This window comes from Salvelinus fontinalis, unplaced genomic scaffold (genome assembly GCF_029448725.1).
Source record: "Salvelinus fontinalis isolate EN_2023a unplaced genomic scaffold, ASM2944872v1 scaffold_0013, whole genome shotgun sequence".
NCBI lineage: Eukaryota > Metazoa > Chordata > Actinopteri > Salmoniformes > Salmonidae > Salvelinus > Salvelinus fontinalis.
In genome coordinates, this window is record NW_026600222.1 from 28,789 (window position 1) to 172,967 (window position 144,179).

At 45.0% G+C, this 144,179-nt stretch overlaps 2 protein-coding genes across 2 annotated transcripts; one reads left to right on the plus strand and one right to left on the minus strand.

The window, feature by feature from the left end:
• Positions 1 to 51,835: 51,835 nt before the first annotated feature.
• Positions 51,836 to 97,199, minus strand: LOC129842115 (NACHT, LRR and PYD domains-containing protein 12-like). The gene is made up of 13 exons (XM_055910509.1): positions 97,032 to 97,199; positions 76,732 to 76,848; positions 76,440 to 76,524; positions 76,081 to 76,309; positions 73,915 to 75,700; positions 73,457 to 73,630; positions 69,460 to 69,633; positions 63,179 to 63,352; positions 60,496 to 60,669; positions 59,791 to 59,964; positions 53,920 to 54,093; positions 53,644 to 53,690; positions 51,836 to 53,058 (listed from the first exon to the last, which is right to left on the minus strand). The coding sequence occupies exons 1-13, from the start codon at positions 97,157 to 97,159 to the stop codon at positions 52,526 to 52,528; spliced, it is 3,969 nt and encodes a 1,322-aa protein (XP_055766484.1). The 5' UTR covers positions 97,160 to 97,199; the 3' UTR covers positions 51,836 to 52,525.
• Positions 97,200 to 124,196: 26,997 nt separating this feature from the next.
• On the plus strand, positions 124,197 to 133,219 carry LOC129842108 (NACHT, LRR and PYD domains-containing protein 3-like). The gene is made up of 8 exons (XM_055910502.1): positions 124,197 to 124,349; positions 124,663 to 124,747; positions 124,877 to 125,099; positions 126,699 to 128,496; positions 128,760 to 128,933; positions 130,140 to 130,313; positions 130,478 to 130,524; positions 130,974 to 133,219. Exons 1-8 carry the CDS (start codon positions 124,282 to 124,284, stop codon positions 131,552 to 131,554), a joined length of 3,150 nt encoding a protein of 1,049 aa, XP_055766477.1. The 5' UTR covers positions 124,197 to 124,281; the 3' UTR covers positions 131,555 to 133,219.
• The last annotated feature ends 10,960 nt before the right edge of the window (positions 133,220 to 144,179 follow it).

Genomic DNA, 144,179 nt, shown 5'->3' on the forward strand with positions numbered 1-144,179 from the left:
TCCCCTTCCTCTCCCTCTCTCTCTTTCCCTCTGCTCTGACTCTCTACCCTCCCTCTCTCGCTCTTTCCCTCTGTTCTGACTCTCTCCCCTTCCTCTCCCTCTCTCTCTTTCCCTCTGCTCTGACTCTCTACCCTCCCTCTCTCTCTTTCCCTCTATTCTGACTCTCTCCCATCCCTCTCTCTCTTTCCCTCTGTTCTGACTCTCTACCCCCCCTCTCTCTCTCTTTCCATCTGTTCTGACTCTCTACCTTCCCTCTCTCTCTCTTTCCCTCTGTTCTGACTCTCTACCCTCCCTCTCTCTCTCTTTCCCTCTGTTCTGACTCTCTACCTTCCCTCTCTCTCTCTCTCTTTCCCTCTGTTCTGACTCTCTACCCTCCCTCTCTCTCTCTTTCCCTCTGTTCTGACTCTCTCCCCTCCCTCTCTCTCTCTTTCCCTCTGTTCTGACTCTCTCCCATCCCTCCCCCTCTCTCTCTTTCCCTCTGTTCTGACTCTCTACCCTCTCTCTTTCTTTCCCTCTGTTCTGACTCTCTACCCTCCCTCTCTCTCTTTCCCTCTGTTCTGACTCTCTACCCTCCCTCTCTCTCTCTTTCCCTCTGTTCTGACTCTCTACCATCCCTCTCTCTCTCTTTCCCTCTGTTCTGACTCTCTACCCTCCCTCTCTCTCTCTTTCCCTCTGTTCTGACTCTCTACCCGCCCTCTCTCTCTTTCCCTCTGTTCTGACTCTCTACCCCCCCTCCCTCTCTCTTTCCCTCTGTTCTGACTCTCTCCCCTCCCTCTCTCTCTTTCCCTCTGTTCTGACTCTCTCCCCTCCCTCTCTCTCTCTTTCCCTCTGTTCTGACTCTCTACCCTCCCTCTCTCTCTCTTCCCTCTGTTCTGACTCTATGCCATCCCTCTCTCTCTCTTTCCCTCTGTTCTGACTCTCTACCCTCCCTCTCTCTCTCTTTCCCTCTGTTCTGACTCTCTACCCTCCCTCTCTCTCTCTTTCCCTCTGTTCTGACTCTCTACACTCCATTTCTCTCTCTTTCCCTCTGTTCTGACTCTACACTCCCTCTCTCTCTCTTTCCCTCTGTTCTGACTCTATACCCCCCCTCTCTCTCTTTCCCTCTGTTCTGACTCTCTCCCCTCCCTCTCTCTCTCTCTTTCTCTCTGTTCTGACTCTCTCCCCTCCCTCTCTCTCTTTCCCTCTGTTCTGACTCTCTACCCTCCCTCTCTCTCTTTCCCTCTGTTCTGACTCTCTCCCCTCCCTCTCTCTCTTTCCCTCTGTTCTGACTCTCTACCCTCCCTCTCTCTCTCTTTCCCTCTATTCTGACTCTCTCCCCTCCCTCTCTCTCTTTCCCTCTGTTCTGACTCTCTACCTTCCCTCTCTCTCTCTTTCCCTCTGTTCTGACTCTCTACCCTCCCTCTCTCTCTCTTTCCCTCTGTTCTGACTCTCTCCCCTCCCTCTCTCTCTTTCCCTCTGTTCTGACTCTCTCCCATCCCTCTCTCTCTCTTTCCCTCTGTTCTGACTCTCTACCTTCCCTCTCTCTCTCTCTCTTTCCCTCTGTTCTGACTCTCTACCCTCCCTCTCTCTCTCTTTCCCTCTGTTCTGACTCTCTCCCCTCCCTCTCTCTCTCTTTCCCTCTGTTCTGACTCTCTCCCCTCCCTCTCTCTCTCTTTCCCTCTGTTCTGACTCTCTCCCATCCCTCCCCCTCTCTCTCTTTCCCTCTGTTCTGACTCTCTACCCTCTCTCTTTCTTTCCCTCTGTTCTGACTCTCTACCCTCCCTCTCTCTCTCTTTCCCTCTGTTCTGACTCTCTACCATCCCTCTCTCTCTCTTTCCCTCTGTTCTGACTCTCTACCCTCCCTCTCTCTCTTTCCCTCTGTTCTGACTCTCTACCCCCCCTCCCTCTCTCTTTCCCTCTGTTCTGACTCTCTACCCCCCCTCCCTCTCTCTTTCCCTCTGTTCTGACTCTCTCCCCTCCCTCTCTCTCTTTCCCTCTGTTCTGACTCTCTCCCCTCCCTCTCTCTCTCTTTCCCTCTGTTCTGACTCTCTACCCTCCCTCTCTCTCTCTTCCCTGTTCTGACTCTATGCCATCCCTCTCTCTCTCTTTCCCTCTGTTCTGACTCTCTACCCTCCCTCTCTCTCTCTTTCCCTCTGTTCTGACTCTCTACCCTCCCTCTCTCTCTCTTTCCCTCTGTTCTGACTCTCTACACTCCATCTCTCTCTCTTTCCCTCTGTTCTGACTCTCTACACTCCCTCTCTCTCTCTTTCCCTCTGTTCTGACTCTATACCCCCCCTCTCTCTCTTTCCCTCTGTTCTGACTCTCTCCCCTCCCTCTCTCTCTCTCTCTTTCCCTCTATTCTGACTCTCTCCCCTCCCTCTCTCTCTTTCCTTCTGTTCTGACTCTCTACCTCCCTCTCTTTCTCTTTCCATCTGTTCTGACTCTCTACCCTCCCTCTCTCTCTTTCCCTCTGTTCTGACTCTCTACCTTCCCTCTCTCTCTTTCCCTCTGTTCTGACTCTCTCCCATCCCTCCCCCTCTCTCTCTTTCCCTCTGTTCTGACTCTCTACCCTCTCTCTTTCTTTCCCTCTGTTCTGACTCTCTACCCTCCCTCTCTCTCTTTCCCTCTGTTCTGACTCTCTACCCTCCCTCTCTCTCTCTTTCCCTCTGTTCTGACTCTCTACCCTCCCTCTCTCTCTCTTTCCCTCTGTTCTGACTCTCTACCCTCCCTCTCTCTCTCTTTCCCTCTGTTCTGACTCTCTACCCTCCCACTCTCTCTCTTTCCCTCTGTTCTGACTCTCTTCCCTCCCTCTCTCTCTTTCCCTCTGTTCTGACTCTCTTCCCTCCCTCTCTCTTTCCCTCTGTTCTGAATCTCTACACTCCATTTCTCTCTCTTTCCCTCTGTTCTGACACTCTACACTCCCTCTCTCTCCCTCTGTTCTGACTCTATACCCCCCTCTCTCTCTTTCCCTCTGTTCTGACTCTATACCCCCCTCTCTCTCTTTCCCTCTGTTCTGACTCTTTACCCCCCCTCTCTCTCTTTCCATCTGTTCTGACTCTCTACCCTCCCTCTCTCTCTTTCCCTCTGTTCTGACTCTCTCCCCTCCCTCTCTCTCTCTTTCCTTCTGTTCTGACTCTCTACCTTCCCTCTCTCTCTCTCTCTCTTTCTCTCTGTTCTGACTCTCTACCCTCCCTCTCTCTCTCTTTCTCTCTGTTCTGACTCTCTACCCTCCCTCTCTCTCTCTTTCCCTCTGTTCTGACTCTCTACCCTCACTCTCTCTCTTTCCCTCTGTTCTGACTCTCTACCTTCCCTCTCTCTCTTTCCCTCTGTTCTGACTCTCTCCCATCCCTCCCCCTCTCTCTCTTTCCCTCTGTTCTGACTCTCTACCCTCCCTCTCTCTCTTTCCCTCTGTTCTGACTCTATACCCCCCTCTCTCTCTTTCCCTCTGTTCTGACTCTCTCCCCTCCCTCTCTATCTCTCTCTTTCCCTCTGTTCTGACTCTCTCCCATCCCTCTCTCTCTTTCCCTCTGTTCTGACTCTCTACCCCCCCTCTCTCTCTCTTTCCATCTGTTCTGACTCTCTACCCTCCCTCTCTCTCTTTCCCTCTGTTCTGACTCTCTCCCCTCCCTCTCTCTTTCCCTCTGTTCTGACTCTCTCCCCTCCCTCTCTCTCTCTTTCCTTCTGTTCTGACTCTCTACCTTCCCTCTCTCTCTCTCTCTCTTTCTCTCTGTTCTGACTCTCTACCCTCCCTCTCTCTCTCTTTCCCTCTGTTCTGACTCTCTCCCCTCCCTCTCTCTCTCTTTCCCTCTGTTCTGACTCTCTCCCCTCCCTCTCTCTCTCTTTCCCTCTGTACTGACTCTATACCATCCCTCTCTCTCTCTTTCCCTCTGTTCTGACTCTCTACCCTCCCTCTCTCTCTCCCTCTGTTCTGACTCTCTACCCTCCCTCTCTCTCTTTCCCTCTGTTCTGACTCTCTCCACTCCATCTCTCTCTCTTTCCCTCTGTTCTGACTCTCTACACTCCCTCTCTCTCTCTTTCCCTCTGTTCTGACTCTCTCCCCTTCCTCTCCCTCTCTCTCTTTCCCTCTGCTCTGACTCTCTACCCTCCCTCTCTCTCTCTTTCCCTCTGTTCTGACTCTCTCCACTCCATCTCTCTCTCTTTCCCTCTGTTCTGACTCTCTACACTCCCTCTCTCTCTCTTTCCCTCTGTTCTGACTCTCTCCCCTTCCTCTCCCTCTCTCTCTTTCCCTCTGCTCTGACTCTCTACCCTCCCTCTCTCTCTCTTTCCCTCTGTTCTGACTCTCTCCCCTTCCTCTCCCTCTCTCTCTTTCCCTCTGCTCTGACTCTCTACCCTCCCTCTCTCTCTCTTTCCCTCTATTCTGACTCTCTCCCATCCCTCTCTCTCTTTCCCTCTGTTCTGACTCTCTACCCCCCCCCTCTCTCTCTTTCCATCTGTTCTGACTCTCTACCATCCCTCTCTCTCTTTCCCTCTGTTCTGACTCTCTCCCCTCCCTCTCTCTCTTTCCCTCTGTTCTGACTCTCTCCCCACCCTCTCTCTCTTTCCCTCTGTTCTGACTCTCTCCCCTCCCTCTCTCTCTTTCCCTCTGTTCTGACTCTCTACCTTCCCTCTCTCTCTCTCTCTTTCCCTCTGTTCTGACTCTCTACCCTCCCTCTCTCTCTCTTTCCCTCTGTTCTGACTCTCTCCCCTCCCTCTCTCCCTCTGTTCTGACTCTCTCCCCTCCCTCTCTCTCTCTTTCCCTCTGTTCTGACTCTCTACCTTCCCTCTCTCTCTCTCTCTTTCCCTCTGTTCTGACTCTCTACCTTCCCTCTCTCTCTCTCTCTTTCCCTCTGTTCTGACTCTCTACCCTCCCTCTCTCTCTCTTTCCCTCTGTTCTGACTCTCTCCCCTCCCTCTCTCTCTCTTTCCCTCTGTTCTGACTCTCTCCCATCCCTCCCTCTCTCTCTCTTTCCCTCTGTTCTGACTCTCTACCCTCCCTCTCTCTCTTTCCCTCTGTTCTGACTCTCTACCCTCCCTCTCTCTCTCTTTCCCTCTGTTCTGACTCTCTACCCTCCCTCTCTCTCTCTTTCCCTCTGTTCTGACTCTATACCATCCCTCTCTCTCTCTTTCCCTCTGTTCTGACTCTCTACCCTCTCTCTCTCTCTCTTTCCCTCTGTTCTGACTCTCTACACTCCATCTCTCTCTTTCCCTCTGTTCTGACTCTCTACACTCCCTCTTTCCCTCTGTTCTGACTCTATACCCCCCTCTCTCTCTTTCCCTCTGTTCTGACTCTCTCCCCTCCCTCTCTCTCTCTCTTTCCCTCTGTTCTGACTCTCTCCCCTCCCTCTCTCTCTCTCTTTCCCTCTGTTCTGACTCTCTCCCCTCCCTCTCTCTCTTTCCCTCTGTTCTGACTCTCTCCCCTCCCTCTCTCTCTTTCCCTCTGTTCTGACTCTCTCCCCTCCCTCTCTCTCTTTCCCTCTATTCTGACTCTCTCCCCTCCCTCTCTCTCTTTCCCTCTGTTCTGACTCTCCCCTCCCTCTCTCTCTCTCTTTCCCTCTGTTCTGACTCTCTACCCTCGCTCTCTCTCTCTTTCCTTCTGTTCTGACTCTCTACCTTCCCTCTCTCTCTCTCTCTCTTTCTCTCTGTTCTGACTCTCTACCCTCCCTCTCTCTCTCTTTCCCTCTGTTCTGACTCTCTACCCTCCCTCTCTCTCTCTTTCCCTCTGTTCTGACTCTCTACCCTCACTCTCTCTCTTTCCCTCTGTTCTGACTCTCTACCTTCCCTCTCTCTCTTTCCCTCTGTTCTGACTCTCTCCCTCCCTCCCCTCTCTCTCTTTCCCTCTGTTCTGACTCTCTACCCTCCCTCTCTCTCTTTCCCTCTGTTCTGACTCTATACCCCCCTCTCTCTCTTTCCCTCTGTTCTGACTCTCTCCCCTCCCTCTCTATCTCTCTCTTTCCCTCTGTTCTGACTCTCTCCCATCCCTCTCTCTCTTTCCCTCTGTTCTGACTCTCTACCCCCCCTCTCTCTCTCTTTCCATCTGTTCTGACTCTCTACCCTCCCTCTCTCTCTTTCCCTCTGTTCTGACTCTCTCCCCTCCCTCTCTCTTTCCCTCTGTTCTGACTCTCTCCCCTCCCTCTCTCTCTCTTTCCTTCTGTTCTGACTCTCTACCTTCCCTCTCTCTCTCTCTCTCTTTCTCTCTGTTCTGACTCTCTACCCTCCCTCTCTCTCTCTTTCCCTCTGTTCTGACTCTCTCCCCTCCCTCTCTCTCTCTTTCCCTCTGTTCTGACTCTCTCCCCTCCCTCTCTCTCTCTTTCCCTCTGTACTGACTCTATACCATCCCTCTCTCTCTCTTTCCCTCTGTTCTGACTCTCTACCCTCCCTCTCTCTCTCCCTCTGTTCTGACTCTCTACCCTCCCTCTCTCTCTTTCCCTCTGTTCTGACTCTCTCCACTCCATCTCTCTCTCTTTCCCTCTGTTCTGACTCTCTACACTCCCTCTCTCTCTCTTTCCCTCTGTTCTGACTCTCTCCCCTTCCTCTCCCTCTCTCTCTTTCCCTCTGCTCTGACTCTCTACCCTCCCTCTCTCTCTCTTTCCCTCTGTTCTGACTCTCTCCACTCCATCTCTCTCTCTTTCCCTCTGTTCTGACTCTCTACACTCCCTCTCTCTCTCTTTCCCTCTGTTCTGACTCTCTCCCCTTCCTCTCCCTCTCTCTCTTTCCCTCTGCTCTGACTCTCTACCCTCCCTCTCTCTCTCTTTCCCTCTGTTCTGACTCTCTCCCCTTCCTCTCCCTCTCTCTCTTTCCCTCTGCTCTGACTCTCTACCCTCCCTCTCTCTCTCTTTCCCTCTATTCTGACTCTCTCCCATCCCTCTCTCTCTTTCCCTCTGTTCTGACTCTCTACCCCCCCTCTCTCTCTCTTTCCATCTGTTCTGACTCTCTACCATCCCTCTCTCTCTTTCCCTCTGTTCTGACTCTCTCCCCTCCCTCTCTCTCTTTCCCTCTGTTCTGACTCTCTCCCCTCCCTCTCTCTCTCTTTCCCTCTGTTCTGACTCTCTACCTTCCTCTCTCTCTCTCTCTTTCCCTCTGTTCTGACTCTCTACCTTCCCTCTCTCTCTCTCTCTTTCCCTCTGTTCTGACTCTCTACCCTCCCTCTCTCTCTCTTTCCCTCTGTTCTGACTCTCTCCCCTCCCTCTCTCTCTCTTTCCCTCTGTTCTGACTCTCTCCCATCCCTCCCTCTCTCTCTCTTTCCCTCTGTTCTGACTCTCTACCCTCCCTCTCTCTCTTTCCCTCTGTTCTGACTCTCTACCCTCCCTCTCTCTCTCTTTCCCTCTGTTCTGACTCTCTACCCTCCCTCTCTCTCTCTTTCCCTCTGTTCTGACTCTCTACCATCCCTCTCTCTCTCTTTCCCTCTGTTCTGACTCTCTACCCTCCTCTCTCTCTCTCTTTCCCTCTGTTCTGACTCTCTACCCTCCCTCTCTCTCTTTCCCTCTGTTCTGACTCTCTACCATCCCTCTCTCTCTTTCCCTCTGTTCTGACTCTCTACCCCCCTCTCTCTCTCTTTCCCTCTGTTCTGACTCTCTCCCCTCCCTCTCTCTCTCTCTTTCCCTCTGTTCTGACTCTCTCCCCTCCCTCTCTCTCTCTCTTTCCCTCTGTTCTGACTCTCTCCCCTCCCTCTCTCTCTTTCCCTCTGTTCTGACTCTCTCCCCTCCCTCTCTCTCTTTCCCTCTGTTCTGACTCTCTCCCCTCCCTCCTCTCTCTTTCCCTCTGTTCTGACTCTCTCCCCTCCCTCTCTCTCTTTCCCTCTGTTCTGACTCTCCCCTCCCTCTCTCTCTCTCTTTCCCTCTGTTCTGACTCTCTACCCTCGCTCTCTCTCTCTCTTTCCCTCTGTTCCGACTCTCTCCCCTCCCTCTCTCTCTCTTTCCCTCTGTTCTGACTCTCTCCCCTCCCTCTCTCTCTCTTTCCCTCTGTTCTGACTCTCTACCCTCCCTCTCTCTCTCTCTTTCCCTCTGTTCTGACTCTCTACCATCCCTCTCTCTCTCTTTCCCTCTGTTCTGACTCTCTACCCTCCCTCTCTCTCTCTTTCCCTCTGTTCTGACTCTCTACACTCCCTCTTTCCCTCTGTTCTGACTCTATACCCCCCTCTCTCTCTTTCCCTCTGTTCTGACTCTCTCCCCTCCCTCTCTCTCTCTTTCCCTCTGTTCTGACTCTCTCCCCTCCCTCTCTCTCTCTTTCCCTCTGTACTGACTCTATACCATCCCTCTCTCTCTTTCCCTCTGTTCTGACTCTCTACCCTCCCTCTCTCTCTCTTTCCCTCTGTTCTGACTCTCTACCCTCCCTCTCTCTCTTTCCCTCTGTTCTGACTCTCTCCACTCCATCTCTCTCTCTTTCCCTCTGTTCTGACTCTCTACACTCCCTCTCTCTCTCTTTCCCTCTGTTCTGACTCTCTCCCCTTCCTCTCCCTCTCTCTCTTTCCCTCTGCTCTGACTCTCTACCCTCCCTCTCTCTCTCTTTCCCTCTGTTCTGACTCTCTCCCCTTCCTCTCCCTCTCTCTCTTTCCCTCTGCTCTGACTCTCTACCCTCCCTCTCTCTCTTTCCCTCTATTCTGACTCTCTCCCATCCCTCTCTCTCTTTCCCTCTGTTCTGACTCTCTACCCCCCCTCTCTCTCTCTTTCCATCTGTTCTGACTCTCTACCATCCCTCTCTCTCTTTCCCTCTGTTCTGACTCTCTCCCCTCCCTCTCTCTCTTTCCCTCTGTTCTGACTCTCTCCCCTCCCTCTCTCTCTTTCCCTCTGTTCTGACTCTCTCCCCTCCCTCTCTCTCTCTCTTTCCCTCTGTTCTGACTCTCTCCCCTCCCTCTCTCTCTCTTTCCCTCTGTTCTGACTCTCTCCCCTCCCTCTCTCTCTTTCCCTCTGTACTGACTCTATACCATCCCTCTCTCTCTTTCCCTCTGTTCTGACTCTCTACCCTCCCTCTCTCTCTCTTTCCCTCTGTTCTGACTCTCTACCCTCCCTCTCTCTCTTTCCCTCTGTTCTGACTCTCTCCACTCCATCTCTCTCTCTTTCCCTCTGTTCTGACTCTCTACACTCCCTCTCTCTCTCTTTCCCTCTGTTCTGACTCTCTCCCCTTCCTCTCCCTCTCTCTCTTTCCCTCTGCTCTGACTCTCTACCCTCCCTCTCTCTCTCTTTCCCTCTGTTCTGACTCTCTCCCCTTCCTCTCCCTCTCTCTCTTTCCCTCTGCTCTGACTCTCTACCCTCCCTCTCTCTCTTTCCCTCTATTCTGACTCTCTCCCATCCCTCTCTCTCTTTCCCTCTGTTCTGACTCTCTACCCCCCCTCTCTCTCTCTTTCCATCTGTTCTGACTCTCTACCATCCCTCTCTCTCTTTCCCTCTGTTCTGACTCTCTCCCCTCCCTCTCTCTCTTTCCCTCTGTTCTGACTCTCTCCCCTCCCTCTCTCTCTTTCCCTCTGTTCTGACTCTCTCCCCTCCCTCTCTCTCTCTTTCCCTCTGTTCTGACTCTCTACCTTCCCTCTCTCTCTCTTTCCCTCTGTTCTGACTCTCTACCCTCCCTCTCTCTCTCTTTCCCTCTGTTCTGACTCTCTCCCCTCCCTCTCTCTCTTTCCCTCTGTTCTGACTCTCTCCCATCCCTCTCTCTCTCTTTCCCTCTGTTCTGACTCTCTACCTTCCCTCTCTCTCTCTCTCTTTCCCTCTGTTCTGACTCTCTACCCTCCCTCTCTCTCTTTCCCTCTGTTCTGACTCTCTACCCTCCCTCTCTCTCTCTTTCCCTCTATTCTGACTCTCTCCCCTCCCTCTCTCTCTTTCCCTCTGTTCTGACTCTCTACCCTCCCTCTCTCTCTCTTTCCCTCTGTTCTGACTCTCTCCCCTCCCTCTCTCTCTCTTTCCCTCTGTTCTGACTCTCTCCCATCCCTCCCCCTCTCTCTCTTTCCCTCTGTTCTGACTCTCTACCCTCTCTCTTTCTTTCCCTCTGTTCTGACTCTCTACCCTCCCTCTCTCTCTTTCCCTCTGTTCTGACTCTCTACCATCCCTCTCTCTCTCTTTCCCTCTGTTCTGACTCTCTACCCTCCCTCTCTCTCTCTTTCCCTCTGTTCTGACTCTCTACCCTCCCTCTCTCTCTTTCCCTCTGTTCTGACTCTCTACCCCCCCTCCCTCTCTCTTTCCCTCTGTTCTGACTCTCTCCCCTCCCTCTCTCTCTTTCCCTCTGTTCTGACTCTCTCCCCTCCCTCTCTCTCTCTTTCCCTCTGTTCTGACTCTCTACCCTCCCTCTCTCTCTCTTCCCTCTGTTCTGACTCTCTCCCCTCCCTCTCTCTCTCTTTCCCTCTGTTCTGACTCTCTCCCCTCCCTCTCTCTCTTTCCCTCTGTTCTGACTCTCTACCCTCCCTCTCTCTCTCTTTCCCTCTGTTCTGACTCTCTACCCTCCCTCTCTCTCTCTTTCCCTCTGTTCTGACTCTCTACACTCCATCTCTCTCTCTTTCCCTCTGTTCTGACTCTACACTCCCTCTCTCTCTCTTTCCCTCTGTTCTGACTCTATACCCCCCCTCTCTCTCTTTCCCTCTGTTCTGACTCTCTCCCCTCCCTCTCTCTCTTTCCCTCTGTTCTGACTCTCTCCCCTCCCTCTCTCTCTTTCCCTCTGTTCTGACTCTCTACCCTCCCTCTCTCTCTCTTTCCCTCTATTCTGACTCTCTCCCCTCCCTCTCTCTCTTTCCCTCTGTTCTGACTCTCTACCTTCCCTCTCTCTCTCTTTCCCTCTGTTCTGACTCTCTACCCTCCCTCTCTCTCTCTTTCCCTCTGTTCTGACTCTCTCCCCTCCCTCTCTCTCTTTCCCTCTGTTCTGACTCTCTCCCATCCCTCTCTCTCTCTTTCCCTCTGTTCTGACTCTCTACCTTCCCTCTCTCTCTCTCTCTTTCCCTCTGTTCTGACTCTCTACCCTCCCTCTCTCTCTTTCCCTCTGTTCTGACTCTCTCCCCTCCCTCTCTCTCTCTTTCCCTCTGTTCTGACTCTCTCCCCTCCCTCTCTCTCTCTTTCCCTCTGTTCTGACTCTCTCCCATCCCTCCCCCTCTCTCTCTTTCCCTCTGTTCTGACTCTCTACCCTCTCTCTTTCTTTCCCTCTGTTCTGACTCTCTACCCTCCCTCTCTCTCTCTTTCCCTCTGTTCTGACTCTCTACCATCCCTCTCTCTCTCTTTCCCTCTGTTCTGACTCTCTACCCTCCCTCTCTCTCTTTCCCTCTGTTCTGACTCTCTACCCCCCCTCCCTCTCTCTTTCCCTCTGTTCTGACTCTCTACCCCCCCTCCCTCTCTCTTTCCCTCTGTTCTGACTCTCTCCCCTCCCTCTCTCTCTTTCCCTCTGTTCTGACTCTCTCCCCTCCCTCTCTCTCTCTTTCCCTCTGTTCTGACTCTCTACCCTCCCTCTCTCTCTCTTCCCTGTTCTGACTCTATGCCATCCCTCTCTCTCTCTTTCCCTCTGTTCTGACTCTCTACCCTCCCTCTCTCTCTCTTTCCCTCTGTTCTGACTCTCTACCCTCCCTCTCTCTCTCTTTCCCTCTGTTCTGACTCTCTACACTCCATCTCTCTCTCTTTCCCTCTGTTCTGACTCTCTACACTCCCTCTCTCTCTCTTTCCCTCTGTTCTGACTCTATACCCCCCCTCTCTCTCTTTCCCTCTGTTCTGACTCTCTCCCCTCCCTCTCTCTCTCTCTCTTTCTCTCTGTTCTGACTCTCTCCCCTCCCTCTCTCTCTTTCCCCCTGTTCTGACTCTCTACCCTCCCTCTCTCTCTTTCCCTCTGTTCTGACTCTCTCCCCTCCCTCTCTCTCTTTCCCTCTGTTCTGACTCTCTACCCTCCCTCTCTCTCTCTTTCCCTCTATTCTGACTCTCTCCCCTCCCTCTCTCTCTTTCCTTCTGTTCTGACTCTCTACCTCCCTCTCTTTCTCTTTCCATCTGTTCTGACTCTCTACCCTCCCTCTCTCTCTTTCCCTCTGTTCTGACTCTCTACCTTCCCTCTCTCTCTTTCCCTCTGTTCTGACTCTCTCCCATCCCTCCCCCTCTCTCTCTTTCCCTCTGTTCTGACTCTCTACCCTCTCTCTTTCTTTCCCTCTGTTCTGACTCTCTACCCTCCCTCTCTCTCTTTCCCTCTGTTCTGACTCTCTACCCTCCCTCTCTCTCTCTTTCCCTCTGTTCTGACTCTCTACCCTCCCTCTCTCTCTCTTTCCCTCTGTTCTGACTCTCTACCCTCCCTCTCTCTCTCTTTCCCTCTGTTCTGACTCTCTACCCTCCCACTCTCTCTCTTTCCCTCTGTTCTGACTCTCTTCCCTCCCTCTCTCTCTTTCCCTCTGTTCTGACTCTCTTCCCTCCCTCTCTCTTTCCCTCTGTTCTGAATCTCTACACTCCATTTCTCTCTCTTTCCCTCTGTTCTGACACTCTACACTCCCTCTCTCTCCCTCTGTTCTGACTCTATACCCCCCTCTCTCTCTTTCCCTCTGTTCTGACTCTATACCCCCCTCTCTCTCTTTCCCTCTGTTCTGACTCTTTACCCCCCCTCTCTCTCTTTCCATCTGTTCTGACTCTCTACCCTCCCTCTCTCTCTTTCCCTCTGTTCTGACTCTCTCCCCTCCCTCTCTCTCTCTTTCCTTCTGTTCTGACTCTCTACCTTCCCTCTCTCTCTCTCTCTCTTTCTCTCTGTTCTGACTCTCTACCCTCCCTCTCTCTCTCTTTCTCTCTGTTCTGACTCTCTACCCTCCCTCTCTCTCTCTTTCCCTCTGTTCTGACTCTCTACCCTCCCTCTCTCTCTTTCCCTCTGTTCTGACTCTCTACCTTCCCTCTCTCTCTTTCCCTCTGTTCTGACTCTCTCCCATCCCTCCCCCTCTCTCTCTTTCCCTCTGTTCTGACTCTCTACCCTCCCTCTCTCTCTTTCCCTCTGTTCTGACTCTATACCCCCCTCTCTCTCTTTCCCTCTGTTCTGACTCTCTCCCCTCCCTCTCTATCTCTCTCTTTCCCTCTGTTCTGACTCTCTCCCATCCCTCTCTCTCTTTCCCTCTGTTCTGACTCTCTACCCCCCCTCTCTCTCTCTTTCCATCTGTTCTGACTCTCTACCCTCCCTCTCTCTCTTTCCCTCTGTTCTGACTCTCTCCCCTCCCTCTCTCTTTCCCTCTGTTCTGACTCTCTCCCCTCCCTCTCTCTCTCTTTCCTTCTGTTCTGACTCTCTACCTTCCCTCTCTCTCTCTCTCTCTTTCTCTCTGTTCTGACTCTCTACCCTCCCTCTCTCTCTCTTTCCCTCTGTTCTGACTCTCTCCCCTCCCTCTCTCTCTCTTTCCCTCTGTTCTGACTCTCTCCCCTCCCTCTCTCTCTCTTTCCCTCTGTACTGACTCTATACCATCCCTCTCTCTCTCTTTCCCTCTGTTCTGACTCTCTACCCTCCCTCTCTCTCTCCCTCTGTTCTGACTCTCTACCCTCCCTCTCTCTCTTTCCCTCTGTTCTGACTCTCTCCACTCCATCTCTCTCTCTTTCCCTCTGTTCTGACTCTCTACACTCCCTCTCTCTCTCTTTCCCTCTGTTCTGACTCTCTCCCCTTCCTCTCCCTCTCTCTCTTTCCCTCTGCTCTGACTCTCTACCCTCCCTCTCTCTCTCTTTCCCTCTGTTCTGACTCTCTCCACTCCATCTCTCTCTCTTTCCCTCTGTTCTGACTCTCTACACTCCCTCTCTCTCTCTTTCCCTCTGTTCTGACTCTCTCCCCTTCCTCTCCCTCTCTCTCTTTCCCTCTGCTCTGACTCTCTACCCTCCCTCTCTCTCTCTTTCCCTCTGTTCTGACTCTCTCCCCTTCCTCTCCCTCTCTCTCTTTCCCTCTGCTCTGACTCTCTACCCTCCCTCTCTCTCTCTTTCCCTCTATTCTGACTCTCTCCCATCCCTCTCTCTCTTTCCCTCTGTTCTGACTCTCTACCCCCCCCCCTCTCTCTCTTTCCATCTGTTCTGACTCTCTACCATCCCTCTCTCTCTTTCCCTCTGTTCTGACTCTCTCCCCTCCCTCTCTCTCTTTCCCTCTGTTCTGACTCTCTCCCCACCCTCTCTCTCTTTCCCTCTGTTCTGACTCTCTCCCCTCCCTCTCTCTCTTTCCCTCTGTTCTGACTCTCTACCTTCCCTCTCTCTCTCTCTCTTTCCCTCTGTTCTGACTCTCTACCCTCCCTCTCTCTCTCTTTCCCTCTGTTCTGACTCTCTCCCCTCCCTCTCTCCCTCTGTTCTGACTCTCTCCCCTCCCTCTCTCTCTCTTTCCCTCTGTTCTGACTCTCTACCTTCCCTCTCTCTCTCTCTCTTTCCCTCTGTTCTGACTCTCTACCTTCCCTCTCTCTCTCTCTCTTTCCCTCTGTTCTGACTCTCTACCCTCCCTCTCTCTCTCTTTCCCTCTGTTCTGACTCTCTCCCCTCCCTCTCTCTCTCTTTCCCTCTGTTCTGACTCTCTCCCATCCCTCCCTCTCTCTCTCTTTCCCTCTGTTCTGACTCTCTACCCTCCCTCTCTCTCTTTCCCTCTGTTCTGACTCTCTACCCTCCCTCTCTCTCTCTTTCCCTCTGTTCTGACTCTCTACCCTCCCTCTCTCTCTCTTTCCCTCTGTTCTGACTCTATACCATCCCTCTCTCTCTCTTTCCCTCTGTTCTGACTCTCTACCCTCTCTCTCTCTCTCTTTCCCTCTGTTCTGACTCTCTACACTCCATCTCTCTCTTTCCCTCTGTTCTGACTCTCTACACTCCCTCTTTCCCTCTGTTCTGACTCTATACCCCCCTCTCTCTCTTTCCCTCTGTTCTGACTCTCTCCCCTCCCTCTCTCTCTCTCTTTCCCTCTGTTCTGACTCTCTCCCCTCCCTCTCTCTCTCTCTTTCCCTCTGTTCTGACTCTCTCCCCTCCCTCTCTCTCTTTCCCTCTGTTCTGACTCTCTCCCCTCCCTCTCTCTCTTTCCCTCTGTTCTGACTCTCTCCCCTCCCTCTCTCTTTCCCTCTATTCTGACTCTCTCCCCTCCCTCTCTCTCTTTCCCTCTGTTCTGACTCTCCCCTCCCTCTCTCTCTCTCTTTCCCTCTATTCTGACTCTCTACCCTCGCTCTCTCTCTCTCTTTCCCTCTGTTCCGACTCTCTCCCCTCCCTCTCTCTCTCTTTCCCTCTGTTCTGACTCTCTCCCCTCCCTCTCTCTCTCTTTCCCTCTGTTCTGACTCTCTACCCTCCCTCTCTCTCTCTCTTTCCCTCTGTTCTGACTCTCTACCATCCCTCTCTCTCTCTTTCCCTCTGTTCTGACTCTCTACCCTCCCTCTCTCTCTCTTTCCCTCTGTTCTGACTCTCTACACTCCCTCTTTCCCTCTGTTCTGACTCTATACCCCCCTCTCTCTCTTTCCCTCTGTTCTGACTCTCTCCCCTCCCTCTCTCTCTCTTTCCCTCTGTTCTGACTCTCTCCCCTCCCTCTCTCTCTCTTTCCCTCTGTACTGACTCTATACCATCCCTCTCTCTCTTTCCCTCTGTTCTGACTCTCTACCCTCCCTCTCTCTCTTTCCCTCTGTTCTGACTCTCTACCCTCCCTCTCTCTCTTTCCCTCTGTTCTGACTCTCTCCACTCCATCTCTCTCTCTTTCCCTCTGTTCTGACTCTCTACACTCCCTCTCTCTCTCTTTCCCTCTGTTCTGACTCTCTCCCCTTCCTCTCCCTCTCTCTCTTTCCCTCTGCTCTGACTCTCTACCCTCCCTCTCTCTCTCTTTCCCTCTGTTCTGACTCTCTCCCCTTCCTCTCCCTCTCTCTCTTTCCCTCTGCTCTGACTCTCTACCCTCCCTCTCTCTCTTTCCCTCTATTCTGACTCTCTCCCATCCCTCTCTCTCTTTCCCTCTGTTCTGACTCTCTACCCCCCCCTCTCTCTCTCTTTCCATCTGTTCTGACTCTCTACCATCCCTCTCTCTCTTTCCCTCTGTTCTGACTCTCTCCCCTCCCTCTCTCTCTTTCCCTCTGTTCTGACTCTCTCCCCTCCCTCTCTCTCTTTCCCTCTGTTCTGACTCTCTCCCCTCCCTCTCTCTCTCTCTTTCCCTCTGTTCTGACTCTCTCCCCTCCCTCTCTCTCTCTTTCCCTCTGTTCTGACTCTCTCCCCTCCCCTCTCTCTCTTTCCCTCTGTACTGACTCTATACCATCCCTCTCTCTCTTTCCCTCTGTTCTGACTCTCTCACCCTCCCTCTCTCTCTCTTTCCCTCTGTTCTGACTCTCTCCACTCCATCTCTCTCTCTTTCCCTCTGTTCTGACTCTCTACACTCCCTCTCTCTCTCTTTCCCTCTGTTCTGACTCTCTCCCCTTCCTCTCCCTCTCTCTCTTTCCCTCTGCTCTGACTCTCTACCCTCCCTCTCTCTCTCTTTCCCTCTGTTCTGACTCTCTCCCCTTCCTCTCCCTCTCTCTCTTTCCCTCTGCTCTGACTCTCTACCCTCCCTCTCTCTCTTTCCCTCTATTCTGACTCTCTCCCATCCCTCTCTCTCTTTCCCTCTGTTCTGACTCTCTACCCCCCCTCTCTCTCTCTTTCCATCTGTTCTGACTCTCTACCATCCCTCTCTCTCTTTCCCTCTGTTCTGACTCTCTCCCCTCCCTCTCTCTCTTTCCCTCTGTTCTGACTCTCTCCCCTCCCTCTCTCTCTTTCCCTCTGTTCTGACTCTCTCCCCTCCCTCTCTCTCTCTTTCCCTCTGTTCTGACTCTCTACCTTCCCTCTCTCTCTCTTTCCCTCTGTTCTGACTCTCTACCCTCCCTCTCTCTCTCTTTCCCTCTGTTCTGACTCTCTCCCCTCCCTCTCTCTCTTTCCCTCTGTTCTGACTCTCTCCCATCCCTCTCTCTCTCTTTCCCTCTGTTCTGACTCTCTACCTTCCCTCTCTCTCTCTCTCTTTCCCTCTGTTCTGACTCTCTCCCCTCCCTCTCTCTCTCTTTCCCTCTGTTCTGACTCTCTACCCTCCCTCTCTCTCTCTCTTTCCCTCTGTTCTGACTCTCTACCATCCCTCTCTCTCTCTTTCCCTCTGTTCTGACTCTCTACCCTCCCTCTCTCTCTCTTTCCCTCTGTTCTGACTCTCTACACTCCCTCTTTCCCTCTGTTCTGACTCTATACCCCCCTCTCTCTCTTTCCCTCTGTTCTGACTCTCTCCCCTCCCTCTCTCTCTCTTTCCCTCTGTTCTGACTCTCTCCCCTCCCTCTCTCTCTCTTTCCCTCTGTACTGACTCTATACCATCCCTCTCTCTCTTTCCCTCTGTTCTGACTCTCTACCCTCCCTCTCTCTCTCTTTCCCTCTGTTCTGACTCTCTACCCTCCCTCTCTCTCTTTCCCTCTGTTCTGACTCTCTCCACTCCATCTCTCTCTCTTTCCCTCTGTTCTGACTCTCTACACTCCCTCTCTCTCTCTTTCCCTCTGTTCTGACTCTCTCCCCTTCCTCTCCCTCTCTCTCTTTCCCTCTGCTCTGACTCTCTACCCTCCCTCTCTCTCTCTTTCCCTCTGTTCTGACTCTCTCCCCTTCCTCTCCCTCTCTCTCTTTCCCTCTGCTCTGACTCTCTACCCTCCCTCTCTCTCTTTCCCTCTATTCTGACTCTCTCCCATCCCTCTCTCTCTTTCCCTCTGTTCTGACTCTCTACCCCCCCTCTCTCTCTCTTTCCATCTGTTCTGACTCTCTACCATCCCTCTCTCTCTTTCCCTCTGTTCTGACTCTCTCCCCTCCCTCTCTCTCTTTCCCTCTGTTCTGACTCTCTCCCCTCCCTCTCTCTCTTTCCCTCTGTTCTGACTCTCTCCCCTCCCTCTCTCTCTCTCTTTCCCTCTGTTCTGACTCTCTCCCCTCCCTCTCTCTCTCTTTCCCTCTGTTCTGACTCTCTCCCCTCCCTCTCTCTCTTTCCCTCTGTACTGACTCTATACCATCCCTCTCTCTCTTTCCCTCTGTTCTGACTCTCTACCCTCCCTCTCTCTCTCTTTCCCTCTGTTCTGACTCTCTACCCTCCCTCTCTCTCTTTCCCTCTGTTCTGACTCTCTCCACTCCATCTCTCTCTCTTTCCCTCTGTTCTGACTCTCTACACTCCCTCTCTCTCTCTTTCCCTCTGTTCTGACTCTCTCCCCTTCCTCTCCCTCTCTCTCTTTCCCTCTGCTCTGACTCTCTACCCTCCCTCTCTCTCTCTTTCCCTCTGTTCTGACTCTCTCCCCTTCCTCTCCCTCTCTCTCTTTCCCTCTGCTCTGACTCTCTACCCTCCCTCTCTCTCTTTCCCTCTATTCTGACTCTCTCCCATCCCTCTCTCTCTTTCCCTCTGTTCTGACTCTCTACCCCCCCTCTCTCTCTCTTTCCATCTGTTCTGACTCTCTACCATCCCTCTCTCTCTTTCCCTCTGTTCTGACTCTCTCCCCTCCCTCTCTCTCTTTCCCTCTGTTCTGACTCTCTCCCCTCCCTCTCTCTCTTTCCCTCTGTTCTGACTCTCTCCCCTCCCTCTCTCTCTCTTTCCCTCTGTTCTGACTCTCTACCTTCCCTCTCTCTCTCTTTCCCTCTGTTCTGACTCTCTACCCTCCCTCTCTCTCTCTTTCCCTCTGTTCTGACTCTCTCCCCTCCCTCTCTCTCTTTCCCTCTGTTCTGACTCTCTCCCATCCCTCTCTCTCTCTTTCCCTCTGTTCTGACTCTCTACCTTCCCTCTCTCTCTCTCTCTTTCCCTCTGTTCTGACTCTCTACCCTCCCTCTCTCTCTTTCCCTCTGTTCTGACTCTCTACCCTCCCTCTCTCTCTCTTTCCCTCTATTCTGACTCTCTCCCCTCCCTCTCTCTCTTTCCCTCTGTTCTGACTCTCTACCCTCCCTCTCTCTCTCTTTCCCTCTGTTCTGACTCTCTCCCCTCCCTCTCTCTCTCTTTCCCTCTGTTCTGACTCTCTCCCATCCCTCCCCCTCTCTCTCTTTCCCTCTGTTCTGACTCTCTACCCTCTCTCTTTCTTTCCCTCTGTTCTGACTCTCTACCCTCCCTCTCTCTCTTTCCCTCTGTTCTGACTCTCTACCATCCCTCTCTCTCTCTTTCCCTCTGTTCTGACTCTCTACCCTCCCTCTCTCTCTCTTTCCCTCTGTTCTGACTCTCTACCCTCCCTCTCTCTCTTTCCCTCTGTTCTGACTCTCTACCCCCCCTCCCTCTCTCTTTCCCTCTGTTCTGACTCTCTCCCCTCCCTCTCTCTCTTTCCCTCTGTTCTGACTCTCTCCCCTCCCTCTCTCTCTCTTTCCCTCTGTTCTGACTCTCTACCCTCCCTCTCTCTCTCTTCCCTCTGTTCTGACTCTCTCCCCTCCCTCTCTCTCTCTTTCCCTCTGTTCTGACTCTCTCCCCTCCCTCTCTCTCTTTCCCTCTGTTCTGACTCTCTACCCTCCCTCTCTCTCTCTTTCCCTCTGTTCTGACTCTCTACCCTCCCTCTCTCTCTCTTTCCCTCTGTTCTGACTCTCTACACTCCATCTCTCTCTCTTTCCCTCTGTTCTGACTCTACACTCCCTCTCTCTCTCTTTCCCTCTGTTCTGACTCTATACCCCCCCTCTCTCTCTTTCCCTCTGTTCTGACTCTCTCCCCTCCCTCTCTCTCTTTCCCTCTGTTCTGACTCTCTCCCCTCCCTCTCTCTCTTTCCCTCTGTTCTGACTCTCTACCCTCCCTCTCTCTCTCTTTCCCTCTATTCTGACTCTCTCCCCTCCCTCTCTCTCTTTCCCTCTGTTCTGACTCTCTACCTTCCCTCTCTCTCTCTTTCCCTCTGTTCTGACTCTCTACCCTCCCTCTCTCTCTCTTTCCCTCTGTTCTGACTCTCTCCCCTCCCTCTCTCTCTTTCCCTCTGTTCTGACTCTCTCCCATCCCTCTCTCTCTCTTTCCCTCTGTTCTGACTCTCTACCTTCCCTCTCTCTCTCTCTCTTTCCCTCTGTTCTGACTCTCTACCCTCCCTCTCTCTCTTTCCCTCTGTTCTGACTCTCTCCCCTCCCTCTCTCTCTCTTTCCCTCTGTTCTGACTCTCTCCCCTCCCTCTCTCTCTCTTTCCCTCTGTTCTGACTCTCTCCCATCCCTCCCCCTCTCTCTCTTTCCCTCTGTTCTGACTCTCTACCCTCTCTCTTTCTTTCCCTCTGTTCTGACTCTCTACCCTCCCTCTCTCTCTCTTTCCCTCTGTTCTGACTCTCTACCATCCCTCTCTCTCTCTTTCCCTCTGTTCTGACTCTCTACCCTCCCTCTCTCTCTTTCCCTCTGTTCTGACTCTCTACCCCCCCTCCCTCTCTCTTTCCCTCTGTTCTGACTCTCTACCCCCCCTCCCTCTCTCTTTCCCTCTGTTCTGACTCTCTCCCCTCCCTCTCTCTCTTTCCCTCTGTTCTGACTCTCTCCCCTCCCTCTCTCTCTCTTTCCCTCTGTTCTGACTCTCTACCCTCCCTCTCTCTCTCTTCCCTGTTCTGACTCTATGCCATCCCTCTCTCTCTCTTTCCCTCTGTTCTGACTCTCTACCCTCCCTCTCTCTCTCTTTCCCTCTGTTCTGACTCTCTACCCTCCCTCTCTCTCTCTTTCCCTCTGTTCTGACTCTCTACACTCCATCTCTCTCTCTTTCCCTCTGTTCTGACTCTCTACACTCCCTCTCTCTCTCTTTCCCTCTGTTCTGACTCTATACCCCCCCTCTCTCTCTTTCCCTCTGTTCTGACTCTCTCCCCTCCCTCTCTCTCTCTCTCTTTCTCTCTGTTCTGACTCTCTCCCCTCCCTCTCTCTCTTTCCCCCTGTTCTGACTCTCTACCCTCCCTCTCTCTCTTTCCCTCTGTTCTGACTCTCTCCCCTCCCTCTCTCTCTTTCCCTCTGTTCTGACTCTCTACCCTCCCTCTCTCTCTCTTTCCCTCTATTCTGACTCTCTCCCCTCCCTCTCTCTCTTTCCTTCTGTTCTGACTCTCTACCTCCCTCTCTTTCTCTTTCCATCTGTTCTGACTCTCTACCCTCCCTCTCTCTCTTTCCCTCTGTTCTGACTCTCTACCTTCCCTCTCTCTCTTTCCCTCTGTTCTGACTCTCTCCCATCCCTCCCCCTCTCTCTCTTTCCCTCTGTTCTGACTCTCTACCCTCTCTCTTTCTTTCCCTCTGTTCTGACTCTCTACCCTCCCTCTCTCTCTTTCCCTCTGTTCTGACTCTCTACCCTCCCTCTCTCTCTCTTTCCCTCTGTTCTGACTCTCTACCCTCCCTCTCTCTCTCTTTCCCTCTGTTCTGACTCTCTACCCTCCCTCTCTCTCTCTTTCCCTCTGTTCTGACTCTCTACCCTCCCACTCTCTCTCTTTCCCTCTGTTCTGACTCTCTTCCCTCCCTCTCTCTCTTTCCCTCTGTTCTGACTCTCTTCCCTCCCTCTCTCTTTCCCTCTGTTCTGAATCTCTACACTCCATTTCTCTCTCTTTCCCTCTGTTCTGACACTCTACACTCCCTCTCTCTCCCTCTGTTCTGACTCTATACCCCCCTCTCTCTCTTTCCCTCTGTTCTGACTCTATACCCCCCTCTCTCTCTTTCCCTCTGTTCTGACTCTTTACCCCCCCTCTCTCTCTTTCCATCTGTTCTGACTCTCTACCCTCCCTCTCTCTCTTTCCCTCTGTTCTGACTCTCTCCCCTCCCTCTCTCTCTCTTTCCTTCTGTTCTGACTCTCTACCTTCCCTCTCTCTCTCTCTCTCTTTCTCTCTGTTCTGACTCTCTACCCTCCCTCTCTCTCTCTTTCTCTCTGTTCTGACTCTCTACCCTCCCTCTCTCTCTCTTTCCCTCTGTTCTGACTCTCTACCCTCCCTCTCTCTCTTTCCCTCTGTTCTGACTCTCTACCTTCCCTCTCTCTCTTTCCCTCTGTTCTGACTCTCTCCCATCCCTCCCCCTCTCTCTCTTTCCCTCTGTTCTGACTCTCTACCCTCCCTCTCTCTCTTTCCCTCTGTTCTGACTCTATACCCCCCTCTCTCTCTTTCCCTCTGTTCTGACTCTCTCCCCTCCCTCTCTATCTCTCTCTTTCCCTCTGTTCTGACTCTCTCCCATCCCTCTCTCTCTTTCCCTCTGTTCTGACTCTCTACCCCCCCTCTCTCTCTCTTTCCATCTGTTCTGACTCTCTACCCTCCCTCTCTCTCTTTCCCTCTGTTCTGACTCTCTCCCCTCCCTCTCTCTTTCCCTCTGTTCTGACTCTCTCCCCTCCCTCTCTCTCTCTTTCCTTCTGTTCTGACTCTCTACCTTCCCTCTCTCTCTCTCTCTCTTTCTCTCTGTTCTGACTCTCTACCCTCCCTCTCTCTCTCTTTCCCTCTGTTCTGACTCTCTCCCCTCCCTCTCTCTCTCTTTCCCTCTGTTCTGACTCTCTCCCCTCCCTCTCTCTCTCTTTCCCTCTGTACTGACTCTATACCATCCCTCTCTCTCTCTTTCCCTCTGTTCTGACTCTCTACCCTCCCTCTCTCTCTCCCTCTGTTCTGACTCTCTACCCTCCCTCTCTCTCTTTCCCTCTGTTCTGACTCTCTCCACTCCATCTCTCTCTCTTTCCCTCTGTTCTGACTCTCTACACTCCCTCTCTCTCTCTTTCCCTCTGTTCTGACTCTCTCCCCTTCCTCTCCCTCTCTCTCTTTCCCTCTGCTCTGACTCTCTACCCTCCCTCTCTCTCTCTTTCCCTCTGTTCTGACTCTCTCCACTCCATCTCTCTCTCTTTCCCTCTGTTCTGACTCTCTACACTCCCTCTCTCTCTCTTTCCCTCTGTTCTGACTCTCTCCCCTTCCTCTCCCTCTCTCTCTTTCCCTCTGCTCTGACTCTCTACCCTCCCTCTCTCTCTCTTTCCCTCTGTTCTGACTCTCTCCCCTTCCTCTCCCTCTCTCTCTTTCCCTCTGCTCTGACTCTCTACCCTCCCTCTCTCTCTCTTTCCCTCTATTCTGACTCTCTCCCATCCCTCTCTCTCTTTCCCTCTGTTCTGACTCTCTACCCCCCCCCTCTCTCTCTTTCCATCTGTTCTGACTCTCTACCATCCCTCTCTCTCTTTCCCTCTGTTCTGACTCTCTCCCCTCCCTCTCTCTCTTTCCCTCTGTTCTGACTCTCTCCCCACCCTCTCTCTCTTTCCCTCTGTTCTGACTCTCTCCCCTCCCTCTCTCTCTTTCCCTCTGTTCTGACTCTCTACCTTCCCTCTCTCTCTCTCTCTTTCCCTCTGTTCTGACTCTCTACCCTCCCTCTCTCTCTCTTTCCCTCTGTTCTGACTCTCTCCCCTCCCTCTCTCCCTCTGTTCTGACTCTCTCCCCTCCCTCTCTCTCTCTTTCCCTCTGTTCTGACTCTCTACCTTCCCTCTCTCTCTCTCTCTTTCCCTCTGTTCTGACTCTCTACCTTCCCTCTCTCTCTCTCTCTTTCCCTCTGTTCTGACTCTCTACCCTCCCTCTCTCTCTCTTTCCCTCTGTTCTGACTCTCTCCCCTCCCTCTCTCTCTCTTTCCCTCTGTTCTGACTCTCTCCCATCCCTCCCTCTCTCTCTCTTTCCCTCTGTTCTGACTCTCTACCCTCCCTCTCTCTCTTTCCCTCTGTTCTGACTCTCTACCCTCCCTCTCTCTCTCTTTCCCTCTGTTCTGACTCTCTACCCTCCCTCTCTCTCTCTTTCCCTCTGTTCTGACTCTATACCATCCCTCTCTCTCTCTTTCCCTCTGTTCTGACTCTCTACCCTCTCTCTCTCTCTCTTTCCCTCTGTTCTGACTCTCTACACTCCATCTCTCTCTTTCCCTCTGTTCTGACTCTCTACACTCCCTCTTTCCCTCTGTTCTGACTCTATACCCCCCTCTCTCTCTTTCCCTCTGTTCTGACTCTCTCCCCTCCCTCTCTCTCTCTCTTTCCCTCTGTTCTGACTCTCTCCCCTCCCTCTCTCTCTCTCTTTCCCTCTGTTCTGACTCTCTCCCCTCCCTCTCTCTCTTTCCCTCTGTTCTGACTCTCTCCCCTCCCTCTCTCTCTTTCCCTCTGTTCTGACTCTCTCCCCTCCCTCTCTCTTTCCCTCTATTCTGACTCTCTCCCCTCCCTCTCTCTCTTTCCCTCTGTTCTGACTCTCCCCTCCCTCTCTCTCTCTCTTTCCCTCTATTCTGACTCTCTACCCTCGCTCTCTCTCTCTCTTTCCCTCTGTTCCGACTCTCTCCCCTCCCTCTCTCTCTCTTTCCCTCTGTTCTGACTCTCTCCCCTCCCTCTCTCTCTCTTTCCCTCTGTTCTGACTCTCTACCCTCCCTCTCTCTCTCTCTTTCCCTCTGTTCTGACTCTCTACCATCCCTCTCTCTCTCTTTCCCTCTGTTCTGACTCTCTACCCTCCCTCTCTCTCTCTTTCCCTCTGTTCTGACTCTCTACACTCCCTCTTTCCCTCTGTTCTGACTCTATACCCCCCTCTCTCTCTTTCCCTCTGTTCTGACTCTCTCCCCTCCCTCTCTCTCTCTTTCCCTCTGTTCTGACTCTCTCCCCTCCCTCTCTCTCTCTTTCCCTCTGTACTGACTCTATACCATCCCTCTCTCTCTTTCCCTCTGTTCTGACTCTCTACCCTCCCTCTCTCTCTTTCCCTCTGTTCTGACTCTCTACCCTCCCTCTCTCTCTTTCCCTCTGTTCTGACTCTCTCCACTCCATCTCTCTCTCTTTCCCTCTGTTCTGACTCTCTACACTCCCTCTCTCTCTCTTTCCCTCTGTTCTGACTCTCTCCCCTTCCTCTCCCTCTCTCTCTTTCCCTCTGCTCTGACTCTCTACCCTCCCTCTCTCTCTCTTTCCCTCTGTTCTGACTCTCTCCCCTTCCTCTCCCTCTCTCTCTTTCCCTCTGCTCTGACTCTCTACCCTCCCTCTCTCTCTTTCCCTCTATTCTGACTCTCTCCCATCCCTCTCTCTCTTTCCCTCTGTTCTGACTCTCTACCCCCCCTCTCTCTCTCTTTCCATCTGTTCTGACTCTCTACCATCCCTCTCTCTCTTTCCCTCTGTTCTGACTCTCTCCCCTCCCTCTCTCTCTTTCCCTCTGTTCTGACTCTCTCCCCTCCCTCTCTCTCTTTCCCTCTGTTCTGACTCTCTCCCCTCCCTCTCTCTCTCTCTTTCCCTCTGTTCTGACTCTCTCCCCTCCCTCTCTCTCTCTTTCCCTCTGTTCTGACTCTCTCCCCTCCCTCTCTCTCTTTCCCTCTGTACTGACTCTATACCATCCCTCTCTCTCTTTCCCTCTGTTCTGACTCTCTACCCTCCCTCTCTCTCTCTTTCCCTCTGTTCTGACTCTCTCCACTCCATCTCTCTCTCTTTCCCTCTGTTCTGACTCTCTACACTCCCTCTCTCTCTCTTTCCCTCTGTTCTGACTCTCTCCCCTTCCTCTCCCTCTCTCTCTTTCCCTCTGCTCTGACTCTCTACCCTCCCTCTCTCTCTCTTTCCCTCTGTTCTGACTCTCTCCCCTTCCTCTCCCTCTCTCTCTTTCCCTCTGCTCTGACTCTCTACCCTCCCTCTCTCTCTTTCCCTCTATTCTGACTCTCTCCCATCCCTCTCTCTCTTTCCCTCTGTTCTGACTCTCTACCCCCCCTCTCTCTCTCTTTCCATCTGTTCTGACTCTCTACCATCCCTCTCTCTCTTTCCCTCTGTTCTGACTCTCTCCCCTCCCTCTCTCTCTTTCCCTCTGTTCTGACTCTCTCCCCTCCCTCTCTCTCTTTCCCTCTGTTCTGACTCTCTCCCCTCCCTCTCTCTCTCTTTCCCTCTGTTCTGACTCTCTACCTTCCCTCTCTCTCTCTTTCCCTCTGTTCTGACTCTCTACCCTCCCTCTCTCTCTCTTTCCCTCTGTTCTGACTCTCTCCCCTCCCTCTCTCTCTTTCCCTCTGTTCTGACTCTCTCCCATCCCTCTCTCTCTCTTTCCCTCTGTTCTGACTCTCTACCTTCCCTCTCTCTCTCTCTCTTTCCCTCTGTTCTGACTCTCTACCCTCCCTCTCTCTCTCTTTCCCTCTGTTCTGACTCTCTACCCTCCCTCTCTCTCTCTTTCCCTCTGTTCTGACTCTCTCCCATCCCTCCCTCTCTCTCTTTCCCTCTGTTCTGACTCTCTACCCTCCCTCTCTCTCTCTTTCCCTCTGTTCTGACTCTCTACCCTCCCTCTCTCTCTTTCCCTCTGTTCTGACTCTCTCCCCTCCCTCTCTCTCTTTCCCTCTGTTCTGACTCTCTACCCTCCCTCTCTCTCTCTTTCCCTCTGTTCTGACTCTCTCCCCTCCCTCTCTCTCTTTCCTTCTGTTCTGACTCTCTACCCCCCTCTCTTTCTCTTTCCATCTGTTCTGACTCTCTACCCTCCCTCTCTCTCTTTCCCTCTGTTCTGACTCTCTACCCTCCCTCTCTCTCTTTCCCTCTGTTCTGACTCTCTACCCTCCCTCGCTCTCTCTTTCCCTCTGTTCTGACTCTCTACCCTCCCTCTCTCTCTCTTTCCCTCTGTTCTGACTCTCTACCCTCCCTCTCTCTCTCTTTCCCTCTGTTCTGACTCTCTTCCCTCCCTCTCTCTCTTTCCCTCTGTTCTGACTCTCTACCCTCCCTCTCTCTCTCTTTCCCTCTGTTCTGACTCTCTACACTCCATCTCTCTCTCTTTCCCTCTGTTCTGACACTACACTCCCTCTCTCTCCCTCTGTTCTGACTCTATACCCCCCTCTCTCTCTTTCCCTCTGTTCTGACTCTCTACCCTCCCTCTCTCTCTCTTTCCCTCTATTCTGACTCTCTCCCCTCCCTCTCTCTCTTTCCTTCTGTTCTGACTCTCTACCCCCCTCTTCTCTCTTTCCATCTGTTCTGACTCTCTACCCTCCCTCTCTCTCTTTCCCTCTGTTCTGACTCTCTACCCTCCCTCTCTCTCTTTCCCTCTGTTCTGACTCTCTACCCTCCCTCGCTCTCTCTTTCCCTCTGTTCTGACTCTCTACCCTCCCTCGCTCTCTCTTTCCCTCTGTTCTGACTCTCTACCCTCCCTCTCTCTCTCTTTCCCTCTGTTCTGACTCTCTACCCTCCCACTCTCTCTCTTTCCCTCTGTTCTGACTCTCTTCCCTCCCTCTCTCTCTTTCCCTCTGTTCTGACTCTCTACCCTCCCTCTCTCTCTCTTTCCCTCTGTTCTGACTCTCTACCCTCCATCTCTCTCTCTTTCCCTCTGTTCTGACACTACACTCCCTCTCTCTCCCTCTGTTCTGACTCTATACCCCCCTCTCTCTCTTTCCCTCTGTTCTGACTCTCTCCCCTCCCTCTCTCTCTCTTTCCCTCTGTTCTGACTCTCTCCCATCCCTCTCTCTCTTTCCCTCTGTTCTGACTCTCTACCCCCCCTCTCTCTCTCTTTCCATCTGTTCTGACTCTCTACCCTCCCTCTCTCTCTTTCCCTCTGTTCTGACTCTCTCCCCTCCCTCTCTCTCTCTTTCCCTCTGTTCTGACTCTCTCCCCTCCCTCTCTCTCTCTTTCCCTCTGTACTGACTCTCTACCATCCCTCTCTCTCTTTCCTTCTGTTCTGACTCTCTACCTTCCCTCTCTCTCTCTCTTTCCCTCTGTTCTGACTCTCTACCCCCCCTCTCTCTCTCTTTCCCTCTGTTCTGACTCTCTCCCCTCCCTCTCTCTCTCTTTCCCTCTGTTCTGACTCTCTCCCCTCCCTCTCTCTCTCTTTCCCTCTGTACTGACTCTATACCATCCCTCTCTCTCTTTCCCTCTGTTCTGACTCTCTACCCTCCCTCTCTCTCTCTTTCCCTCTGTTCTGACTCTCTACCCTCCCTCTCTCTCTTTCCCTCTGTTCTGACTCTCTCCACTCCATCTCTCTCTCTTTCCCTCTGTTCTGACTCTCTACACTCCCTCTCTCTCTCTTTCCCTCTGTTCTGACTCTCTCCCCTTCCTCTCCCTCTCTCTCTTTCCCTCTGCTCTGACTCTCTACCCTCCCTCTCTCTCTCTTTCCCTCTGTTCTGACTCTCTCCCCTTCCTCTCCCTCTCTCTCTTTCCCTCTGCTCTGACTCTCTACCCTCCCTCTCTCTCTTTCCCTCTATTCTGACTCTCTCCCATCCCTCTCTCTCTTTCCCTCTGTTCTGACTCTCTACCCCCCCTCTCTCTCTCTTTCCATCTGTTCTGACTCTCTACCTTCCCTCTCTCTCTCTTTCCCTCTGTTCTGACTCTCTACCCTCCCGCTCTCTCTCTTTCCCTCTGTTCTGACTCTCTCCCCTCCCTCTCTCTCTTTCCCTCTGTTCTGACTCTCTCCCATCCCTCTCTCTCTCTTTCCCTCTGTTCTGACTCTCTACCTTCCCTCTCTCTCTCTCTCTTTCCCTCTGTTCTGACTCTCTACCCTCCCTCTCTCTCTCTTTCCCTCTGTTCTGACTCTCTCCCCTCCCTCTCTCTCTCTTTCCCTCTGTTCTGACTCTCTCCCATCCCTCCCCCTCTCTCTCTTTCCCTCTGTTCTGACTCTCTACCCTCTCTTTCTTTCCCTCTGTTCTGACTCTCTACCCTCCCTCTCTCTCTTTCCCTCTGTTCTGACTCTCTACCCTCCCTCTCTCTCTCTTTCCCTCTGTTCTGACTCTCTACCATCCCTCTCTCTCTCTTTCCCTCTGTTCTGACTCTCTACCCTCCCTCTCTCTCTCTTTCCCTCTGTTCTGACTCTCTACCCTCCCTCTCTCTCTTTCCCTCTGTTCTGACTCTCTACCCCCCCTCCCTCTCTCTTTCCCTCTGTTCTGACTCTCTCCCCTCCCTCTCTCTCTTTCCCTCTGTTCTGACTCTCTCCCCTCCCTCTCTCTCTCTTTCCCTCTGTTCTGACTCTCTACCCTCCCTCTCTCTCTCTTCCCTCTGTTCTGACTCTATGCCATCCCTCTCTCTCTCTTTCCCTCTGTTCTGACTCTCTACCCTCCCTCTCTCTCTCTTTCCCTCTGTTCTGACTCTCTACCCTCCCTCTCTCTCTCTTTCCCTCTGTTCTGACTCTCTACACTCCATCTCTCTCTCTTTCCCTCTGTTCTGACTCTCTACACTCCCTCTCTCTCTCTTTCCCTCTGTTCTGACTCTATACCCCCCCTCTCTCTCTTTCCCTGTTCTGACTCTCTCCCCTCCCTCTCTCTCTCTCTTTCTCTCTGTTCTGACTCTCTACCCTCTCTCTTTCTTTCCCTCTGTTCTGACTCTCTCCCCTCCCTCTCTCTCTTTCCCTCTGTTCTGACTCTCTCCCATCCCTCTCTCTCTCTTTCCCTCTGTTCTGACTCTCTACCTTCCCTCTCTCTCTCTCTCTTTCCCTCTGTTCTGACTCTCTACCCTCCCTCTCTCTCTCTTTCCCTCTGTTCTGACTCTCTCCCCTCCCTCTCTCTCTCTTTCCCTCTGTTCTGACTCTCTCCCATCCCTCCCCCTCTCTCTCTTTCCCTCTGTTCTGACTCTCTACCCTCCCTCTCTCTCTCTTTCCCTCTGTTCTGACTCTCTACCCTCCCTCTCTCTCTTTCCCTCTGTTCTGACTCTCTACCCTCCCTCTCTCTCTCTTTCCCTCTGTTCTGACTCTCTACCATCCCTCTCTCTCTCTTTCCCTCTGTTCTGACTCTCTACCCTCCCTCTCTCTCTCTTTCCCTCTGTTCTGACTCTCTACCCTCCCTCTCTCTCTTTCCCTCTGTTCTGACTCTCTACCCCCCCTCCCTCTCTCTTTCCCTCTGTTCTGACTCTCTCCCCTCCCTCTCTCTCTTTCCCTCTGTTCTGACTCTCTCCCCTCCCTCTCTCTCTCTTTCCCTCTGTTCTGACTCTCTACCCTCCCTCTCTCTCTCTTCCCTCTGTTCTGACTCTATGCCATCCCTCTCTCTCTCTTTCCCTCTGTTCTGACTCTCTACCCTCCCTCTCTCTCTCTTTCCCTCTGTTCTGACTCTCTACCCTCCCTCTCTCTCTCTTTCCCTCTGTTCTGACTCTCTACACTCCATCTCTCTCTCTTTCCCTCTGTTCTGACTCTCTACACTCCCTCTCTCTCTCTTTCCCTCTGTTCTGACTCTATACCCCCCCTCTCTCTCTTTCCCTCTGTTCTGACTCTCTCCCCTCCCTCTCTCTCTCTCTTTCTCTCTGTTCTGACTCTCTCCCCTCCCTCTCTCTCTTTCCCTCTGTTCTGACTCTCTACCCTCCCTCTCTCTCTTTCCCTCTGTTCTGACTCTCTCCCCTCCCTCTCTCTCTTTCCCTCTGTTCTGACTCTCTACCCTCCCTCTCTCTCTCTCTTTCCCTCTATTCTGACTCTCTCCCCTCCCTCTCTCTCTTTCCCTCTGTTCTGACTCTCTACCTTCCCTCTCTCTCTCTTTCCCTCTGTTCTGACTCTCTACCCTCCCTCTCTCTCTCTTTCCCTCTGTTCTGACTCTCTCCCCTCCCTCTCTCTCTTTCCCTCTGTTCTGACTCTCTCCCATCCCTCTCTCTCTCTTTCCCTCTGTTCTGACTCTCTACCTTCCCTCTCTCTCTCTCTCTTTCCCTCTGTTCTGACTCTCTACCCTCCCTCTCTCTCTCTTTCCCTCTGTTCTGACTCTCTACCCTCCCTCTCTCTCTCTTTCCCTCTGTTCTGACTCTCTCCCCTCCCTCTCTCTCTCTCTCTTTCCCTCTGTTCTGACTCTCTCCCATCCCTCCCCCTCTCTCTCTTTCCCTCTGTTCTGACTCTCTACCCTCTCTCTTTCTTTCCCTCTGTTCTGACTCTCTCCCCTCCCTCTCTCTCTCTTTCCCTCTGTTCTGACTCTCTCCCCTCCCTCTCTCTCTTTCCCTCTATTCTGACTCTCTCCCCTCCCTCTCTCTCTTTCCCTCTGTTCTGACTCTCCCCTCCCTCTCTCTCTCTCTTTCCCTCTGTTCTGACTCTCTACCCTCGCTCTCTCTCTCTCTTTCCCTCTGTTCCGACTCTCTCCCCTCCCTCTCTCTCTCTTTCCCTCTGTTCTGACTCTCTCCCCTCCCTCTCTCTCTCTTTCCCTCTGTTCTGACTCTCTACCCTCCCTCTCTCTCTCTTTCCCTCTGTTCTGACTCTCTACCATCCCTCTCTCTCTCTTTCCCTCTGTTCTGACTCTCTACCCTCCCTCTCTCTCTCTTTCCCTCTGTTCTGACTCTCTACACTCCCTCTTTCCCTCTGTTCTGACTCTATACCCCCCTCTCTCTCTTTCCCTCTGTTCTGACTCTCTCCCCTCCCTCTCTCTCTCTCTTTCCCTCTGTTCTGACTCTCTCCCCTCCCTCTCTCTCTCTTTCCCTCTGTTCTGACTCTCTCCCCTCCCTCTCTCTCTCTTTCCCTCTGTACTGACTCTATACCATCCCTCTCTCTCTTTCCCTCTGTTCTGACTCTCTACCCTCCCTCTCTCTCTCTTTCCCTCTGTTCTGACTCTCTACCCTCCCTCTCTCTCTTTCCCTCTGTTCTGACTCTCTCCACTCCATCTCTCTCTCTTTCCCTCTGTTCTGACTCTCTACACTCCCTCTCTCTCTCTTTCCCTCTGTTCTGACTCTCTCCCCTTCCTCTCCCTCTCTCTCTTTCCCTCTGCTCTGACTCTCTACCCTCCCTCTCTCTCTCTTTCCCTCTGTTCTGACTCTCTCCCCTTCCTCTCCCTCTCTCTCTTTCCCTCTGCTCTGACTCTCTACCCTCCCTCTCTCTCTTTCCCTCTATTCTGACTCTCTCCCATCCCTCTCTCTCTTTCCCTCTGTTCTGACTCTCTACCCCCCCTCTCTCTCTCTTTCCATCTGTTCTGACTCTCTACCATCCCTCTCTCTCTTTCCCTCTGTTCTGACTCTCTCCCCTCCCTCTCTCTCTTTCCCTCTGTTCTGACTCTCTCCCCTCCCTCTCTCTCTTTCCCTCTGTTCTGACTCTCTCCCCTCCCTCTCTCTCTCTCTTTCCCTCTGTTCTGACTCTCTCCCCTCCCTCTCTCTCTCTTTCCCTCTGTTCTGACTCTCTCCCCTCCCTCTCTCTCTCTTTCCCTCTGTACTGACTCTATACCATCCCTCTCTCTCTTTCCCTCTGTTCTGACTCTCTACCCTCCCTCTCTCTCTCTTTCCCTCTGTTCTGACTCTCTACCCTCCCTCTCTCTCTTTCCCTCTGTTCTGACTCTCTCCACTCCATCTCTCTCTCTTTCCCTCTGTTCTGACTCTCTACACTCCCTCTCTCTCTCTTTCCCTCTGTTCTGACTCTCTCCCCTCCCTCTCTCTCTCTTTCCCTCTGTTCTGACTCTCTCCCCTCCCTCTCTCTCTCTTTCCCTCTGTACTGACTCTATACCATCCCTCTCTCTCTTTCCCTCTGTTCTGACTCTCTACCCTCCCTCTCTCTCTCTTTCCCTCTGTTCTGACTCTCTACCCTCCCTCTCTCTCTTTCCCCCTGTTCTGACTCTCTCCACTCCATCTCTCTCTCTTTCCCTCTGTTCTGACTCTCTACACTCCCTCTCTCTCTCTTTCCCTCTGTTCTGACTCTCTCCCCTTCCTCTCCCTCTCTCTCTTTCCCTCTGCTCTGACTCTCTACCCTCCCTCTCTCTCTCTTTCCCTCTGTTCTGACTCTCTCCCCTTCCTCTCCCTCTCTCTCTTTCCCTCTGCTCTGACTCTCTACCCTCCCTCTCTCTCTTTCCCTCTATTCTGACTCTCTCCCATCCCTCTCTCTCTTTCCCTCTGTTCTGACTCTCTACCCCCCCTCTCTCTCTCTTTCCATCTGTTCTGACTCTCTACCATCCCTCTCTCTCTTTCCCTCTGTTCTGACTCTCTCCCCTCCCTCTCTCTCTTTCCCTCTGTTCTGACTCTCTCCCCTCCCTCTCTCTCTTTCCCTCTGTTCTGACTCTCTCCCCTCCCTCTCTCTCTCTTTCCCTCTGTTCTGACTCTCTACCTTCCCTCTCTCTCTCTTTCCCTCTGTTCTGACTCTCTACCCTCCCTCTCTCTCTCTTTCCCTCTGTTCTGACTCTCTCCCCTCCCTCTCTCTCTTTCCCTCTGTTCTGACTCTCTCCCATCCCTCTCTCTCTCTTTCCCTCTGTTCTGACTCTCTACCTTCCCTCTCTCTCTCTCTCTTTCCCTCTGTTCTGACTCTCTACCCTCCCTCTCTCTCTCTTTCCCTCTGTTCTGACTCTCTCCCCTCCCTCTCTCTCTCTTTCCCTCTGTTCTGACTCTCTCCCATCCCTCCCCCTCTCTCTCTTTCCCTCTGTTCTGACTCTCTCCCATCCCTCCCCCTCTCTCTCTTTCCCTCTGTTCTGACTCTCTACCCTCCCTCTCTCTCTTTCCCTCTGTTCTGACTCTCTCCCCTCCCTCTCTCTCTTTCCCTCGGTTCTGACTCTCTACCCTCCCTCTCTCTCTCTTTCCCTCTATTCTGACTCTCTCCCCTCCCTCTCTCTCTTTCCTTCTGTTCTGACTCTCTACCCCCCTCTCTTTCTCTTTCCATCTGTTCTGACTCTCTACCCTCCCTCTCTCTCTTTCACTCTGTTCTGACTCTCTACCTTCCCTCTCTCTCTTTCCCTCTGTTCTGACTCTCTACCCTCCCTCGCTCTCTCTTTCCCTCTGTTCTGACTCTCTACCCTCCCTCTCTCTCTCTTTCCCTCTGTTCTGACTCTCTACCCTCCCACTCTCTCTCTTTCCCTCTGTTCTGACTCTCTTCCCTCCCTCTCTCTCTTTCCCTCTGTTCTGACTCTCTACCCTCCCTCTCTCTCTCTTTCCCTCTGTTCTGAATCTCTACACTCCATCTCTCTCTCTTTCCCTCTGTTCTGACACTACACTCCCTCTCTCTCCCTCTGTTCTGACTCTATACCCCCCTCTCTCTCTTTCCCTCTGTTCTGACTCTCTCCCCTCCCTCTCTATCTCTCTCTTTCCCTCTGTTCTGACTCTCTCCCATCCCTCTCTCTCTTTCCCTCTGTTCTGACTCTCTACCCCCCCTCTCTCTCTCTTTCCATCTGTTCTGACTCTCTACCCTCCCTCTCTCTCTTTCCCTCTGTTCTGACTCTCTCCCCTCCCTCTCTCTCTCTTTCCCTCTGTTCTGACTCTCTCCCCTCCCTCTCTCTCTCTTTCCCTCTGTACTGACTCTATACCATCCCTCTCTCTCTTTCCTTCTGTTCTGACTCTCTACCTTCCCTCTCTCTCTCTCTTTCTCTCTGTTCTGACTCTCTACCCCCCCTCTCTCTCTCTTTCCCTCTGTTCTGACTCTCTCCCCTCCCTCTCTCTCTCTTTCCCTCTGTTCTGACTCTCTCCCCTCCCTCTCTCTCTCTTTCCCTCTGTACTGACTCTATACCATCCCTCTCTCTCTTTCCCTCTGTTCTGACTCTCTACCCTCCCTCTCTCTCTCTTTCCCTCTGTTCTGACTCTCTAGCCTCCCTCTCTCTCTTTCCCTCTGTTCTGACTCTCTCCACTCCATCTCTCTCTCTTTCCCTCTGTTCTGACTCTCTACACTCCCTCTCTCTCTCTTTCCCTCTGTTCTGACTCTCTCCCCTTCCTCTCCCTCTCTCTCTTTCCCTCTGCTCTGACTCTCTACCCTCCCTCTCTCTCTCTTTCCCTCTGTTCTGACTCTCTCCCCTTCCTCTCCCTCTCTCTCTTTCCCTCTGCTCTGACTCTCTACCCTCCCTCTCTCTCTTTCCCTCTATTCTGACTCTCTCCCATCCCTCTCTCTCTTTCCCTCTGTTCTGACTCTCTACCCCCCTCTCTCTCTCTTTCCATCTGTTCTGACTCTCTACCTTCCCTCTCTCTCTCTTTCCCTCTGTTCTGACTCTCTACCCTCCCGCTCTCTCTCTTTCCCTCTGTTCTGACTCTCTCCCCTCCCTCTCTCTCTTTCCCTCTGTTCTGACTCTCTCCCATCCCTCTCTCTCTCTTTCCCTCTGTTCTGACTCTCTACCTTCCCTCTCTCTCTCTCTCTTTCCCTCTGTTCTGACTCTCTACCCTCCCTCTCTCTCTCTTTCCCTCTGTTCTGACTCTCTCCCCTCCCTCTCTCTCTCTTTCCCTCTGTTCTGACTCTCTCCCATCCCTCCCCCTCTCTCTCTTTCCCTCTGTTCTGACTCTCTACCCTCTCTCTTTCTTTCCCTCTGTTCTGACTCTCTACCCTCCCTCTCTCTCTTTCCCTCTGTTCTGACTCTCTACCCTCCCTCTCTCTCTCTTTCCCTCTGTTCTGACTCTCTACCATCCCTCTCTCTCTCTTTCCCTCTGTTCTGACTCTCTACCCTCCCTCTCTCTCTCTTTCCCTCTGTTCTGACTCTCTACCCTCCCTCTCTCTCTTTCCCTCTGTTCTGACTCTCTACCCCCCCTCCCTCTCTCTTTCCCTCTGTTCTGACTCTCTCCCCTCCCTCTCTCTCTTTCCCTCTGTTCTGACTCTCTCCCCTCCCTCTCTCTCTCTTTCCCTCTGTTCTGACTCTCTACCCTCCCTCTCTCTCTCTTCCCTCTGTTCTGACTCTATGCCATCCCTCTCTCTCTCTTTCCCTCTGTTCTGACTCTCTACCCTCCCTCTCTCTTTCCCTCTGTTCTGACTCTCTACCCTCCCTCTCTCTCTCTTTCCCTCTGTTCTGACTCTCTACACTCCATCTCTCTCTCTTTCCCTCTGTTCTGACTCTCTACACTCCCTCTCTCTCTCTTTCCCTCTGTTCTGACTCTATACCCCCCCTCTCTCTCTTTCCCTCTGTTCTGACTCTCTCCCCTCCCTCTCTCTCTCTCTTTCTCTCTGTTCTGACTCTCTCCCCTCCCTCTCTCTCTTTCCCTCTGTTCTGACTCTCTACCCTCCCTCTCTCTCTTTCCCTCTGTTCTGACTCTCTCCCCTCCCTCTCTCTCTTTCCCTCTGTTCTGACTCTCTACCCTCCCTCTCTCTCTCTTTCCCTCTATTCTGACTCTCTCCCCTCCCTCTCTCTCTTTCCCTCTGTTCTGACTCTCTACCTTCCCTCTCTCTCTCTTTCCCTCTGTTCTGACTCTCTACCCTCCCTCTCTCTCTCTTTCCCTCTGTTCTGACTCTCTCCCCTCCCTCTCTCTCTTTCCCTCTGTTCTGACTCTCTCCCATCCCTCTCTCTCTCTTTCCCTCTGTTCTGACTCTCTACCTTCCCTCTCTCTCTCTCTCTTTCCCTCTGTTCTGACTCTCTACCCTCCCTCTCTCTCTCTTTCCCTCTGTTCTGACTCTCTCCCCTCCCTCTCTCTTTCTTTCCCTCTGTTCTGACTCTCTCCCCTCCCTCTCTCTCTCTTTCCCTCTGTTCTGACTCTCTCCCATCCCTCCCCCTCTCTCTCTTTCCCTCTGTTCTGACTCTCTACCCTCTCTCTTTCTTTCCCTCTGTTCTGACTCTCTACCCTCCCTCTCTCTCTCTTTCCCTCTGTTCTGACTCTCTACCCCCCCTCCCTCTCTCTTTCCCTCTGTTCTGACTCTCTACACTCCATCTCTCTCTCTTTCCCTCTGTTCTGACTCTCTACACTCCCTCTCTCTCTCTTTCCCTCTGTTCTGACTCTATACCCCCCCTCTCTCTCTTTCCCTCTGTTCTGACTCTCTCCCCTCCCTCTCTCTCTCTCTTTCTCTCTGTTCTGACTCTCTCCCCTCCCTTTCTCTCTTTCCCTCTGTTCTGACTCTCTACCCTCCCTCTCTCTCTTTCCCTCTGTTCTGACTCTCTCCCCTCCCTCTCTCTCTTTCCCTCTGTTCTGACTCTCTACCCTCCCTCTCTCTCTCTTTCCCTCTATTCTGACTCTCTCCCCTCCCTCTCTCTCTTTCCCTCTGTTCTGACTCTCTACCTTCCCTCTCTCTCTCTTTCCCTCTGTTCTGACTCTCTACCCTCCCTCTCTCTCTCTTTCCCTCTGTTCTGACTCTCTCCCCTCCCTCTCTCTCTTTCCCTCTGTTCTGACTCTCTCCCATCCCTCTCTCTCTCTTTCCCTCTGTTCTGACTCTCTACCTTCCCTCTCTCTCTCTCTCTTTCCCTCTGTTCTGACTCTCTACCCTCCCTCTCTCTCTCTTTCCCTCTGTTCTGACTCTCTCCCCTCCCTCTCTCTCTCTTTCCCTCTGTTCTGACTCTCTCCCCTCCCTCTCTCTCTCTTTCCCTCTGTTCTGACTCTCTCCCATCCCTCCCCCTCTCTCTCTTTCCCTCTGTTCTGACTCTCTACCCTCTCTCTTTCTTTCCCTCTGTTCTGACTCTCTACCCTCCCTCTCTCTCTCTTTCCCTCTGTTCTGACTCTCTACCATCCCTCTCTCTCTCTTTCCCTCTGTTCTGACTCTCTACCCTCCCTCTCTCTCTTTCCCTCTGTTCTGACTCTCTACCCCCCCTCCCTCTCTCTTTCCCTCTGTTCTGACTCTCTACCCCCCCTCCCTCTCTCTTTCCCTCTGTTCTGACTCTCTCCCCTCCCTCTCTCTCTTTCCCTCTGTTCTGACTCTCTCCCCTCCCTCTCTCTCTCTTTCCCTCTGTTCTGACTCTCTACCCTCCCTCTCTCTCTCTTCCCTCTGTTCTGACTCTATGCCATCCCTCTCTCTCTCTTTCCCTCTGTTCTGACTCTCTACCCTCCCTCTCTCTCTCTTTCCCTCTGTTCTGACTCTCTACCCTCCCTCTCTCTCTCTTTCCCTCTGTTCTGACTCTCTACACTCCATCTCTCTCTCTTTCCCTCTGTTCTGACTCTCTACACTCCCTCTCTCTCTCTTTCCCTCTGTTCTGACTCTATACCCCCCCTCTCTCTCTTTCCCTCTGTTCTGACTCTCTCCCCTCCCTCTCTCTCTCTCTCTTTCTCTCTGTTCTGACTCTCTCCCCTCCCTCTCTCTCTTTCCCCCTGTTCTGACTCTCTACCCTCCCTCTCTCTCTTTCCCTCTGTTCTGACTCTCTACCCTCCCTCTCTCTCTCTTTCCCTCTGTTCTGACTCTCTACACTCCATCTCTCTCTCTTTCCCTCTGTTCTGACTCTCTACACTCCCTCTCTCTCTCTTTCCCTCTGTTCTGACTCTATACCCCCCCTCTCTCTCTTTCCCTCTGTTCTGACTCTCTCCCCTCCCTCTCTCTCTCTCTCTTTCTCTCTGTTCTGACTCTCTCCCCTCCCTCTCTCTCTTTCCCCCTGTTCTGACTCTCTACCCTCCCTCTCTCTCTTTCCCTCTGTTCTGACTCTCTCCCCTCCCTCTCTCTCTTTCCCTCTGTTCTGACTCTCTACCCTCCCTCTCTCTCTCTTTCCCTCTATTCTGACTCTCTCCCCTCCCTCTCTCTCTTTCCTTCTGTTCTGACTCTCTACCTCCCTCTCTTTCTCTTTCCATCTGTTCTGACTCTCTACCCTCCCTCTCTCTCTTTCCCTCTGTTCTGACTCTCTACCTTCCCTCTCTCTCTTTCCCTCTGTTCTGACTCTCTCCCATCCCTCCCCCTCTCTCTCTTTCCCTCTGTTCTGACTCTCTACCCTCTCTCTTTCTTTCCCTCTGTTCTGACTCTCTACCCTCCCTCTCTCTCTTTCCCTCTGTTCTGACTCTCTACCCTCCCTCTCTCTCTTTCCCTCTGTTCTGACTCTCTACCCTCCCTCTCTCTCTCTTTCCCTCTGTTCTGACTCTCTACCCTCCCTCTCTCTCTCTTTCCCTCTGTTCTGACTCTCTACCCTCCCACTCTCTCTCTTTCCCTCTGTTCTGACTCTCTTCCCTCCCTCTCTCTCTTTCCCTCTGTTCTGACTCTCTTCCCTCCCTCTCTCTTTCCCTCTGTTCTGAATCTCTACACTCCATTTCTCTCTCTTTCCCTCTGTTCTGACACTCTACACTCCCTCTCTCTCCCTCTGTTCTGACTCTATACCCCCCTCTCTCTCTTTCCCTCTGTTCTGACTCTCTCCCCTCCCTCTCTCTCTTTCCTTCTGTTCTGACTCTCTACCTCCCTCTCTTTCTCTTTCCATCTGTTCTGACTCTCTACCCTCCCTCTCTCTCTTTCCCTCTGTTCTGACTCTCTACCTTCCCTCTCTCTCTTTCCCTCTGTTCTGACTCTCTCCCATCCCTCCCCCTCTCTCTCTTTCCCTCTGTTCTGACTCTCTACCCTCTCTCTTTCTTTCCCTCTGTTCTGACTCTCTACCCTCCCTCTCTCTCTTTCCCTCTGTTCTGACTCTCTACCCTCCCTCTCTCTCTCTTTCCCTCTGTTCTGACTCTCTACCCTCCCTCTCTCTCTCTTTCCCTCTGTTCTGACTCTCTACCCTCCCTCTCTCTCTCTTTCCCTCTGTTCTGACTCTCTACCCTCCCACTCTCTCTCTTTCCCTCTGTTCTGACTCTCTACCCTCCCACTCTCTCTCTTTCCCTCTGTTCTGACTCTCTTCCCTCCCTCTCTCTCTTTCCCTCTGTTCTGACTCTCTTCCCTCCCTCTCTCTTTCCCTCTGTTCTGAATCTCTACACTCCATTTCTCTCTCTTTCCCTCTGTTCTGACACTCTACACTCCCTCTCTCTCCCTCTGTTCTGACTCTATACCCCCCTCTCTCTCTTTCCCTCTGTTCTGACTCTATACCCCCCTCTCTCTTTCCCTCTGTTCTGACTCTCTACCTTCCCTCTCTCTCTCTCTCTTTCTCTCTGTTCTGACTCTCTACCCTCCCTCTCTCTCTCTTTCTCTCTGTTCTGACTCTCTACCCTCCCTCTCTCTCTCTTTCCCTCTGTTCTGACTCTCTACCCTCCCTCTCTCTCTTTCCCTCTGTTCTGACTCTCTACCTTCCCTCTCTCTTTCCCTCTGTTCTGACTCTCTCCCATCCCTCCCCCTCTCTCTCTTTCCCTCTGTTCTGACTCTATACCCCCCTCTCTCTCTTTCCCTCTGTTCTGACTCTCTCCCCTCCCTCTCTATCTCTCTCTTTCCCTCTGTTCTGACTCTCTCCCATCCCTCTCTCTCTTTCCCTCTGTTCTGACTCTCTACCCCCCCTCTCTCTCTCTTTCCATCTGTTCTGACTCTCTACCCTCCCTCTCTCTCTTTCCCTCTGTTCTGACTCTCTCCCCTCCCTCTCTCTTTCCCTCTGTTCTGACTCTCTCCCCTCCCTCTCTCTCTCTTTCCTTCTGTTCTGACTCTCTACCTTCCCTCTCTCTCTCTCTCTCTTTCTCTCTGTTCTGACTCTCTACCCTCCCTCTCTCTCTCTTTCCCTCTGTTCTGACTCTCTCCCCTCCCTCTCTCTCTCTTTCCCTCTGTTCTGACTCTCTCCCCTCCCTCTCTCTCTCTTTCCCTCTGTACTGACTCTATACCATCCCTCTCTCTCTCTTTCCCTCTGTTCTGACTCTCTACCCTCCCTCTCTCTCTCCCTCTGTTCTGACTCTCTACCCTCCCTCTCTCTCTTTCCCTCTGTTCTGACTCTCTCCACTCCATCTCTCTCTCTTTCCCTCTGTTCTGACTCTCTACACTCCCTCTCTCTCTCTTTCCCTCTGTTCTGACTCTCTCCCCTTCCTCTCCCTCTCTCTCTTTCCCTCTGCTCTGACTCTCTACCCTCCCTCTCTCTCTCTTTCCCTCTGTTCTGACTCTCTCCACTCCATCTCTCTCTCTTTCCCTCTGTTCTGACTCTCTACACTCCCTCTCTCTCTCTTTCCCTCTGTTCTGACTCTCTCCCCTTCCTCTCCCTCTCTCTCTTTCCCTCTGCTCTGACTCTCTACCCTCCCTCTCTCTCTCTTTCCCTCTGTTCTGACTCTCTCCCCTTCCTCTCCCTCTCTCTCTTTCCCTCTGCTCTGACTCTCTCCCCTCCCTCTCTCTCTCTTTCCCTCTATTCTGACTCTCTCCCATCCCTCTCTCTCTTTCCCTCTGTTCTGACTCTCTACCCCCCCCCTCTCTCTCTTTCCATCTGTTCTGACTCTCTACCATCCCTCTCTCTCTTTCCCTCTGTTCTGACTCTCTCCCCTCCCTCTCTCTCTTTCCCTCTGTTCTGACTCTCTACCTTCCCTCTCTCTCTCTCTCTTTCCCTCTGTTCTGACTCTCTACCCTCCCTCTCTCTCTCTTTCCCTCTGTTCTGACTCTCTCCCCTCCCTCTCTCCCTCTGTTCTGACTCTCTCCCCTCCCTCTCTCTCTCTCTCCCTCTGTTCTGACTCTCTACCTTCCCTCTCTCTCTCTCTCTCTTTCCCTCTGTTCTGACTCTCTACCTTCCCTCTCTCTCTCTCTCTTTCCCTCTGTTCTGACTCTCTACCCTCCCTCTCTCTCTCTTTCCCTCTGTTCTGACTCTCTCCCCTCCCTCTCTCTCTCTTTCCCTCTGTTCTGACTCTCTCCCATCCCTCCCTCTCTCTCTCTTTCCCTCTGTTCTGACTCTCTACCCTCCCTCTCTCTCTTTCCCTCTGTTCTGACTCTCTACCCTCCCTCTCTCTCTCTTTCCCTCTGTTCTGACTCTCTACCCTCCCTCTCTCTCTCTTTCCCTCTGTTCTGACTCTATACCATCCCTCTCTCTCTCTTTCCCTCTGTTCTGACTCTCTACCCTCTCTCTCTCTCTCTTTCCCTCTGTTCTGACTCTCTACACTCCATCTCTCTCTTTCCCTCTGTTCTGACTCTCTACACTCCCTCTTTCCCTCTGTTCTGACTCTATACCCCCCTCTCTCTCTTTCCCTCTGTTCTGACTCTCTCCCCTCCCTCTCTCTCTCTCTTTCCCTCTGTTCTGACTCTCTCCCCTCCCTCTCTCTCTCTCTTTCCCTCTGTTCTGACTCTCTCCCCTCCCTCTCTCCCTTTCCCTCTGTTCTGACTCTCTCCCCTCCCTCTCTCTCTTTCCCTCTGTTCTGACTCTCTCCCCTCCCTCTCTCTCTTTCCCTCTATTCTGACTCTCTCCCCTCCCTCTCTCTCTTTCCCTCTGTTCTGACTCTCCCCTCCCTCTCTCTCTCTCTTTCCCTCTGTTCTGACTCTCTACCCTCGCTCTCTCTCTCTCTTTCCCTCTGTTCCGACTCTCTCCCCTCCCTCTCTCTCTCTTTCCCTCTGTTCTGACTCTCTCCCCTCCCTCTCTCTCTCTTTCCCTCTGTTCTGACTCTCTACCCTCCCTCTCTCTCTCTCTTTCCCTCTGTTCTGACTCTCTACCATCCCTCTCTCTCTCTTTCCCTCTGTTCTGACTCTCTACCCTCCCTCTCTCTCTCTTTCCCTCTGTTCTGACTCTCTACACTCCCTCTTTCCCTCTGTTCTGACTCTATACCCCCCTCTCTCTCTTTCCCTCTGTTCTGACTCTCTCCCCTCCCTCTCTCTCTCTCTTTCCCTCTGTTCTGACTCTCTCCCCTCCCTCTCTCTCTTTCCCTCTGTTCTGACTCTCTACCCTCCCTCTCTCTCTTTCCCTCTATTCTGACTCTCTCCCCTCCCTCTCTCTCTTTCCCTCTGTTCTGACTCTCCCCTCCCTCTCTCTCTCTCTTTCCCTCTGTTCTGACTCTCTACCCTCGCTCTCTCTCTCTCTTTCCCTCTGTTCCGACTCTCTCACCTCCCTCTCTCTCTCTTTCCCTCTGTTCTGACTCTCTCCCCTCCCTCTCTCTCTCTTTCCCTCTGTTCTGACTCTCTACCCTCCCTCTCTCTCTCTTTCCCTCTGTTCTGACTCTCTACCATCCCTCTCTCTCTCTTTCCCTCTGTTCTGACTCTCTACCCTCCCTCTCTCTCTTTCCCTCTGTTCTGACTCTCTACCCTCCCTCTCTCTCTCTTTCCCTCTGTTCTGACTCTCTACACTCCCTCTTTCCCTCTGTTCTGACTCTATACCCCCCTCTCTCTCTTTCCCTCTGTTCTGACTCTCTCCCCTCCCTCTCTCTCTCTCTTTCCCTCTGTTCTGACTCTCTACCCTCGCTCTCTCTCTCTCTTTCCCTCTGTTCCGACTTTCTCCCCTCCCTCTCTCTCTCTTTCCCTCTGTTCTGACTCTCTACCCTCCCTCTCTCTCTCTCTTTCCCTCTGTTCTGACTCTCTACCCTCCCTCTCTCTATCTTTCCCTCTGTTCTGACTCTCTACCATCCCTCTCTCTCTCTTTCCTCTGTTCTGACTCTCTACCTTCCCTCTCTCTCTCTCTTTCCCTCTGTTCTGACTCTCTACCCTCCCTCTTTCTCTCTTTCCCTCTGTTCTGACTCTCTACACTCCATCTCTCTCTCTTTCCCTCTGTTCTGACTCTCTACACTCCCTCTCTCTCTCTTTCCCTCTGTTCTGACTCTCTCCCCTCCCTCTCTCTCTCTCTCTTTCTCTCTGTTCTGACTCTCTCCCCTCCCTCTCTCTCTTTCCCTCTGTTCTGACTCTCTAGCCTCCCTCTCTCTCTTTCCCTCTGTTCTGACTCTCTCCCCTCCCTCTCTCTCTTTCCCTCTGTTCTGACTCTCTACCCTCCCTCTCTCTCTCTTTCCCTCTATTCTGACTCTCTCCCCTCCCTCTCTCTCTTTCCTTCTGTTCTGACTCTCTACCCCCCTCTCTTTCTCTTTCCATCTGTTCTGACTCTCTACCCTCCCTCTCTCTTTCCCTCTGTTCTGACTCTCTACCTTCCCTCTCTCTCTTTCCCTCTGTTCTGACTCTCTACCCTCCCTCGCTCTCTCTTTCCCTCTGTTCTGACTCTCTACCCTCCCTCGCTCTCTCTTTCCCTCTGTTCTGACTCTCTACCCTCCCTCTCTCTCTCTTTCCCTCTGTTCTGACTCTCTACACTCCCTCTCTCTCTCTTTCCCTCTGTTCTGACTCTCTACACTCCCTCTCTCTCTCTTTCCCTCTGTTCTGACTCTCTACACTCCCTCTCTCTCTCTCTCTCTCTCTCTCTCTTTCCCTCTGTTCTGACTCTCTCCCCTCCCTCTCTCTCTTTCCCTCTGTTCTGACTCTCTCCCCTCCCTCTCTCTTTCCCTCTGTTCTGACTCTCTACCCTCCCTCTCTCTCTCTTTCCCTCTATTCTGACTCTCTACCCTCCCTCTCTCTCTTTCCCTCTGTTCTGACTCTCTACCTTCCCTCTCTCTCTTTCCCTCTGTTCTGACTCTCTACCCTCCCTCGCTCTCTCTCCCCTCCCTCTCTCTCTTTCCCTCTGTTCTGACTCTCTCCCCTCCCTCTCTCTCTCTTTCCCTCTGTTCTGAATCTCTACACTCCCTCTCTCTCTCTTTCCCTCTGTTCTGACTCTCTACACTCCCTCTCTCTCTCTCTCTCTCTTTCCCTCTGTTCTGACTCTCTCCCCTCCCTCTCTCTCTTTCCCTCTGTTCTGACTCTCTCCCCTCCCTCTCTCTTTCCCTCTGTTCTGACTCTCTACCCTCCCTCTCTCTCTCTTTCCCTCTATTCTGACTCTCTCCCCTCCCTCTCTCTTTCCTTCTGTTCTGACTCTCTACCCCCCTCTCTTTCTCTTTCCATCTGTTCTGACTCTCTACCCTCCCTCTCTCTCTTTCCCTCTGTTCTGACTCTCTACCCTCCCTCTCTCTCTTTCCCTCTGTTCTGACTCTCTACCCTCCCTCGCTCTCCCTCTGTTCTGACTCTCTCCCCTCCCTCTCTCTCTTTCCCTCTGTTCTGACTCTCTCCCCTCCCTCTCTCTCTCTTTCCCTCTGTTCTGAATCTCTACACTCCATCTCTCTCTCTTTCCCTCTGTTCTGACTCTCTACACTCCCTCTCTCTTCCTCTGTTCTGACTCTGTACCCCCCCTCTCTCTCTTTCCCTCTTCTGACTCTCTCCCCTCCCTCTCTCTTCTCTCTTTCCCTCTGTTCTGACTCTCTCCCCTCCCTCTCTCTCTTTCCCTCTGTTCTGACTCTCTACCCTCCCTCTCTCTCTTTCCCTCTATTCTGACTCTCTCCCCTCCCTCTCTCTCTTTCCCTCTGTTCTGACTCTCTCTCCTCCCTCTCTCTCTCTTTCCCTCTGTTCTAACTCTCTACCCTCGCTCTCTCTTTCCCTCTGTTCTGACTCTCTACCCTCGCTCTCTCTCTCTTTCCCTCTGTTCTGACTCTACCCTCCCTCTCTCTCTCTCTTTCCCTCTGTTCTGACTCTCTACCCTCCCTCTCTCTCTCTTTCCCTCTGTTCTGACTCTCTACCATCCCTCTCTCTCTCTTTCCTCTGTTCTGACTCTCTACCTTCCCTCTCTTTCTATTTCCCTCTGTTCTGACTCTATACCATCCCTCTCTCTCTCTTTCCCTCTGTTCTGACTCTCTACCCTCCCTCTCTCTCTCTTTCCCTCTGTTCTGACTCTCTCCACTCCATCTCTCTCTCTTTCCCTCTGTTCTGACTCTCTAAACTCCCTCTCTCTCTCTTTCCCTCTGTTCTGACTCTCTACCCTCCCTCTCTCTCTTTCCCTCTGTTCTGACTCTCTCCCCTCCCTCTCTCTCTTTCCCTCTGTTCTGACTCTCTCCCCTCCCTCTCTCTCTTTCCCTCTGTTCTGACTCTCTACCCTCCATCTCTCTTTCCCTCTGTTCAGACTCTCTACCCTCCCTCTCTCTCTTTCCCTCTGTTCTGACTCTCTCCCCTCCCTCTCTCTCTTTCCCTCTGTTCAGACTCTCTCCCCTCCCTCTCTCTATCTTTCCCTCTGTTCAGACTCTCTACCCTCCCTCTCTCTCTCTTTCCCTCTGTTCTGACTCTCTACCCTCCCTCTCTCTCTTTCCCTCTGTTCTGACTCTCCCCCCTCCCTCTTTCCCTCTGTTCTGACTCTCTCCCATCCCCCTCTCTCTCTTTCCCTCTGTTCTGACTCTCTAACCTCCCTCTCTCTTTCCCTCTGTTCTGACTCTCTCCCCTCCCTCTCTCTCTCTTTCCCTCTGTTCTGACTCTCTAACCTCCCTCTCTCTTTCCCTCTGTTCTGACTCTCTCCCCTCCCTCTCTCTCTCTTTCCCTCTGTTCTGACTCTCTACCCTCCCTCTCTCTCTCCCCCTCAGGGCTCCAGATCCTCTATCAGTTCTGACTCTCTACCCTCCCAGTTTAGTATACACAGACTGGACAACAGGACAATGATCCTAAGCCCGGACTTGAACCCGATCGAACATCTCTGGAGAGACCTGAAAAAAGCAGTGCAGCGACGCTCCCCATCCAACCTGACAGAGTTTGAGAGGATCTGCAGAGAATAATGGGAGAAACTCACCAAATACAGGTGTGCCAAGCTTGTAGCGCCATACCCAAGAAGACTCAATCGCTGCCAAAGGTGCTTGTGTGTGTGTGTGTGTGACAAAATGTGTAAAAAGTCAAGGGGTCTGAATACTTTCTGAATGCACTGTATATCAGTATATTAGACTCTCTCTCTCTCGATGCAGTGATGTTGTTTTCATCACTTCTGGTTTAACACTGCCATCAAGTGGTGATTGTCCAAACTGCACCCCTGTTAAGATAAAAAGCGAGAGATAGAGAGAAGAGAGCAGAGAGCAGGGAAGAGAGAGAGCAGAGAAAAGAGAGAGAGCAGAGCACAGAGAGAGAGCATTTCACAGAGAGAGAGGGTGAGAGCAGAAAGTAGAGCAGAGAGTGATAGAGCAGAGAACAGAGAGAGATAGAGAAGAGAGAGGGCAGAGAGGGAGAGCAGAGAGAGAACAGAGAGCAGAGAGGGCTGAGAGAGCAGAGAGAGCGGAGAGCAGAGAGAGAACAGAGAGCAAGAGATAGCAGAGAGAGAGCAGAGAGAGCAAGAGATAGCAGAGAGAGCGAGAGAGAGCTGAAAGAGAGAGCAGAGAGAGCAGAGAAAAGGCAGAGAGAGAGCAGAGAACAGGCTGAGAGAGCAGAGAGGGAGAGCAGAGAGAGCGAGAGAGAGAGCAAGAGAGAGCAGAGAGAGCATAGAGAGGGAGAGAGCAGAGAGAGAGAGTGAGAGAAGAGAGAGCAGAGAGAGCAAGAGACAGCAGAGAGAGCATAGAGAGCAGAGAAAAGGGAGAGAGAGAGCAGAGAACAGAAAGAGAGCAGGGAGGGAGAGAGCAGAAAGAGGGCAGAGAGAAGAGAGGGAGAGCAGAGAGAGAACAGAGAGCAGAGTGCTGAGAGAGCAGAGAGAGTGGGAGAGAGCGGAGAGCGAGAGAGCTGAGAGAGCGAAGAGCAGAGAGAGAGCAGAGAGAGAACAGAGAGAGAAGAGAGCAGAGAGCAGGGAAGAGAGAGAGCAGAGAAAAGAGAGAGAGCAGAGCACAGAGAGAGAGCATTTCACAGAGAGAGAGGGTGAGAGCAGAAAGTAGAGCAGAGAGTGATAGAGCAGAGAACAGAGAGAGATAGAGAAGAGAGAGGGCAGAGAGGGAGAGCAGAGAGAGAACAGAGAGCAGAGAGGGCTGAGAGAGCAGAGAGAGCGGAGAGCAGAGAGAGAACAGAGAGCAAGAGATAGCAGAGAGAGAGCAGAGAGAGCAAGAGATAGCAGAGAGAGCGAGAGAGAGCTGAAAGAGAGAGCAGAGAGAGCAGAGAAAAGGCAGAGAGAGAGCAGAGAACAGGCTGAGAGAGCAGAGAGGGAGAGCAGAGAGAGCGAGAGAGAGAGCAAGAGAGAGCAGAGAGAGCATAGAGAGGGAGAGAGCAGAGAGAGAGAGTGAGAGAAGAGAGAGCAGAGAGAGCAAGAGACAGCAGAGAGAGCATAGAGAGCAGAGAAAAGGGAGAGAGAGAGCAGAGAACAGAAAGAGAGCAGGGAGGGAGAGAGCAGAAAGAGGGCAGAGAGAAGAGAGGGAGAGCAGAGAGAGAACAGAGAGCAGAGTGCTGAGAGAGCAGAGAGAGTGGGAGAGAGCGGAGAGCGAGAGAGCTGAGAGAGCGAAGAGCAGAGAGAGAGCAGAGAGAGAACAGAGAGAGAACAGAGAGCAGAGAGAGCAAGAGAGAGCATAGAGAGAGAGAGCAAGAGAGAGCAGAGAAAAGGGAGAGAGAGAGCAGAGAAAACAGGCTGAGAGAGCAGAGAGGGAAAGCAAAGAGAGCGAGAGAGAGAGCAGAGAGAGAGCATAGAGAGCAGGCTGAGAGAGAAGAGAGAGCAGAGAGAGAGCGGGCTTAGAGAGCAGAGAGAGTGAGAGAGAGCGAGAGAGAGCAAGAGACAGCAGAGAGAGAGCATAGAGAGAGCAGAGAAAAGGGAGAGAAAGCAGGGAGGGAGAGAGCAGAAAGAGGGCAGAGAGCAGAGAGGGAGAGCAGAGAGAGAACAGAGAGCAGAGAGAGAGAGCAGAGAGAGCGAGAGAGATAGAGAACAGGCTGAGAGAGCAGAGGAAGAGCAGAGAGAGCAAGAGATAGCAAGAGAGAGCAGAGAGCGAGCATAGAGAGCAGGCTGAGAGAGAAGAGAGAGAGAGGGATGAGAGAGCAGAAAGGGAGAGAACAGAGAGAGAGCAGAAAGTGAGAGATATGGCAGAGAGATCAGAGAGGGCCGAGAAAAGAGAAAGCAGAGGGAGGGAGAGCAGAGAGAAAGAGAAGAGAGCAGGGAGGGAGATCAGAGAGTGAGAGATAGAGCAGAGAGAACAGCAGAGCAGAGAGAGGGCAGAGAGAGCAGAGAAAAGAGAGAGCAGAGAGAGCAGAGCAGAGAACAGAGAGAGCAGAGAAAAGGGAGAGAGAGAGCAGGGAGGGAGAGAGCAGAAAGAGGGCAGAGAGCAGAGAGGGAGAGCAGAGAGCAGAGAGAGAACAGAGAGCAGAGAGTGAGAGAGAGAGAGATAGAGCAGAGAGAGCGAGAGAGCAGAGAGATAGAGAACAGGCTGAGAGCAGAGGGAGAGCAAGAGATAGCAAGAGAGAGCAGAGCGAGCATAGAGAGCAGGCTGAGAGAGAAGAGAGAGCAGAGAGAGGGATGAGAGAGCAGAAAGGGAGAGAACAGAGAGAAAGAGCAGAAAGTAAGAGATATGGCAGAGAGAGCAGAGAGAGCTGAGAAAAGAGAGAGAGCAGAGCAGAGAGAGCAGAGAAAAGAGAGCAGAGGGAGGGAGAGCAGAGAGGGAGAGCAGAGTGAGAGATAGAGCAGAGAAAAGAGAGAACAGCAGAGCAGAGCAGAGAGAGGGCAGAGAGAGCAGAGAGAGCAGAACAGAGAGAGAGCAGAGAGAGCAGAGGAAGAGAGAGCAGAGAGAAGAGAGGGCAGAAAGAGCAGAGAAGGAGAGCAGAGAGAGAACAGAGAGCAGAGAGTGCTTAGAGAGCAGAGACCAGAGAGAGCGCGAGAGAGCAGAGGGAGAGAGAGCAGAGCGCGAGAGAGAGCAGAGAGAGAGCAGAGAGAGTACAGAGCGCAAGAGAGAGCAGAGAGAGAAAGAGAGCAGAGAGAGCAAGAGAGAGCAAGAGAGAGCAGAGCGAGCATAGAGAGCAGGCTGAGAGAGAAGAGAGAGCAGAGAGAGGGATGAGAGAGCAGAAAGGGAGAGAACAGAGAGAGAGAGCAGAAAGTAAGAGATATGGCAGAGAGAGCAGAGAGAGCCGAGAAAAGAGAGAGAGCAGAGAGCAGAGAAAAGAGAGCAGAGGGAGGGAGAGCAGAGAGGGAGAGCAGAGAGTGAGAGATAGAGCAGAGAAAAGAGAGAACAGCAGAGCAGAGCAGAGAGAGGGCAGAGAGAGCAGAGAGAGCAGAGCAGAGAACAGAGAGAGAGCAGAGAGAGCAGAGGAAGAGAGAGCAGAGAGAAGAGAGGGCAGAAAGAGCAGAGAAGGAGAGCAGAGAGAGAGAGCAGAGAGAGAACAGAGAGCAGAGAGTGCTTAGAGAGCAGAGACCAGAGAGAGCGCGAGAGAGCAGAGGGAGAGAGAGCAGAGCGCGAGAGAGCAGAGAGAGAGCAGAGAGAGTACAGAGCGCAAGAGAGAGCAGAGAGAGAAAGAGAGCAGAGGGAGCAAGAGAGAGCAAGAGAGAGCAAGAGAGAGAGAGAGAGCAGAGAGAGCGAGAGAGAGCAGAGAGAGAGCAGAGAGAGAGAGCGAGAGAGAGCAAGATAGAGCAGAGAGAGAGAGAGTGAGCAGAGAACAGAGAGATAAGAGAGAGGGCAGAGAGAGCGAGAGAGAGTAGAGAGAGAGCAGGGAGAAGAGAGAGGGCAGAGACAGCAGAGAGAGAGCAGAGAAAAGAGAGAGCAGAGCGAGCAGAGAACAGAGAGAGCAGAGAGAGCAGAGAACAGAGAGAGAGAGCAGAGAGCGAACAGAGAGCAGAGAGTGCTGAGAGAGCGAGAGAGAGCAAGAGAGAGCAGAGAAAAGAGAGAACAGCAGAGCAGAGGGAGAGAGCTGAGAGAGAAGAGAGAGCAGAGAGAGAGAGCAGAGAGGGAGATAGCATAGAGAGCAAGAGAGAGCAGAGACAGACAGCAGAGAGAGCATAGAGAGTAGAGAGCAAGAGAGAGAACAGAGCGCAAGAGAGAGCAGAGAGAGAAAGAGAGCAGAGAGAGCAAAAGAGAGCAGAGAGAGAGCATAGAGAGAGCGAGAGAGCAGAGAGAGAGCATAGAGAGAGAGCGAGAACAGAGAGAGAGCATAGAGAGAGCATAGAGAGAGAGCGAGAGAGAGCATAGAGAGCAGAGAAAGCGAGAGAGAGCAGAGAGAGCAAGATAGAGCAGAGAGAGAGAGAGAGAGAGAACAGAGATAAGAGAGAGGGCAGAGAGAGCGAGAGAGAGCAGAGAAAAGAGAGAGCAAAGCGAGCAGATTACAGAGAGAGCAGAGGGAGAGAGAGAGAGAGAGAGAACAGAGAGAAGAGAGGGAGAGAGAGAGAACAGAGAGAAGAGAGAGCAGAAAGGGAGAGCAGAGAGCGAACAGAGAGCAGAGAGTGCTGAGAGCAGAGAGAGCGAGAGAGAGCAGAGAGCAGAGAACTCTGTTGCTATAGTGACCCTGCATCACAACACTCTGTTGCTATAGTGACCTTGCACCACAACACTCTGTTGCTATAGTGACCCTGCATCACAACACTCTGTTGCTATAGTAACCCTGCATTACAACACTCTGTTGCTATAGTAACCCTGCATTACAACACTCTGTTGCTATAGTAACCCTGCATCACAACACTCTGTTGCTATAGTAACCCTGCATTACAACACTCTGTTGCTATAGTAACCCTGCATCACAACACTCTGTTGTACAATTTGTTTAATTCAATTCCACATATTTAATTGTTTTGTATTTCATTTCATATTAGTTTCATGTTTCAACCAGTCGCAGGTTAACGTCAACCTGACAGAGGCAACGTAACATCAATAACCAAACTGTTTTCACAATTAACAGGCTTTTCTTGTTTCAACTATGTTTTATTATGAAAAGTACAATATATCCTTGTATACTTGTACAACTATGGAGCGTATGTCCATATATAATTATACCATTTGTTATTCAACATAAAGACAACAAATGATCACATTGGTATTTTAACAGTGTTATTGTCACAATTATAGGAAGACACGCATGTGTGAGTGTGTGTGTCCAGTGAGTGTCCAGTGTGAGTGTGTGTGTGTGTCCAGTGTGTGTGTGTGTCCAGTGTGTGTGTGTGTGTGTGTGTGTGTGTGTGTGTGTGTGTGTGTGTGTGTGTGTGTGTGTGTGTGTGTGTGTGTGTGTGTGAGTACAGTGTGTGTGTGAGTCCAGTGTGTGTGTGTGTGTGTCCAGTGTGTGTGTGTGTGTGTCCAGTGTGAGTGTGTGTGTCCAGTGTGAGTGTGTGTGTCCAGTGTGAGTGTGTGTCCAGTGTGTGTCCAGTGAGTGTGTGTCCAGTGTGAGTGTGTGTGTGTGTGTTCAGTGTGTGTGTGTGTGTGTGTGTGTTTGTGTGAGAGTGGGTGAGTGTGTGTGTGTGTGTGTTTGTGTGAGAGTGGGTGAGTGTGTGTGTGTGCACCTCCTGCCTAGTCACTTTTACTCCTACCTACATGTACATATTACCTCAACTACCTGGTACCCTGCACATTGACTCAGTACTGGTACTCCTTATAGTCTCATTATTACCTCAACTACCTGGTACCCCTGCACATTGACTCAGTACTGGTACTCCTTATAGTCTCATTATTACCTCAACTACCTGGTACCCCTGCACATTGACTCAGTACTGGTACTCCTTATAGTCTCATTATTACCTCAACTACATGGTACCCCTGCACATTGACTCAGTACTGGTACTCCTTATAGTATCATTATTACCTCAACTACCTGGTACCCCTGCACATTGACTCAGTACTGGTACTCCTTATAGTCTCATTATTACCTCAACTACCTGGTACCCCTGCACATTGACTCAGTACTGGTACTCCTTATAGTCTCATTATTACCTCAACTACATGGTACCCCTGCACATTGACTCAGTACTGGTTCTCCTTATAGTCTCATTATTACCTCAACTACCTGGTACCCCTGCACATTGACTCAGTACTGGTACTCCTTATTGTCTCATTATTACCTCAACTACCTGGTACCAATGCACATTGACTCAGTACTGGTACTCCTTATAGTCTCATTATTACCTCAACTACCTGGTACCCCTGCACATTGACTCAGTACTGGTACTCCTTATAGCCTCATTATTACCTTAACTACCTGGTACCCCTGCACATTGACTCAGTACTGGTACTCCTTATAGCCTCATTATTACCTCAACTACCTGGTACCCTGCACATTGACTCAGTACTGGTACTCCTTATAGTCTCATTATTACCTCAACTACCTGGTACCCCTGCACATTGACTCAGTACTGGTATTCCTTATAGTCTCATTATTACCTCAACTACCTGGTACCCCTGAACATTGACTCAGTACTGGTACTCCTTATAGTCTCATTATTACCTCAACTACCTGGTACCCTGCACATTGACTCAGTACTGGTACTCCTTATAGTCTCATTATTACCTCAACTACCTGGTACCCTGCACATTGACTCAGTACTGGTACTCCTTATAGTCTCATTATTACCTCAACTACCTGGTACCCTGCACATTGACTCAGTACTGGTACTCCTTATAGTCTCATTATTACCTCAACTACCTTAACGGTTAACGAGGAAACGTGGGTCACAACTATAGGAAGACGCTCACACGTTTGTGTCCACTGTGTGTGTGTGTGTGTGTGTCCAGTGTGTCCTGTGTGTGTCCAGTGTGTGTGTGTGTGTATCACTGACAGAGGGACACTGAGTTGCCATACCAAACACTAAACCCTGGATAGAGGGGCTCAGTGAATGTGGAGGTGAATGTGATCAGGTGGGTCAGTGTGTCAGAGGAGGCTCTATAGAAGGACAGAGTGCCGGCTGGCCAGTCCAGATACACTCCTACTCTGTGGGAGCCGGAGGAGGGGACGTCTATGGCAGTCTGATTATTATTGTGCCAGGCAGTGTAACTGTAATCAGAGCAGAACAGACTCCAGGACTTGTCATTGTATCCAAGACAACAGTCGTTAACCCTTCCTCTCCTGCTGATTCCTTTATATGTCACTCCTATAACAGCCCCCATTATCCCACTCCACTCTACCTCCCAGTAACAGCGCCCAGTCAGACCCTCTCTACACAGCACCTGTCTACGGTCCTCAAATCTCTCTGGGTGGTCAGGATACGGCTGCTTCTCTCTCCTCCATGTCACCTTTCTGTTCTCCTCAGACAGAGAGAGGAGTCTGTCTACTGTGTTTAGGTCCAGTGTGAGATCACAGACATCTGATGGATGAAACCAGACACAATATTAGAAATCATCATCATTCACATTAGAATGTTAACTCACTTTTCACTAATTCATTTAATGTAGATGTTTCTAGGTATCAAAAGGAGAAGTTTAGGTAACTTGAGACTTGTTGAATGATCATATGTTATACTGTATGGTAATATAAAACACACTGATTCCCATTAATCACACACACACACACACACACACACACACACACACACACACACACACACACACACACACACACACACACACACACACACACACACACACACACACACACACACACACACACACACACACACACACACACACACACACACACACACACACACACACACACACACACACACACACACACACACACACACACACACACACACACACACACACACACACACACACACACATTGTCAAAGCAACTCTTTGTAAACTTTGTTGTCCCTGATTTCTGCTTCTGTAGAACTACAGCTGATATTTAATATGACCAAGTAAGTAATGATGGTGGTCTTTGACTTTGACTTTACTTGAATTAAGACTTATTCTTAGTCATATTCTTCACAGCAGTCAACACTCACATTTTCTAAGCCCAGGTTTCATTGTGTTCTCTCCACCATGTTCCACACTGTAGCGGTAAGCAGAAGAACAGACAGTCATTGAGGGATACACCTGAACTCACACACACACACACACACACACACACACACACACACACACACACACACACACACACACACACACACACACACACACAGCATATAACTTTGTCCAAGTGGTGGTCAGAATGTTTGTCTTAACTGGCCTGATAAGTCAAACATGTCTGATATGAACATGGACATAAACCCTCTACATACTTGAGTTTCTCCAGTCTGCAGTGTGGATCCTTCAGTCCAGCAGAGAGCAGTCTGACTCCTGAGTCTCCTGGGTGATTGTAGCTCAGGTCCAGCTCTCTCAGGTGTGAGGGGTTTGACCTCAGAGCTGAGACCAGAGAAGCACAGCCTTCCTCTGTGACTAGACAGCCTGACAGCCTGCAAAGAGTCAAATCATATTAAAATCACACTGCTATTCTTTGGTGGTGAAAATAGTGGCAGTATATTTTTTCAACATATTCAGATACATCAGCGTCCTGAAACCTGCCATATCTATTCATAAATGGATGTTTCATTATTAGAAATGACAAAATATCAAAGTATTGCTTGCAGATAGAAGCATGTATAGTACAAATATTATATATATATATATATATATATATATATAATATCCCTGTGTTTCCCTGATGTATATATCCCTGGTGTATATATCCCTGTGTATCCCTGGTGTATATATCCCTGTGTTTCCCTGGTGTATATTTCCCTGTGTTTCCCTGGTGTATATATCCCCGTGTTTCCCTGGTGTATATATCCCTGTGTTTCCCTGGTGTATATATCCCTGTGTTTCCCTGGTGTATATATCCCTGTGTTTCCCTGGTGTATATATCCCTGTGTTTCCCTGGTGTATATATCCCTGTGTTTCCCTGGTGTATATATCCCTGTGTTTCCCTGGTGTATATATCCCTGTGTTTCCCTGGTGTATATATCCCCGTGTTTCCCTGGTGTATATATCCCCGTGTTTCCCTGGTGTATATATCCCCGTGTTTCCCTGGTGTATATATCCCCGTGTTTCCCTGGTGTATATATCCCCGTGTTTCCCTGGTGTATATATCCCCGTGTTTCCCTGGTGTATATATCCCCGTGTTTCCCTGGTGTATATATCCCCGTGTTTCCCTGGTGTATTTATCCCCGTGTTTCCCTGGTGTATATATCCCCGTGTTTCCCTGGTGTATATATCCCTGTGTTTCCCTGGTGTATATATCCCTGTGTTTCCCTGGTGTATATATCCCTGTGTTTCCCTGGTGTATATATCCCTGTGTTTCCCTGGTGTATATATCCCTGTGTTTCCCTGGTGTATATATCCCTGTGTTTCCCTGGTGTATATATCCCTGTGTTTCCCTGGTGTATATATCCCTGTGTTTCCCTGGTGTATATATCCCTGTGTTTCCCTGGTGTATATATCCCTGTGTTTCCCTGGTGTATATATCCCTGTGTTTCCCTGGTGTATATATCCCTGTGTTTCCCTGGTGTATATATCCCTGTGTTTCCCTGGTGTATATAGCCCTGTGTTTCCCTGGTGTATATATCCCTGTGTTTCCCTGGTGTATATATCCCTGTGTTTCCCTGGTGTATTTATCCCTGTGTTTCCCTGGTGTATATATCCCTGTGTTTCCCTGGTGTATATATCCCTGTGTTTCCCTGGTGTATATATCCCTGTGTTTCCCTGGTGTATTTATCCCTGTGTTTCCCTGGTGTATATATCCCTGTGTTTCCCTGGTGTATATATCCCTGTGTTTCCCTGGTGTATATATCCCTGTGTTTCCCTGGTGTATATATCCCTGTGTTTCCCTGGTGTATATATCCCTGTGTTTCCCTGGTGTATATATCCCTGTGTTTCCCTGGTGTATTTATCCCTGTGTTTCCCTGGTGTATATATCCCTGTGTTTCCCTGGTGTATATATCCCTGTGTTTCCCTGGTGTATATATCCCTGTGTTTCCCTGGTGTATTTATCCCTGTGTTTCCCTGGTGTATATATCCCTGTGTTTCCCTGGTGTATATATCCCTGTGTTTCCCTGGTGTATATATCCCTGTGTATATATCCCTGTGTTTCCCTGGTGTATATATCCCTGTGTTTCCCTGGTGTATATATCCCTGTGTTTCCCTGGTGTATATATCCCTGTGTTTCCCTGATGTATATATCCCTGTGTTTCCCTGGTGTATATATCCCTGTGTATATATCCCTGTGTTTCCCTGGTGTATATATCCCTGTGTTTCCCTGGTGTATATATCCCTGTGTTCCCCTGGTGTATATATCCCTGTGTTTCCCTGGTGTATATATCCCTGTGTTTCCCTGGTGTATATATCCCTGTGTTTCCCTGGTGTATTTATCCCTGTGTTTCCCTGGTGTATTTATCCCTGTGTTTCCCTGGTGTATATATCCCTGTGTTTCCCTGGTGTATTTATCCCTGTGTTTCCCTGGTGTATATATCCCTGTGTTTCCCTGGTGTATATATCCCTGTGTTTCCCTGGTGTATATATCCCTGTGTTTCCCTGGTGTATTTATCCCTGTGTTTCCCTGGTGTATATATCCCTGTGTTTCCCTGGTGTATATATCCCTGTGTTTCCCTGGTGTATATATCCCTGTGTTTCCCTGGTGTATATATCCCTGTGTATATATCCCTGTGTTTCCCTGGTGTATATATCCCTGTGTTTCCCTGGTGTATATATCCCTGTGTTTCCCTGGTGTATATATCCCTGTGTTTCCCTGGTGTATATATCCCTGTGTTTCCCTGGTGTATATATCCCTGTGTTTCCCTGGTGTATATATATCCCTGTGTTTCCCTGGTGTACATATCCCTGTGTTTCCCTGGTGTACATATCCCTGTGTTTCCCTGGTGTATATATCCCTGTGTTTCCCTGGTGTATATATCCCTGTGTTTCCCTGGTGTATATATCCCTGTGTTTCCCTGGTGTATATATCCCTGTGTTTCCCTGGTGTATATATCCCTGTGTTTCCCTGGTGTATATATCCCTGTGTTTCCCTGGTGTATATATCCCTGTGTTTCCCTGGTGTATATATCCCTGTGTTTCCCTGGTGTATTTATCCCTGTGTTTCCCTGGTGTATATATCCCTGTGTTTCCCTGGTGTATATATCCCTGTGTTTCCCTGGTGTATTTATCCCTGTGTTTCCCTGGTGTATATATCCCTGTGTTTCCCTGGTGTATATATCCCTGTGTTTCCATGGTGTATATATCCCTGTGTTTCCATGGTGTATATATCCCTGTGTTTCCCTGGTGTATATATCCCTGTGTTTCCCTGGTGTATATATCCCTGTGTTTCCCTGGTGTATATATCCCTGTGTTTCCCTGGTGTATATATCCCTGTGTTTCCCTGGTGTATATATCCCTGTGTTTCCCTGGTGTATATATCCCTGTGTTTCCCTGGTGTATATATCCCTGTGTTTCCCTGGTGTATATATCCCTGTGTTTCCCTGGTGTATATATCCCTGTGTTTCCCTGGTGTATATATCCCTGTGTTTCCCTGGTGTATATATCCCTGTGTTTCCCTGGTGTATATATCCCTGTGTTTCCCTGGTGTATATATCCCTGTGTTTCCCTGATGTATTTATCCCTGTGTTTCCCTGGTGAATATATCCCTGTGTTTCCCTGGTGTATATATCCCAGTGTTTCCCTGGTGTATTTATCCCTGTGTTTCCCTGGTGTATATATCCCAGTGTTTCCCTGGTGTATATATCCCTGTGTTTCCTGTTTCTCTGTACCAGTTCGTCTTGTATGTTTATCAAGTCAACCAGCGTTTTTCCCTACTCCTGCTTCTATTCTTTTTTGATAGTCCTCCCGGTTTTTGTCCCTTGCCTGTTTTCTGGACTCTGTACCTGTCCTGACCTCTAGCCTGCCTGACCATTCTGCCTGTCCTGACCTCTAGCCTGCCTGACCATTCTGCCTGTCCTGACCATTCTGCCTGTCCTGACCTCTAGCCTGCCTGACCATTCTGCCTGTCCTGACCTCTAGTCTGCCTGACCATTCTGCCTGTCCTGACCTCTAGTCTGCCTGACCATTCTGCCTGTCCTGACCATTCTGCCTGTCCTGACCTCTAGCCTGCCTGACCATTCTGCCTGTCCTGACCTCTAGTCTGCCTGACCATTCTGCCTGTCCTGACCTCGAGACTGCCTGACCATTCTGCCTGTCCTGACCTCTAGCCTGCCTGACCATTCTGCCTGTCCTGACCTCTAGCCTGCCTGCCTGACCATTCTGCCTGTCCTGACCTCTAGCCTGCCTGACCATTCTGCCTGTCCTGACCTCTAGCCTGCCTGACCATTCTGCCTGTCCTGACCTCTAGCCTGCATGACCATTCTGCCTGTCCTGACCTCTAGCCTGCCTGACCATTCTGCCTGTCCTGACCTCTAGCCTGCCTGACCATTCTGCCTGTCCTGACCTCTAGCCTGCCTGACCATTCTGCCTGTCCTGACCTCTATCCTGCCTGACCATTCTGCCTGTCCTGACCATTCTGCCTGTCTTGACCTCTAGCCTGCCTGACCATTCTGCCTGTCCTGACCTCTATCCTGCCTGACCATTCTGCCTGTCCTGACCATTCTGCCTGTCCTGACCTCTAGCCTGCCTGACCATTCTGCCTGTCCTGACCTCTATCCTGCCTGACCATTCTGCCTGTCCTGACCATTCTGCCTGTCTTGACCTCTAGCCTGCCTGACCATTCTGCCTGTCCTGACCTCTAGCCTGCCTGACCATTCTGCCTGTCCTGACCTCTAGCCTGCCTGACCATTCTGCCTGTCCTGACCATTCTGCCTGTCTTGACCTCTAGCCTGCCTGACCATTCTGCCTGTCCTGACCTCTATCCTGCCTGACCATTCTGCCTGTCCTGACCATTCTGCCTGTCCTGACCTCTAGCCTGCCTGACCATTCTGCCTGTCCTGACCTCTATCCTGCCTGACCATTCTGCCTGTCCTGACCATTCTGCCTGTCTTGACCTCTAGCCTGTCCTGACCTCTAGCCTGCCTGACCATTCTGCCTGTCCTGACCTCTATCCTGCCTGACCATTCTGCCTGTCCTGACCATTCTGCCTGTCCTGACCTCTAGCCTGCCTGACCATTCTGCCTGTCCTGACCTCTATCCTGCCTGACCATTCTGCCTGTCCTGACCATTCTGCCTGTCTTGACCTCTAGCCTGCCTGACCATTCTGCCTGTCCTGACCTCTAGCCTGCCTGACCATTCTGCCTGTCCTGACCTCTAGCCTGCCTGACCATTCTGCCTGTCCTGACCATTCTGCCTGTCTTGACCTCTAGCCTGCCTGACCATTCTGCCTGTCCTGACCTCTATCCTGCCTGACCATTCTGCCTGTCCTGACCATTCTGCCTGTCCTGACCTCTAGCCTGCCTGACCATTCTGCCTGTCCTGACCTCTATCCTGCCTGACCATTCTGCCTGTCCTGACCATTCTGCCTGTCTTGACCTCTAGCCTGTCCTGACCTCTAGCCTGCCTGACCATTCTGCCTGTCCTGACCTCTAGCCTGCCTGACCATTCTGCCTGTCCTGACCTCTAGTCTGCCTGACCATTCTGCCTGTCCTGACCTCTAGCCTGCCTGACCATTCTGCCTGTCCTGACCTCTAGCCTGCCTGACCATTCTGCCTGTCCTGACCTCTATCCTGCCTGCCACACTGTACCTCCTGAACTCTGATCTGGTTATGACCTTTTGCCTGTCCACGACCATTCTCTTGCCTACCCCTTTTAGTATATTAATAAATATCAAAGACTCTAACCATCTGCCTCCCGTGCCATCTGGGTCTCGCCTTGTGCCTTAAACCACACTGCTATTCTTTGAGGGTTTCACCTTTTATTTGAGGGTAGTTTAATACATGCCTGTTTCACCATTTAGAAAAATAAAACATGCTAACCTCTCACCTTTAACCTCAAATAGAAGGTGACATTCTGTACTCCTAATATGAAACATTCTCAAATCCAAAATGCTGAAGCATAGCACCAAATGTAAAACTGTAAGCTTCACTGTCCAAACACATATGGTGTGGACTATGTGTGTCTGGTAAACACATGTGGATCTGGTGAACAGTTATCACTTGTTGACCAACTACAGGAATACTGACCTCAGAGTCTCCAGTTTACAGTGGGGATTCCCCAGTCCAGCAGAGAGCAGCTTCACTCCTGAATCCTTCAGGTCATTGTTACTCAGGTCCAGCTCTCTCAGGTGTGAGGGGTTTGACCTCAGAGCTGAGACCAGAGAAGCACAGCCTTCCTCTGTGACTCTACAGCCTGACAGCCTGACAAAGAGATCATCATGACTTCACAAACACACTGTTAATTTAACACCAGTAGTGTAGAAGGAAAATGGCAGATGCTGTTGGTTTATTCTCTCAAACAACATATAGATTCATCTTCCGTCTCCTAGAAGTGTATCGTCATTTTGTTATACTAATGTGAAAACCAATGTACCAATGTACTGATTCAATATGTTATTCAATATAATGATCAATGAACCCTTTTGTAAGTGTGATTGATATGTGATAATGAACATAGAATATCCAGTTCATTAACTGTAACAACCCCAGCTTCCTGCGGTGAAACGACTGCTGTGCAAGGTATTGGGCAACAGCTTTTGTCCTGTGTGTGTGTGTGTGTGTGTGTGTCCATTCTGTGTTTGAGAGGACACACACACATACACTGGACACACACACACACTAGACACACACACACACACACATAACTTTGTCCAAGTGTAAGAATGTTAGTCTTAACTAGCCTGATAAGTCAAACATGTCTGATATGAACATTGACATAAACCCTCTACATACTTGAGTTTCTCCAGTCTGCAGTGTGGATCCTCCAGTCCAGCAGAGAGCAGTCTGACTCCTGAGTCTCCTGGGTGATTGTAGCTCAGGTCCAGCTCTCTCAGGTGTGAGGGGTTTGACCTCAGAGCTGAGACCAGAGAAGCACAGCCTTCCTCTGTGACTTGACAGCCTGACAGCCTGCGAAGAGTCAAATCATATTAAAATCACACTGATATTCTTTGGTGGTGAAAATAGTGCCAGTATCAGCGTCCTGAACCCTGCCATATTTATTCATGAAATAATGTATCATTATTATAAAAGACAAATGATCAAATATTGCCTGCAGAGAGAAGCATGTATAGTACAAATATTTGAGTAGACTGACCAGACCAGTTTAAAAAGCAGTATCAGTCAAAAGACAGACAGTGAGGTATCAGATTTAGATTGTATTGAGTATACAGTCCACACCATATCTATTTTGACAGTGAAGCTAACATTTTAAATGTGACTCTATATTCCAACATTTTGGATTTCAGATCAAATGTTTTATATGAGGTGACAGTATATAATGTCACCTTTAATTTGAGGATATTTTAATACATATCTGTTCCACCATTTAGAAATGAAACCACTTTATGTATCTAGTCCCCCCATACTTTGATAATTTGAAGAAGTCGTAAATATTCTGATCAATTTACTTATAGTGTATTAAAGTAGTCAAATGTGTAGTATTTGGTTCCAAACTCATTGGTTGCATTCAACAAGTTAGTAGAATCACAGATATGGGACCAAATACTAAAAGTATGACTATTTTAATACAATATGTGTGAATATGTCCAAATAATGAAGACTTCTTCAAATGGTAGACTACAGTGCCTTGCAGAGTTATTCATCCCCCTTGGTGTTGTTCCTATTTTGTTTCATTACAACATGTCATTTAAATAGATTATATTTGGATTTCATGTAATGGACAAACACAAAATAGTCCAAATTGGTCAAGAGAAATTTAAAAAAATAACTTACTTAAAAAATAAAAAACAGAAAAGTGGTGCGTTCATATGTATTCACCCCCTTTGCTATGAAGCCCCTAAATAAGATCTGGTGCAACCAATTACCTTCAGAAGTCACATAATTAGTTAAATAAAGTCCACCTGTGGGCAATCTAAGTGTCACATGATCTGTCACATGATCTCAGTATATATACACCTGTTCTGCAAGGTCCCAGAGTCTACAACTCCACTAAGCAAGGGACACCACCAAGCAAGCGGCACCATGAAGACCAAGGAGCTCTCCAAACAGGTCAGGGACAGAGTTGTGGAGAAGTACAGATCAGGGTTGGGTTATAAAAAAATATCTGAAACTTTGAAAATCCCACGTAGCACCATTAAATCCATTATTAGAAAATGGAAAGAATATGGCACCACAACAAACCTGCCAAGAGAAGGCCGCCCACCAAAACTCACAGACCAGGCAAGGAGGGCATTAATCAGAGAGGCAACAAAGAGACCAAAGATAACCCTGAAGGAGCTGCAAAGCTCCACAGCAGAGATTGGAGTATCTGTCCATAGGACCACTTTAAGCCGTACACTCCACAGAGCTGGGCTTTACGGAAGTGTGGCCAGAAAGAAATACATTGCTTTAAAAAAAAAATAAGCAAACACGTTTGGCGTTCGCCAAAAGGCATGTGGGAGACTCCCCAAACATATGGAAGAAGGTACTCTGGTCAGATGATACTAAAATGTAGCTTTATGGCCATCAAGGGAAACGCTATGTCTGGCGCAGACCCAACACCTCTCATCACCCCGAGAACACCATCCCCACAGTGAAGCATGGTGGTGGCAGCATCATGCTGTGGGTTTGTTTTTCATCGGCAGGAACTGGGAAACTGGTCAGAATTGAAGGAATGATGGATGGCGCTAAATACAGGGAAATTCTTGAGGGAAACCTGTTTCAGACTTCCAGAGATTTTGAGACTGCTAAAGCAACACTCGAGTGGTTTAAGGGGAAAAATGTAAATGTCTTGGAATGGTCAAGTCAAAGCACAGACCTCAATCCAATTGAGAATCTGTGGAATGACTTACAGATTGCGGTACACCAGCGGAGCCCATCCAACTTGAAGGAGCTGGAGCAGTTTTGCCTTGAAAAATGGTCAAACATCCCAGTGGCTAAATGTGCCAAGCTTATAGAGACAAACCCCAAAAGACTTGCAGCTGTAATTGCTACAAAAGGTGGTTCTACAAAGTATTGACTTTGGGGGGTGAATAGTTATGCACAAGTTAACTGTTCTCATTATTTATCGTTTGTTTAACAAGAAAACATATTTTGCATCTTCAAAGTGGTAGACATGTTGGGTAAATCAACTGATACAAACCCCCAAAATCTATTTTAATTACAGGTTTTTAGGCAACAAAATAGGAAAAATGCCAAGGGGGGTGAAAACTTTTGCAAGCCACTGTACATCCATAAAGTGCTTTCATTTTTAAAAGGTAAAACATATATGAATACTCTCAAATAAAAGGTGACATTCTCTACTGTCACCTAATACGAAACAGTCTACCTAAAATACAAAATGCTGGAGCATAACACCAAATGTAAAACTGTAAGCTTCACTGTCCAAACACATATGGTGTGGACTATGTGTGTCTGGTAAACACATGTGGATCTGGTGAACAGTTATCACCTGTTGACCAACTACAGGAATACTGACCTCAGAGTCTCCAGTTTACAGTGGGGATTCCCCAGTCCAGCAGAGAGCAGCTTCACTCCTGAATCCTTCAGGTCATTGTTACTCAGGTCCAGCTCTCTCAGGTGTGAGGGGTTTGACTCCAGAGCTGAGACCAGAGAAGCACAGCCTTCCTCTGTGACTCCACAGCCTGACAGCCTGACAAAGAGATCATCATGATTTCACAAACACACTGTTAATTTAACACCAGTAGTGTAGAAGGACAATGGCAGATGCATTTGGTTTATTCTCTCAAACAACATATAGATTCATCTTCCGTCTCCTAGAATTGTATGGTCATTTTGTTATACTAATGTGAAAATCAATGCACTGATTCAATATGTTATTGAATATAATGATCAATGAACCCTTTTGTAAGTGTGATTGATATGTGATAATGAACATAGAATATCCAGTTCATTAACTGTAACAACCCCAGCTTCCTGTGGTGAAACGACTGCTGTGCAAGGTATTGGGCAACAGCTTTTGTCCTGTGTCCAGTGTGTGTGTCCAGTGTGTGTGTGTTTGTGAGTCCAGCGTGTGTGTGTGTGTGTGTGTGTGTCTATTGTGTGTGTGTGCCTATTGTGTGTGTCCATTCTGTGTTTGAGAGGACACACACACATACACTGGACACACTAGACACACACACACACACACACATAACTTTGTCCAAGTGGTGGTCAGAATGTTTGTCTTAACTAGCCTGATAAGTCCAACATGTCTGATATGAACATTGACATAAACCCTCTACATACTTGAGTTTCTCCAGTCTGCAGTGTGGATCCTCCAGTCCAGCAGAGAGCAGTCTGACACCCTGATCTGTTTCACCTGTCTTGTGATTGTCTCCACCCCCTCCAGGTGTCGCTTATTTCCCTGGTGTATATATCCCTGTGTTTCCCTGGTGTATATATCCCTGTGTTTCCCTGGTGTATTTATCCCTGTGTTTCCCTGGTGTATTTATCCCTGTGTTTCCCTGGTTTATATATCCCTGTGTTTCCCTGGTGAAAATAGTGGCAGTATATATTCTTTCAACATTTTCAGATACATCAGTGTCCTGAAACCTGCCATATCTATTCACAAATGAATGTATCATTATTAGAAATGACAAATTATCAAAGTATTTCTGTAGAGAGAAACATGTATAGTACAAATATTTGAGTAGACTGACCAGACCAGTTTAAAAAGCAGTATCAGTCAAAAGACAGACAGTGAGGTGTCAGATTTAGATTGTATTGAGTAAACAGTCCACACCATATCTATAATGACAGTGAGGTATCAGATTTAGATTGTATTGAGTAAACAGTCCACACCATATCTATAATGACAGTGAGGTATCAGATTTAGATTGTATTGAGTAAACAGTCCACACCATATCTATTTTGACAGTGAAGCTAACATTTTTAATGTGTCTCTATACTCCAACATTTTGGATTTGAGATCAAATGTTTCATATGAGGTGACAGTATATAATGTCACCATTTATTTGAGGGTATTTTAATACATATCTGTTTCACCATTTAGAAATGAAAGCACTTTATATATCTAGTCCCCCCATACTTTGATAATTTGAAGAAGTCGTAAATATTCTGATCAATTTACTTATAGTGTATTAAAGTAGTCAAAAGTGTAGTATTTGGTTCCAAACTCATTGGTTGCATTTGCAGTTTGTTTTGGTTGTGTTTTGGGTTGTGTTTTGCCCAATAGTAACTGAACTGTGGATGATGACTGGAGTAATTTTCTGTCTAAGGGAGTAGATAACACGTTTCTAAACAATACTAAATTAATCCTGATTATGCCTTGATTAATACAAATCATAAATAAATAATGAATAATAACACTAAGAGTTGGTTTAAACAGATCTGAATCAGGAAACTAAGAGTTGGTTTAAACAGATCTGAATCAGGAAACTAAGAGTTGGTTTGAACAGATCTGAATCAGGAAACTAAGAGTTGGTTTGAACAGATCTGAATCAGGAAACTAAGAGATGGTTTAAACAGATCTGAATCAGGAAACTAAGAGATGGTTTGAACAGATCGGAATCAGGACACTAAGAGTTGGTTTAAACAGATCTGAATCAGGAAAGTATGAGTTGGTTTAAACAGATCTGAATGAGGAAAGTAAGAGTTGGTTTAAACAGATCTGAATGAGGAAAGTAAGAGTTAGTTTAATCAGATCTGAATCTGTTTAAAGATAGAACTGCCAAATGGGGTGGAGTTGCAATCTACTGTAGAGACAGCCTGCAGAGTTCTGTCCTACTATCCAGGTCTGTACCCAAACAATTCCAGCTTCTACTTTTAAAAATCCACCTTTCCAGAAACAAGTCTCTCACCGTCGCCGCTTGCTATAGACCACCCTCTGCCCCCAGCTGTGCCCTGGACACCATATGTGAACTGATTGCCCCCCATCTATCTTCAGAGCTCGTGCTGCTAGGTGACCTAAAGTGGGACATGCTTAACACCCCGGCCATCCTACAATCTAAGCTTGATGCCCTCAATCTCTCACAAATTGTCAATGAACCCACCAGGTACAACCCCAAATCCGTAAACACGGGCACCCTCAACGATATCATCCTAACCAACTTGCCCTCCAAATACACCTCTGCTGTTTTCAACCAAGATCTCAGCGATCACTGCCTCATTGCCTGCATCCGTAACGGGTCTGCGGTCAAACGACCAACCCTCATCACTATCAAACGCTCCCTAAAACACTTCAGCAAGAAGGCCTTCCTAATCGACCTGGCCCGGGTATCCTGGAAGGATATTGACCTCATCCCGTCAGTAGAGGACGCCTGGTCATTCTTTAAAAGTGCCATCCTCACCATCTTAAATAAGCATGTCCCTTTCAAAAAATGTCGAACCAGGAACAGATGGTTCTCTACCTTGGTTCTCTCCAGACCTGACTGCCCTTGACCAGCACAAAAACATCCTGTGCCATTCTGCATTAGCATCGAATAGCCCCCGTGATATGCAAATTTTCAGGGAAGTCAGGAACAAATATACACAGGCAGTTAGGAAAGCTAAGGCTAGCTTTTTCAAGCAGAAATTTGCATCCTGTAGCACAAACTCTATAAAGTTCTGGGACACTGTAAAGTCCATGGAGAATAAGAGCACCTCCTCCCAGCTGCCCACTGCACTGAGGCTAGAAAACACTGTCACCACGATAAATCCACTATAATTGAAAATTTCAATAATCATTTTTCTACGGCTGGCCATGCTTTCCACCTGGCTAATCCTACCCCGGTCAACAGTCCTGCAATTTCCACAGCAACTCGCCCAAACCTTTCCTATTTCTCCTTCACCCAAATCCAAATAGCTGATGTTCTTAAAGAACTGCAAGACCTCTACAAATCAGCCGGGCTAGACAATCTGGATCCTCTCTTTCTAAAATTATCTGCTGAAATTGTTGCAACCACAATTACTAGCCTGTTCAACCTCTCTTTCGTAACGTCTGAGATTCCCAAAGATTGGAAAGCTGCCGCAGTCATCCCCGTCTTCAAAGCGGGAGACACTCTAGACCCAAATAGCTACAGACCTATTACTATCCTGCCCTGCCTTTCTAAGGTCTTCGAAAGCCAAGTTAATAAACAGATTACCGACCGCTTTGAATCTCACCGTACCTTTTCCGCTATGCAATCTGGTTTCAGAGCTGTTCATGGGTGCACCTCAGCCACGCTCAAGGTCCTAAACAATATCATAACCGCCATCGATAAGAGACATTACTGTGCAGCCGTATTCATTGACCTGGCCAAGGCTTTTGACTCTGTCAATCACCACATCCTCATCGGCAGACTCGACAGCCTTGGTTTCTCTAATGATTGCCTCGCCTGGTTCACCAACTACTTCTCTGATCGAGTTCAGTGTGTCAAATCGGAGGGTCTGTTGTCCGGGCCTCTGGCAGTCTCTATGGGGGTGCCACAGGGTTCAATTCTTGGACCGACTCTCTTCTCTGTATACATCAATGATGTCGCTCTTGCTGCTGGTGAGTCTCTGATCCACCTCTACGCAGACGACACTATTCTGTATACTTCTGGCCCTTCTTTTGACACTGTGTTAACAACCCTCCAGGCGAGCTTCAATGCCATAGAACTCTCCTTCCGTGGCCTCCAATTGCTCTTAAATGCTAGTAAAACTAAATGCATGCTCTTCAACCGATCGCTGCCTGCACCTGCCCGCCTGTCCAACATCACTACTCTGGACGGCTCTGACTTAGAATATGTGGACAACTACAAATACCTAGGTTTTTGGTTAGACTGTGAACTCTCCTTCCAGACTCACATTAAGCATCTCCAATCCAAAATTAAATCTAGAATCGGCTTCCTATTTCGCAACAAAGCATTCTTCACTCATGCAGCCAAACATACCCTCGTAAAACGGACCATCCTACCAATCCTCGACTTCGGCGATGTCATCTATAAAATAGCCTCCAACACTCTACTCAACAAAATGAATACAGTTTATCACAGTGCTATCCGTTTTGTCACCAAAGCCCCATATATTACCCACCACTGCGACCTGTACGCTCTCGTTGGCTGGCCATCGCTTCATACTCGTCGCCAAACCATCTGGCTCCAGGTCATCTACAAGCCTCTGCTAGGTAAAGCCCCGCCTTATCTCCGCTCACTGGTCACCATAGCAGCACCCACTCGTAGCACGCGCTCCAGCAGGTATTTTTCACTGGTCACCCCCAAAGCCAATTCCTCATTTGGCCGCCTCTCCTTCCAGTTCTCTGCTGCCAATGACCGGAACCAACTGCAAAAATCTCTGAAGCTGGAGACTCTTTCTCCCTCACTAGCTTTAAGCACCAGCTGTCAGAGAAGCTCACAGATCACTGCACCTGTACATAGCCCATCTGTAAATAGCCCATCTATATACCTCATCCCCATACTGTATTTATGTATTTATCTTGCTGCTTTGCACCCCAGTATCTCTACTTGCACATTCATCTTCTGTGCATCTACCAGTCCAGTGTTTAATTGCTATAATGTAATTACTTCGCCACCATGGCCTATTTATTGCCTTAACTCCCTTATCTTACCTCATTTGCACTCACTGTATATAGACTTTTTGTTTTCTTTTGTTCTACTGTATTATTGACTATGTTTTGTTTATTCCATGTGTAACTCTGTGTTGTTGTATGTGTCGAATTGCTATGCTTTATCTTGGCCAGGTCACAGTTGCAAATGAGAATTTGTTCTCAACTAGCTTACCTGGTTAAATAAAGGTGAAATAAAAATAATTCAAAATAATATGAGGGAGAAAGTTAGACGCTACAACAAAACATACTAACCTCTCACCATTACCAATAACATAGGCTACAACAAAACATGCTAACCTCTCACCATTACCAATAACATAGGCTACAACAAAACATGCTAACCTCTCACCATTACCAATAACAGAGACTACAACAAAACATGCTAAACTTTTACCATTACCAATAACAGAGACCACAACAAAACATGCTAACCTCTCACCATTACCAATAACAGAGGATAAAACAAAACATACTAACCTCTCACCATTACCAATAACAGAGACTACAACAAAACATGCTAACCTCTCACCATTACCAATAACAGAGGCTACAACAAAACATACTAACCTCTCACCATTACCAATAACAGAGGCTACAACAAAACATGCTAACCTCTCACCATTACCAATAACAGAGGCTACAACAAAACATGCTAACCTCTCACTATTACCAATAACAGAGGCTACAACAAAACATGCTAACCTCTCACCATTACCAATAACAGAGGCTACAACAAAACATACTAACCTCTCACCATTACCAATAACAGAGACTACAACAAAACATACTAACCTCTCACCATTACCAATAACAGAGACTACAACAAAACATGCTAACCTCTCACCATTACAAATAACAGAGGCTACAACAAAACATGCTAACCTCTCACCATTACCAATAACAGAGGCTACAACAAGACATGCTAACCTCTCACCATTACCAATAACAGAGGCTACAACAAAACATGCTAACCTTTTACCATTACCAAATACAGAGACTACAACAAAACATGCTAACCTCTCACCATTAACCTCAAATAAAAGGTGCCATTCTGTACTGTCACCTAATATGAAACATTCTATCTCAAATCCAAAATGCTGGAGCATAGCACCAAATGTAAAACTGTAAGCTTCACTGTCCAAACACATATGGTGTGGACTATGTGTGTCTGGTAAACACATGTGGATCTGGTGAACAGTTATCACTTGTTGACCAACTACAGGAATACTGACCTCAGAGTCTCCAGTTTACAGTGGGGATTCCCCAGTCCAGCAGAGAGCAGCTTCACTCCTGAATCCTTCAGGTCATTGTTACTCAGGTCCAGCTCTCTCAGGTGTGAGGGGTTTGACTTCAGAGCTGAGACCAGAGAAGCACAGCCTTCCTCTGTGACTAGACAGCCTAACAGACTGCAAAGAGTCAAATCATATTAAAATCACACTGCTATTCTTTGGTGGTGAAAATAGTGGCAGAATATTTTTTCAACATATTCAGATACATCAGTGACCTGAAGCCTGCCATGTCTATTCATATTATAATGTACCATTATTAGAAATTACAATTATCAAAGTATTGCTTGTAGAGAGAAAAATGTATAGTACAAATATTTGAGTAGACTGACCAGACCAGTTTAAAAAGCAGTATCAGTCAAAAGACAGACAGTGAGGTATCAGATTTAGATTGTATTGAGTATACAGTCCACAACATATCTATAATGACAGTGAGGTATCAGATTTAGATTGTATTGAGTATACAGTCCACACCATATCTATTTTGACAGTGAAGCTAACATTTTTAATGTGGCTCTAAACTCCAACATTTTGGATTTGAGATCAAATGTTTCATATGAGGTGACAGTATATAATGTAACCATTTATTTGAGGATATTTGAATACATATCTGTTTCACCATTTAGAAATAAAAGCATTTTATGTATCTAGTCCCCCTATTTGAAGAAGTCATAAGTATTCTGACCAATTAACTCATAGTGTATTAAAGTAGTCAAAAGTTTAGTATTTGGTCCCATATTCCTTGAACGCAATGACTTCATCAAGCCTGTGACTGCAATGATTGGGAAAGATCATGAATGATTCATGAATAATAATGAGTGAATAAGTTACAGAGGCTACAACAAAACATGCTAACCTCTCACCATTACCAATAACAGAGACTACAACAAAACATGCTAACCTCTCACCATTACAAATAACAGAGGCTACAACAAAACATGCTAACCTCTCACCATTACCAATAACAGAGGATACAACAAAACATGCTAACCTCTCACCATTACCAATAACAGAGGCTACAACAAAACATGCTAACCTCTCACCATTACCAATAACAGAGGCTACAAAAAAACATGCTAACCTCTCACCATTACCAATAACAGAGACTACAACAAAACATGCTAACCTCACCATTACCAATAACAGAGGCTACAACAAAACATGCTAAACTCTCACCATTACCAATAACAGAGGCTACAACAAAACATGCTAACCTCACACCATTACCAATAACAGAGGCTACAACAAAACATGCTAACCTCTCACCATTACCAATAACAGAGGCTACAACAAAACATGCTAACCTCTCACCATTACCAATAACAGAGGCTACAACAAAACATGCTAACCTCTCACCATTACCAATAACAGAGGCTACAACAAAACATGCTAACCTCTCACCATTACCAATAACAGAGGATACAACAAAACATGCTAACCTCTCACCATTACCAATAACAGAGGATACAACAAAACATGCTAACCTCTCACTATTACCAATAACAGAGGCTACAACAAAACATGCTAACCTCTCAACATTACCAATAACAGAGGCTACAACAAAACATGCTAACCTCTCACCATTACCAATAACAGAGGCTACAACAAAACATGCTAACCTCTCACCATTACCAATAACAGAGGCTACAACAAAACATGCTAACCTCTCACCATTACCAATAACAGAGACTACAACAAAACATGCTAACCTCTCACCATTACCAATAACAGAGGCTACAACAAAACATGCTAACCTCTCACCATTACCAATAACAGAGGTTACAACAAAACATGCTAACCTCTCACCATTACAAATAACAGAGGCTACAACAAAACATACTAACCTCTCACCATTACCAATAACAGAGACTACAACAAAACATGCTAACCTCTCACCATTACCAATAACAGAGACTACAACAAAACATGCTAACCTCTCACCATTACCAATAACAGAGGCTACAACAAAACATGCTAACCTCTCACCATTACCAATAACAGAGACTACAACAAAACATGCCAACCTCTCACCATTACCAATAACAGAGGCTACAACAAAACATGCTAACCTCTCACCATTACCAATAACAGAGGCTACAACAAAACATACTAACCTCTCACCATTACCAATAACAGAGGCTACAACAAAACATGCTAACCTCTCACCATTACCAATAACAGAGGATACAACAAAACATGCTAACCTCTCACCATTACCAATAACAGAGACTACAACAAAACATGCTAACCTCTCACCATTACCAATAACAGAGGATACAACAAAACATGCTAACCTCTCACCATTACCAATAACAGAGACTACAACAAAACACACTAACCTCTCACCATTACCAATAACAGAGACTACAACAAAACACACTAACCTCTCACCATTACCAATAACAGAGACTACAACAAGACATGCTAACCTCTCACCATTACCAATAACAGAGACTATAACAAAACATGCTAACCTCTCACCATTACCAATATATGTGAATATGTCCAAATAATGAAGACTTCTTCAAATGGTAGACTACAGTGCCTTGCAGAGGTATTCATCCCCCTTGGTGTTGTTCCTATTTTGTTTCATTACAACATGTCATTTAAATAGATTATATTTGGATTTCATGTAATGGACAAACACAAAATAGTCCAAATTGGTCAAAAGAAATAAAATAAAAATAACTAAAAAAACAGAAAAGTGGTGCGTTCATATGTATTCACCCCCTTTGCTATGAAGCGCCTAAATAAGATCTGGTGCAACCAATTACCTTCAGAAGTCACATAATTAGTTAAATAAAGTCCACCTGTGTGCAATCTAAGTGTGACATGATCTGTCACATGATCTCAGTATATATACACCTGTTCTGCAAGGCCCCAGAGTCTACAACTCCACTAAGCAAGGGACACCATCAAGCAAGCGGCACCATGAAGACCAAGGAGCTCTCCAAACAGGTCAGGGACAAAGTTGTGGAGAAGTACAGAACAGGGTTGGGTTATAAAAAAATATCTGAAACTTTGAAAATCCCACGGAGCACCATTAAATCAATTATTAAAAAATGGAAAGAATATGGCACCACAACAAACCTGCCAAGAGAGGGCCGCCCACCAAAACTCACAGACCAGGCAAGGAGGGCATTAATCAGAGAGGCAACAAAGAGACCAAAGATAACCCTGAAGGAGCTGCAAAGCTCCACAGCAGAGATTGGAGTATCTGTCCATAGGACCACTTTAAGCCGTACACTCCACAGAGCTGAGCATTACGGAAGTGTGGCCAGAAAAAAATACATTGCTTTTAAAGAAAAAAATAAGCAAACACGTTTGGCGTTCGCCAAAAGGCATGTGGGAGACTCCCCAAACATATGGAAGAAGGTACTCTGGTCAGATGAGACTAAAATGGAGCTTTATGGCCATCAAGGAAAACGGTAGAATGGTCAAACATCCCAGTGGCTGAATGTGCCTTATAGAGACAAACCCCAAGAGACCTGCAGCTGTAATTACTGTAAAAGGTGTATTGACTTTGGGGGTGAATAGTTATGCTCAAGTTCTCTGTTCTTATTATTTATCGGTTGTTTAACAATAACAAATATTTTGCATCTTCAAAGTGGTAGGCATGTTGTGTAAATCAACTGATACACACCCCCAAAACATCTATTTTAATTACAGGTTTTTAGGCAACAAAATAGGAAAAATGCCAAGGGGGTGAAAACTTTTGCAAGCCACTGTACATACATAAATATGTATGTGAAAGGTGACATTCTGTACTGTCACCTAATACGAAACATTATATCTCAAATCCAAAATGCTGGAGCATAGCACCAAATGTAAAACTGTAAGCTTCACTGTCCAAACACATATGGTGTGGACTATGTGTGTCTGGTAAACACATGTGGATCTGGTGAACATTTATCACTTGTTGACCAACTACAGGAATACTGACCTCAGAGTCTCCAGTTTACAGTGGGGATTCCCCAGTCCAGCAGAGAGCAGCTTCACTCCTGAATCCTTCAGGTCATTGTTACTCAGATCCAGCCCTCTCAGGTGTGAGGGGTTTGACCTCAGAGCTGAGACCAGAGAAGCATAGCCTTCCTCTGTGACTCCACAGCCTGACAGCCTGACAAAGAGATCATCATGACTTCACAAACACACTGTTAATTTAACACCAGTAGTGTAGAAGGACAATGGCAGATGCATTTGGTTTATTCTCCCAAACAACATATAGATTCATCTTCTGTCTTCTAGAACTGTATGGTCATTTTGTTATACTAATGTAAACATCAATGCATTTATTCTATGTTTTTCAACATAAAATTATATACGGATTATGTACATCATTTTCTCTAAACTGAATAATGCTTCCTGATGATTAGTTCTTATATGTCATTTTTATGTACTCACAGAGCAGCTCTGGAGGCTTTGACCACTGGCATCAGCCTCAGAAGACCTTCCTCTGATCTGGAGTATTTCTTCAGGTCAAACACATCCAGCTCCTTTTCTGAAGTCAGCAACACAAAGACCAGAGCTGACCACTGTGTAGGTGACAGTTTGGGTTTTGAGAGACTTCCTGATCTCAGGTAGCTTTGGATCTCCTCCACTAGAGAATGGTCATTCAGTTCATTCAGACAGTGGAACAGATTGATGCACCTCTCTGGAGAGAGATTCTCCCCGAGCTTCTCCTTGATGTAATTGATTGTTTCTTCATGGCTCTGTGAGCTGCATCTTGTCTTTGTCAGTAGACCTCGTAAGTGCTTCTGATTCGACTCCAGTGAGAGGCCCAGAAGGAAGCGGAGGAAAAGGTCCAGGTTTCCCGTCTCACTTTGTAAGGCTTTATCCACAGCACTCTTGTAGAAAGTAACAGCAGACTTGTCTTTGAACAGCAAAGAAAAGATACTGGACTTTGTTTGCAGTTTGTCCAATAGATTCTCATTATTGTTGATGAATGAGAGGAACACATATACAGCAGCCAGAAACTCCTGAATGCTCAGATGAACAAAGCAGTACACCTTGTTCTGGTACAGCCCACATTCCTCTTTAAAGAGCTGTGTGCACAATCCTGAGTACACTGAGGCTTCATTGACATCAATGCCAGCCTCTTTCAGATCTTCTTCATAGAAAATCAGATTGCCTTTCACAAGCTGTTGAAAAGCCAGTTTTCCCAGTGACAGAATGCTCTCTTCATTCCAGTGTGGACCTGTCTCTTCTTTCCCAGGATACTTTTCATTCTTCTGTTTGGTATGGAACACCACAAGGTGTGTGTACATCTCAGTCAGAGTCTTGGGCATCTCTTCTCTCTTATGTTTCAGCATCTGTTCAAGGACTATTGCAGAAATCCAACAGAAGACTGGAATGTGGCACATGATGTGGAGGCTCCTTGATTTCTTTATGTGTGAGATGATTCTGCTGGCCAGGTCCTCATCACTGAATCTCTTCCTGAAGTACTCCTCCTTCTGTGGGTCATTGAACCCTCGTACCTCTGTCACCTGGTCAACACACATTGAAGGGATCTTATTGGCTGCTGCAGGTCGGGTAGTTATCCAGAGGAGAGCAGAGGGAAGCAGATTTCCCTTGATGAGATTTGTCAGCAGAACATCCACTGAGGTTGACTCTGTGACGTCCCAACAGATCTTGTTATTCTTGAAGTCTAGGGGCAGTCGGCACTCATCCAGACCATCAAAGATGAACAGAACTTTGTACTTGTTGGAGATTCTTGATTCTTTGGTTTCCATTGAGAAGTGATTAAGAAGTTCAATGAAAGTGTGTTTGTTCTCTTTCATCAAATTCAGCTCCCGAAAAGGGAATGAAAATACAAATTGGACATCCTGATTTGCTTTTCCTTCAGCCCAGTCCAGAATGAACTTCTGCACAGAGACTGTTTTTCCAATGCCAGCGACTCCCTTTGTCAGCACAGTTCTGATTCGTTTGTCTTGTCCAGTTAAGGGTTTGAAGATGTCGTTACATTTGATTGCAGTCTCTGGTCTTGCTTGTTTCCTGGTTGTTGTCTCAATCTGTCTCAGCTCATGTTCATTATTGACATCTCCTGTTCCACCCTCTGTGATGTAGAGCTCTGTGTAGATCTTATTGAGAAGTGTTGGGTTTCCTTGTTTAGCGATCCCCTCAAATACACATTGAAACTTCTTCTTTAGATTAGATTTGAGTTCACGTTGGCAAATCACAGCAAGTTCATCTGAATGAAGAAATAACACAGAGGATATTAATATTACGTATGTTTGAATGCCTACACTATTGTAGGACTGTTATAAAGTTTTAAATTATAATAATTTATTCTCTTAACTGACTGTATAAATGTGTAAATGTTTTCATAATGCATTACAGACTGGTGTGACTGATTATATTATTATTGGTATTATTGATGGTATTGTTAATGTTGTCTCTCTCTCTAAATGAATCAACACAACACATCCCTGCTGCTACTTGATGAGGTCACTAGGTGTTGTGTTAAGGCTGCTACAAAATCATTGAGTTACACAGCTACTTTAGCTGTACTTTAGCTACAGCTTTTAAATGTTATAAAACAGCATTCAACATGAGGCAGACAGATCTTACATTTCTCCAGTGTGTCAGCAAGCTCCTTCTGGTTCATTTTCCTCAGGATGTGCAGTGTGATCTTCAGAGCCCCCTCTCTGGCACTGCTCTCCTGCTTCTCATCTTCAGCATCCACCACTTCCTTATCCTGCTTCTGACTCTCAAAGCCTTCTGGGAGTTCTGGACTAAGATTCCTCTTGAACATCTTCAGCTCGTTCTTCACAAATGTCATAATATTCTCTTCAAGCAACTGAAATAAATAAAGTAAATAAGTTAAACAAGAGAAGAAATGCTTTCTCATTAACACATTAATGAATGATTGACAGGTCAACTTTACTTGAGGTAAAACAAAAACAAATGTACATAACAGGACCACATACACTGAATATGGAGGCCAGGTCTGTTTGATGACTCTGGGAAGACTGACAACTGAGAATCTCTGACTCTGATCTCTCCTGTTGGTTTCTGTGGACAAAACATGAGATTACATCTCCTCATCCAGGGAGTATGCACGCATTGTGTTTGTTTAATATTGTTTTAGGACTATGAAAATGGACAAAATGATTAGACTATGGATTATGAAAACAACCAAAATAAATGGGAAAATGGGAGAGAAATGACTAGAGACAGTGTTGTTTAACTCACTGACCATGACCCATGAGTTCTTCTTACCTTTGTTCAGTATAAAAGTCTCCCTCTCTGAAGAATATAGGTTGAACCATAGACCAGTCACTCTTCATGGACACACAGCTGGGTACAGGGGAGGCTGGTCTCTCCTGCTTGATTGGACTTCAACACAACAGAGACAAACATTACATCTCTCATCTACTCTGAGTTCAGATGGGGAAACATAAGCGCCACATATCACTTTTCATAAATGTTCGTAAATTTGCTTTTATTGTTTAAAGAAATTATGAAAGAGATTGGTGTGTTTTTCACTACCTGTGATTGTTCAATGACAGACCTGTATTTGTTTAAAAATCACTTGATGATTTCATTTCAGAGAGATAAATAGACATGTTTTTTTGCTAAATGCTATATGTATGCCTCACTCTCAGAGAAATCAGTAGTACTGCTAGGTTTTACACAGTAATAATATATATCTGCCTCACTCTCAGAGAAATCAGTAGTACTGCTAGGTTTTACACAGTAATAATATATATCTGCCTCACTCTCAGAGAAATCAGTAGTACTGCTAGGTTTTACACAGTAATAATATATATCTGCCTCACTCTCAGAGAAATCAGTAGTACTGCTAGGTTTTACACAGTAATAATATATATCTGCCTCACTCTCAGAGAAATCAGTAGTACTGCTAGGTTTTACACAGTAATAATATATATCTGCCTCACTCTCAGAGAAATCAGTAGTACTGCTAGGTTTTACACAGTAATGATATATATCTGCCTCACTCTCAGAGAAATCAGTAGTACTGCTAGGTTTTACACAGTAATAATATTTATCTGCCTCACTCTCAGAGAAATCGGTAGTACTGCTAGGTTTTACACAGTAATAATATATATCTGCCTCACTCTCAGAGAAATCAGTAGTACTGCTAGGTTTTACACAGTAATAATATATATCTGCCTCACTCTCAGAGAAATCAGTAGTACTGCTAGGTTTTACACAGTAATGATATATATCTGCCTCACTCTCAGAGAAATCAGTAGTACTGCTAGGTTTTACACAGTAATAATATTTATCTGCCTCACTCTCAGAGAAATCGGTAGTACTGCTAGGTTTTACACAGTAATAATATATATCTGCCTCACTCTCAGAGAAATCGGTAGTACTGCTAGGTTTTATATAGTAATAATATATATCTGCCTCACTCTCAGAGAAATCAGTAGTACTGCTAGATTTTACACAGTAATAATATATATCTGCCTCACTCTCAGAGAAATCAGTAGTACTGCTAGGTTTTACACAGTAATAATATATATCTGCCTCACTCTCAGAGAAATCAGTAGTACTGCTAGGTTTAATACAGTAATAATATATATCTGACTCACTCTCAGAGAAATCAGTAGTACTGCTAGGTTTTACACAGTAATAATATATATCTGCCTCACTCTCAGAGAAATCAGTAGTACTGCTAGGTTTTACACAGTAATAATATATATCTGCCTCACTCTCAGAGAAATCAGTAGTACTGCTAGGTTTTACACAGTAATAATATATATCTGCCTCACTCTCAGAGAAATCAGTAGTACTGCTAGGTTTTACACAGTAATAATATATATCTGCCTCACTCTCAGAGAAATCAGTAGTACTGCTAGGTTTTACACGGTACTAATATATATCTGCCTCACTCTCAGAGAAATCAGTAGTACTGCTAGGATTTATACAGTAATAATATATATCTGCCTCACTCTCAGAGAAATCAGTAGTACTGCTAGGTTTTATACAGTAATAATATATATCTGCCTCACTCTCAGAGAAATCAGTAGTACTGCTAGGTTTTACACAGTAATAATATATATCTGCCTCACACTCAGAGAAATCAGTAGTACTGCTAGGTTTTACACAGTAATAATATATATCTGCCTCACTCTCAGAGATATCAGTAGTACTGCTAGGTTTTATACAGTAATAATATATATCTGACTCACTCTCAGAGAAATCAGTAGTACTGCTAGGTTTTACACAGTAATAATATATATCTGCCTCACTCTCAAAGAAATCAGTAGTACTGCTAGGTTTTACACAGTAATAATATATATCTGCCTCACTCTCAGAGAAATCAGTAGTACTGCTTGGTTTAATACAGTAATAATATATATCTGACTCACTCTCAGAGAAATCAGTAGTACTGCTAGGTTTTACACAGTAATAATATATATCTGCCTCACTCTCAAAGAAATCAGTAGTACTGCTAGGTTTTACACAGTAATAATATATATCTGCCTCACTCTCAGAGAAATCAGTAGTACTGCTAGATTTTACACAGTAATAATATATATCTGACTCACTCTCAGAGAAATCAGTAGTACTGCTAGGTTTAATACAGTAATAATATATATCTGACTCACTCTCAGAGAAATCAGTAGTACTGCTAGGTTTTACACAGTAATGATATATATCTGCCTCACTCTCAGAGAAATCAGTAGTACTGCTAGATTTTACACAGTAATAATATATATCTGCCTCACTCTCAGAGAAATCAGTAGTACTGCTAGGTTTAATACAGTAATAATATATATCTGACTCACTCTCAGAGAAATCAGTAGTACTGCTAGGTTTTACACAGTAATGATATATATCTGCCTCACTCTCAGAGAAATCGGTAGTACTGCTAGGTTTTACACAGTAATAATATATATCTGCCTCACTCTCAGAGAAATCGGTAGTACTGCTAGGTTTTACATAGTAATAATATATATCTGCCTCACTCTCAGAGAAATCAGTAGTACTGCTAGATTTTACACAGTAATAATATATATCTGCCTCACTCTCAGAGAAATCAGTAGTACTGCTAGGTTTTACACAGTAATAATATATATCTGCCTCACTCTCAGAGAAATCAGTAGCACTGCTAGGTTTTACACAGTAATAATATATATCTGCCTCACTCTCAGAGAAATCAGTAGTACTGCTAGGTTTTACACAGTAATGATATATATCTGCCTCACTCTCAGAGAAATCAGTAGTACTGCTAGATTTTACACAGTAATAATATATATCTGCCTCACTCTCAGAGAAATCAGTAGTACTGCTAGGTTTTACACAGTAATAATATATATCTGCCTCACTCTCAGAGAAATCAGTAGTACTGCTAGGTTTAATACAGTAATAATATATATCTGACTCACTCTCAGAGAAATCAGTAGTACTGCTAGGTTTTACACAGTAATAATATATATCTGCCTCACTCTCAGAGAAATCAGTAGTACTGCTAGGTTTTACACAGTAATAATATATATCTGCCTCACTCTCAGAGAAATCAGTAGTACTGCTAGGTTTTACACAGTAATAATATATATCTGCCTCACTCTCAGAGAAATCAGTAGTACTGCTAGGTTTTACACAGTAATAATATATATCTGCCTCACTCTCAGAGAAATCAGTAGTACTGCTAGGTTTTATACAGTAATAATATATATCTGCCTCACTCTCAGAGAAATCAGTAGTACTGCTAGGTTTTATACAGTAATAATATATATCTGCCTCACTCTCAGAGAAATCAGTAGTACTGCTAGGTTTTATACAGTAATAATATATATCTGCCTCACTCTCAGAGAAATCAGTAGTACTGCTAGGTTTTACACAGTAATAATATATATCTGCCTCACTCTCAGAGAAATCAGTAGTACTGCTAGGTTTTACACAGTAATAATATATATCTGCCTCACTCTCAGAGAAATCAGTAGTACTGCTAGGTTTTACACAGTAATAATATATATCTGCCTCACTCTCAGAGAAATCAGTAGTACTGCTAGGTTTTACACAGTAATAATATATATCTGCCTCACTCTCAGAGAAATCAGTAGTACTGCTAGGTTTTACACAGTAATAATATATATCTGCCTCACTCTCAGAGAAATCAGTAGTACTGCTAGGTTTTACACAGTAATAATATATATCTGCCTCACTCTCAGTGAAATCAGTAGTACTGCTAGGTTTTACACAGTAATAATATATATCTGCCTCACTCTCAGAGAAATCAGTAGTACTGCTAGGTTTTACACAGTAATAACATATATCTGCCTCACTCTCAGAGAAATCAGTAGTACTGCTAGGTTTTACACAGTAATAATATATATCTGCCTCACTCTCAGAGAAATCAGTAGACATGCTAGGTTTTACACAGTAATAATATATATCTGCCTCACTCTCAGAGAAATCAGTAGTACTGCTAGGTTTTACACAGTAATAATATATATCTGCCTCACTCTCAGAGAAATCAGTAGTACTGCTAGGTTTTACACAGTAATAATATATATCTGCCTCACTCTCAGAAAAATCAGTAGTACTGCTAGGTTTTACACAGTAATAAAATATATATCTGCCTCACTCTCAGAGAAATCAGTAGTACTGCTAGGTTTTACACAGTAATCATATATATCTGCCTCACTCTCAGAGAAATCAGTAGTACTGCTAGGTTTTACACAGTAATAATATATATCTGCCTCACTCTCAGAGAAATCGGTAGTACTGCTAGGTTTTACACAGTAATAATATATATCTGCCTCACTCTCAGAGAAATCGGTAGTACTGCTAGGTTTTACATAGTAATAATATATATCTGCCTCACTCTCAGAGAAATCAGTAGTACTGCTAGATTTTACACAGTAATAATATATATCTGCCTCACTCTCAGAGAAATCAGTAGTACTGCTAGGTTTTACACAGTAATAATATATATCTGCCTCACTCTCAGAGAAATCAGTAGTACTGCTAGGTTTAATACAGTAATAATATATATCTGACTCACTCTCAGAGAAATCAGTAGTACTGCTAGGTTTTACACAGTAATAATATATATCTGCCTCACTCTCAGAGAAATCAGTAGTACTGCTAGGTTTTACACAGTAATAATATATATCTGCCTCACTCTCAGAGAAATCAGTAGTACTGCTAGGTTTTACACAGTAATAATATATATCTGCCTCACTCTCAGAGAAATCAGTAGTACTGCTAGGTTTTACACAGTAATAATATATATCTGCCTCACTCTCAGAGAAATCAGTAGTACTGCTAGGTTTTACACGGTACTAATATATATCTGCCTCACTCTCAGAGAAATCAGTAGTACTGCTAGGATTTATACAGTAATAATATATATCTGCCTCACTCTCAGAGAAATCAGTAGTACTGCTAGGTTTTATACAGTAATAATATATATCTGCCTCACTCTCAGAGAAATCAGTAGTACTGCTAGGTTTTACACAGTAATAATATATATCTGCCTCACTCTCAGAGAAATCAGTAGTACTGCTAGGTTTTACACAGTAATAACATATATCTGCCTCACTCTCAGAGAAATCAGTAGTACTGCTAGGTTTTACACAGTAATAATATATATCTGCCTCACTCTCAGTGAAATCAGTAGTACTGCTAGGTTTTACACAGTAATAATATATATCTGCCTCACTCTCAATGAAATCAGTAGTACTGCTTGGTTTAATACAGTAATAATATATATCTGACTCACTCTCAGAGAAATCAGTAGTACTGCTAGGTTTTACACAGTAATAATATATATCTGCCTCACTCTCAAAGAAATCAGTAGTACTGCTAGGTTTTACACAGTAATAATATATATCTGCCTCACTCTCAGAGAAATCAGTAGTACTGCTAGATTTTACACAGTAATAATATATATCTGACTCACTCTCAGAGAAATCAGTAGTACTGCTAGGTTTAATACAGTAATAATATATATCTGACTCACTCTCAGAGAAATCAGTAGTACTGCTAGGTTTTACACAGTAATGATATATATCTGCCTCACTCTCAGAGAAATCAGTAGTACTGCTAGATTTTACACAGTAATAATATATATCTGACTCACTCTCAGAGAAATCAGTAGTACTGCTAGGTTTTACACAGTAATAATATATATCTGACTCACTCTCAGAGAAATCAGTAGTACTGCTAGGTTTAATACAGTAATAATATATATCTGACTCACTCTCAGAGAAATCAGTAGTACTGCTAGGTTTTACACAGTAATGATATATATCTGCCTCACTCTCAGAGAAATCAGTAGTACTGCTAGATTTTACACAGTAATAATATATATCTGCCTCACTCTCAGAGAAATCAGTAGTACTGCTAGGTTTAATACAGTAATAATATATATCTGACTCACTCTCAGAGAAATCAGTAGTACTGCTAGGTTTTACACAGTAATGATATATATCTGCCTCACTCTCAGAGAAATCGGTAGTACTGCTAGGTTTTACACAGTAATAATATATATCTGCCTCACTCTCAGAGAAATCAGTAGTACTGCTAGGTTTTACACAGTAATGATATATATCTGCCTCACTCTCAGAGAAATCGGTAGTACTGCTAGGTTTTACACAGTAATAATACATATCTGCCTCACTCTCAGAGAAATCGGTAGTACTGCTAGGTTTTAGACAGTAATAATATATATCTGCCTCACTCTCAGAGAAATCAGTAGTACTGCTAGGTTTTACACAGTAATGATATATATCTGCCTCACTCTCAGAGAAATCGGTAGTACTGCTAGGTTTTACACAGTAATAATATATATCTGCCTCACTCTCAGAGAAATCAGTAGTACTGCTAGGTTTTACACAGTAATGATATATATCTGCCTCACTCTCAGAGAAATCGGTAGTACTGCTAGGTTTTACACAGTAATAATACATATCTGCCTCACTCTCAGAGAAATCAGTAGTACTGCTAGGTTTTACACAGTAATAATATATATCTGCCTCACTCTCAGAGAAATCAGTAGTACTGCTAGGTTTTACACAGTAATAATACATATCTGCCTCACTCTCAGATAAATCAGTAGTACTGCTAGGTTTTAGACAGTAATAATATATATCTGCCTCACTCTCAGAGAAATCAGTAGTACTGCTAGGTTTTACACAGTAATTTTTTTTATTTTTTTTTATTTTATTTAACCTTTATTTAACCAGGTAGGCAAATTGAGAACACGTTCTCATTTACAATTGCGACCTGGCCAAGATAAAGCAAAGCAGTTCGACACATACAACAAAACATAGTTACACATGGAGTAAAACAAACATATAGTCAATAATACAGTGAAAAAAAAAAATAAGTCTATATACAATGTGAGCAAGTGAGGTGAGATAAGGGAGGTGAAGGTGAAGGCAAACAAATATATGTATAAATAAATAAAAATATAAAAGGCCATGGAGGCGAAGTGAATACAACACAGCAAGTAAAATAAAAAAACTTTTAAAAAAAAACACTGGAATGGTTGGTTTGCAGTGGAAGAAAGTGCAAAGTAGAGACAGATATAATGGGGTGCAAAGGAGCAAAATAAATTAATAAATAAATACAGTAGGTAAAGAGGTAGTTGTTTGGGCTAAATTGTAGATGGGTTATGTACAGGTGCAGTAATCTATGAGCTGCTCTGACAGCTGGTGCTTAAAGCTAGTGAGGGAGATAGGTGTTTCCAGTTTCAGAGATTTTTGTAGTTCGTTCCAGTCATTGGCAGCAGAGAACTGGAAGGAGAGGCGTCCAAAGGAAGAATTGGTTTTGGGGGTGACTAGAGAGATATACCTGCTGGAGCGCGTCCTACAGGTAGGTGCTGCTATGGTGACCAGCGAGCTGAGATAAGGGGGGACTTTACCTAGCAGGGTCTTGTAGATGACCTGGAACCAGTGGGTTTGGCGACGAGTATGAAGCGAGGGCCAGCCAACGAGAGTGTACAGGTCGCAGTGGTGGGTAGTATATGGGGCTTTGGTGACAAAACGGATGGCACTGTGATAGACTGCATCCCATTTATTGAGTAGGGTTTTGGAGGCTATTTTGTAAATGACATCACCGAAGTCGAGGATTGGTAGGATGGTCAGTTTTACAAGGGTATGTTTGGCAGCATGAGTAAAGGATGCTTTGTTGCGGAATAGGAAGCCAATTCTAGATCTGACTTTGGATTGGAGATGTTTGATGTGAGTCTGGAAGGAGAGTTTACAGTCTAACCAGACACCTAGGTATTTGTAGTTGTCCACATATTCTAAGTCAGAACCGTCCAAAGTAGTGATGTTGGACAGGCGGGCAGGAGCAGGCAGCGATCGGTTGAAGAGCATGCATTTGGTTTTACTTGTATTTAAGAGCAGTTGGAGGCCACGGAAGGAGAGTTGTATGGCATTGAAGCTCGCCTGGAGAGTTGTTAACACAGTGTCAAAAGAAGGGCCAGAAGTATACAGAATAGTGTCGTCTGCGTAGAGGTGGATCAGAGACTCACCAGCAGCAAGAGCGACATCATTGATGTATACAGAGAAGAGAGTCGGTCCAAGAATTGAACCCTGTGGCACCCCCATAGAGACTGCCAGAGGCCCGGACAACAGACCCTCCGATTTGACACACTGAACTCGATCAGAGAAGTAGTTGGTGAACCAGGCGAGGCAATCATTAGAGAAACCAAGGCTGTCGAGTCTGCCAATGAGGATGTGGTGATTGACAGAGTCAAAAGCCTTGGCCAGGTCAATGAATACGGCTGCACAGTATTGTTTCCTATCGATGGCGGTTACGATGTCGTTTATGACCTTGAGCGTGGCTGAGGTGCACCCATGACCAGCTCTGAAACCAGATTGCATAGCGGAGAAGGTGTGGTGGGATTCGAAATGGTCGGTAATCTGTTTGTTGACTTGGCTTTCGAAGACCTTAGAAAGGCAGGGTAGGATAGATATAGGTCTGTAGCAGTTAGGGTCAAGGGTGTCCCCCCCTTTGAAGAGGGGGATAACCGCAGCTGCTTTCCAATCTTTGGGGATCTCGGACGACACGAAAGAGAGGTTGAAGAGGCTAGTAATAGGGGTGGCAACAATTTCAGCAGATAGTTTTAGAAAGAAAGGGTCCAGATTATCTAGCCCGGCTGATTTGTAAGGGTCCAGATTTTGCAGCTCATTTAGGACATCAGCTGACTGTATTTGGGAGAAAGAGAAATGGGGAAGGCTTGGGCGAGTAGCAGAGGGGAGGGCAGTGCTGTTGTCCGGGGTAGGGGCAGCCAGGTGGAAAGCATGGCCAGCCGTGGAAAAATGCTTATTGAAATTCTCAATTATAGTGGATTTGTCGGTGGTGACAGTGTTTCCTATCTTCAGAGCGGTTGGAAGCTGGGAGGAGGTGTTCTTATTCTCCATGGACTTTACGGTGTCCCAGAACTTTTTTGAATTTGTGTTGCAGGAAGCAAATTTCTGCTTGAAAAAGCTAGCCTTGGCTGTTCTAACTGCCTGTGTATATTGGTTTCTGGCTTCCCTGAAAAGTTGCATATCACGGGGGCTGTTCGATGCTAATGCAGAACGCCATAGGATGTTTTTCTGTTGGTTAAGGGCAGTCAGGTCAGGAGAGAACCAAGGGCTATATCTGTTCCTGGTTCTAAATTTCTTGAATGGGGCATGCTTATTCAAGATGGTGAGGAAGGCATTTTTAAAAAATGACCAGGCATCCTCTACTGACGGGATGAGATCGATATCCTTCCAGGATACCCCGGCCAGGTCGATTAGAAAGGCCTGCTCGCTGAAGTGTTTCAGGGAGCGTTTGACAGTGATGAGTGGAGGTCGTTTGACCGCTGACCCATTACGGATGCAGGCAATGAGGCAGTGATCGCTGAGATCTTGGTTGAAAACAGCAGAGGTGTATTTGGAGGGCAAGTTTGTTAGGATGATATCTATGAGGGTACCCGTGTTTACGGAATTGGGGTGGTACCTGGTAGGTTCATTGATAATTTGTGTGAGATTGAGGGCATCAAGCTTAGATTGTAGGGTGGCTGGGGTGTTGAGCATGTTCAAATTTAGGTCGCCTAGCAGCACGAGCTCTGAAGATAGATGGGGGGCAATCAGTTCACATATAGTGTCCAGAGCACAGCTGGGGGCAGAGGGTGGTCTATAGCAGGCGGCAACGGTGAGAGACTTGTTTTTAGAGAGGTGGATTTTTAAAAGTAGAAGTTCAAATTGTTTGGGAACAGACCTGGATAGTAAAACAGAACTCTGCTGGCAGTCTTTGCAGTAGATTGCAACACCGCCCCCTTTGGCCGTTCTATCTTGTCTGAAAATCTTGTAATTGGGGATGAAAATGTCTGAGTTTTTGGTGGTCTTTCTAAGCCAGGATTCAGACACGGCTAAAACATCCGGGTTGGCAGAGTGTGCTAAAGCAGTGAACAAAACAAACTTAGGGAGGAGGCTTCTAATGTTAACATGCATGAAGCCAAGGCTATTACGGTTACAGAAGTCATCAAAAGAGAGCGCCTGGGGAATAGGAGTGGAGCCAGGTACTGCAGGGCCTGGATTCACCTCTACATCACCAGAGGAACAGAGGAGGAGTAGGATAAGGGTACGGCTAAAAGCTATGAGAATTGGTCGCCTAGAGCTACTGGAGCAGAGAGTAAGAGGAGGTTTCTGGGGGCGATAAAATAGTTTAAAGGAATAATGTACAGACAAAGGTATGGTAGGATGTGAATACAGTGGAGGTAGACCTAGGTATTGAGTGATGATGAGAGAGATATTGTCTCTAGAAACATCATTGAAACCAGGTGATGTCATCGCATATGTGGGTGGTGGAACTGAGAGGTTGGATATGGTAAAGTGAGCAGGGCTAGAATCTCTACAGTGAAATAAGCCAATGAACACTAACCAGAACAGCAATGGACAAGGCATATTTACATTAAGGAGAGGCATGCTTAATCGAGTGATCAATAAGGGTCCAGTGAGTAGAGGTTGGTTGGGGTCGTGGCGATCCAGACAGCTGGCCGGGTATATGGCTATCGGTAGCAGCATAGGATGGAGGTCTGTTTGTAGATACCTCGTGCGTTTCCGTCGGTAAGTTAGTGGGGTTCCGTGTAGTGGGGTTCCGTGTGGTAGAGGGGATCAATCCAAATTGGCAAAATAGATATAGTGACCCAAGGAAAAAAATAAATAAATAAATGATAATAATAATAATAATAGTTGTCCGGTATAGTTATTTAGATAGCAGCCGATAAGACAGCTAACGATTAGCGGGCCTCAGGTGAGCGTTCAGGTAACGTCGGGACGGAGGTGCCAGTTGGATAAATCCCTCGGGCAGATAACGTCGGCAGTCAGTCGCGGCAGTCAGTCGTGAAGGCCCGGTGGGGTTCCGTATCTGCAGCAGCAACAAAAGAAACGGGTCCGGATGGTGATGGAACTCCTCAGCTGGCTAGCTCCAGAATGATTTGAGTTTGCTCCGGGGTCGACGTAAGCCAATAGTCACACGGTTTGCAGCTAGCTAGCTGCGAAATCAAGGTGCAAGTGACCAGAGCCTGCGGCTGGAATCCGGGGAAACTGAGAGAAAAGAAAAGTCCCGGAATGCTCCGGTCCGAGTCGCGTTGCACAAAAGTGCCGGTAGATTATCGAGCTAAAGGAATAGCTGATGACCACAACACGTGGGCAGCTGAAACACCAACGCTAGCCAGCAAACCGGCTAATTTCGGGGCAGCTACAGATTAGCTTATGGCTAGCTATCGGAGTAGCTTCTGGTTAGCTTTCAGGCTAGCTTCTGAATTAGCCCCTGGCTGGCTTCCACGATGGATTTTCAGATTGAGGTAAATAATACTTTTTAGTAATTGGTGAAGCGGGTTGCAGGAAAGCTTTTGCAGGAAAGCTTTCGTAGTTGAGTTCTTGGATAATAAAATAAATAAAAGATAAGCGAAGAGAGGTGTAAATATATATATATATAGGACACGACAATACGGAACAGAAAAAGACGTCTGAACTGCTAAGCCACCTTGGAGAGAAAAAAAAAGATATAATAATATATATCTGCCTCACTCTCAGAGAAATCAGTAGTACTGCTAGGTTTTACACAGTAATAATATATATCTGCCTCACTCTCAGAGAAATCAGTAGTACTGCTAGTTTTTATACAGTAATAATATATATCTGCCTCACTCTCAGAGAAATCAGTAGTACTGCTAGGTTTTACACAGTAATAATATATATCTGCCTCACTCTCAGAGAAATCAGTAGTACTGCTAGGTTTTACACAGTAATAATATATATCTGCCTCACTCTCATAGAAATCAGTAGTACAGCTAGGTTTTACACAGTAATAATATATATCTGCCTCACTCTCAGAGAAATCAGTAGTACTGCTAGGTTTTATACAGTAATAATATATATCTGCCTCACTCTCAGAGAAATCAGTAGTACTGCTAGGTTTTATACAGTAATAATATATATCTGCCTCACTCTCAGAGAAATCAGTAGTACTGCTAGTTTTTATACAGTAATAATATATATCTGCCTCACTCTCAGAGAAATCAGTAGTACTGCTAGGTTTTACACAGTAATAATATATATCTGCCTCACTCTCAGAGAAATCAGTAGTACTGCTAGGTTTTACACAGTAATAATATATATCTGCCTCACTCTCAGAGAAATCAGTAGTACTGCTAGGTTTTACACAGTAATAATATATATCTGCCTCACTCTCAGAGAAATCAGTAGACATGCTAGGTTTTACACAGTAATAATATATATCTGCCTCACTCTCAGAGAAATCAGTAGTACTGCTAGGTTTTACACAGTAATAATATATATCTGCCTCACTCTCAGAGAAATCAGTAGTACTGCTAGGTTTTACACAGTAATAATATATATCTGCCTCACTCTCAGAAAAATCAGTAGTACTGCTAGGTTTTACACAGTAATAAAATATATATCTGCCTCACTCTCAGAGAAATCAGTAGTACTGCTAGGTTTTACACAGTAATCATATATATCTGCCTCACTCTCAGAGAAATCAGTAGTACTGCTAGGTTTTACACAGTAATAATATATATATGCCTCACTCTCAGAGAAATCAGTAGTACTGCTAGGTTTTACACAGTAATAATATATATCTGCCTCACTCTCAGAGAAATCAGTAGTACTGCTAGGTTTTACACAGTAATAATATATATCTGCCTCACTCTCATAGAAATCAGTAGTACTGCTAGGTTTTACACAGTAATAATATATATCTGCCTCACTCTCAGAGAAATCAGTAGTACTGCTAGGTTTTACACAGTAATAATATATATATGCCTCACTCTCAGAGAAATCAGTAGACATGCTAGGTTTTACACAGTAATAATATATATCTGCCTCACTCTCAGAGAAATCAGTAGTACTGCTAGGTTTTACACAGTAATAATATATATCTGCCTCACTCTCAGAGAAATCAGTAGTACTGCTAGGTTTTACACAGTAATAATATATATCTGCCTCACTCTCAGAAAAATCAGTAGCACTGCTAGGTTTTACACAGTAATAAAATATATATCTGCCTCACTCTCAGAGAAATCAGTAGTACTGCTAGGTTTTACACAGTAATCATATATATCTGCCTCACTCTCAGAGAAATCAGTAGTACTGCTAGGTTTTACACAGTAATAATATATATCTGCCTCACTCTCAGCGAAATCGGTAGTACTGCTAGGTTTTACACAGTAATAATATATATCTGCCTCACTCTCAGAGAAATCGGTAGTACTGCTAGGTTTTACATAGTAATAATATATATCTGCCTCACTCTCAGAGAAATCAGTAGTACTGCTAGATTTTACACAGTAATAATATATATCTGCCTCACTCTCAGAGAAATCAGTAGTACTGCTAGGTTTTACACAGTAATAATATATATCTGCCTCACTCTCAGAGAAATCAGTAGTACTGCTAGGTTTAATACAGTAATAATATATATCTGACTCACTCTCAGAGAAATCAGTAGTACTGCTAGGTTTTACACAGTAATAATATATATCTGCCTCACTCTCAGAGAAATCAGTAGTACTGCTAGGTTTTACACAGTAATAATATATATCTGCCTCACTCTCAGAGAAATCAGTAGTACTGCTAGGTTTTACACAGTAATAATATATATCTGCCTCACTCTCAGAGAAATCAGTAGTACTGCTAGGTTTTACACAGTAATAATATATATCTGCCTCACTCTCAGAGAAATCAGTAGTACTGCTAGGTTTTACACGGTACTAATATATATCTGCCTCACTCTCAGAGAAATCAGTAGTACTGCTAGGATTTATACAGTAATAATATATATCTGCCTCACTCTCAGAGAAATCAGTAGTACTGCTAGGTTTTATACAGTAATAATATATATATCTGCCTCACTCTCAGAGAAATCAGTAGTACTGCTAGGTTTTACACAGTAATAATATATATCTGCCTCACTCTCAGAGAAATCAGTAGTACTGCTAGGTTTTACACAGTAATAATATATATCTGCCTCACTCTCAGTGAAATCAGTAGTACTGCTAGGTTTTACACAGTAATAATATATATCTGCCTCACTCTCAGAGAAATCAGTAGTACTGCTTGGTTTAATACAGTAATAATATATATCTGACTCACTCTCAGAGAAATCAGTAGTACTGCTAGGTTTTACACAGTAATAATATATATCTGCCTCACTCTCAAAGAAATCAGTAGTACTGCTAGGTTTTACACAGTAATAATATATATCTGCCTCACTCTCAGAGAAATCAGTAGTACTGCTAGATTTTACACAGTAATAATATATATCTGACTCACTCTCAGAGAAATCAGTAGTACTGCTAGGTTTAATACAGTAATAATATATATCTGACTCACTCTCAGAGAAATCAGTAGTACTGCTAGGTTTTACACAGTAATGATATATATCTGCCTCACTCTCAGAGAAATCAGTAGTACTGCTAGATTTTACACAGTAATAATATATATCTGCCTCACTCTCAGAGAAATCAGTAGTACTGCTAGGTTTAATACAGTAATAATATATATCTGACTCACTCTCAGAGAAATCAGTAGTACTGCTAGGTTTTATACAGTAATAATATATATCTGCCTCACTCTCAGAGAAATCAGTAGTACTGCTAGGTTTTACACAGTAATAATATATATCTGCCTCACTCTCAGAGAAATCAGTAGTACTGCTAGGTTTTACACAGTAATAATATATTTCTGCCTCACTCTCAGAGAAATCAGTAGTACTGCTAGGTTTTACACAGTAATAATATATATCTGCCTCACTCTCAGAGAAATCAGTAGTACTGCTAGGTTTTACACAGTAATAATATATATCTGCCTCACACTCAGAGAAATCAGTAGTACTGCTAGGTTTTACACAGTAATAATATATATCTGCCTCACTCTCAGAGAAATCAGTAGTACTGCTAGGTTTTACACAGTAATAATATATATCTGCCTCACACTCAGAGAAATCAGTAGTACTGCTAGGTTTTACACAGTAATAATATATATCTGCCTCACTCTCAGAGATATCAGTAGTACTGCTAGGTTTTATACAGTAATAATATATATCTGACTCACTCTCAGAGAAATCAGTAGTACTGCTAGGTTTTACACAGTAATAATACATATCTGCCTCACTCTCAGAGAAATCAGTAGTACTGCTAGGTTTTACACAGTAATAATACATATCTGCCTCACTCTCAGAGAAATCAGTAGTACTGCTAGGTTTTATACAGTAATAATATATATCTGCCTCACTCTCAGAGAAATCAGTAGTACTGCTAGGTTTTACACGGTACTAATATATATCTGCCTCACTCTCAGAGAAATCAGTAGTACTGCTAGGTTTTATACAGTAATAATAAATAAAAGTAGAGACTCAGGGCAATAACATGGTATATCATACACTACAGTTGAGGAACAATGGAAAAGTAATTCTGCTTTGAACGTTGATTAACTTGTAACCTCACTTGTGAGAATATGGGCTTTGAATGTTTTGGTACCTACTGTGGAGCTCTTCTTTGTCTACAGGGCTGTTACTTTGGCAGATAATGTCACCCATCGAAATAAATAGTTAATTATATATATTAACAAAATGTTAACAAATTAACAAAATGTATGGGTTTTTTGGTTTATGTCAGTTTAATTGTTTGTTATGCTATAATTTGTTATTTTATGTTTGTAAGTGGTAAAATGAACTAGAAAATGTTATACTTTGCAATTCTGAGTAATTACTACTTTAGTGAGGAATTACACATTATTCATTACTACTGCAGTTACAACATAATTCCAATAGATGGCAGCTTAAGACCACAAATTACATTTCAGAAGATTAGTTTAGTTTTCTCCCTGGATACACCACCACTCCCCCTCACAGGAAAACTCCTGTGTGTTTCTTTCTGTCCCTTTCCACACTGCTAACGGAAGAGGAAGGACTGAAAAAGCATTTAACAGATTACTGTGAAGTAATATAATTATGAATCATGTTTATTATTACCTGTTTTTATGCTCATGTTTGAAAATATTCTTCATTAATACAAAGATTTTCAATAATCCTGAACATTAATTCAGTCATCTCTGGTCGAGAAAAACGTATTTTCCAGGTACATTCACTGTCAAATGCATCAACCTGCTCTGCCTTCTCTTGCTAGTACTCTGCACCGGTAAAAAGCTTGTGTCTTCAATCTCCAGGGGCATGTTGAGGTAAATTTACTAACCGGGAGGGTTGAATTATGTAATTTATTGGAGGGCTGGAAGACGCACTCTTGTCTTTTATATTCCGAGGTCGTTTACTCACAATATCAGATATTAAGATGTTTTATATAATGAATGTTTACTGAGGTTGAGGCTCTGACTAGTGATTATTTACCCGGTGTTCAATACCTGCTATAATCACTATATTTTTGTTGCTCTCCCAAAAGCAACACAGCCCTAATACGAGATATACAGCTAACTAAAGTAATGTGACCATTTTAGAAAATCATGGGACATATAGTCTGTGGTTATAGTCTATTTAGTCTATTTTATGTTAATCATATTGCTGCTTGTAGCCTATAACTGATGCTTCGTGGTCTTATGCTGCCACCTATTGGAAATATTTAGCAATTAAAAGGTATTAATTCACCTACAGACATTGGTGAGGCAGCTGAGAATTAAAGTGTATTTTTCTGGTTAATTCTTTAGATCAGTCTCAAACCGGCCTCACTTATCCCACGCCAATTTCAAACTAGTTCAAACCACATTTGAAAAATAAAACTAATGTGTTTTGCTTATCAAGTGTTCTGCCTTCCTATATATATATATCCTTCTTATAACAAATATAATAAAATAACAAAACAATAAAAGCTAAATGCGTAGAAAGGTTTGTATTAACAAAATAATCAAAACACTATTTAGTACTATAATTGTATTTACTAACATAATATTATTACTAAATTAGTTTCTAAATGTTTTCTAGGCTACCCTACCCTAGAATTAGGGTTAGGGTTAAGGCTAAAAATAGTCATACGTGGGGTTAGAGTTTCTGTATTGCACTTTGTGACTTCTGCTGATGTTAAAAGGGCTTTATAAATACATTTGATTGATTGTTTGGTTTAGAGTTAAGGCAAAAATCAGTATGGGTTTATAGCTCTCTTGCGCCTCCCTGTGGCCTTCTGTGGGTACTACATAACTCATTCACAACACCTGCTAGGCTCATAATCTGATGTAGCAACTGAGTCAGATCTACAAATCAATGAGCTAGACCTGTCCATTTGTCACGACTTCCATCGAAGTCGGCTCCTCTCCTTTACTCCTTTACAACTCAGTGAACCTGCGCAGCATTTGCTCAAATCGATGCCTACAAATTAAAATAAGCAGCCATTTAGAAACAACAAGTCATCAAAAATAGTGTTATTTCTTAATAAAAAAAAGTATTCTGGTTAATTAAATCGGCCACATCTTGAAAAATAGAACAGGGAAATGCTTTTGTTTAGGTTGTATACCTTTTCCTGAAAACAAATATGGTTCACCATGACCAGAAAATGTTTAACGTTTAGGACTGTGGGTCACCACAACATGTACCCAGGTGAACAGTGAGCGCTCACAATTTAATGTTAATGCAGGTAGGTCTCATTGATAACAATAGTGAAGATGGCATTGTGACGCAGAACAATGAGCTGGTAATAGAACGTTCAGAAGGTGATTTGGTGCCACGGTGCTCAATAGAACTAATAGGAGCTGGCAGGGAGATAAATGATCTGAAATAAGGCCTGTTTTTTTAGTGATTACCTCATAACTAGAGACATAACGTAATATTTTGAAACTGGGCTCCAAGGCAGATGCAATTAACTAGTTTTCATGAGAAAATAAAATTTTGTTAAAAATGGAATGTGTTGAGCGCCTACTTGAGGCGCCCCGAAAATAATATTCAAAAGTTCGGTCCTTGGACACAGAGGGTTTAAACACTAAAGTTACCGTCCATCTAGTGAAGAGAGGAGAACTGGACAGAGGTATCCAGCATCCGTCAACAAGAGAGGGAGAAGCCCTCCACGGATTTAACAGGTGGAAGAAACAACCGGGGAGCACCATCGGTCCACAAGAAATGTAGACAGCCGGTGATGATGTAGTGGTAGCTATGGTAACTAGGATGCTGCTGTTTTCGTAGCTAGCTTACCGAGCAGTACCGACTAGCTTGGCTAGCTAGCAGGTCGTTCGTCTGTCCCTTGTCTCGATGATGAATCCGGTGAACCACAAAATGAAACAAGGATAGAGAGTGAAAAGGATCTGGCTACACTCATACTCTCCCTGACCGTAAAGAAAAAAGCAAATTGAACAATAAACTTCGGTGTCTCAACACTGTAGTGAACTCCGTCGTTATTCCCCAAGATCACCTCAGACAACTCTGCGCGTAACCGGGCAATATGCTTGGCGCCACACCGAACGGGGACGCGGACAGTTCTGTACGGGGACGCGGACAGTTCTGTACGTGGACGCGGACAGTTCCAGAATGCGGACATGAGCAGTGCAACACAATCAACTGACCAGTCTTTACAGCGGGTTACATTAGTAATATTCATTTTTTATTATTATGTAAAACAAACATTCTATGTTTTTTTATAACAGTATGTTGAGATCTGGGTCCATATCGTCAAAGTGTCTCAGAGTAGAAAATTGGTCGTATAAGTGCTGAGAATAAAGACATTTTACACTTATGGGTACAAATTAAAGCTATGCATGAAGTCTCTAGTCCCACCTAGTCGGCAGATATTTATGACACCTCGTGAGCTGTCCTAAGTAGTTAAGAGTTAACAGCAGGTGTCTTGATAATACTATAGAATAATGCAGTGAGTCAGTGGTTCCTGAGCCACATGTAATTGCTTTGGAGTAGTTAAAAATAATGTTTTTATATTTCTATATAGTCAATCCATTAATAATATAGACCTACATGCAACAGTATGTCTTGTGCTTTTGGAAATGATGTACTGTATGTATATTAATTATGTATAACAAGTGATACCATGTATAACTGCATAGCATTTTGGCTTCATTTTGGCAGATTAACTCATGCTTATTTCTGAAGATTAACTCAGGTTGGAGTTGGAGCTGTGACCGAAAGGTGGCTGGTTCGAATCCCGGGCCGGGCGCTGGAAAAAACGGGAGGAATTGATCTGACCACTGGAGGGCTGCTGGGTTCACATCCTCAAAACATTACCCTTTTGTTGATCAGAACTCTAGAGGTTCTTCTTCACTGAACCCAAAAATATATTTAACTTTTAGTGGTTCCATATATTAAGGAAGTGATAGAAGCCTTTTTGGTTCTATAAGGAACTTTCTTTTCTAAGAGTGTAAAATAAACACGTTTTTCTTTTGATTATTTAATTATCTACATCATGTTATTTCAAGTTATCCCTTTGGACGCAACATCACATTGTTAAATAATAATCCTAAATTGGGCATGGCTATAAATTGGGCAATTGAAGGCATCTCGGGCGTAATATGTGTTCGATGAAAATGAACATTGTATGCAACGTTGTAGGCAACATTATTGGCAAGGGACTTGATGCCTACTATGCCAAAGATATTTAGAGTTGTTAAACGGGTGTGAAGAGTGTGTTGATATAATGGTAATATTGTAAAAATTCTGCTTGTAACAACGATCAGAATTGGTAAAAAAAATATGCATTCCATTATATTAGGCAATAATTAAGAGTAGGCAAAGTGGTCGTGTCGTGAAAATTCTATCAAATGTCTTACATTGCAACGAGTACAGTCAGGGTGCCGTGGAACCCCTGCAGTACCTCCACAGACCCCGGATTGAGAACCCCTGCAGTACCTCCACAGACCCCGGATTGAGAACCCCTGCAGTACCTCCACAGACCCCAGATTGAGAACCCCTGCAGTACCTCCACAGACCCCGGATTGAGAACCCCTGCAGTACCTCCACAGACCCCGGATTGAGAACCCCTGATTTAGCAGATGCTCTTATCCAGAGAGATTTACAGTTTGTGCATTCATCTTAAAAAAGCTATTTATTTTGGAAATAAACTTTATAAATTATTCATAAAATTGTCATCTTACCTCTTAGCTTTGGTGTCATGTCCCCCAGAGAGACTCATTTTAGAGGCAGGGCCCCCCTCCTCTCTCTCCCCAGAGAGACTCATTTTAGAGGCAGGGCCCCCCTCCTCTCTCTCCCCAGAGAGACTCATTTTAGAGGCAGGGCCCCCCTCCTCTCTCTCCCCAGAGAGATGCATTTTAGAGGCAGGGCCCCCCTCCTCTCTCTCCCCAGAGAGACTCATTTTAGAGGCCGGGCCCCCCTCCTCTCTCTCCCCAGAGAGACTCATTTTAGAGCACTGTCCCCTAAACAGAGATCCAACATGTTGGTTGTGATTAACACAGTGACAAGTAATTCTTGTTCTCATGTATTCATTATCTCTTTGAGAAATGAAACATTTACTAACAGACATAGAAACAGTCAGGTGATTTAATGCATCACATGAACATGTAGTTGTGACATTTCATCTCCATGGTAACTGTCAATAATAATAATAAGTCACTGTTTGTTAAGGTAGTTATAGACAGTACAGCAATAATAATAATAATAATAATAAGTCACTGTTTGTTAAGGTAGTTATAGACAGTACAGCAACAATAATAATAATAATAATAATAAGTCACTGTTTGTTAAGGTAGTTATAGACAGTACAGCAACAACAATAATAATAATAATAATAATAAGTCACTGTTTGTTTAGGTAGTTATAGACAGTACAGCAATAATAATAATAATAATAATAAGTCACTGTTTGTTAAGGTAGTTATAGACAGTACAGCAACAATAATAATAATAATAATAATAAGTCACTGTTTGTTTAGGTAGTTATAGACAGTACAGCAACAATAACAATAATAATAATAATAATAATAAGTCACTGTTTGTTTAGGTAGTTATAGACAGTACAGCAACAACAATAATAATAATAATAATAATACTAATAAGTAACTGTTTGTTAAGGTAGTTATAGATAGTACAGCAACAACAATAATAATAACAATAATAATAATAATAATAATACTAATAAGTAACTGTTTGTTAAGGTAGTTATAAACAGTACAACAACAATAATAATAATAATAATAAGTAACTGTTTGTTAAGGTAGTTATAAACAGTACAACAACAATAATAATAATACTAATAAGTCACTGTTTGTTAAGGTAGTTATAGACAGTACAGCAACAATAATAATAATAATAATAGGTCACTGTTTGTTAAGGTAGTTATAGACAGTACAGCAACAATAATAATAATAATAATAATAATAATAATAATAGGTCACTGTTTGTTAAGGTAGTTATAGACAGTACAGCAACAATAATAATAATAATAATAATAATAATAGGTCACTGTTTGTTAAGGTAGTTATAGACAGTACAGCAACACAAGGCCATGTCTCACACTTATTTGTATTCATTAAAAGTAGGCTATTTATTGTCTTTCAATCTGTTATTTTCTAAATGTAACTGAGAATGTAGACAGAAGGGCTAAAACGGATATGATTGATCTGAGGGGGAAATCACTGATCCATTCAGAAAGTTTATTTGCAACAAGTGAGAGATGTTATATTATGTAAAGTAGACTAGGTTATAATATATAGTAGTGGGTTGTTAGTGATATGTAGATGTTATATTATGTAAAGTAGACTAGGTTATAATGTATAGTAGTGGGTTGTTAGTGATATGTAGATGTTATATTATGTAAAGTAGACTAGGTTATAAAGTATAGTAGTGGGTTGTTAGTTATATGTAGATGTTATATTATGTAAAGTAGACTAGGTTATAATGTATAGTAGTGGGTTGTTAGTGATATGTAGATGTTATATTATGTAAAGTAGACTAGGTTATAATGTGTAGTAGTGGGTTGTTAGTGTTATGCAGATCAAGGTCTATACCTCAGCTACCTCACATAATGTTATAGTCCTACCAGTAGCAGGACAGAGAATGTACTGTATATAACCTACATATCATAGATGACCAGCCTAAACCTGTTCAGATCAGTTCACATAATGTTATAGGCCTACCAGTAGCAGGACAGAGAATGTACTGTATATAACCTACATATCATAGATGACCAGCCTAAACCTGTTCAGATCAGTTCACATAATGTTATAGGCCTACCAGTAGCAAGACAGAGAATGTACTGTATATAACCTAATGTATAGCCTAGGCCAGATAGTTTTCACATTTCCAACAGAGACCATCAGGTTGGTCGGCATGATTAGTGATCATACTGTAGCTCAAACCTACTGTGACTGTTGAATGTCTGACGACGACCTAACTTTATAATAGTTTGTAGCTACCAGAATCTGCCCGTCTTTCCTTCAAATCATCACATCTTCTAATAAAGACGTGCTCTAAACCCAGAGGCGCAACATCGCGAGACTTCAGGGAACGCTTCACCCCTTTATATAACAATAGTGACCAGAGGGTGGCGCTAACAGTCAGTTGCATGCGACAGCAGTAAATCATGACTTTGTACCGAATCTTGCCTCAGTTTTTTTTATTATAGTCCTTCTTCAAGACATCTCTCTTACATTATCTTAGCTAAACATATAATTTACTGGAAACCAGGTTTGGTTGTGTTTTTTCCATCACTGTCGGACTTTAATAATTGTTAACAGGCCGACAAACCCAAAAGGTTTTAATTTGAGAATGCTCATTTGTATGGCTCAAATATAAAACTGTCTTAAAATATTTGATGATTAGTTGAATCAGGTGTGTAAGTGCTGGTAAGAAAATAATTGAGAAACCCTGAGATAAACATAAAACCATATAATTGAAAAGCTCCTCCACCATCTTTACCAGACGTTTTACTGATAACATGTAGGCCTACTGATTAGTTTACACTTTGAAAACTGCTGTGTGTCAGCAACTCAGCTCAAGTAGCAGTTCTACTAACTAGTAATATCTCATTACAGGTATTCATTATCTTATTCTGTCCTTTAGAATAAATTATTGTTCAAAGATACTTACTTTATCTGTTAGTTCTCTCCATATTGCGTTTTCTGCTCTGTCCTCAAAATGGATCCTTTCCAAAAGAACAACTTTACTTTCTGTTTCAGCTCAGCCGTCTCCCCACCCTGATAATAAAGTGTTTTATTAGTATCTTCCAGTAGATGGCAGTAAACACCTGCTGTAACTACACTTTACAACTATGTGTTCAGTTCATACAAGCAGTGCCCCAGAAGATGGTGCTGACCTAGGATCAGGTCCCCCCTCTCCATGTAATCTGATTCATTATGATCTAGGATCAGGTCTCCCCTCTCCATATAATCTGATTCATTATGATCTAGGATCAGGTCTCCCCTCTCCATGTAATCTGATTCATTATGATCTAGGATCAGGTCCCCCTCTCCATGTAATCTGATTCATTTTGATTGTTTTGTCTCATGTCTCTTTATATTCATGTAGCCTGGGGGCCATGTAATCTGATTCATTATGATTGTTTTGTCTCATGTCTCTTTATAGTCATGTAGCCTGGGGGCCATGTAATCTGATTCATTATGATTGTTTTGTCTCATGTCTCTTTATATTCATGTAGCCTGGGGGCCATGTAATCTGATTCATTATGATTGTTTTGTCTCATGTCTCTTTATAGTCATGTAGCCTGGGGGCCATGTAATCTGATTCATTATGATTGTTTTGTCTCATGTCTCTTTATATTCATGTAGCCTGGGGGCCATGTAATCTGATTCATTATGATTGTTTTGTCTCATGTCTCTTTATATTCATGTAGCCTGGGGAAATGTAGCTGTATTGAAAGGCCCTTGTTTTATAACCTTCTTTGTTGCTCAGTGGTACTTCAATTGTCCTGACCACGTCCAATTCTTTCACACAGTAATGCTCCAGCATCCACTCAGAGATTATGCATCTAATGCATTCCTCAAATACTGCAGAGTTGTTCAGCAAGTCCCTGACATCGTCCTGTTCAACCACATTTATTAGTTTATTTGTCAGATGGAACCTGAGGGGATCACTGTAGTGTCATAATGCATCAACAATGGTTCTGAGGTCCTCAACAATGTGATTCTGTTCCGTAGCTGGGATGCAGTGTTCTTTCCTGATTTTATCAATAAAAAGACAGATATTGTTTTTGAGTCCTTCAATTAGCTGCTCAGTGTTGATCTCTGTGGCTTTGAACATATTCAGCCTCTGGCAGACTCTCTACATCGCTCATGTCATCTTCAATGGGATCAGTCCCAGTCTCAAATTCATCATGAGGACAATTCTCATCTAAGTTGGCACTTAAAAGCTCTCTGTGGTTTTGGTAGATGTGTGACCGATAGACGCTGAAACATCTATTTGTTTTCCCACACCCATTAACTCCACAGGTAATTAGAACATGTGGTTCATGCTGGTGATAGAGGACAATATGTGTGAGTCGTCTGGACACAGAGAAAGTTTGCTCGTTGCAAAGTGGACTATTGAATAGAGTTGGCATTCTTCAGAAAGACTGTGAACCTTGGAATGATGGGATGGAATCATGGAGATCATTGGAACTCAGCCACTTGCAGACATCATCAAGGGACCAGTCTTCCACAGCCACACTCTAATTCAAGTTGACACTAAAAGCAAAAGTGAAATGTATTAGTGTTGAGGCTAAAAAAACTATGCCAGAGCTTGTCAGGAAAGGTGAAGTTATCCGTCTCTTATTTATCTGACGTCATATTTCTGCTCGTCGTTAATAGTCTTTCATTTTATTTGTTTACTGGGATCCCCATGATCTGTTACAAAGCAGCAGCTCCTCTTCCTGGAGTCCAACAACTATAAAGTTGTATCCAGGTATATTAGACATCTCTTTACAGGACAATGGGACAGTGGTGGTAACAGCAGCTACTCTTCCTGGAGTCCAACAACTATAAAGTTGTATCCAGGTATATTAGACATCTCTTTACAGGACAATGGGACAGTGGTGGTAACAGCAGCTACTCTTCCTGGAGTCCAACAACTATAAAGTTGTATCCAGGTATATTAGACATCTCTTTACAGGACAATGGGACAGTGGTGGTAACAGCAGCTACTCTTCCTGGGGTCCAACAACTATAAAGTTGTATCCAGGTATATTAGACATCTCTTTACAGGACAATGGGACAGTGATGGTAACAGCAGCTACTCTTCCTGGGGTCCAACAACTATAAAGTTGTATCCAGGTATATTAGACATCTCTTTACAGGACAATGGGACAGTGGTGGTAACAGCAGCTACTCTTCCTGGGGTCCAACAACTATAAAGTTGTATCCAGGTATATTAGACATCTCTTTACAGGACAATGGGACAGTGGTGGTAACAGCAGCTACTCTTCCTGGGGTCCAACAACTATAAAGTTATATCCAGGTATATTAGACATCTCTTTACAGGACAATGGGACAGTGGTGGTAACAGCAGCTACTCTTCCTGGGGTCCAACAACTATAAAGTTGTATCCAGGTATATTAGACATCTCTTTACAGGACAATGGGACAGTGGTGGTAACAGCAGCTACTCTTCCTGGGGTCCAACAACTATAAAGTTATATCCAGGTATATTAGACATCTCTTTACAGGACAATGGGACAGTGGTGGTAACAGCAGCTACTCTTCCTGGGGTCCAACAACTATAAAGTTGTATCCAGGTATATTAGACATCTCTTTACAGGACAATGGGACAGTGGTGGTAACAGCAGCTACTCTTCCTGGGGTCCAACAACTATAAAGTTATATCCAGGTATATTAGACATCTCTTTACAGGACAATGGGACAGTGGTGGTAACAGCAGCTACTCTTCCTGGGGTCCAACAACTATAAAGTTGTATCCAGGTATATTAGACATCTCTTTACAGGACAATAGAACAGTCGTGGTAGCAGTGGATGCTTTTCTGATGTATCAAATACTTATGTCATGCAATAAAATGCAAATGAATTACTTAAAAATCATACAATGTGAATTACAGACCTCTACATGCTTTGTAAGTAGGAAAACCTGCAAAATCGGCAGTGTATCAAATACTTGTTCTCCCCACTGTATATATATACAGTAAATACTGTATATATTCAACATTAGGAACAAGTCAACCCATATCAGTTCTATGATCATTCTGGGAGGACAAACACAATAATAATGTTTATTCGTATCTGTTTCTGAACTTGGTTTCTGTTGCTAATGATCTGTTGTTGGATGGTAATCAGAGTAATTGCATAGCAGCTTCTGTCATTTCTGAATGTTTTTTTGTTTAGATTGGATTACCTTGAACATATTTTTTGTCTGTTTAATCTGTTATCAATAGATGGTCAAGGTATTGATTATCTGTTATCAATAGATGGTCAAGGTATTGTCATCCTCCTGTCCTAAAGGCCACGGTCGGTAGTAGCATTCCATTTTATTGAAGGACTAGAACCTGAGGAGACAAGTGTCACATCCTGATCTGTTTCACCTGTCTTGGTGATTGTCTCCACCCCCCTCCAGGTGTCACCCATTATCCCCAGTGTATTTATACCTGTGGTCTTTGTTTGTCTGTTGCCAGTTCGTTTTGTTTCGTCAAGACTACCAGTGGTTTTCTCCGTGCTCCTGTCATGCTCTAGTTCATGTTTTCTAGTTTTCCCGGTTTTCACCATTCTCCCTGACCCTGAGCCTGCCGTTCTGTACCTTTCGGACTCTGCTCTGGATTACTGACCTCTGCCTGCCCTTGACGTGTCGTTTGCCTGCCCCCCTGTTTTTGAAATAAAGGTTTGTTACTTGGAAACTGTCTGCATCTGGGTCTTCTCCTGAGCCTTGACAACAATGGGTTCATCAACTAAGGATTGTATCTGTAAGGGTTCACTATGTAGCCTACAGAGAAACACATTTAGATATCAAGCCTTGTAGACTCCTCATTTCAGATACCTTTACTTTGCAGGAGAGGGGATTCCACTGACGTCGGAATCACTATTTCAATTTGTCTACAGACTCAATAGTATTTTCATTTCAAAATGCAGTATTCTCATCCATGTTGATGATTCTTTCTCATTAAGAGACATTCACTAAGAGGATATAAGTTGTTCAGACCAATGTGCTGCTCTAACATTTTAACACTGAGCCATGTGACTATACAGTAGCCTACATCTATAGTCTACTGTAAAATCAGATGCTGCTCTAACATATTAACACTGAGCCATGTGACTATACAGTAGCCTACATCTATAGTCTACTGTAAAACCATATGCTGCTTTAGGCTAAATACTATAGTTTTCTGTGTGTTTCAATAGGACAAATGGAAAGAGTTCCTACTGTATTCTAAATGGTGGTGTAGTGTATCTACAATGTGACCTCCCTAAATAATGCACAAGTTACATGTTAACTTCATTCATGAGGAGAGAATGCAGGAGACTAATAAAGAAGGTAGACGACCATGTTGTGGTGCTGAAACATAAAGAGCCAACTGCAGCACAATCAATAGGAGGTGAACAGCACCTGGTGCTGAAACATATAGCTACAACCGCAGCGTAATCAATAGGAGGTGAACAGCACCTGGTGCTGAACATATAGCTACAACCGCAGCGTAATCAATAGGAGGTGAACAGCACCTGGTGCTGAACATATAGCTACAACCGCAGCGTAATCAATAGGAGGTGAACAGCACCTGGTGCTGAACATATAGCTACAACCGCAGCGTAATCAATAGGAGGTGAACAGCACCTGGTGCTGAACATATAGCTACAACCGCAGCGTAATCAATAGGAGGTGAACAGCACCTGGTGCTGAACATATAGCTACAACCGCAGCGTAATCAATAGGAGGTGAACAGCACCTGGTGCTGAACATATAGCTACAACCGCAGCGTAATCAATAGGAGGTGAACAGCACCTGGTGCTGAACATATAGCTACAACCGCAGCGTAATCAATAGGAGGTGAACAGCACCTGGTGCTGAAACATAAAGAGCCAACTGCAGCACAATCAATAGGAGGTGAACAGCACCTGGTGCTGAACATATAGCTACAACCGCAGCGTAATCAATAGGAGGTGAACAGCACCTGGTGCTGAACATATAGCTACAACCGCAGCGTAATCAATAGGAGGTGAACAGCACCTGGTGCTGAAACATAAAGAGCCAACTGCAGCACAATCAATAGGAGGTGAACAGCACCTGGTGCTGAAACATATAGCTACAACCGCAGCGTAATCAATAGGAGGTGAACAGCACCTGGTGCTGAACATATAGCTACAACCGCAGCGTAATCAATAGGAGGTGAACAGCACCTGGTGCTGAACATATAGCTACAACCGCAGCGTAATCAATAGGAGGTGAACAGCACCTGGTGCTGAAACATAAAGAGCCAACTGCAGCACAATCAATAGGAGGTGAACAGCACCTGGTGCTGAACATATAGCTACAACCGCAGCGTAATCAATAGGAGGTGAACAGCACCTGGTGCTGAACATATAGCTACAACCGCAGCGTAATCAATAGGAGGTGAACAGCACCTGGTGCTGAACATATAGCTACAACCGCAGCGTAATCAATAGGAGGTGAACAGCACCTGGTGCTGAACATATAGCTACAACCGCAGCGTAATCAATAGGAGGTGAACAGCACCTGGTGCTGAAACATAAAGAGCCAACTGCAGCACAATCAATAGGAGGTGAACAGCACCTGGTGCTGAACATATAGCTACAACCGCAGCGTAATCAATAGGAGGTGAACAGCGCCTGATGCTGAAAATATAGATAACTTGTTATGCAACAGATGGAGAAAACCTACACCAGTCGAGTAATTAATTTCAACAATAATCTTCATTTTAATTTGACTTTTCAAACAACAAGAGGGCTTAATTGGAGTCTATGTCTTCAGAGCGAAGGCCCATATAAATTAACTTAACTGTCTGAGCTAGGCTATGTGGGGGCGAAGGTCCATATAAATAACTTAACTGTCTAAGCTAGGCTTTGTGGGGGCGAAGGTCCATATAAATAACTTAACTGTCTGAGCTAGGCTATGTGGGGGCGAAGGTCCATATAAATAACTTAACTGTCTGAGCTAGGCTATGTGGGGGCGAAGGTCTATATAAATAACTTAACTGGCTGAGCTAGGCTATGTGGGGGCGAAGGCCCATATAAATAACTTAACTGGCTGAGCTAGGCTATGTGGGGGCGAAGGCCCATATAAATAACTTAACTGTCTGAGCTAGGCTATGTGGGGGCGAAGGTCTATATAAATAACTTAACTGGCTGAGCTAGGCTATGTGGGGGTGAAGGCCCATATAAATAACTTAACTGGCTGAGCTAGGCTATGTGGGGGCGAAGGCCCATATAAATAACTTAACTGTCTGAGCTAGGCTATGTGGGGGCGAAGGTCTATATAAATAACTTAACTGGCTGAGCTAGGCTATGTGGGGGCGAAGGCCCATATAAATAACTTAACTGGCTGAACTAGGCTATGTGGGGGCGAAGGCCCATATAAATAACATAACTGGCTGAGCTAGGCTATGGGGGGGCGAAGGCCCATATAAATAACTTAACTGGCTGAGCTAGGCTATGTGGGGGCGAAGGTCCTATATAAATAACTTAACTGGCTGAGCTAGGCTATGTGGGGGCGAAGGCCCATATAAATAACTTAACTGTCTGAGCTAGGCTATGTGGGGGCGAAGGTCTATATAAATAACTTAACTGGCTGAGCTAGGCTATGTGGGGGCGAAGGCCCATATAAATAACTTAACTGGCTGAGCTAGGCTATGTGGGGGTGAAGGCCCAAATAAATAACTTAACTGGTTGAGCTAGGCTATGTGGCTGAACAGCATCTTTCACAAGAAAACAAAATGGCCCTCAAGAAGAGGTATTTTTTTTATTTATTAGGCCTACTTACAATTGGCCAGAAATGTACAGTACATAGCATCCTACATGAATCAATAATTGAAAGAAAAAAGGTGATGTCTGTATCGGAATGTCTGTATCTGAATGTCTGTATCGGGATAGCCTGATCATTTAACAACAGAACAAACAGATGGCTCGATGGAATTCAATCAGCTCATTTTGAAATGCGGTCTTATCCAGCGAGGGTAATGTTTTCTTATTAAGGGAGGAGAATTATCCACCAGGGCGGACTGTGAAAATATCACATTAAAATGAAATGATATCGTTGGGCTGCTGTAGTCTTCAGATCTGGAGGAGAATTATCCACCAGGGCGGACTGTGAGAATATCACATTAAAATGAAATGATATCGTTGGGCTGCTGTAGTCTTCAGATCTGGAGGAGAATTATCCACCAGGGCGGACTGTGAGAATATCACATTAAAACGAAATGATATCCTTGGGCTGCTGTAGTCTTCAGATCTGGAGGAGAATTATCCACCAGGGCGGACTGTGAGAATATCACATTACAATGAAATGATATCGTTGGGCTGCTGTAGTCTTCAGATGTGGAGGAGAAGTTGTCTGGTCCCTCTGTCTGTCGTTCTTCAGTGTGCTGAAGAGCAGTATCCTTCCAGAGTCCATATTGAACAACTCAAGCTTCCTAGTAAAGGCCTCAAGTCAATAACTGTTTTCCCTCTTCCTTGTAACTGCAGATTGAACCTGTTTAAGTTACAGAATGTCGCCAGCAACATCTGAGAGGAATTCCTACATTTCCAGAATACAAAGGTGGTCAGCTGCTGCCCTCATTTAGCTTTTTCTGACAAAACCCACAACCTGGTCATGCAGCTGACAGAATGGCTCTGGAGCTTTTCCTTTACTCAGCCAGTGCACGTTGTTGTGAAGCAGGAGATCATCCTGGATGGCCTCCTCTGATTCTGTCACCAGCTTGCTTTTCCTTTACTCAGCCAGCGCACGTTGTTGTGAAGAAGGAGATCATCCTGGATGTCCTCCTCTGATTCTGTCACCAGCTTGCTTTTCCTTTACTCAGCCAGCGCACGTTGTTGTGAAGAAGGAGATCATCCTGGATGGCCTCCTCTGATCCTGTCACCAGCTTGCTTTTCCTTTACTCAGCCAGCGCACGTTGTTGTGAAGCAGGAGATCATCCTGATGGCCTCCTCTGATTCTGTCACCAGCTTGCTTTTCCTTTACTCAGCCAGCGCACGTTGTTGTGAAGCAGGAGATCATCCTGGATGGCCTCCTCTGATTCTGTCACCAGCTTGCTTTTCCTTTACTCAGCCAGCGCACGTTGTTGTGAAGCAGGAGATCATCCTGGATGGCCTCCTCTGATTCTGTCACCAGCTTGCTTTTCCTTTACTCAGCCAGCGCACGTTGTTGTGAAGCAGGAGATCATCCTGGATGGCCTCCTCTGATTCTGTCACCAGCTTGAGGAAAAGACGGTGTTGTGTTGCTTGACGTCTCCCTGACAAAGGCATTTATGCGCATTACTTTATCCATCACATCTTTGAGCTCAGCATTTAGTCTGGTACACAGCACACTGATGGATGAGACAATGTAGACCATGTTTAGTCTGGCACACAGCACACTCTGATGGATGAGACAATGTAGACCATGTTTAGTCTGGCACACAGCACACTCTGATGGATGAGACAATGTAAACCATGTTTAGTCTGACACACAGCACACTCTATTGGATGAGACAATGTAAACCATGTTTAGTCTGGTACACAGCACACTCTATTGGATGAGACAATGTAAACCATGTTTAGTCTGGTACACAGCACACTCTGATGGATGAGCCAATGTAGACCATGTTTAGTCTGACACACTCTGATGGATGAGACAATGTAAACCATGTTTAGTCTGGTACACAGCACACTCTGATGGATGAGACAATGTAAACCATGTTTAGTCTGGTACACAGCACACTGATGGATGAGACAATGTAAACCATGTTTAGTCTGGTACACAGCACACTCTGATGGATGAGACAATGTAAACCATGTTTAGTCTGACACACTCTGATGGATGAGACAATGTAGACCATGTTTAGTCTGACACACAGCACACTCTGATGGATGAGACAATGTAAACCATGTTTAGTCTGGTACACAGCACACTCTGATGGATGAGACAATGTAGACCATGTTTAGTCTGGTACACTCTGATGGATGAGACAATGTAAACCATGTTTAGTCTGACACACAGCACACTCTGATGGATGAGACAATGTAAACCATGTTTAGTCTGGTACACAGCACACTCTGATGGATGAGACAATGTAAACCATGTTTAGTCTGACACACAGCACACTCTGATGGATGAGACAATGTAAACCATGTTTAGTCTGGTACACAGCACACTGATGGATGAGACAATGTAAACCATGTTTAGTCTGGTACACAGCACACTCTGATGGATGAGACAATGTAAACCATGTTTAGTCTGGTACACAGCACACTCTGATGGATGAGACAATGTAGACCATGTTTAGTCTGGTACACAGCACACTCTGATGGATGAGACAATGTAGACCATGTTTAGTCTGACACACAGCACACTCTGATGGATGAGACAATGTAAACCATGTTTAGTCTGGTACACAGCACACTCTGATGGATGAGACAATGTAAACCATGTTTAGTCTGGTACGCAGCACACTCTGATGGATGAGACAATGTAAACCATGTTTAGTCTGGTACACAGCACACTCTGATGGATGAGACAATGTAAACCATGTTTAGTCTGGTACACAGCACACTCTGATGGATGAGACAATGTAGACCATGTTTAGTCTGACACTCTGATGGATGAGACAATGTAGACCATGTTTAGTCTGGTACACTCTGATGGATGAGACAATGTAAACCACAGCACACTCTGATGGATGAGACAATGTAGACCATGTTTAGTCTGGTACACAGCACACTCTGATGGATGAGACAATGTAAACCATGTTTAGTCTGACACACAGCACACTCTGATGGATGAGACAATGTAGACCATGTTTAGTCTGACACACAACACACTCTGATGGATGAGACAATGTAGACCATGTTTAGTCTGGTACACAGCACACTCTGATGGATGAGACAATGTAAACCATGTTTAGTCTGACACACAGCACACTCTGATGGATGAGACAATGTAGACCATGTTTAGTCTGGTACACAGCACACTCTGATGGATGAGACAATGTAGACCATGTTTAGTCTGACACACAGCACACTCTGATGGATGAGACAATGTAGACCATGTTTAGTCTGGTACACAGCACACTCTGATGGATGAGACAATGTAGACCATGTTTAGTCTGGTACACAGCACACTCTGATGGATGAGACAATGTAGACCATGTTTAGTCTGGTACACAGCACACTCTGATGGATGAGACAATGTAAACCATGTTTAGTCTGGTACACAGCACACTCTGATGGATGAGACAATGTAAACCATGTTTAGTCTGACACACAGCACACTCTGATGGATGAGACAATGTAGACCATGTTTAGTCTGGTACACAGCACACTCTGATGGATGAGACAATGTAAACCATGTTTAGTCTGGTACACTCTGATGGATGAGACAATGTAAACCATGTTTAGTCTGGTACACAGCACACTCTGATGGATGAGACAATGTAGACCATGTTTAGTCTGGTACACTCTGATGGATGAGACAATGTAAACCATGTTTAGTCTGGTACACAGCACACTCTGATGGATGAGACAATGTAGACCATGTTTAGTCTGGTACACAGCACACTCTGATGGATGAGACAATGTAGACCATGTTTAGTCTGGTACACAGCACACTCTGATGGATGAGACAATGCCAGCCATTCATTTGTGGGGTGATCTCCTTCAACCTGCTGACCAGGCCCCTGTGTCTGTCCACCATAGCAGGAGCCACGTTGGAGACCACAGAGTTGACCTCTTCGAATGACAAGCCATGCTGCGTAAACAATTGTTCCAGCTTTGTGTTTAGGATGTCCCTGGTGGTGTGTCCTTCCAGGGGAATCAGTGCCGGTAGCTCTTCCTTAAAGTCATTTCCATGAAGATAACGGACATAAACACACAACTGTGCTACATCGGTGTTGTCAGTACTCTCATCAATAGCCAGGGGAACAACAGTACTCTCATCAATAGCCAGGGGAACAACAATTCTCTCATCAATAGCCAGGGGAACAACAGTTCTCTCATCAATAGCCAGGGGAACAACAGTTCTCTCATCAATAGCCAGGGGAACAACAGTTCTCTCATCAATAGCCAGGGGAACAACAGTTTTCTCATCAATAGCCAGGGGAACAACAGTTCTCTCATCAATAGCCAGGGGAACAACAGTTCTCTCATCAATAGCCAGGGGAACAACAGTTCTCTCATCAATAGCCAGGGGAACAACAGTTCTCTCATCAATAGCCAGGGGAACAACAGTTCTCTCATCAATAGCCAGGGGAACAACAGTTCTCTCATCAATAGCCAGGGGAACAACAGTTCTCTCATCAATAGCCAGGGGAACAACAGTTCTCTCATCAATAGCCAGGGGAACAACAGTTCTCTCATCAATAGCCAGGGGAACAACAGTTCTCTCATCAATAGCCAGGGGAACAACAGTTCTCTCATCAATAGCCAGGGGAACAACAGTTCTCTCATCAATAGCCAGGGGAACAACAGTTCTCTCATCAATAGCCAGTGGAACAACAGTTCTCTCATCAATAGCCAGGGGAAGAACAGTTCTCTCATCAATAGACAGGGGAACAACAGTTCTCTCATCAATAGCCAGGGAAAAACAGTTCTCTCATCAATAGCCAGTGGAACAACAGTACTCTCATCAATAGCCAGGGGAACAACAGTTCTCTCATCAATAGCCAGGGGAAGAACAGTTCTCTCATCAATAGCCAGGGGAACAACAGTTCTCTCATCAATAGCCAGGGGAACAACAGTACTCTCATCAATAGCCAGGGGACCAACAGTTCTCTCATCAATAGCCAGGGGAACAACAGTTCTCTCATCAATAGCCAGGGGAAGAACATTTCTCTCATCAATAGCCAGGGGAACAACAGTTCTCTCATCAATAGCCAGGGAACAACAGTACTCTCATCAATAGCCAGGGGAACAACAGTTCTCTCATCAATAGCCAGGGGAACAACAGTACTCTCATCAATAGCCAGGGAACAACAGTTCTCTCATCAATAGCCAGGGGAACAACAGTACTCTCATCAATAGCCAGGGAAAATGCTCAGCCTGACTGAGCCCCTCCAGAACAATCCTATGCACGTCATCCACCAGAGCACGGACACGGCGTCCGGCTGTTGACGCAGACAGGGGCACCTGTTTGACAGACACAATGATGCTATCCATATACCTGTCTGTAGCCAATCCCTCCAAAACTGTCACCATGCGCTTTTTAAACAGCTCTGTGTCTGTGAAGGGCATGTTGTGATTGGTTAGACCCCAGGATGCTTTTAGGAAGAACTTTGACCTTCTGTTGTTGGGTCAGGCCACGAAGGAGGATTCTACTGCCGTGTGACCTTCTGTTGTTGGGTCAGGCCTCGAAGGAGGATTCTACTGCCGTGTGACCTTCTGTTGTTGGGTCAGGCCACGAAGGAGGATTCTACTGCCGTGTGACCTTCTGTCTTTTTTTTTTTTTGCTGGCGCACAACCAGATAATTTCTTTTTGTATATGGAGGTGCTGACTAACGGCTAATAAACTATAAGCTATAAAAAATAAAGTGTGGCACATTCCATGTATTAACTCAAATCAAATCAAATCAAATCAAATTTTATTAGTCACATACACATGGTTAGCAGATGTTAATGCGAGTGTAGCGAAATGCTTGTGCTTCTAGTTCCGACAATGCAGTAATAACCAACAGTAATCTAACCTAACAATTCCACAACTACTACCTTACACACACACACAAGTGTAAAGGAATTAAGAATATGTACATAAAGATATATGAATGAGTGATGGTACAGAACGGCATGGCAGATGCAGTAGATGGTATAGAGTACGGTATATACATATGAGATGAGTACTGTAGGGTATGTAACATTGTATTAAGTGGCATTGTTTAAAGTGGCTAGTGGTACATGTATTACATAAAGATGGCAAGATGCAGTAGATGATATAGAGTACAGTATATACATATGAGATGGGTAATGTAGGGTATGTAACATTGTATTAAGTGGCATTGTTTAAAGTGGCTAGTGGTACATTTTTACATAATTTCCATCAATTCCCATTTTTAAAGTGGCTGGAGTTGAGTCAGTATGTTGGCAGCGGCCGCTAAATGTTAGTGGTGGCTGTTTAACAGTCTGATGGCCTTGAGATAGAAGCTGTTTTTCAGTCTCTCGGTCCCTGCTTTGATGCACCTGTACTGACCTCGCCTTCTGGATGATAGCGGGGTGAACAGGCAGTGGCTTGGGTGGTTGTTGTCCTTGATGATCTTTATGGCCTTCCTGTGACATCGGGTGGTGTAGGTGTCCTGGAGGGCAGGTAGTTTGCCCCTGGTGATGCGTTCTGCAGACCTCACTACCCTCTGGAGAGCCTTACGGTTGTGGGCGGAGCAGTTGCCGTACCAGGCGGTGATACAGCCCGACAGGATGCTCTCGATTGTGCATCTGTAGAAGTTTGTGAGTGCTTTTGTTGACAAGCCGAATTTCTTCAGCCTCCTGAGGTTGAAGAGGCGCTGCTGCGCCTTCTTCACAACGCTGTCTGTGTGGGTGGACCAATTCAGTTTGTCCGTGATGTGTACACCGAGGAACTTAAAACTTTCCACCTTCTCCACTACTGACCCGTCGATGTGGATAGGGGGGTGCTCCCTCTGCTGTTTCCTGAAGTCCACAATCATCTCCTTTGTTTTGTTGACGTTGAGTGTGAGGTTATTTTCCTGACACCACACTCCGAGGGCCCTCACCTCCTCCCTGTAGGCCGTCTCGTCGTTGTTGGTAATCAAGCCTACCACTGTAGTGTCATCCGCAAACTTGATGATTGAGTTGGAGGCGTGCATGGCCACGCAGTCGTGGGTGAACAGGGAGTACAGGAGAGGGCTCAGAACGCACCCTTGTGGGGCCCCAGTGTTGAGGATCAGCGGGGTGGAGATGTTGTTACCTACCCTCACCACCTGGGGGCGGCCCGTCAGGAAGTCCAGGACCCAGTTGCACAGGGCGGGGTCGAGACCCAGGGTCTCGAGCTTGATGACGAGTTTGGAGGGTACTATGGTGTTAAATGCTGAGCTGTAATCGATGAACAGCATTCTCACATGGGTATTCCTCTTGTCCAGATGGGTTAGGGCAGTGTGCAGTGTGGTTGCGATTGCGTCGTCTGTGGACCTATTGGGTCGGTAAGCAAATTGGAGTGGGTCTAGGGTGTCCGGTAGGGTGGAGGTGATATGGTCCTTGACTAGTCTCTCAAAGCACTTCATGATGACGGAAGTGAGTGCTACGGGGCGGTAGTCGTTTAGCTCAGTTACCTTAGCTTTCTTGGGAACAGGAACAATGGTGGCCCTCTTGAAGCATGTGGGAACAGCAGACTGGGATAAGGATTGATTGAATATGTCCGTAAACACACCAGCCAGCTGGTCTGCGCATGCTCTGAGGACGCGGCTGGGAATGCCGTCTGGGCCTGCAGCCTTGCGAGGGTTAACACGTTTAAATGTTTTACTCACCTCGGCTGCAGTGAAGGAGAGCCCGCAGGTTTTGGTAGGGGGCCGTGTCAGTGGCACTGTATTGTCCTCAAAGCGGGCAAAAAAGTTGTTTAGCCTGTCTGGGAGCAAGACATCCTGGTCCGCGACGGGGCTGGTTTTCTTTTTGTAATCCGTGATTGACTGTAGACCCTGCCACATACCTCTTGTGTCTGAGCTGTTGAATTGCGACTCGATTTTGTCTCTGTACTGAGACTTAGCCTGTTTGATTGCCTTGCGGAGAGAATAGCTACACTGTTTGTATTCGGTCATGCTTCCGGTCACCTTGCCCTGGTTAAAAGCAGTGGTTCGCGCTTTCAGTTTCACGCGAATGCTGCCGTCAATCCACGGTTTCTGGTTTGGGAATGTTTTTATCGTTGCTGTGGGTACGACATCGTCAATGCACTTCCTAATGAACTCGCTCACCGAATCAGCATATTCGTCAATATTGTTGTTGGACGCGATGCGGAACATATTCCAATCCGCGTGATCGAAGCAGTCTTGAAGCGTGGATTCAGATTGGTCGGACCAGCGTTGAACAGACCTGAGCGCGGGAGCTTGTTGTTTGAGTTTCTGTTTGTAGGCTGGAATCAACAAAATGGAGTCGTGGTCAGCTTTTCCGAAAGGGGGGCGGGGGAGGGCCTTATAAGCGTCGCGGAAATTAGTATAACAATGATCCAAGGTTTTACCAGCCCTGGTAGCACAATCGATATGCTGATAGAATTTAGGGAGTTTTGTTTTTAGATTAGCCTTGTTAAAATCCCCAGCTACGATGAATGCAGCCTCAGGGTGTGTGGTTTCCAGTTTACAAAGAGTCAGATAAAGTTCGTTCAGGGCCATCGATGTGTCTGCTTGGGGGGGAATATATACGGCTGTGATTATGATCGAAGAGAATTCCCTTGGTAGATAATGCGGTCGACATTTGATTGTGAGGAGTTCTAGATCAGGTGAACAGAATGACTTGAGTTCCTGTGTGTTGTTATGATGATCACACCACTTCTCGTTAATCATAAGGCATACCCCCCCGCCCCTCTTCTTACCGGAAAGATGTTTGTTTCTGTCGGCGCGATGCATGAAGAAACCAGCTGGCTGCACCGACTCCGTTAGCGTCCCTTGAGTTAGCCATGTTTCCGTGAAGCAGAGCACGTTGCAATCCCTGATGTCTCTCTGGAATGCTACCCGTGCTCGGATTTCATCAACCTTATTGTCAAGAGACTGGACATTGGCGAGTAGTATGCTAGGGAGTGGAGCGCGATGTGCCCGTCTCCGAAGCCTGACCACGAGACCGCCTCGTTTTCCCCTTTTTCGGCGTCGCACAGGGTCGCCGGCTGGGATCAGATCCATTGTATTGGGTGGAAGGCAAAACACTGGATCCGTTTCGGGAAAGTCATATTCCTGGTAGGATCGATGATGAGTTGACGTTAATCGTATATTCAGTAGTTCCTCCCGACTGTATGTAATGAAACCTAAGATTACCTGGGGTACCGATGTAAGAAATAACACGTAAAAAAACAAAATACTGCATATTTTCCAAGGAACGCGAAGCGAGGCGGCCATCTCTTTTCGGCGCCGGAAGTATAACTCTTCTCACGAGTTTATACTTATTTATACTGATACTGGGTTAACCCTATTTATACTGATACTGATACTGGGTTAACACTATTTATACTGATACTGGGTTAACCCTGTTTATACTGATACTGGGTTAACCCTATTTACACTGATACTGGGTTAACCCTATTTATACTGATACTGGGTTAACCCTGTTTATACTGATACTGGGTTAACCCTATTTACACTGATACTGGGTTAACACTATTGCTGCGTAGGGTGTTTTGCTTTTACGCCAGCGACCTGGGTTCACTGCACTGCCCCGCTGTTTGCTACAATGTTAATACCATAGGCTGCCCAACATCCATTGAACAAAGCGACACAATAATATGAGGGGAAGTATTTTTGTATAATATCAGTAAGTGTTGATTTAGAGTTGTCTTCTGGGTTCAGCCTTGTAGCTGCCTTTATCAATTAGGTGAAATGTAACAAATGACATCACAATGACATGTCCTCAGAGTTGGGAGATAACCAGTCCCAGTTTAAATCACCATGACAACCATTTCATTATTTCTCCAGAGCAGCAAGGGAGTCTAGAGACTCAACCTTTGCAGAATCACAGTCACCTTTTTTCACCAAGTATATTTACACAGTCAGTTTACTACAGCAGGAAAATATTCCTGCAGCAACAGGAAATGTGAATTATTATGTGAATTATAATTTAAAAAAAAATTTGCTACATTTTTCGTAAGGAAAACTCAAGTCTGAAATTTCTAAGTGGACTTTACAAACTTCAGAAACCTTTTTAAACCTCAGATACACTACAAGTTTTACATTTCCTGCATTGCTGGAAAGTTATTCTGCAGTGTGGGGTAATCAAATTAAGATCCTACATCTGTACAGATAATTGTACATGGGGATATGTATGGGGGTCTATAACATCCAATCACAGAGGTTTACAGCAGCTGACAGTTGTAACGTTGATAATAACTCAAACTGCCTTTCAGATAAAGACATAATGTCTGTACAGATGTAGGATCTTAATTTTATCACCCTGTTGCAGAAATACTAAACTTGTAGTGTATTTGAGTGTAATTAAGCTTTAAAAAATGTTTCTGAAGATGATCAATTCCACTTTTCCATTTAAAAATTGTTCATTAATTTGAATCCACATAATAATTCAAATGTCCTGTTTCTGCAGGATTATTTTCCTGCTGTAGCAAACTGGCTCAAATTAAGATCCAACATCTGCAGCAATATACCTCTCTCTAATGTACATGTCTATATCAAGATTCACTTTTGACCATTTGACATCTTGTATTTCCTGTTGTTTAGGCTGGTTGAATGAGTTGTCTATGAAAGATACTTCATCTGCCAGAAAACAGGCGGCTGCACCAGTGACTGTAAGTTATGTGATTTCCTCATATGAAATTAAAAGTATGTTTGTAGCCTACGCAGTTACAAAATGGCTGTTGAAACTGTGGCTAATATTTCTCTGTAACATTAAATAAATGTGTTGGTATGTAGGAAAGACGGGCAGACTCTCGTACTGTAGGTCTAGGCTACCTACAAACTATTATAAGGTTAGGTCGATGTCAGACATTCAATAGTCAGAGTAGGTTGGAGCTATAATCCCTGTTGTTGACAAACCTGATGGTGTCTGTGAACTAACCTAGTCTACTTTACATAATATAACATCTACATATCACTAACAACCCACTACTATACATTATAACCTAGTCTACTTTACATAATATAACATCTACATATCACTAACAACCCACTATTATACATTATAACCTAGCCTACTTTACATTATATAAAATCTCTTACTTGCAAATAAACTTTCTGAATGGATCAATGATTTCCCCCTCAGATCAATCATGTCCGTTTTAGCCATTCTGTCTACATTCTCAGATATGTTTAGAAAATAACAGATTGAAAGACAATAAATAGCCTACTGTTAGTGAATACACATAATTGTGAGACATGGCCTTGTGTTGCTGTACTGTCTAGAACTACCTTAACAAACAGTGACTTATTATTATTATTATTATTGTTGCTGTACTGTCTATAACTACCTTAACAAACAGTGACTTATTATTATTATTATTATTATTATTATTGTTGCTGTACTGTCTATAACTACCTTAACAAACAGTGACTTATTATTATTATTATTATTATTGTTGCTGTACTGTCTATAACTACCTTAACAAACAGTGACTTATTATTATTATTATTATTATTGTTGTTGTACTGTCTATAACTACCTTAACAAACAGTGACTTATTATTATTATTATTATTATTGTTGCTGTACTGTCTATAACTACCTTAACAAACAGTGACTTATTATTATTATTATTATTATTGTTGTTGTACTGTCTATAACTACCTTAACAAACAGTGACTTATTATTATTATTATTATTATTGTTGCTGTACTGTCTATAACTACCTTAACAAACAGTGACTTATTATTATTATTATTATTATTATTATTGTTGCTGTACTGTCTATAACTACCTTAACAAACAGTGACTTATTATTATTATTATTATTATTGTTGCTGTACTGTCTATAACTACCTTAACAAACAGTGACTTATTATTATTATTATAATTATTATTGTTGTTGTACTGTCTATAACTACCTTAACAAACAGTGACTCATTATTATTATTATTATTATTATTATTGTTGTTGTACTGTCTAGAACTACCTTAACAAACAGTGACTTATTATTATTATTATTGTTGTTGTTGCTGTCTATAACTACCTTAACAAACAGTGACTTATTATTATTATTATTGTTGCTGTACTGTCTATAACTACCTTAACAAACAGTGACTCATTATTATTATTATTATTATTATTATTATTATTGTTGCTGTACTGTCTATAACTACCTTAACAAACAGTGACTTATTATTATTATTATTATTATTGTTGCTGTACTGTCTATAACTACCTTAACAAACAGTGACTTATTATTATGATTGACAGTTACCATGGAGATGAAATGTCACAACTACATGTTCATGTGATGCATTAAATCACCTGACTGTTTCTATGTCTGTTAGTAAATGTTTTATTTCTCAAAGAGATAATGAAAAAATGAGAACAATTGACATTCAATAATTAGTTGTCACTGTGTTAACCACAACCAACATGCTGGATCTCTGTTTAGTTGTCACTGTGTTAACCACAACCAACATGCTGGATCTCTGTTTAGTTGTCACTGTGTTAACCAACATGTTGGTTCTCTGTTTAGTTGTCACTGTGTTAACCACAACCAACATGTTGGATCTCTGTTTAGTTGTCACTGTGTTAACCACAACCAACATGCTGGATCTCTGTTTAGTTGTCACTGTGTTAACCACAACCAACAAGCTGGATCTCTGTTTAGTTGTCACTGTGTTAACCACAACCAACATGTTGGATCTCTGTTTAGTTGTCACTGTGTTAACCACAACCAACATGCTGGATCTCTGTTTAGTTGTCACTGTGTTAACCAACATGCTGGATCTCTGTTTAGTTGTCACTGTGTTAACCACAACCAACATGCTGGATCTCTGTTTAGTTGTCACTGTGTTAACCACAACCAACATGTTGGATCTCTGTTTAGTTGTCACTGTGTTAACCACAACCAACATGTTGGGTCTCTGTTTAGTTGTCACTGTGTTAACCACAACCAACATGTTGGATCTCTGTTTAGTTGTCACTGTGTTAACCACAACCAACATGTTGGATCTCTGTTTAGTTGTCACTGTGTTAATCACAACCAACATGCTGGATCTCTGTTTAGTTGTCACTGTGTTAACCACAACCAACATGCTGGATCTCTGTTTAGTTGTCACTGTGTTAACCACAACCAACATGCTGGATCTCTGTTTAGTTGTCACTGTGTTAACCACAACCAACATGCTGGATCTCTGTTTAGTTGTCACTGTGTTAACCACAACCAACATGTTGGATCTCTGTTTAGTTGTCACTGTGTTAACCACAACCAACATGTTGGATCTCTGTTTAGTTGTCACTGCGTTAACCACAACCAACATGCTGGATCTCTGTTTAGTTGTCACTGTGTTAACCACAACCAACATGATGGATCTCTGTTTAGTTGTCACTGTGTTAACCACAACCAACATGTTGGATCTCTGTTTAGTTGTCACTGTGTTAACCACAACCAACATGCTGGATCTCTGGTTAGTTGTCACTGTGTTAACCACAACCAACATGTTGGATCTCTGTTTAGTTGTCACTGTGTTAACCACAACCAACATGTTGGATCTCTGTTTAGTTGTCACTGTGTTAACCAGAACCAACATGCTGGATCTCTGTTTAGGGGTCAGTGCTCTAAAATGAGTCTCTCTGGGAAGAGAGAGGAGGGGGGCCCTGCCTCTAAAATGAGTCTCTCTGGGGGACATGACACCAAAGCTAAGAGGTGAGATAACAATTTTATGAATAATATATTAAGTTTATTTCCAAAATAAATAGCTATCTTAAGATGAATGCACTTACTGTAAATCTCTCTGGATAAGAGCATCTGCTAAATCAGGGGTTCTCAATCCGGGGTCTGTGGAGGTACTGCAGGGGTTCTCAATCCGGGGTCTGTGGAGGTACTGCAGGGGTTCTCAATCCGGGGTCTGTGGAGGTACTGCAGGGGTTCTCAATCCGGTGTCTGTGGAGGTACTGCAGGGGTTCTCAATCCGGGGTCTGTGGAGGTACTGCAGGGGTTCTCAATCCGGGGTCTGTGGAGGTACTGCAGGGGTTCTCAATCCGGGGTCTGTGGAGGTACTGCAGGGGTTCTCAATCCGGGGTCTGTAGAGGTACTGCAGGGGTTCTCAATCCGGGGTCTGTGGATGTACTGCAGGGGTTCTCAATCCGCGGTCTGTGGAGGTACTGCAGGGGTTCTCAATCCGGTGTCTGTGGAGGTACTGCAGGGGTTCTCAATCCGGGGTCTGTGGAGGTACTGCAGGGGTTCTCAATCCGGGGTCTGTGGAGGTACTGCAGGGGTTCTCAATCCGAGGTCTGTGGAGGTACTGCAGGGGTTCTCAATCCGGGGTCTGTGGAGGTACTGCAGGGGTTCTCAATCCGGGGTCTGTGGAGGTACTGCAGGGGTTCTCAATCCGGGGTCTGTGGAGGTACTGCAGGGGTTCTCAATCCGGTGTCTGTGGAGGTACTGCAGGGGTTCTCAATCCGGGGTCTGTGGAGGTACTGCAGGGGTTCTCAATCCGGGGTCTGTGGAGGTACTGCAGGGGTTCTCAATCCGGGGTCTGTAGAGGTACTGCAGGGGTTCTCAATCCGGGGTCTGTGGATGTACTGCAGGGGTTCTCAATCCGCGGTCTGTGGAGGTACTGCAGGGGTTCTCAATCCGGGGTCTGTGGAGGTACTGCAGGGGTTCTCAATCCGGGGTCTGTGGAGGTACTGCAGGGGTTCTCAATCCGGGGTCTGTGGAGGTACTGCAGGGGTTCTCAATCCGGGGTCTGTGGAGGTACTGCAGGGGTTCTCAATCCGGGGTCTGTGGAGGTACTGCAGGGGTTCTCAATCCGGGGTCTGTGGAGGTACTGCAGGGGTTCTCAATCCGGGGTCTGTGGAGGTACTGCAGGGGTTCCACGGCACCCTGACTGTACTCGTTGCAATGTAAGACATTTGATAGAATTTTCACGACACGACCACTTTGCCTGCTCTTAATTATTGACTAATATAATGGAATGCATATTTTATTAACCAATTCTGATCGTTGTTACAAGCAGAATTTTGACAATATTACCGTTATATCAACACAGTCTTCACACCCGTTTAACAACTCTAAATAGCTTTGGCATAGTAGGCATCAAGTCCCTTGCCAATAATGTTGCCTACAACGTTGCATACAATGTTCATTTTCATGGAACACATATTACACCCTAGATGCCTTAAATTGCCCAATTTATAGCCACGCCTACTTTAGGATTATTTTTTAACAATGTGATGTTGTGCTCCAAAGGGACAACTTGAAATAACATGATGTAGATAATTAAATCATCAAAAGAAAAACGTGTTTATTATACACTCTTAGAAAAGGAGGTTCCTTATAGAACCAAAAAGGCTTCTATCACTTCCTTAAAATATGAAACCACTAAAAGTTATATATATTTTGGGGTTCAGTGAAGATGAACCTCTAGAGTTCTGATCAACAAAAGGTTAATGTTTTGAGGATGTGAACCCAGCAGCCCTCCAGTGGTCAGATCAAGTCCACCTGTTTTTTCCAGCGCCGGCCCGGGATTCGAACCAGCCACCTTTCGGCCACAGCTCCAACTCCAACTTGAGTTTCTCTTCAGAAATAAACATGAGTTAATCTGCCAAAATTAAGACAAAATGCTATGCAGACATACATGGTATCACTTGTGATACATCATTATTATACATAAATCATTGTCAAAAGCACAAGACACACTGTTGCATGTAGGTCTATATTATTTATGGTTTGATTATATAGAAATATAAAACATTATTTTTAACTACTACAAAGCAATTACATGTGACGCAGGAACCACTGACTCACTGCATTATTCTATAGTATTATCAAGACACCTGCTGTTAACTCTTAACTACTTAGGACAGCTCACGAGGTGTCCTGAATATCTGCCGACTAGGTGGGACTAGAGACTTCATGCATAGCTTTAATTTATACCCATAAGTGTAAAATGTCTTTATTCTCAGCACTTATACGACCAATTTTCTACTCTGAGACACTTTGGCGATATGGGCCCAGATCTCAACATGTTGTTATAAAAAAACATAGAATGTTTGTTTAACATAGTAATAAAAAATGAATATTACTAATGTAACCCACTGTAAAGACTGGGTTTAGTTGATTGTGTTGCACTGCTCATGTCCGCGTTCTGGAACTGTCCGCGTCCCCGTACAGAACTGTCCGCGTCCCCGTTCGGTGTGGCGCCAAGCATATTGTCCGGTTACGCGCAGAGTTGTCTGAGGTGATCTTGGGGAATAACGACGGAGTTCACTACAGTGTTGAGACACCGAAGTTTATTGTTCAATTTGCTTTTTTCTTTACGGTCAGGGACAGTATGAGTGTAGCCAGATCCTTTTCACTCTCTATCCTTGTTTCATTTTGTGGTTCACCGGATTCATCATCGAGACGAGGGACAGACGAACGACCTGCTAGCTAGCCAAGCTAGTTGGTACAGCTCGGTAAGTTAGCTAGCTACTATACCAGCAGCATCCTAGTTAACCGAGCTACCACTACATCATCACCGGCTGTCTGCATTTCTTGTGGACCGATGGAGCTCCCCGGTTGTTTCTTCCACCTGTTAAATCCCGTGGAGGGCTTCTCCCTCTCTCGTTGACGGATGCTGGCTACCTCTGTCCGGTTCTCCTCTCTTCACTAGATGGACGGTAACTTTAGTGTTTAACCCCTCTGTGTCCAAGGACCAATCTTTTGAATATTATTTTCAGGGCGCCTCAATAGCAGGTATTGAACACCGGGTAAATAATCACTAGTCAGAACCTCAACCTCAGTAAACATTCATTATAAAAAACATCTTAATATCTGATATTGCGAGTAAACAACCTCGGAATAGAAAAGACAAGAGTGCGTCTTCCAGCCCACCAATAAATTACATAATTCAACCCTCCCGGTTAGTAAATTTACCTCAACATGTCCCCGGAGAAGGCAGAGTAACGACACCAGCCTTTTAGCGGGCTGACAGGCTGACTACAACGCTCGCGTCGCTAAATGAATTTCGTTATTAAAAATGACACACTGCTCACGCGCGCCAACGAGCGTCTAGAAGTCAGTTCTATTTGTGACGCAGTTCGCGCTGCATCTCCTCATTGGTTTATAGAAGCAGGTACCCACGTGCCATCTCCTCATTGGTTTATAGAAGCAGGTACCCACGTGTCATCTCCTCATTGGTTTATAGCAGCAGGTACCCACGTGCCATCTCCTCATTGGTTTATAGAAGCAGGTACCCACGTGCCATCTCCTCATTTAGCAAAAAAACATAACTTAACATAAACATAACTTCTTTAAAGAATAAAAGCTAATTTACGAACATTTCTGAAAATGGATATATAGCTTTTTGGAATGAAACTCTTCTTTTGTTTCCACATCTGAGCTCAGAGTAGATGAGAGATGTAATGTTTGTCTCTGTTGTGTTGAAGCCCAATCAAGCAGGAGAGACCAGCCTCTCCTGTTCCCAGCTGTGTGTCCATGAAGAGTGACAAGTCTATGGGTCTACCTCTAAACTTTAGAGAGGGAGACTTTTCTACTGAACAAAGGTAAGAAGAACTCATGGGTCATGGTCAGTGAGTTAAACAACACTGTCTATAGTCATTTCTCCTCTCCCATTTTCCCATTTATTTTGGTTGTTTTCATAATCCATAGGCCAATCCTTTTGTCCATTTTCATAGTCCTAAAACAATATTAAACAAACACAACATTCCCTCCCTCCGTGTGTGTGTGTGTGTGTGTGTGTGTGTGTGTGTGTGTGTGTGTGTGTGTGTGTGTGTGTGTGTGTGTGTGTGTGTGTGTGTGTGTGTGTGTGTGTGTACTCCCTGGATGAGGAGATGTAATCTCATGTTTTGTCCACAGAAACCAACAGGAGAGATCAGAGTCAGAGATTCTCAGTGGTCAGTCTTCCCAGAGTCATCAAACAGACCTGGCCTCCATATTCAGTGTATGTGGTCCTGTTATGTACATTTGTTTTTGTTAACCTCAAGTAAAGTTGATCTGTCAATCATTAATTAATGTGTTAATGAGAAAGCATTTCTTCTCTTGCTTAACTCATTTACTTAATTTATTCCAGATGCTTGAAGAGAAAATTATGACATTTGTGAAGAACGAGCTGAAGATGTTCAAGAGGATTCTTAGTCCAGAACTCCCAGAAGGCTTTGAGAGTCAGAAGCAGGAAGTGGTGGATGCTGAAGATGAGAAGCAGGAGAGCAGTGCCAGAGAGGGGGCTCTGAAGATCACACTGCACGTCCTGAGGAAAATGAACCAGAAGGACCTTGCTGACACACTGGAGAAATGTAAGAGCTGTCTGCCTCATGTTGAATGATGTTTTATAACATTTAAAAGCTGTAGCTAAAGTACAGCTAAAGTAGCTGTGTAACTCAATGATATTGTAGCAGCCTTAACTAGAGGTCGACCGATTATGATTTTTCAACGCAGATACCGATACCGATTATTGGACGACCAAAAAAGCCGATACCGATTAATCGGCCAATTTAAAAAAAAAAAAAAAAAATTGTATTTGTAATAATGACAATTACAACAATACTGAATGAACACTTATTTTAACTTAATATAATACATCAATAAAATCAATTTAGCCTCAAATAAATAATGAAACATGTTCAATTTGGTTTAAATAATGCAAAAACAAAGTGTTGGAGAAGAAAGTAAAAGTGCAATATGTGCCATGTAAGAAAGCTAACGTTTAAGTTCCTTGCTCAGAACATGAGAACATATGAAAGCTGGTGGTTCCTTTTAACACGAGTCTTCAATATTCCCAGGTAAGAAGTTTTAGGTTGTAGTTATTCTAGGAATTATAGGACTATTTCCCTCTATACCATTTGTATTTCATTAACCTTTGACTATTGGATGTTCTTATAGGCCCTTTAGTATTGCCAGTGTAACAGTATAGCTTCCGTCCCTCTCCTCGCTCCTCCCTGGGCTCGAACCAGCAACACAACGACAACAGCCACCCTCGAAGCAGCGTTACCCATGCAGAGCAAGGGGAACAGCCACTCCAAGTCTCAGAGCGAGTGACGTTTGAAACGCTATTAGCGCGCGCTAACTAGCCAGCCATTTCACTTCGGTTACACCAGCCTCATCTCGGGAGTTGATAGGTTTGAAGTCATAAACAGCGCAATGCTTGACGCACAACAAAGAGCTGCTGGCAAAACGCACGAAAGTGCTGTTTGAATGAATGTTTACGCGCCTGCTTCTGCCTACCACCGCTCAGTCAGATACTTAGATACTTGTATGCTTGAATGCTCAGTCAGATTATTGTGGAGTGCAACGAGAGGCAGGCAGGTCGTTATTGCGTTGGACTAGTTAACCTGAAGGTGGCAATATTGGATCCCCCGAGCTGACAAGGTGAAAATCTGTCATTCTGCCCCTGAACGAGGCAGTTAACCCACCGTTTCTAGGCCGTCATTGAAAATAAGAATGTGTTCTTAACTGACTTGCCTAGTTAAATAAAGAATAAAAAAATACAACATCGGTGTCCAAAAATACCGATTTCCGATTGTTATGAAAACTTGAAATCGGCCCTAATTAATCGCCCATTCCGATTAATCGGTCGACCTCTAGCCTTAACACAACACCTAGTGACCTCATCAAGTAGCAGCAGGGATGTGTTGTGGTGATTATTTATAATAATTAATTAATAATAATTAATTTAGAGAGAGAGAAGATGAGAGAGACAACATTAATAATACCAATAATAATACCAATAATAATATAATCAGTCACACCAGTCTGTAATGCATTATGACAACATTTACACATTTATACAGTCAGTTAAGAGAATAAATAATTATAATTTAAAACTTTATAACAGTCCTACAATACTGTAGGCATTAAAACAGACGTAATATTAATATCCTCTGTGTTATTTCTAGATTCAGATGAGCTTGCTGTGATTTGCCAACGTGAACTCAAATCTAATCTAAAGAAGAAGTTTCAATGTGTTTTTGAGGGGATCGCTAAACAAGGAAACCCAACACTTCTCAATAAGATCTACACAGAGCTCTACATCACAGAGGGTGGAACAGGAGAGGTCAATAATGAACATGAGCTGAGACAGATTGAGACAACAACCAGGAAACAAGCAAGACCAGAGACTGCAATCAAATGTAACGATATCTTCAAACCCTTAACTGGACAAGACAAACGTATCAGAACTGTGCTGACAAAGGGAGTCGCTGGCATTGGAAAAACAGTCTCTGTGCAGAAGTTCATTCTGGACTGGGCTGAAGGAAAAGCAAATCAGGATGTCCAATTTGTATTTTCATTCCCTTTCCGGGAGCTGAATTTGATGAAAGAGGACAAACACACTTTCATTGAACTTCTCAATCACTTCTCAATGGAAACCAAACAATCAGGAATCTCCATCTACAACAAGTACAAAGTTCTGTTCATCTTTGATGGTCTGGATGAGTGCCGACTGCCCCTAGACTTCCAGAAGAACAAGATCTGTTGGGACGTCACAGAGTCAACCTCAGTGGATGTTCTGCTGACAAATCTCATCAAGGGAAATCTGCTTCCCTCTGCTCTCCTCTGGATAACTACCCGACCTGCAGCAGCCAATAAGATCCCTTCAGGGTGTGTTGACCAGGTGACAGAGGTACGAGGGTTCAATGACCCACAGAAGGAGGAGTACTTCAGGAAGAGATTCAGTGATGAGGACCTGCCCAGCAGAATCATCTCACACATAAAGACATCAAGGAGCCTCCACATCATGTGCCACATTCCAGTCTTCTGTTGGATTTCTGCAACAGTCCTTGAACACATGCTGAAACATAAGAGAGAAGAGATGCCCACGACTCTGACTGAGATGTACACACACCTTGTGGTGTTTCATACCAAACAGAAGAATGAAAAGTATCTTGGGAAAGAAGAGACAGGTCCACACTGGAATAAAGAGAGCATTCTGTCACTGGGAAAACTGGCTTTTCAACAGCTTGTGAATGGCAATCTGATTTTCTATGAAGAAGACCTGAAGCAGGCTGGCATTGATGTCAGTGAAGCCTCCGTGTGCTCAGGATTGTGCACACAGCTCTTTAAAGAGGAATGTGTGCTGTACCAGGACAAGGTGTACTGCTTTGTTCATCTGAGCATTCAGGAGTTTCTGGCTGCTGTATATGTGTTCCTCTCATTCATCAACAACAATGAGAATCTAATGGATGATCCTCAATCAATGTTCAGATACTTTTTGTCGCTTTTCAGAAACAAGTCTGAAGTTACTTTCTACAAGAGTGCTGTGGATAAAGCCTTACAAAGTGAGACGGGAAACCTGGACCTTTTCCTCCGCTTCCTTCTGGGCCTCTCACTGGAGTCCAATCAGAAGCACTTACGAGGTCTACTGACAAAGACAAGAAGCAGCTCACAGACCCATGAAGAAACAGTCAAGTACATCAAGGAGAAGATCGGGGAGAATCTCTCTCCAGAGAGGAGCATCAATCTGTTCCACTGTCTGAATGAACTGAATGACCTTTCTCTAGTGGAGGAGATCCAAAGCTACCTGAGCTCAGGAAGTCTCTCAAAACCCAACCTGTCACCTGCACAGTGGTCAGCTCTGGTCTTTGTGTTGCTGACTTCAGAAAAGGAGCTGGATGTGTTTGACCTGAAGAAATACTCCAGATCAGAGGAAGGTCTTCTGAGGCTGCTGCCAGTGGTCAAAGCCTCCAGAGCTGTTCTGTGAGTAAATAAAAATGACATATAAGAACTAATCATCAGGAAGAAATATTCAGTTTAGAGAAAATATGTATATAATATTATATTGAATAACATATTGAATCACTGCATTGATTTTCAATCTAGTATAACAATATGACCATACAATTCTAGGAGACGAAATATAATGTTTGAGAAAATAAACCAAATGCATCTGCCATTGTCCTTCTACACTACTGGTGTTAAATTAACAGTGTGTTTGTGAAGTCATGATGATCTCTTTGCAGGCTGTCAGGCTGTGGAGTCACAGAGGAAGGCTGTGCTTCTCTGGTCTCAGCTCTGGAGTCAAACCCCTCACACCTGAGAGAGCTGGACCTGAGTAACAATGACCTGAAGGATTCAGGAGTGAAGCTGCTCTCTGCTGGACTGGGGAATCCCCACTGTAAACTGGAGACTCTGAGGTCAGTATTCCTGTAGTTGGTCAACAAGTGATAACTGTTCACCAGATCCACATGTGTTTACTAGACACACATAGTCCACACCATATGTGTTTTAACTGGTCTGGTCAGTCTTCTCAAATATTTGTACTATACATGTTTCTCTCTACAAGTAATATTATGATAATGTCACATGACCTTAGTTCCTTTTTGATGTCTTTATTTTTGTTTGGTCAGGGTGTGAGTTGGGGTGGGCATTCTATGTTTTTCAGTCTATGTTTTGTTCTGTGTGTTGTATTTCTATGTGTTTGGCCTGGTATGGTTCCCAATCAGAGGCAGCTGTGTTTGTGGGTAGTTGTTTCCTGTTTTGTGTTTTGTGATAGGACTGTTTTGTTTTTTTGGCGTTTGACCTTTGTTATTTTGTGTTCAGATTAATAAAGTTAACATGGACACGTACCACGCTGCATTTTGGTCCGATCCTTCATATTCCTCATCAGATGATGCCGAGAATCTTTACAGATCATTTATAATAATGATACATTAATTTATGAATAGATATTGTCATGTTTTGTCTTTGATCATCATGTCTTGTCCCTGTGCTTCCCTCTGCTGGTCTTATTAGGTTCTTTCCCTCTTTCTATCCCTCTCTCTCCTCCTCCCTCTCTCCCTCTCCCGCTCTCTCTCTCTATCGTTCCGTTCCTGCTCCCAGCTGTTTCTCATTCTCCTAACGACCTCATTTACTCTTTCACACCTGTCCCCTATTTTGCCCTCTGATTAGAGTCCCTATTTCTCCCTCTGTTTTCCGCTTCTGTCCTTGTCGGATTCTTGTTTGATGTTTGCTGTCCTGTGTCCTTGTTCCGCCCTGTCGTGTTTTTGCCTTCTTCAGATGCTGCGTGTGAGCAGGTGTCTATGTCAGCTACGGCCTGTGCCTTCCTGAAGCGACCTGCAGTCTGTGGTCGCGTCTCCAGTCGTTCCTCTCTACTGACGAGAGGATTTCAGTTTCCTGTTTTGGATTTACCTTTGATATATCCAGGAGAATCATTGTTTGTTTGATACTGGAATAAAGACTCTGTTTCTATTACGTCGCTTTTGGGTCCTCATTCACCAGCATAACAGATATGGCAGGTTTCAGGACACTGATGTATCTGAATATGTTGAAAAAATATTCTGCCACTATTTTCACCACCAAAGAATAGCAGTGTGATTTTAATATGATTTGACTCTTTGCAGGCTGTCAGGCTGTCTAGTCACAGAGGAAGGCTGTGCTTCTCTGGTCTCAGCTCTGGAGTCAAACCCCTCACACCTGAGAGAGCTGGACCTGAGCTACAATCATCCAGGAGACTCAGGAGTCAGACTGCTCTCTGCTGGACTGGAGGATCCACACTGCAGACTGGAGAAACTCAAGTATGTAGAGGGTTTATGTCAATGTTCATATCAGACATGTTTGACTTATCAGGCTAGTTAAGACAAACATTCTTACCACCACTTGGACAAATTATATGCTGACTGTGTGTGTGAGTTCAGGTGTATCACTCAATGACTGTCTGTTCTTCTGCTTACCGCTACAGTGTGGAACATGGTGGAGAGTACACAATGAAACCTGGACTTAGAAAATGTGAGTGTTGACTGCTGTGAAGAATATGACTAAGAATAAGTCTTAATTCAAGTTAAGTCAAAGTCAAAGACCACCATCATTACTTACTTGGTCATATTAAATATCAGCTGTAGTTCTACAGAAGCAGAAATCAGGGACACCAACGTTTACAAAGAGTTGCTTTGACAATGTGTGTGTGTGTGTGTGTGTGTGTGTGTGTGTGTGTGTGTGTGTGTGTGTGTGTGTGTGTGTGTGTGTGTGTGTGTGTGCGCGTGTGTGATTAATGGGAATAAGTGTGTTTTATATTACCATACAGTACAACATATTCATATTCAACAATTCTCAAGTTACCTTAACTTCTCCTTTTGATACCTAGAAACATCTAAATTAAATTAATAAGTGAAAAGTGAGTTAACATTCTAATGTGAATGATGATGATTTCTAATATTGTGTCTGGTTTCATCCATCAGATGTCTGTGATCTCACACTGGACCCAAACACAGTATACATGCGCCTCTCTCTGTCTGAGGAGAACAGAAAGGTGACACATATGGGAACGTGCCAGCCGTATCCTGATCACCCAGAGAGATTTATGGAATGTGGACAGGTGCTGTGTAGAGAGAGTCTGACTGGGCGCTGTTACTGGGAGGTAGAGTGGAGTGGGAGAGGAAAGGAAGTTTGGAGTGGGAGAAGGGTTGATATAGGAGTGACATATAAAGGAATCAGCAGGAGAGAAGGGGGTGAGGAGTGTTGGCTTGGATACAATGACAAGTCCTGGAGTCTGCGCTGCTCTGACAGCAGTTACTCTGCCTGGCACAATAATATCTCCACTACCATAGACGTCCCCTCCTCCAGCTCCCACAGAGTAGGAGTGTATCTGGACTGGCCAGCCGGCACTCTGTCCTTCTATACAGTCTCCTCCGACACACTGACCCACCTGAACACATTCACCTCCACATTCACTGAGCCCCTCTATCCAGGGTTTCATCTTTGGGGTTGTAGTGCCTCAGCGTACCTTTGTCAGGTGGTTCCAATGTCAAACACAACATGATGTTTCACTCTAATCAGGGTCATGTTCAGTGAGACACACTGGAGCAACAATGTAGAATATCTCTCTAGTCATGAGTTAAAATACTATTATTATATCTAAATATTCATGATTTTACACCACCTATGTTAATAGTCATTAATAGAACGAATCACCAAACTGTGTTGTAGAAACTGGTTTCATTAATATAATTAATCACCTCACTGTGTTGTTAAAACTGGTTTCATTAATATAATGAATCACCACACTGTGTTGTTAAAACTGGTTTCATTAATATAATGAATCACCACACTGTGTTGTAGAAACTGGTTTCATTAATATAATGAATCACCTCACTGTGTTGTAGAAACTGGTTTCATTAATATAATGAATCACCTCACTGTGTTGTAGAAACTGGTTTCATTAATATAATGAATCCCCTCACTGTGTTGTTAAAACTGGTTTCATTAATATAATGAATCACCACACTGTGTTGTTAAAACTGGTTTCATTAATATAATGAATCACCTCACTGTGTTGTAGAAACTGGTTTCATTAATATAATGAATCACCACACTGTGTTGTTAAAACTGGTTTCATTAATATAATGAATCACCTCACTGTGTTGTAGAAACTGGTTTCATTAATATAATGAATCACCTCACTGTGTTGTTAAAACTGGTTTCATTAATATAATGAATCACCACACTGTGTTGTAGAAACTGGTTTCATTAATATAATGAATCACCTCACTGTGTTGTAAAAACTGGTTTCATTAATATAATGAATCACCACACTGTGTTGTTAAAACTGGTTTCATTAATATAATGAATCACCTCACTGTGTTGTAGAAACTGGTTTCATTAATATAATGAATCACCACACTGTGTTGTTAAAACTGGTTTCATTAATATAATGAATCACCACACTGTGTTGTAGAAACTGGTTTCATTAATATAATGAATCACCTCACTGTGTTGTAGAAACTGGTTTCATTAATATAATGAATCACCTCACTGTGTTGTAGAAACTGGTTTCATTAATATAATGAATCCCCTCACTGTGTTGTTAAAACTGGTTTCATTAATATAATGAATCACCACACTGTGTTGTTAAAACTGGTTTCATTAATATAATGAATCACCTCACTGTGTTGTAGAAACTGGTTTCATTAATATAATGAATCACCACACTGTGTTGTTAAAACTGGTTTCATTAATATAATGAATCACCTCACTGTGTTGTAGAAACTGGTTTCATTAATATAATGAATCACCTCACTGTGTTGTTAAAACTGGTTTCATTAATATAATGAATCACCACACTGTGTTGTAGAAACTGGTTTCATTAATATAATGAATCACCTCACTGTGTTGTAAAAACTGGTTTCATTAATATAATGAATCACCACACTGTGTTGTTAAAACTGGTTTCATTAATATAATGAATCACCTCACTGTGTTGTAGAAACTGGTTTCATTAATATAATGAATCACCACACTGTGTTGTTAAAAGTGGTTTCATTTAGAAATGTTTGAACGTGTTGTTATTGAGCTTCTTGGTGTTTGTAAATATTGTAGAATGTTTATTTGTCAAATTCTTGACACAACAATCCTGTTTGTGTATAAACTCAATTCAACTGAATGAAATGATGTGACAGATGTGACTAATAAAGGTTCATCAACCAGATGGAAGGAGAGAGGTGGAAATGTTTTAATACTGATCACAATATGACAATACAGTAATAGATGGAAGAAGAGAGGTGTAAATGTTTTAATATTGATCACAATATGACAGTACAGTAATAGATGGAAGAAGAGAGGTGGAAATGTTTTAATACTGATCACAATATGACAGTACAGTAATAGATGGAAGAAGAGAGGTGGAAATGTTTTAATACTGATCACAATATGACAGTACAGTAATAGATGGAAGAAGAGAGATGGAAATGTTTTAATATTGATCACAATATGACAGTACAGTAATAGATGGAAGAAGAGAGGTGGAAATGTTTTAATACTGATCACAATATGACAGTACAGTAATAGATGGAAGAAGAGAGGTGGAAATGTTTTAATACTGATCACAATATGACAATACAGTAATAGATGGAAGAAGAGAGGTGTAAATGTTTTAATATTGATCACAATATGACAATACAGTAATAGATGGAAGAAGAGAGGTGGAAATGTTTTAATATTGATCACAATATGACAGTACAGTAATAGATGGAAGAAGAGAGGTGGAAATGTTTTAATACTGATCACAATATGACAGTACAGTAATAGGGTTTTAAGTACATAGAAATGGGTCGTATTCAGTTGAAGAGGAAGGCTTTATGTCATTTCTACCCTCCCTCTCTAGTGCTCGACGTCGCCGGTCTACTAACCACCGGTGCTGGCAACCTATATTTACACACACCTGGCAACCGATCTTTACACCCAACTGGCAACCGATCTTTACAGACACCTGGCAACCTTTTTTTTACAGACACCTGGCAACCTATATTACTCACACCTGCTCCTATTCATTACACACACCTTGCAACCTTCATTACTCACACCTTCTCCTATTCATTACACACACCTGGCAACCTTCATTACTCACACCTGCTCCTCATCATTACACACACCTGGCAACCTTCATTACTCACCTGCTCCTCATCATTACACACACCTGGCAACCTTCATTACTCACCTGCTCCTCATCATTACACACACCTGGCAACCTTCATTACTCACACCTGCTCCTCATCATTACACACACCTGGCAACCTTCATTACTCACACCTGCTCCTATTCATTACACACACCTGGCAACCTTCATTACTCACCTGCTCCTATTCATTAGACCCACCTGGCAACCTTCATTACTCAACTGCTCCTATTCATTACACACACCTGGCAACCTTCATTACTCACCTGCTCCTATTCATTACACACACCTGGCAACCTTCATTACTCACCTGCTCCTATTCATTACACACACCTTGCAACCTTCATTACTCACACCTTCTCCTATTCATTACACACACCTGGCAACCTTCATTACTCACACCTGCTCCTCATCATTACACACACCTGGCAACCTTCATTACTCACCTGCTCCTCATCATTACACACACCTGGCAACCTTCATTACTCACCTGCTCCTCATCATTACACACACCTGGCAACCTTCATTACTCACACCTGCTCCTCATCATTACACACACCTGGCAACCTTCATTACTCACACCTGCTCCTATTCATTACACACACCTGGCAACCTTCATTACTCACCTGCTCCTATTCATTAGACCCACCTGGCAACCTTCATTACTCAACTGCTCCTATTCATTACACACACCTGGCAACCTTCATTACTCACCTGCTCCTATTCATTACACACACCTGGCAACCTTCATTACTCACCTGCTCCTATTCATTACACACACCTGGCAACCTTCATTACTCACCTGCTCCTATTTATCAGACACACCTGGACTTCATCCCGTCTCTGATTTCTTCCTCTTTATATAGAACTCTGTTGTTGTCACCGACCAGGCAGTACTGGTTAGGTTTCTATGTTAGACACTTCTCTTGTTTTGTATCGTTCCATGTTCTTCATCATTAAACTCACTAACTGCACTTAGTGCGCTCCCTGACTCCCTGCATCTATGTTACACTTTATGATCAGACACTACTCATTCTGTTGTTACTACTGTAAGATACTGAGAGAACAGGACACTAATCATTCTATGTTGTTACTACTGTAAGATACTGAGAGAACAGGACACTAATCATTCTGTTGTTACTACTGTATGATACTGAGAGAACAGGACACTAATCATTCTGTTGTTACTACTGTATGATACTGAGAGAACAGGACACTAATCATTCTGTTGTTACTACTGTAAGATACTGAGAGAACAGGACACTAATCATTCTGTTGTTACTACTGTATGATACTGAGAGAACAGGACACTAATCATTCTATGTTGTTACTACTGTATGATACTGAGAGAATAGGACACTAATCATTCTATGTTGTTACTACTGTAAGATACTGAGAGAACAGGACACTAATCATTCTGTTGTTACTACTGTATGATACTGAGAGAACAGGACACTAATCATTCTGTTGTTACTACTGACTGTATCACCACACAAGGCCATAGCTCTGTTGAGACTGTCCATATTGCCACAGAGTCACCATGACTGTATCACCACACTAGGCCATAGCTCTGTTGAGACTGTCCATATTGCCACAGAGTCACCATGACTGTATCACCACACAACAAGGCCATAGCTCTGTTGAGACAGTCCATATTGCCACAGAGTCACCATGACTGTATCACCACACTAGGCCATAGCTCTGTTGAGACTGTCCATATTGCCACAGGGTCACCATGACTGTATCACCACACAACAAGGCCATAGCTCTGTTGAGACGGTACATATTGCCACAGAGTCACCATGACTGTATCACCACACTAGGCCATAGCTCTGTTGAGACTGTCCATATTGCCACAGAGTCACCATGACTGTATCACCACACAACAAGGCCATAGCTCTGTTGAGACAGTCCATATTGCCACAGAGTCACCATGACTGTATCACCACACTAGGCCATAGCTCTGTTGAGACTGTCCATATTGCCACAGGGTCACCATGACTGTATCACCACACTAGACCATAGCTCTGTTGAGACTGTCCATATTGCCACAGAGTCACCATGACTGTATCACCACACTAGGCCATAGCTCTGTTGAGACAGTCCATATTGCCACAGAGTCACCATGACTGTATCACCACACTAGGCCATAGCTCTGTTGAGACTGTCCATATTACCACAGGGTCACCATGACTGTATCACCACACTAGGCCATAGCTCTGTTGAGACTGTCCATATTGCCACAGAGTCACCATGACTGTATCACCACACTAGGCCATAGCTCTGTTGAGACTGTCCATATTGCCACAGAGTCACCATGACTGTATCACCACACTAGGCCATAGCTCTGTTGAGACGGTCCATATTACCACAGAGTCACCATGACTGTATCACCACACTAGGCCATAGCTCTGTTGAGACGGTCCATATTACCACAGAGTCACCATGACTGTATCACCACACTAGGCCATAGCTCTGTTGAGACGGTCCATATTGCCACAGGGTCACCATGACTGTATCACCACACTAGGCCATAGCTCTGTTGAGACGGTCCATATTACCACAGGGTCACCATGACTGTATCACCACACTAGGCCATAGCTCTGTTGAGACTGTCCATATTACCACAGGGTCACCATGACTGTATCACCACACTAGGCCATAGCTCTGTTGAGACGGTCCATATTACCACAGGGTCACCATGACTGTATCACCACACTAGACCATAGCTCTGTTGAGACTGTCCATATTGCCACAGAGTCACCATGACTGTATCACCACACTAGACCATAGCTCTGTTGAGACTGTCCATATTGCCACAGAGTCACCATGACTGTATCACCACACTAGGCCATAGCTCTGTTGAGACTGTCCATATTGCCACAGGGTCACCATGACTGTATCACCACACTAGGCCATAGCTCTGTTGAGACTGTCCATATTGCCACAGAGTCACCATGACTGTATCACCACACTAGACCATAGCTCTGTTGAGACTGTCCATATTGCCACAGAGTCACCATGACTGTATCACCACACTAGGCCATAGCTCTGTTGAGACTGTCCATATTGCCACAGGGTCACCATGACTGTATCACCACACTAGGCCATAGCTCTGTTGAGACTGTCCATATTGCCACAGAGTCACCATGACTGTATCACCACACTAGACCATAGCTCTGTTGAGACTGTCCATATTGCCACAGGGTCACCATGACTGTATCACCACACTAGACCATAGCTCTGTTGAGACTGTCCATATTGCCACAGAGTCACCATGACTGTATCACCACACTAGGCCATAGCTCTGTTGAGACTGTCCATATTGCCACAGGGTCACCATGACTGTATCACCACACTAGGCCATAGCTCTGTTGAGACTGTCCATATTGCCACAGAGTCACCATGACTGTATCACCACACTAGACCATAGCTCTGTTGAGACTGTCCATATTGCCACAGGGTCACCATGACTGTATCACCACACTAGACCATAGCTCTGTTGAGACTGTCCATATTGCCACAGGGTCACCATGACTGTATCACCACACTAGGCCATAGCTCTGTTGAGACTGTCCATATTGCCACAGAGTCACCATGACTGTATCACCACACTAGACCATAGCTCTGTTGAGACTGTCCATATTGCCACAGGGTCACCATGACTGTATCACCACACTAGACCATAGCTCTGTTGAGACTGTCCATATTGCCACAGGGTCACCATGACTGTATCACCACACTAGACCATAGCTCTGTTGAGACTGTCCATATTGCCACAGGGTCACCATGACTGTATCACCACACTAGACCATAGCTCTGTTGAGACTGTCCATATTGCCACAGGGTCACCATGACTGTATCACCACACTAGACCATAGCTCTGTTGAGACGGTCCATATTACCACAGAGTCACCATGACGATAGGCCCTTAACTCTACCTTTGGAGCACCATTTACAGAACCCTGCCGTGGCCTGTGGACATGCTGCACCATTAACTCAATTCTTTTTTTTCATCGTCTTCATCAAACAGGAAATACATCAGGTAAACAGGGGGTTCTGAGGTGTCTCCTTCAGGGGTCAGTAATGGCATGGTAATACATCAGGTAAATAGGGTTCTGAGGCGTCTCCTTCAGGGGTCAGTAATGGCATGGCAATACATCAGGTAACAGGGTTCTGAGGTGTCTCCTTCAGGGGTCAGTAATGGCATGGCAATACATCAGGTAACAGGGTTCTGAGGTGTCTCCTTCAGGGGTCAGTAATGGCATGGCAATACATCAGGTAACAGGGTTCTGAGGTGTCTCCTTCAGGGGTCAGTAATGGCATGGTAATACATCAGGTAAACAGGGTTCTGAGGTGTCTCCTTCAGGGGTCAGTAATGGCATGGTAATACATCAGGTAAACAGGGTTCTGATGTGTCTCCTTCAGGGGTCAGTAATGGCATGGTAATACATCAGGTAAACAGGGGGTTCTGAGGTGTCTCCTTCAGGGGTCAGTAATGGCATGGTAATACATCAGGTAACAGGGTTCTGAGGTGTCTCCTTCAGGGGTCAGTAATGGCATGGTAATACATCAGGTAAACAGGGTTCTGAGGCGTCTCCTTCAGGGGTCAGTAATGGCATGGTAATACATCAGGTAAACAGGGTTCTGAGGTGTCTCCTTCAGGGGTCAGTAATGGCATGGTAATACATCAGGTAAACAGGGTTCTGAGGAGTCTCCTTCAGGGGTCAGTAATGGCATGGTAATACATCAGGTAAACAGGGTTCTGAGGAGTCTCCTTCAGGGGTCAGTAATGGCATGGTAATACATCAGGTAAACAGGGTTCTGAGGAGTCTCCTTCAGGGGTCAGTAATGGCATGGCAAGAATAGTCTCAATGGCTTTGCTGCACAATTTCTTAACACAAGGTCTAATCAGCATTATTGTAAAAAATAATCCATAAATCAACCAATGAAATATTGTTGCCCCCATAACACCAAATAATGACTGAACCCATCCAAACGGATTCTGACTGAACCCATCCAAACGGATTCTGACTGAACCCATCCAAACGGATTCTGACTGAACCCATCCAAACGGATTCTGACTGAACCCATCCAAACGGATTCTGACTGAACCCATCCAAACGGATTCTGACTGAACCCATCCAAACGGATTCTGACTGAACCCATCCAAACGGATTCTGACTGAACCCATCCAAACGGATTCTGACTGAACCCATCCAAACGGATTCCAATCACCACTGAGCTCTTTCAGATGGTCCACTACAATAGTAAACTTACCCTGGGGTATGAATGTACAGCAATGGTCACCTATCATTTGGCACACTCTTATTCAAACATTATATCCCGTATGTACTTAGCCTCCGGCTACAAATACATGTTGCACAATGAATCATTCTATCTAACCCATAACACGTTAGTCACTACTGCTAGTCCACTGACATAGTTATAAACATACTATAACATGCTCAAGTCAATTGTACTGTATCGTCCAGAAAGCCATATGTAGTGAGGCGCTTAAACATTTGAATTCTGATAACATGGTAAAATATAACCCCGACTATCTAGAGAAGGAGAGGTGTTATTGTTCCTTATAAACAAACCAGTCATTAGAGAAGGAGAAGGTGTTATTGTTCCTTATAAACAAACCAGTCATTAGAGAAGGTGTTATAGTTCCTTATAAACAAACCAGTCATTAGAGAAAGTGTTATTGTTCCTTATAAACAAACCAGTCATTAGAGAAGGTGTTATAGTTCCTTATAAACAAACCAGTCATTACAGAAGGTGTTATAGTTCCTTATAAACAAACCAGTCATTAGAGAAGGTGTTATAGTTCCTTATAAACAAACCAGTCATTAGAGAAGGTGTTATAGTTCCTTATAAACAAACCAGTCATTAGAGAAGGTGTTATAGTTCCTTATAAACAAACCAGTCATTAGAGAAGGAGAAGGTGTTATAGTTCCTTATAAACAAACCAGTCATTAGAGAAGGTGTTATAGTTCCTTATAAACAAACCAGTCATTAGAGAAGGAGAAGGTGTTATAGTTCCTTATAAACAAACCAGTCATTAGAGAAGGAGAAGGTGTTATAGTTCCTTATAAACAAACCAGTCATTAGAGAAGGAGAAGGTGTTATTGTTCCTTATAAACAAACCAGTCATTAGAGAAGGTGTTATAGTTCCTTATAAACAAACCAGTCATTAGAGAAGGAGAAGGTGTTATAGTTCCTTATAAACAAACCAGTCATTAGAGAAGGTGTTATAGTTCCTTATAAACAAACCAGTCATTAGAGAAGGTGTTATAGTTCCTTATAAACAAACCAGTCATTAGAGAAGGTGTTATAGTTCCTTATAAACAAACCAGTCATTAGAGAAGGAGAAGGTGTTATAGTTCCTTATAAACAAACCAGTCATTAGAGAAGGTGTTATAGTTCCTTATAAACAAACCAGTCATTAGAGAAGGAGAAGGTGTTATAGTTCCTTATAAACAAACCAGTCATTAGAGAAGGAGAAGGTGTTATAGTTCCTTATAAACAAACCAGTCATTAGAGAAGGAGAAGGTGTTATTGTTCCTTATAAACAAACCAGTCATTAGAGAAGGTGTTATAGTTCCTTATAAACAAACCAGTCATTAGAGAAGGAGAAGGTGTTATAGTTCCTTATAAACAAACCAGTCATTAGAGAAGGTGTTATAGTTCCTTATAAACAAACCAGTCATTAGAGAAGGAGAAGGTGTTATAGTTCCTTATAAACAAACCAGTCATTAGAGAAGGTGTTATAGTTCCTTATAAACAAACCAGTCATTAGAGAAGGAGAAGGTGTTATAGTTCCTTATAAACAAACCAGTCATTAGAGAAGGAGAAGGTGTTATAGTTCCTTATAAACAAACCAGTCATTAGAGAAGGAGAAGGTGTTATTGTTCCTTATAAACAAACCAGTCATTAGAGAAGGTGTTATAGTTCCTTATAAACAAACCAGTCATTAGAGAAGGTGTTATAGTTCCTTATAAACAAACCAGTCATTAGAGAAGGTGTTATAGTTCCTTATAAACAAACCAGTCATTAGAGAAGGTGTTATAGTTCCTTATAAACAAACCAGTCATTAGAGAAGGTGTTATAGTTCCTTATAAACAAACCAGTCATTAGAGAAGGTGTTATAGTTCCTTATAAACAAACCAGTCATTAGAGAAGGTGTTATAGTTCCTTATAAACAAACCAGTCATCAGAAAATGAGAAGGTGTTATAGTTCCTTATAAACAAACCAGTCATTAGAGAAGGTGTTATAGTTCCTTATAACAAACCAGTCATTAGAGAAGGAGAAGGTGTTATAGTTCCTTATAAACAAACCAGTCATTAGAAAAGGAGAAGGTGTTATAGTTCCTTATGAACAAACCAGTCATTAGAGAAGGAGAAGGTGTTATAGTTCCTTATAAACAAACCAGTCATTAGAAAAGGAGAAGGTGTTATAGTTCCTTATAAACAAACCAGTCATTAGAGAAGGAGAAGGTGTTATAGTTCCTTATAAACAAACCAGTCATTAGAGAAGGAGAAGGTGTTATTGTTCCTTATAAACAAACCAGTCATTAGAGAAGGTGTTATAGTTCCTTATAACAAACCAGTCATTAGAGAAGGAGAAGGTGTTATAGTTCCTTATAAACAAACCAGTCATTAGAGAAGGAGAAGGTGTTATTGTTCCTTATAAACAAACCAGTCATTAGAGAAGGTGTTATAGTTCCTTATAAACAAACCAGTCATTAGAGAAGGAGAAGGTGTTATTGTTCCTTATAAACAAACCAGTCATTAGAGAAGGTGTTATAGTTCCTTATAAACAAACCAGTCATTAGAGAAGGTGTTATAGTTCCTTATAAACAAACCAGTCATTAGAGAAGGTGTTATAGTTCCTTATAAACAAACCAGTCATTAGAGAAGGTGTTATAGTTCCTTATAAACAAACCAGTCATTAGAGAAGGTGTTATAGTTCCTTATAAACAAACCAGTCATTAGAGAAGGTGTTATAGTTCCTTATAAACAAACCAGTCATTAGAGAAGGTGTTATAGTTCCTTATAAACAAACCAGTCATTAGAGAAGGTGTTATAGTTCCTTATAAACAAACCAGTCATCAGAAAATGAGAAGGTGTTATAGTTCCTTATAAACAAACCAGTCATTAGAGAAGGTGTTATAGTTCCTTATAACAAACCAGTCATTAGAGAAGGAGAAGGTGTTATAGTTCCTTATAAACAAACCAGTCATTAGAAAAGGAGAAGGTGTTATAGTTCCTTATGAACAAACCAGTCATTAGAGAAGGAGAAGGTGTTATAGGTCCTTATAAACAAACCAGTCATTAGAAAAGGAGAAGGTGTTATAGTTCCTTATAAACAAACCAGTCATTAGAGAAGGAGAAGGTGTTATAGTTCCTTATAAACAAACCAGTCATTAGAAAAGGAGAAGGTGTTATAGTTCCTTATGAACAAACCAGTCATTAGAGAAGGTGTTATAGTTCCTTATAAACAAACCAGTCATTAGAGAAGGTGTTATAGTTCCTTATAATCAAACCAGTCATTAGAGAAGAAGGTGTTATAGTTCCTTATAAACAAACCAGTCATTAGAGAAGGTGTTATAGTTCCTTATAATCAAACCAGTCATTAGAGAAGGAGAAGGTGTTATAGTTCCTTATAAACAAACCAGTCATTAGAGAAGGTGTTATAGTTCATTATAATCAAACCAGTCATTAGAGAAGGAGAAGGTGTTATAGTTCCTTATAAACAAACCAGTCATTAGAGAAGGTGTTATAGTTCCTTATAATCAAACCAGTCATTAGAGAAGGAGAAGGTGTTATAGTTCCTTATAAACAAACCAGTTATTAGAGAAGGTGTTATAGTTCCTTATAAACAAACCAGTCATTAGAGAAGGAGAAGGTGTTATAGTTCCTTATAAACAAACCAGTTATTAGAGAAGGTGTTATAGTTCCTTATAAACAAACCAGTCATTAGAGAAGGAGAAGGTGTTATAGTTCCTTATAAACAAACCAGTTATTAGAGAAGGTGTTATAGTTCCTTATAAACAAACCAGTCATTAGAGAAGGTGTTATAGTTCCTTATAAACAAACCAGTTATTAGAGAAGGTGTTATAGTTCCTTATAAACAAACCAGTCATTAGAGAAGGTGTTATAGTTCCTTATAAACAAACCATTCATTAGAGAAGGTGTTATAGTTCCTTATAAACAAACCAGTCATTAGAGAAGGTGTTATAGTTCCTTATAAACAAACCAGTCATTAGAGAAGGTGTTATAGTTCCTTATAAACAAACCATTCATTAGAGAAGGTGTTATAGTTCCTTATAAACAAACCAGTCATTAGAGAAGGTGTTATAGTTCCTTATAAACAAACCAGTCATTAGAGAAGGTGTTATAGTTCCTTATAAACAAACCACTTCCCCAAATGTAAATCCAGAATAATTTTTGCACTGAGCAAACTGCCATGGTCTCTTTAAAAGTGAATTCCAATGGAAACACATGAAAAGGTGCAGACTGAGTGGTATACGACTGAAACCTGGTAAAACACCAGGCTATTTGTGTCCATGTACAACCTGTTCCAGATGGGATAATCAAGGGACTGAAACCTGGTAAAACACCAGGCTATTTGTGTCCATGTACAACCTGTTCCAGATGGGTTAATCAAGGGACTGAAACCTGGTAAAACACCAGACTATTTGTGTCCATGTACAACCTGCTCCAGATGGGATAATCAAGGGACTGAAACCTGGTAAAACACCAGACTATTTGTGTCCATGTACAACCTGCTCCAGATGGGATAATCAAGGGACTGAAACCTGGTAAAACACCAGACTATTTGTGTCCATGTACAACCTGCTCCAGATGGGATAATCAAGGGACTGAAACCTGGTAAAACACTAGGCTATTTGTGTTTGTTGACTGGTTTGTTTATAAGGAACTATAACACCTTCTCCTTCTCTAATGACTGGTTTGTTTATAAGGA

Excerpts from the sequence above, each read along its gene's own strand:
- LOC129842108 (XM_055910502.1), top strand. The coding sequence starts at position 124,282 with ATGAAGAGTGACAAGTCTATGGGTCTACCTCTAAACTTTAGAGAGGGA. Across the intron at positions 124,350-124,662 it reads GACTTTTCTACTGAACAAAG|AAACCAACAGGAGAGATCAG; the intron begins GTAAGAAGAACT and ends TTTTGTCCACAG. Across the intron at positions 128,497-128,759 it reads AAAGCCTCCAGAGCTGTTCT|GCTGTCAGGCTGTGGAGTCA; the intron begins GTGAGTAAATAA and ends ATCTCTTTGCAG.
- LOC129842115 (XM_055910509.1), bottom strand. The coding sequence starts at position 97,159 with ATGAGTCTCTCTGGGGAGAGAGAGGAGGGGGGCCCTGCCTCTAAAATG. Across the intron at positions 76,525-76,731 it reads GACTTTTATACTGAACAAAG|AAACCAACAGGAGAGATCAG; the intron begins GTAAGAAGAACT and ends TTTTGTCCACAG. Across the intron at positions 54,094-59,790 it reads TGTAAACTGGAGACTCTGAG|GCTGTCAGGCTGTCTAGTCA; the intron begins GTCAGTATTCCT and ends GACTCTTTGCAG.